The following is a 144,179-nucleotide window of genomic DNA, read 5'->3' on the forward strand; positions in this document are numbered from 1 at the left end:
AGTTCCACTCTCCATCCTTACCCGGGAGTGGAATATCACACCTCTGGGTTGAGGTGCAATACCCCTGTAGCAGCCGAATCCTCAGGGTGCTACATATGCGTAGACGTATTGCATTATTGGCTATGACTACGTCCTGGTGTAATAAGCCTCCACTGGTGGTAATTTTGGATTGAGGGACTAATTCGCTTATGCATAGCGCCCCGAAGAAGGCGATCACAAATGCAGTAGACAGTAGTGTTGCTTCAAATTGTGAGTGTCATGTTAATGGTGTTAGGGATATGATGTGAGAAATCAGTTTTAGTGACACGGGACGGGACGTCTACACTCCTGACTTGGCTGACCCCTTTTCCACCCTTTTATGGATTGTCTGATGATGAATCTTTGTCACATCTCCCCAATTCAGTAGTTGGAAGTGAAATGCTACTCCGGTCAGACACCGCTGCGCTGACGCCCCTGATATGCCCCTCATAATTAGCTGGTGGAGAAATTCTATGGTGACTTGTGATCTGGCTTGTTCACATTGGTCAACCCGTCTGCCTGCTACTAGTCGTGTCCACTCTTCCCATGCCTTACCGTATGCTTGCCACGTCGACGGGGCAACTGACGCTCTGATTAATGGCATCAACTATTCGCCACTAGATCCCATAGGGAAGGTGGGCAACTGTTGCCCGATGGGTGGGCGTTGTGGAAGAGCTCTGTGAAAATCTGCCAATTGAATTGTTATAAAGCGTTAGAAGCAGCTTTAGACCCCTCAGCATAGTGGCTAGCGCGGACCCATACATTGTGTTTTAGGCACAGGAATGCTAGCCTGGGTAGTAGGCCTAGCACTGGGGGAGACGATGATGCCATCTTATTAATGCAGTGCGCTAGGCTGGTGTTTTTTGTTATGAAGCGTATATTTTTGTAAGCCAGGCGCGCGCCCCATATTTCTATTGCTACCACTATTGGGAAGAAAAATTATTTTCAGGGCTAGATGCAGCTAAAAATTATTATTAATTTAAAAGCTGGTGGAGCTTGGTATAGATGGACTAATACAATGAGTCCCACACACTGCTAGAAGGCCAAATATTTTTTCAGAGCTAGATGCAGATAAAAATTATTTTTCATTTGCAACCTGATGGAGGTCAGTATAGATGGACTAATAGACCAAGTCCCACACACAGCTAGAAGTCCAAATATTTTTTCAGAGCTAGATGCAAATAAAAATTATTTTGAATTTGCAACCTGATGGAGGTCAGTATAGATGGAGTAATAGAGAAAGTCCCACACACAGCTAGAAGGCCAAATATTTTTTCATAGCTGGATGCAGATAAAAATTATTTTTAATTTGCAACCTGATGGAGGTCAGTATAGATGGACTAATAGAGAAAGTCCCACACACTGCTAGAAGGCCAAATATTTTTTCAGAGCTGGATGCAGATAAAAATTATATTCAGTTTGCAACCTGATGGAGGTCAGTATAGATGGACTAATAGAACAAGTCCCACACACAGCTAGAAGCCCAAATATTTTTTCAGAGGTAGATGCAGATAAAAATTATTTTTAATTTGCAACCTGATGGAGGTCAGTATAGATGGACTAATAGAGAAAGTCCCACACACTGCTAGAAGGCCAAATATTTTTTCAGAGCTAGATGCAGACAAAAAATTATTTTCAGTTTGCAACCTGATGGAGGTCAGTATAGATGGACTAATAGAACATGTCCCACACACAGCTAGAAGCCCAATATTTTTTCAGAGGTAGATGCAGAAAAAAAGTATATTTAGTTTGCAACCTGATGGAGGTCAGTATAGATGGACTAATAGAGAAAGTCCCACACACTGCTAGAAGGCCAAATATTTTTTCAGAGCTAGATGCAGACAAAACATTATTTTTAATTTGCAACCTGATGGAGGTCAGTATAGATGGACTAATAGAGAAAGTCCCACACACAGCTAGAAGCCCAAATATTTTTTCAGAGGTAGATGCAGAAAAAAATTATATTCAGTTTGCAACCTGATGGAGGTCTGTATAGATGGATTAATAGAACAAGTCCCACACACTGCTAGAAGGCCAAATATTTTTTCAAAGCTAGATGCAGAAAAAAATTATATTCAGTTTGCAACCTGATGGAGGTCAGTATAGATGGACTAATAGAACAAGTCCCACACACAGCTAGAAGCCCAAATATTTTTTCAGAGGTAGATGCAGAAAAAAATTATATTCAGTTTGCAACCTGATGGAGGTCTGTATAGATGGATTAATAGAACAAGTCCCACACACTGCTAGAAGGCCAAATATTTTTTCAGAGCTAGATGCAGAAAAAAATTATATTCAGTTTGCAACCTGATGGAGGTCAGTATAGATGGACTAATAGAACAAGTCCCACACACAGCTAGAAGCCCAAATATTTTTTCAGAGGTAGATGCAGATAAAAATTATTTTTAATTTGCAACCTGATGGAGGTCAGTATAGGTGGACTAATAGAACAAGTCCCACACACAGCTAGAAGCCCAAATATTTTTTCAGAGGTAGATGCAGAAAAAAATTATATTCAGTTTGCAACCTGATGGAGGTCTGTATAGATGGATTAATAGAACAAGTCCCACACACAGCTAGAAGCCCAATATGTTTTCAGAGGTAGATGCAGAAAAAAATATATTCAGTTTGCAACCTGATGGAGGTCAGTATAGATGGACTAATAGAGAAAGTCCCACACACTGCTAGAAGGCCAAATATTTTTTCAGAGCTAGATGCAGAAAAAAATTATATTCAGTTTTCAACCTGATGGAGGTCAGTATAGATGGACTAATAGAACAAGTCCCACACACTGCTAGAAGCCCAAATATTTTTTCAGAGCTAGATGTAGAAAAAAATTATATTCAATTTGCAACCTGATGGAGGTCAGTATAGATGGACTAATAGAATGATGCTATGCCCAAAAAATTTTACTTCACTAGGTGCAGTAAAAAAATTGGTATTCTATACACAGGTGGTATATCTTGCAACACAGATAGGCTACTCCACTGACTAACACACTCTGCAATAGGCCAAAAAGGATTAGCTTTGCTAGATTCAGCCAAATGCTGTGAAAAAAACTTGCACAGCACTGGCACAGACCTGCCTGGCAAAAACTGATAGGAACTGATGTAACCTAGTCCTGAAAAGGACTGCAATTACAATTAGTCTTTACTCCCACAATCTATCTATTTAAGAGCACAGACCTGCCTGATAAAAGTCGTAGGAAATGCTGTAACCTAGTCCTTAAAAGGACTGCAATCACAACTATTCCCTACTCCCAAGCTATCTGTAGATTTGTGCGAAAATTGGCTTGAAATTAACAAGGTATAGCGCACACAGCAACAGCGGTGCCGTCTAACACGCAGCTGCAGCAGTGAGAAAATGGTGGCGACGGGGAAAATGGCTTGGTCTTATAGGGCAAGGACATGTGACATACACTGCCAATGACACATGCCCTTGCTTGTGTGAAAAAAGCACTTCGCTCCGTGTGTGCGCTGCTGATAGGCTGACAGATTGCACCTCCCCACTGTAAATGCGGGAAAGAGAAAAAAAAATGGAGATCTTCATTATTCCTGCAGAGATCCATCCCCTGCCCCTCCCCCCACCCCGCTGTAAACTCAAACTGTGTATTAACATTAATTTTCATCATTACTGAGAAAAAATCCAGTTATGATTTTGGTGCACGAACAGTTATCGAACATAACCTCGAACAGCCGAATTTTTCTCAAATCGTTCGTGTTCGCCGACCGGCTCGAACACCGCCCAAAACAGCTCGAATTTGAGATTCGCGAGCAGTTCGAGTAGAACAACGCTCATCTCTAGTCACCGCGTGGCCTCTACTCGCATCAGGTCGGTTCTCTGAAGTTTGTTTCCGCTGCACTTTTTTGCACAGCTACTAAAGCATGGTGGTTCCATTTGGCCATAGGGGGCATGGCCAGTCTCTGCAGGAATTTAACCCTGTTGTGTCATGCAGAGATTTGGCTCCCCAGCCTATTGCATGCGAGCAGGCCCTATTTAAGGCAGCTCTGCCTTCCACCCCTTACTCAAATGTGGTTGCTGCTCAGCTAGCCCATATGAATGCATCTTCCTGTATTCAGGTTCCCGAAATGACCGGGCCTATTTACCCGTCCTGCCTCACCTCTCCACTCCTGATCTTGGTTACGTTTTCTAATCCTGTGCAGCCTGCCCCAACCTCAGACTGTCTGACTGCGCCTCGGTCTTGCCCCTCTGTACCACGTACCCATGCCTCTGACACCTTGGTCAGCTCCTGCAGTCCCAGGGACTGCCCTGGAGTGGCGCCTTGCTACTACCTGTGGTCAAGCCTAACCTCATCACCTGAGGCTCTAGTGAACACTAGGTAGTCGCTTAATCACGCCCCTCCAGGGTAAGCCTGACCCATGGGGCACTGGGTCCACACCCACCAGAATTACAAAGTCCCGTATTTCAGGAACCGTATTATTGATTTAAATAAATAAACAAACAGAATATTATACAGAATCATAATAAAATAAGAGTAAAAATTAGTCACTTTTGACCTGATGATAGGTCTTCTATAAGGTGAGATCATGGACTTGAGCTGGAGATGATCACATCAATAGATTATATGATCACTCAGCAGCACCGCACAGGTTGCAGAAGACAGCAAGCAGAGTAGCACCAGCTGCACTAACAGAGGGAGTACACAAATGATCACATAGACCACTAACGCTTGACAGGAGATTTACAGGAGGTTTGGTTAAAGGGGTTTTCCCACGAACAAAAGTTCATTTTAATCAATAGATCTTTGACTAATAATAGCTTTCACCATTGAATGTGTTTAAATAAAATGTTCCTGTGCTGAGATAATCTTATAAATGTGCCTCTGCTGTGTACTGTGTAATGGCAGTGTCTGACCGAGTACAGAACATGGACTGATCATATCACATCTCCTGTGCAGGGGAGGAAGCAAAAGAGTATACAGACATTACAGCATAGGATCACAGCTGATTCTTTCTTTGAAGTAAAACATTGTTTAACAACAGGAAGGGAAATGTTTTACCTCACAAAAAGAATCAGCTGTGATCCCATGCTGTAATGTCTGTATCCTCTCTTTTGCTTCCTCCCCTGCTCAGGAGATGTGGTATGATCAGACTATGTCCCTGTACGGTCAGACACAGCCATTACACAGTACACAGCAGGGGCACATATATAAGATTATCTCAGCACAGGAACATTTTATTTAAACACATCCAATTGTGGGAAGTCATTATTATTCCAAGATCTATTGATTAAAATCAACTTTCATTTGTGGGAAAACCCTTTACTGTATGTTGGATTTCGACATGCCTGATAATTTTGTTCTATCTTGGATTAAGTTTTCTTCTCTTTCAAAACATTGACAGATTGCCACATCAACCCTGTCAAGGAATGACTGTGACCGACTCTGACTCTGAGATGAATATTCTGTTATATCTTTTTACCGGTTTGATGTAAAATTGCAATGTCCAATATGTATTAAGAAGGATGGTACCTCGCAGATCCTGCTGTATGTCCCCATCATACTGAGCACTGGAGATGGCTTGTTTTTGTTGATAGCTGAGATGCTCATACTGGTCAGGAGTGACTGCTATGGCCTGATCACTGGTGAAGCAGGAGAGCTGAGCTGGACTGAACACAACCTGCCATCAATAATATACATTCATTGCAAAAGCACTGCCATTGCTTATACAGAAGCACATTAGCCTGCACAGGTGTCTGTGTGAAAAGGATCGTCAGTGTGCACTAATGTGTCTTGTGCAGGAAGTTGTCTTCAAAGCAAAAATATTTTTGGTTAAAAAAAGTATTAACGAGTTTACTGCTTGGTATAACTTGTTCCTTTTATACATTATTCACCGATACACCTGATATAATGATAACAGTTCTGCTTTATGCATATACTTACAGCAAACTTTGGTGCTGAAATAAGAGCTATTGCATCAGGGGTTAATCCTTGAATCTGATCTCTTATCAAAGATGACAGAACGATGTCTGGGAGGCCAGCTAAAAAGTGTTCATGCGAGAAAAATAAAAGATCTAAGTCAGTGGCATATACTGTATATATATATATATATATATATATATATAGTAGCAAAGATTAAAATGACCCTCCACACCCATTATGATGGCTGTTTTTTCCACCCCTGACAGAGGACCCTTGGGTCTGTTCCTGTTCCATGCCCTTTCCATAACTCTAACAATGCAGTTCCTAAGGAGAAAGGAGTCCTGCAAAAGTTTTTGACACCGATTGACAAAGGAGATGAGACAACTATACTGGGTGCCCTCGCTTACGTTTAGTACCACTAAATGTTCCTGTTTATGGTATACATGAAAATGTAGTCTTTTACTTGTTTTTTGTGTTCTTTGCTTTCCCATTGTCCCACGGCGAGATTACACTTTTTTGAGAGCTAGGTGGGCACATATGACTTTAGTTTTGCTGTGTGTTTCCACAATTTCCATTACCTTGTGCTGTCACCACTTCACTTTTAACCTCCCCTGCTTGTTAGTACTTTGTGACATTAGTTAAAGAAGTTTTCCTGGACTATTTTATTTTTTTTATTATAGGCCTAAGAACTAGCAGGAGGGTAGTTGCTAACCATCTTACTGTTCTACACAGCACCAGCTCACAAAGGTTACGGACCACTCTTTTTCCAGCGATTCTGCTGCTCACGTCAACAGAGCAACTCTTCCTCTTCCAAGCCACTGCCAGCATCCAAGTTACTGCCAGCATCACGCTAATTGACAGCTGGCTTCTCGCACTAAGGCAGCAGGGAGCGGGCTGTCAATCAGCATGACATCGGCAGTCACACCCTATTCTGACTCCATAACTAGGCTGCAAGTGTAGGTGTTTGAGACTCAGTTTCTATGGCTGTCTCTATGTACCAGTACTCACATGAAGGACCAGCACTCACTCGTATTCGTGATATATAGGATTTATTCCATATTTTTCTCAAACATCAAATGTGACGCGTTTTGGCTTAACTGAAGCCTTTTTCAAACAGAATACATATTTTGAAGTGTGAGACACTATCCCTGGACGCGAGCACCACCTCAAGTGCCAACTGGAATTATACAGTATCAGTATTCACATGAAGAGATATCATCAGATAGCTTGACTGAACTGCAGAGGCACATATGAAGATTCTAGACAAAAGTTTATATTCAAGCTGAATTCTTGAATCCCCAGCGAGAGCGATGTGTAACCGTTCTCAGCCGGCAGAGATTGGTGGTGGACAGAACAAGTAGGTAGTTAGCAACTACCTGCCTGTTAGTTCTTAGGCCCATAGTAAAAAATAAAATACTCCCAGATAACCCCATTAACATTGTTCAATAATAGCATGGTAAGTGCAAGAATGTTTTTTTTATACATCTTGACACCTTTGCTAACAAGAAGAGAATTCTGCTAGCCAGCAGATTATGCATTCGTGGCTATCTAGATAAGAATAAGTGGATGGACTGAGAAAAGAAAGCGAATAATAGCAGGGGGTGTCATAATTAGTAAGGTATATGAGTATTTTGCAAAAGAAATATTGTTTTAGCATACTATATATTCTGATTAAATTAATATATAATGAACAGAAAACCCATTTAAGTCCCTGAGCTCCTGGAGCCACTCAGTCTGGTCCTGCTGTGAGTGTAGCACTAGCTCTATCAGCCGGCAGCATTCATCATGCATAACCAATTATCTTTATTACTTTTTAAAATTAACGTATATATATATATATATATATATATATATATATATATACAGTACAGACCAAAAGTTTGGACACACCTTCTCATTTAAAGATTTTTCTGTATTTTCAGGACTTTGAAAATTGTACATTCTCACTGAAGAAATCAAAACTATGAATTAACACATGTGGAATTATATACTTCTCAAAAAAGTGTGAAACAACTGAAAATATGTCTTATATTCTTGGTTCTTCAAAGTAGCCACCTTTTGCTTTGATGACTGCTTTGCACACTCTTGGCATTCTCTTGATGAGCTTCAATACAGAAAAATCTTTAAATGAGAAGGTGTGTCCAAACTTTTGGTCTGTACTGTATATATATATATATATATATATATATATATATATATATATATATATATATATATATGTATATACTAGCTATTGAACCACCCGTTCTACGCCCGGGTGGCGAGCATTTTTATTGGCATATGGTCTCTCATGCTGGTATGTGCTGCCCTCCTCCTGGTATTTGTGCTGCCCCCATCCTGTCCCCACCATCCTATACTGATATACGTGGTACCCCTCACCCCAATCCTGGTATGTGTGGTACCCCTCACCCCAATCCTGGTATGTGTGGTACCCCTCACCCCAATCCTGGTATGTGTGGTACTCCTCACCCCAATCCTGGTATGTGTGGTACCCCTCACCCCAATCCTGGTATGCGTGGTACCCCTCACTCAAATCCTGGTATGCGTGGTACCCCTCACCCCAATCCTGGTATGCGTGGTACCCCTCACCCCAATCCTGGTATGCGTGGTACCCCATACCTCATGCCTATCCTGGTATGCATGGTATTCCTCATCCTGGTGTGTATGGCCCCCCTCATCCGAATCCCGGTGTGCGTGGCACCCCTCATCCCCCAATCCCGATATGCGTGGCACCCCTCATCCCCCAATCCCGGTATGCGTGGCACCCCTCATCCCCCCAATCCCGGTATGCGTGGCACCCCTCACCCCCCCAACCCCGGTATGCGTGGCAGCCCTCATCCCCCCCAATCCCGGTATGCGTGGCAGCACTCATCCCCCCAATACCGGTATGCGTGGCACCTTTCATCCCCCCAATCCTGGAATGCGTGGCACCCCTCATCCTCCCAATCCCGGTATGCGTGGCACCCCTCATCCCCAATCCTGGTATGCTTGGTACCCCTCACCCCAATCCTGGTATGCGTGGTACCCCATACCTCATCCCTATCCTGGTATGCATGGTATTCCTCATCCTGGTGTGCATGGCCCCCCTCATCCGAATCCCGGTGTGCGTGGCACCCCTCATCTCCCCCAATACCGGTATGCGTGGCACCCCTCATCCCCAATCCTGGTATGTGTGGTACCTCTCACTCCTAATCCTGGTATGTGTGGTACCCCTCACCCCCCATCCTGGTATGTGTGGTACCCCTCACCCCACAATACTGTTATGTGTGGCCCCCTCATCCCTATCCTGGTGTGTATGGTATCCCTCAGCCTGGTATGCATGGTACCCCATCCCTCATCCCAGTATGCATTGCACTCCATCCCTCATCCCCAATCCCGGTATGCGTGGCACCCCTCATCCCCAATCCTGGCATGTGTGGTACCCCTCATCCCCAATCCTTGCATGCGTGGCACCCCTCATCCCTAATCCCGGTATGCGTGGCACCCCTCATACCCAATCCCGGTATGCGTGGCACCCCTCATCCCCAATCCCGGTATGCGTGGCACCCCTCACCCCCAATCCTGGTATGCATGGCACACCCTCATCCCCAATCCCGGTATGCGTGGCACCCCTCATCCACATCCCGGTATGCGTGACACCCCTCATCCCCATCCCGGTATGCGTGGCACCCCTCATCTCCAATCCCGGTATGCGTGGTACCCCTCACCCCAATCCTGGTATGCGTGGTACCCCATACCTCATGCCTATCCTGGTATGCATGGTATTCCTCATCCTGGTGTGCATGGCCCCCCTCATCCAAATCCCGGTGTGCGTGGCACCCCTCATCCCCCCAATCCCGGTATGCGTGGCACCCCTCATCCCCCCAATCCCGGTATGCGTGGCACCCCTCACCCCCCCCAATCCCGGTATGCGTGGCAGCCCTCACCCCCCAATACCGATATGCGTGGCACCTTTCATCCCCCCAATCCCAGTATGCGTGGCACCCCTCATCCCCCCAATCCCGGTATGCGTGGCACCCCTCATCCCCAATCCTGGTATGCGTGGTACCCCTCACCCCAATCCTGGTATGCGTGGTACCCCATACCTCATCCCTATCCTGGTATGCATGGTATTCCTCATCCTGGTGTGCATGGCCCCCCTCATCCGAATCCCGGTGTGCGTGGCACCCCTCACCCCCCCAATACCGGTATGCGTGGCACCCCTCATCCCCCCAATCCCGGTATGCGTGGCACCCCTCATCCCCCCAATCCCGGTATGCGTGGCACCCCTCATCCCCCCCAATCCCGGTATGCGTGGCACCCCTCATCCCCCCCAATCCCGGTATGTGTGGCAGCACTCATCCCCCCAATACCGGTATGCGTGGCACCTCTCATCCCCCCAATCCCGGTATGCGTGGCACCCCTCATCCCCCCAATCCCGGTATGCGTGGCACCCCTCATCCCCAATCCTTGTAGGTGTGGCACCCCTCCCCCCATTCCCGGTAAGCGTGGCACCCCTCAGCCCCAATCCCGGTAAGCGTGGCACCCCTCACCCCCAATTCTGGTATGCGTGGCACCCCTCACCCCCAATCCCATTATGCGTGGCACCCCTCACCCCAAATCCCGGTGTGTGTGGCACCCCTCATCCCTATCCTGGTATGTATGGTACCCCTCACCCCCCAATCCTGGTATGCGTGGTACCCCTCACCCCCAATCCTGGTATGTGTGGTACCCCTCACTCCTAATCCTGGTATGTGTGGTACCCCTCACCCCCAATCCTGGTATGTGTGGTACCCCTCACCCCACAATCCTGTTATGTGTGGCCCCCTCATCCCTATCCTGGTGTGTATGGTATCCCTCAGCCTGGTATGCATGGTACCCCATCCCTCATCCCAGTATGCATTGCACTCCATCCCTCATCCCCAATCCCGGTATGCGTGGCATCCCTCATCCCCAATCCCGGCATGTGTGGTACCCCTCATCCCCAATCCTTGTATGCGTGACACCCCTCATCCCTAATCCCGGTATGCGTGGCACCCCTCATCCCCAATCCCGGTATGCATGGCACCCCTCATCCCCAATCCCGGTATGCGTGGCACCCCTCACCCCCAATCCTGGTATGCATGGCACACCCTCATCCCCAATCCCGGTATGCGTGGCACCCCTCATCCCCATCCCGGTATGCGTGGCACCCCTCATCCCCATCCCGGTATGCGTGGCACCCCTCATCTCCAATCCCGGTATGCGTGGTACCCCTCACCCCCAATCCCGGTATGCGTGGTACCCCTCACCCCCAATCCTGGTATGCGTGGTACCCCTCACCCCCAATCTCAGTATGTGTGGCTCACCTCATCCCCAATCTCGGTATGCGTGGTACCCCTCACCCCCAATCCCGGTATGCGTGGTACCCCTCACCCCCAATCCCAGTATGCGTGGTACCCCTCACCCCCAATCCTGGTATGCGTGGTACCCCTCACCCCACAATCCTGTTATGTGTGGTACCCCTCACCCCCAATCCCAGTATATGTGGTACCCCTCACCCCAATCCTGGTATGTGTGGCCCCCTCATCCCTTTCACACTGTACACACATACAAAAAAAATAAACAGTTATACTCACCTTTCTTCTCTGTGCTCCAGCGCTGCTGCCTCCTCTTCTGCCGGAGGCCGGGGGAGGAGTGCGGTGCTCCGGCGCTGTCCGGCGCCATTTTGCTGAAGACACACTGTAAATGTGTCTTCAGTAAAATGGCGCCGGATAGCGCAATGCGCACGTGTCAGTCCGACACCTTCTCTCCGCCCCCCGGTCTCCAGCGAAGAGAGGCGCCGCGGCAACGCTCCTACCGGTCAGGTAAGTATGTAAGTATGGCGCCGGAGATCCGCGGTAAGCGTTCAGTGTCTACGCATACCGCGCGATCTCCGGCGCCATACACCTCCTCTTACCTGTAACGGCTGGATGCCTGCTTCTGTTTGGAGCCAGACTGCGCGTCACGCATGCGCAGTCTATCGAGGCTTCGGACAGAGACACGCTTCTACGATTATATTATAGATATATATATGAATATACACACACACTGCCCAAAAAAATAAAGGGAACACTTAAACAACAGAATATAACTCCAGGTAAATCAACCTTCTGTGAAATCAAACTGTCCACTTAGGAAGCAACACTGATTGACAATCAATTTCATACGCTGTTGTGCAAATGGAATAGACAATAGATGGAAATTATTGGCAATTATCAAGACACCCTCAATAAAGGAGTGGCTCTGCAGGTGGGGACCACAGACCACATCTCAGTACCAATGCTTTCTGGCTGATGTTTTGGTCACTTTTGAATGTTGGTTGTGCTTTCACACTCGTGGTAGCATGAGACGGACTCTACAACCCACAGAAGTTGCTCAGGTAGTGCAGCTCATCCAGGATGGCACATCAATGTGAGCTGTGGCAAGAAAGTTTGCTGTGTCTGTCAGCGTAGTGTCCAGAGACTGGAGGCGCTACCAGTAGACAGACCAGTACACCAGGAGACGTGGAGGGGGCTGTAGGAGGGCAACAAACCAGCAGCAGGACCGCTACCTCGGCCTTTGTGCAAGGAGGAACAGGAGGAGCACTGCCAGAGCCCTGCAAAATGACCTCCAGCAGGCCACAAATGTGCATGTGTCTGCACAAACGGTTAGAAACCGACTCCATGAGGGTTGTATGAGGGCCCAACGTCCACAGATGGGGGTTGTGCTCACAGCCCAACACCTTGCAGGACGCTTGGCATTTGCCACAGAACACCAGGATTGGCAAAGTCACCACTGGCGCCCTGTGCTCTTCACAGATGAAAGCAGGTTCATACTGAGCACATATGACAGACGTGACAGAGTCTGGAGATGCCGTGGAGAGCGATCTGCTGCCTGCAACATCCTTCAGCATGACCGGTTTGGCAGTGGGTCAGTAATGGAGTGGGGTGGCATTTCTTTGGAGGGCCGCACAGCCCTCCATGTGCTCGCCAGAGGTAGCCTGACTGCGATTAGGTACCGAGATGAGATCCTCAGACCCCTTGTGAGACCATATGCTGGTGCGGTTGGCCCTGGGTTCCTCCTAATGCAGGACAATGCCAGACCTCATGTGGCTGGAGTGTGTCAGCAGTTCCTGCAAGATCAAGGCATTGAAGCTATGGACTGGCCCGCCCGTTCCCCAGACCTGAATCCGATTGAGCACATCTGGGACATCATGTCTCGCTCCATCCACTAATGTCACGTTGCACCCCAGACTGTCCAGGAGTTGGCGGATGCTTGAGTCCAGGTCTGGGAGGAGATCCCACAGGAGAACATCCGCAACCTCATCAGGAGCATGCCCAGGCATTGTAGGGAGGTCATACAGGCACGTGGAGGCCACACACAATACTGAGCCTTATTTTGACTTGTTTTAAGGACATTACATCAAAGTTGGATCAGCCTGTAGTGTGTTTTTCCAGTTTAATTTTGGGGGTGACTCCAAATGCAGGCCTCCATTGGTTAATAAATGTGATTTCCATTGATGATTTTTGTGTGATTTTGTTGTCAGCACATTCAACTTTGTACAGAGCAAAGTATTCAATGAGAATATTTCATTCATTCAGATCTAGGATGTGTTATTTGAGTGTTCCCTCTATTTTTTTGAGCAGTATATATATATATATATATATATATATATATATATATATATATATATATATACAGTACAGACCAAAAGTTTGGACACACCTTCTCATTTAAAGATTTTTCTGTATTTTCATGACTATGAAAATTGTACATTCACACTGAAGGCATCAAAACTATGAATTAACACATGTGGAATTATATACTTAACAAAAAAGTGTGAAACAACTGAAAATATGTCTTATATTCTAGGTTCTTCAAAGTAGCCACCTTTTGCTTTGATGACTGCTTTGCACACTCTTGGCATTCTCTTGATGAGCTTCAAGAGGTAGTCACCGGAAATGGTTTCTACTTCACAGGTGTGCCCTGTCAGGTTTAATAAGTGGGATTTCTTGCCTTATAAATGGGGTTGGGACCATCAGTTGTGTTGTGCAGAAGACTGGTGGATACACAGCTGATAGTCCTACTGAATAGACTGTTAGAATTTGTATTATGGCAAGAAAAAGCAGCTAAGTAAACAAAAACGAATGGCCATCATTACTTTAAGAAATGAAGGTCAGTCAGTCCGAAAAATTGGGAAAACTTTGAAAGTGTCCCCAAGTGCAGTTGCAAAAACCATCAAGCGCTACAAAGAAACTGGCTCACATGAGGACCGCCCCAGGAAAGGAAGACCAATAGTCACCTCTGCTTCTGAGGATAAGTTTATCCGAGTCACCAGCCTCAGAAATCGCAGGTTAACAGCAGCTCAGATTAGAGACCAGGTCAATGTCACACAGAGTTCTAGCAGCAGACACATCTCTTCAACAACTGTTAAGAGGAGACTTTGTGCAGCAGGCCTTCATGGTAAAATAGCTGCTAGGAAACCACTGCTAAGCACAGGCAACAAGCAGAAGAGACTTGTTTGGGCTAAAGAACACAAGGAATGGACATTAGACCAGTGGAAATCTGTGCTTTGGTCTGATGAGTCCAAATTTGAGATCTTTGGTTCCAACCACTGTGTCTTTGTGCGATGCAGAAAAGGTGAACGGATGGACTCTACATGCCTGGTTCCCACCGTGAAGCATGGAGGAGGAGGTGTGATGGTGTGGGGGTGCTTTGCTGGTGACACTGTTGGGGATTTATTCAAAATTGAAGGCATACTGAACCAGCATGGCTACCACAGCATCTTGCAGCGGCATGCTATTCCACCCGGTTTGCGTTTAGTTGGACCATCATTTATTTTTCAACAGGACAATGACCCCAAACACACCTCCAAGCTGTGTAAGGGCTATTTGACCATGAAGGAGAGTGATGAGGTGCTACGCCAGATGACCTGGCCTCCACAGTCACCAGACCTGAACCCAATCGAGATGGTTTGGGGTGAGCTGGACCGCAGAGTGAAGGCAAAAGGGCCAACAAGTGCTAAGCATCTCTGGGAACTCCTTCAAGATTGCTGGAAGACCATTTCCAGTGACTACCTCTTGAAGCTCATCAAGACAATGCCAAGAGTGTGCAAAGCAGTCATCAAAGCAAAAGGTGGCTACTTTGAAGAACCTAGAATATAAGACATATTTTCAGTTGTTTCACACTTTTTTGTTAAGTATATAATTCCACATGTGTTAATTCATAGTTTTGATGCCTTCAGTGTGAATGTACAATTTTCATAGTCATGAAAATACAGAAAAAACTTTAAATGAGAAGGTGTGTCCAAACTTTTGGTCTGTACTGTATACACATACACACACAGAGAGAGAGAGAGTGTTCTTAGAAATACATACGTTTCTGATGTTTTTACTATTTTAGTAAGGACATTCATATAAATTAGCTACTAAATACAAGGGCCCTGCTATTACTCACCTGCAAGTGTTCCAATCTCAGTGAAGATCTCAGGGCCCCATCTGCTAACTAAACCAAATGCTGAATTATATGTTAATAGTTCTGCCAAAGTCTCCATCTGAGCCTCAGTGCACTTCAATTTTAAGGTGCCCACAAACACAGCGGCCTGGCTGCAAAATAAAAAATAAGTAAAATTCTTCAATTAACCATCCATGCTCCCAAAATTACAGGACTGGGATGTTACAAGTGTGAACAGGTGAAAGCTCCTCTGACTGGATTACACCTGGAAGATGTATGCAAACAATGAATATGTGAAATGTAAATTGTATTACTGTTATATAAAATATACTTTTAAAATGAAGGTGCTTAGTGGAAGGATTGGCCAATTCGTGTGTGCCCATCAGCTACAACAAGGCTGTTCTCATTTGCCCGGGAGAGGCATATCTGATAGAAATCATTAGGGCCTCATCAGAGAGAGGTTGCATTTCTGTGGACGGTGGGCACACATGAATTGGCCAATTTGTGCACTAAGTACAGTAATTTTATACGTATATTCATTCTACATTGCAGTAATTCAGTATAAATTTGACATATTCAATGTTTGCATACATCTTAGTGCTTACTGTGGGCTCCAGGACAGGAATGCCAGTCAAAGAAAAAATGTTTTTGAAAATTAGTTGACAGGAGACAACAGATCATTTTGGAATCAATTGTATTAAACAGTTAAATGCTAAGAACCTATGAAAAATACTTAATGCAATGAGTTGACAGGTTCAATTCTTTCAGATCTAATGTGGACTGAAAATATGCAATTATCTGTTTTTTATACCCGCTTTTTTTCTAAAACATGATTGATTTCAAATGTTCTAGAGTCGGCTACACACATTATAGGAAAATGTGGCTGAATTTGCCAATTCCATTATAAATGGGGGCAGTCTGACGATCCCCCCAATATGTGCTATTAGATTTTAACAGATAAGCACTGTCAGAAGAGAGAGTTAAAAGCTCTGCACACTTCAGGTAGGTTTTCAGATAACGTTTTAATTCATTCATGACAGGACAATCCAATAAGCATAAAGTGAAAGTTTTCAGTCCCATTACATTCATCAGATCAGATTGTCATGCCATAGAAAAGTAGTAGTAAAGAGAAGATGTAGTGAAGTGCTGGGCTGTCGTTACCGGGACTGGCTCTGAGAGCGCATTCAGTCCCAGCCGGTCCCAGCCAAGCACAGCTCAGCGCTTCACTACATCTCCTCTCTTATTCTTTTTTATTACATGACTCTTTGATCTGATGAATGTCACATGACTGAAAAAGTTCAGATTGTCCATCTTATGTTATTTACAGCAGATTGTTCTATCATCTATAAATTAAAAAAATATGTATGGACTGGGAACTGTGTCTAGCAGCTCTGACACAGGAGACAAAGGCCTTAATTTATTAAGGTGTTTTCATCTGGCACAAAATACCTTAATAAGTGGCAAAATTTTGGGACATTGGGCATTTTCATACCAGAATCGGTCACCTTCACCATAATGGGTGGTGCATGAGTGGTATGAGATGTGGCAAAGCACACCTGTTTAATTCATAAAAAGCTACTTCAGAAGTGTTCTCCAAACCATGACTCGAGTAGATCTCTTGAGGAGGCGCATGCCGGTTAAGAGATGCCACTAATTAGGATAAGTGAGAACACCGGCACTATCCAACACAAAACATACCTTTGCAGGCCTCAATGACTAAGTAGCGCATTAGGTTCACAGACCCAAGTGCGGCATCTCAGACGGGCAACATCATGAAGAATCCAATTGAAGAACTGAAGAGGTGGCACTCTGTAGTCTGGTAAAAACACTTCTTTATTACAGGAAGATTAATACATGGATGCAGGGGAGCGGGTTGTCTGGTGGACGATGGCCGTTTTGCGTGCGTATGACGCTTCTTGGGACCAGTTGAAGCGTCATACGCGAAACGGCCGTCGTCCACCAGACAACCCGCTCCCCTGCATGTTTTAACCTTCCCGTAATAAAGAAGTGTTTTTACCAGACCACAGAATATCACCTCTTCAGTTCTTCAATTAGATGCCACTAATTAATTAAGTGGCGTGCGCCTCTTAATGAATTAGGTGCACCAAACTACAGCGACCTTGGTCATTAAGGATGTCTTGCACAATGTCGGTCTTAATAAATTGACCTATAAGTGTCATGACTGCTCAGCCAGGAAGTGTTCTGATCCAAGTATTTATGCTTATGAAGATGTTAGGATAGACAGCTGTCAGCACACTATGCCAACTACAATCTCGTGTATGGCCACCTTATGTAAATGTTACTAGAAATAGTATGCTTTTATTATGCTAAGGTCGGTACATTTACCTTTATTCAAACTTAGGGCATTTTTATACTATAACTCAAGCACGGGAAGGACAATATCTCCATTTCAAAAAGTCATTAATATGTTCAAAGAGTTTTCCAGTCTCGTGTTTCTATGTTTCAATAAACTTCCAGTCTCACTGCAAAACCATGGTCATTGTATACTCAATCATTGTAAAAAACAAATGCTAGAAGGCAACCTGAACTCTTGGGGATTTATTTTCTTTAACTCCTCTACTCCAAGACCACAGAGTAGATGTCCAAGAGCAGTCAGCTCCATAAGATCCAGGTCCGATGAGCCTTTCTTGTTCTGACGAAGGACACTGAATGTCAATGTTTTCATCTGCAGAAAAAAAGCAGAAAATAATCAAGAATATGAAATGTATTTATTTCCTGCTGCTTATATATCATCAACATATGGTGTAATGCTGTACAGAGATTGTCACCATGATTCAGGAAATTTACAGACAATTTTACTGTAAAAAGACAAAAAGAAAGACTAAAACTATAATTCTCAATCCAATGTGAATCAGCTAGCGTTATGTAGTTACGTAGGTTGGAAAAAGACATAAGTCCATCAAATATTACCTTTTTCTATCAGTTCTACGTTCTCTATCACTACATTATTTTCAAACCAGAATGCCATGTGTTATAAGAAAAGCATCAAGCCCTCTTTTAAATGTTGTTATAGTATCTGTCATTACTACCTCTTGTGCTCGGGCATTCCACATCCTGACTGCTCTAACTGAAAAGAACCCTTTCCTATTTAACTGCCGGAATTGCCTTTCTTCCACCCATAATGAGTACCCCCTGGTCGTTAGTATGGTCTTTGGAAGGAATAAGTCATGTGTCAGTATTTGTATTGACCATACATATGAATGAGATCTCCTTTGAGGTGCCTTTTTCTAAGCTAATGAAGCCCAACTTTTCTACCCTCTCATCATATGAGGGGCCTTTCATCCCATGTAATAATCTGGTTGTCCGCCAGTAAACTGACTCTCACTTTCCAATATCCTTTTTAGAATATGGAGCCCAAAACTGAATCACATATTCAAGAATATCAGACCTGTTTCCAAGTCCAGTTTTCCATTCTTCCCAATGAAGAAACAACGCCCCAGTCTGAAATATTGATCTCATTGAGGTCCTTCTCAGTCATGAAAGTAATAAGGTGACTGAGCTGAAGAATTTGTGCTGAACTCATAGATTTAACTCCTCCAAACACCTGTAACACAAATAGCGATGAGTGACATAAAAGCTGAACACAAAAGTATTTAGATGACCAAGTAATTTGACATTGCTGTTTGTCTGCGCCCTATGGGACCTCTTAATGAGCATAATCACTAATTTTTGTACATGAGAGGTTTTTACATGAAGGGGTTGTCTGGTCTAAGAAGAAAAGTCTGTAGTCGATCTATGATGATAGTCTATGATGATTTCCACTTTTAAATACTAGGGGGAGCAGGTGCTGAAATTTGCCATGAAAACCTAGTGTACAACTAGCTCACATTACGACTGCAGTAAATGTGGGCGGGGTCTGCTCACATGTGTGTGATGTCGTTCCTCTCCTCCCCTTCTGGGTGTTTGTAACAGGATAAGAAAGGATGAAGTTTAGGATCACAATGCGGAGCCATTTTGTTGGTGACTGCAAAGTAGACAGTGTCACCGAGGTCGGCCGGCAGCGCAGATTCTCTAAGTTGGTGCTACTCGCTGTATCATAAGCTGGGTTAGATATGTGGAGTGTATCACGTGTGGAGATTGGATGTGCTTAGAGTAACACACGCATCTAATCTCACAAGCAGTGGTGTAATGTGTGACCCTGCTCTGTGTATGTCTATGGGAGCAGTAGTGTAATGTGTAAAGTAGTCTATTTCAGGATACCATTAGTATCATACTAAAAAATCACATAACAGGCTCCCTTTAATGAAAAGGAAACTTACAGTGTTAAAATTGCAAGATATTAATTTAGTTTTTTCATATCATGATATAAAAAAAACATTGGCAAGAAAAAACAAAAACATGTAACACAAATATGAATTAACAATGGGTCATTTTCTGACAACAAATTCCCTTTTTAACTGATATTCCAGTCTTTATAAATGGATATAGTGTTTGTAAAAACTAGCACATTTGCAATTTACTGATTTACTGCTTATTAAAAATTGCAGTCACCATTGAGATACTAACACTTTTTTTTTTTTTTTTTTTACAGCTCATTGCCTTGGAGACTGACCACCACTGCTGTCTACCTTGTAAGCATTGTGCTGAAGCTGGCTGGGATTAGAAGGTAACAGCTCACTCCAGAGATCCTGGCCAGCATCCAAACAGTGCTTACGAGCTAACTAGAAAGGAGCCTACAACCACTGCTCGGATTTTGCTATATATGAACAATACCCTCACAGTGGGTATATATGTGGTGCCCCTGAGGGTTCAGTCGCCACAGGGGTACTGCACCTCAGATTGAGGTGTGGTATCTCCTCTTCCAGGTAAGCATGGAGCACCACTCAGGACCCCACTTCACCACTCAACACTACACCACTCCTGTCCTGTAGGGGACCTAAATGCACCAGGGTGCTGCCCCGGCCCGGGATAGAGGAGATGGGGGGAACCAAAGATAGGGGGAACCATGTAGTGGGTGAGGGTGGAGGACACACTTTTAGGAAGCACTTATTGATTCATATTTAATCTTCGGCCATCTTAAGTTCAAGGTCTTTGATTGAGGGTCTTCTGTCAGGGTCCAGCAAGAGTCTGTAGCTGGCTGAAGATTCGCTGTCCTCGTACTCTGGCCTTGAGACAAGGAGCGGGTCAGAGTTAACCACTGTCTCTACCCGGTCAGAGTCCTGTCCTAAGAAGGCCTTGGAGGGGAGCAGAGGAGATAGGCTCCACAGGCAAAAGGATCCCAGGGGGATACAGACGGAGCGGAGTCGCCACCTGTATTCTTTACTCTGGCCTAGCCAGAGGGATTCCTGCTGCAAGAGGGGTAACCAGCCCCCGATATCTGACTTTGTCACTTGACGTCTCAGTCAGAAAAGCCCAGAGGCTTAGTGGATCCCAGAGGGATACGGACGGAGCGGAGTCGCCACCTGTATCGCTCACACTGCGTTTATCCAGTGGGACCCGGCCTTACACCACGTTCATACCACACACAGTCAGAAGACTCAGTGGGAGAACTTACCAAGGAGAGGAACACACACTAGCGGGGTCTCGACAGGTGCTCCTGATCTACCTGGGAAGTGCTGAACCCCCTTCCCGGTGGCCGCAGTACGCCGTGTGTAGCAGAGAGAAGCTTTGCGGCTGAAAGTTCATCTAAAGTGAGTAAAGACCCGGATGACTTCATTCACCGCCTCCGCTTGTTTATTCCTGCGCGGCACTGCACCCACCGTCCCTTCGCACACTGCCCTGAGGCCTGCTCCACCTGTGGGGAGCCGTCCCATCCTAGCTGCCCCCAACACCAGCCTCAGTGGACTGTTGCAGCGCTGGTGTCCTTCACCAGAAACCACAGGTGGCGTAGTAAAACAACCACTCATCCAATAAGCCCATTCATCCATCATTAATATTTTTATGTGACAGCCCTGGGCACGGAACGGGTCCAGGCCACGACTGACATGCCCCGCAACACCTACACTGACCCGGCTCCGAGTAACCCTGCCGCTCAGGGCGAGGCGTCACATATACAAATCTCATAGTCCTAACAAGGAAAGAGGGGTTTAACTCCCTGTATATATATAGCCTATAAATGTTTGGCGCTCTGAACCCCAATGAAGTATTGTACTAACAAATACTTTGTGGTATATAAAAAATATAGTCTTTATTATTATAAATTCATTAAAATCTACTTTTTTTTTAATCAGATAATTTTTTATTAAACATAAAACTTGGAACCGATATTACATGACAATACTTGTTTTACAATATTACAGTAAGTTCCCCCCTTCCCTTACCCCCCCATGGAGACCTTTCTTTCTCTTTTTTAATTTTATTCCCCCTTTCTTTCCTTTCCTTTTCTCCCCTACTTTACTCCTTCCCCTACTTCCTTTCCTTCTCTTCTCCTTTTTCTTCTTTCCTTCTTCCCTCTCCACTCCGCCATGCAGTTTACCAAGAGTTTTACTCTACAGTAGTATATATAGGTGTACTCTAATTAATTCTATCCAACCATGGCTGCCATAATTTATGGAAGTATTCCTGCTTATTCCGCTTGGTGTAAATACTTTTTTCAAGTTGAATTATATAGTTCGTTTGGGCAATGAATTCGAGTCTGGACGGGGGCTCCTCTCTAATCCAATATTTTGCAATCAATTTTCTGGCAATAAAAAATCTCGCAATTGCTATTTTGGTCATGTTGTCTGTTTTTATTACCTCAAAGTACCCAAATATACATGTCAGTGGGTCCCTAGGGACAATACACCTATACACCATTCCAATACTGTTCAACCATACCATTAAAATCTACTTAATGAATAAATACAGATGGGTATATGGTGAGGATACAGAAGCCTACGAATGGAAACAGCAATCAAAAGTTTATGCAATCACAATGATGAGAGAAAACCGAGCAGTCACATCATAGTCTACATCCAGCCCCACGCTCCCAGAGGAAGCCCAACACGCGAAACATGCGTCTGGGCGACGCCACAAATGGTCACCTGTTACTTTGCAAACATGGGTAAGCACTACTTTGCACTTTAGGATGAGAGATAAAGATAGAGCACTATAACCTTGGTGAGTCTATAGCCTCTTGATTACATTGCAGAGTCGTAATTTTTTGATCAGTTGAATACTTTCTTGTACCTTATATTGGACTCTGAGGTTTGTATTACAACACAGCCTTGTGGCTGGATGTGAACTATGATGTGACTGTTTCCTCTCATCATTGTTATAGCATAAACTTTTGTATGCAATGATTGCTGTTTCTGTTCATAGGCTTCTGTATCCTCACCATATACCCATCTGTATTTATTCACTACATAGATTTTAATGAATTTATACAAAAATATAGTCTTTATTATTATATACCACAAAGTATTTGTTAGTACGATTCTTCCTTGGGGTTCAGAGCTCCAAACAGTTCTAGGATACAGATTTTGCTATATAGCAGCAGTGGTCGGTCTCCAGAGCAAAGAGCTCTAAACAAAAGAAAAATGTTAATACCTCAAGATCGGCTGAAAATTTTAATGATCGATAAATTACAAAATTGCTTGTATCTATGAGCACTATCCGACAATACCTATTTATGAAGAAGAATATAACCCTTTAAGGCTAAAATAAACACCCATTCTTATAGCCAAGGACATTTTACCTGTTTTGCTTTTCCTAGAGCAGCTTTTGCTTGATCCACTGAAAAACTCAAATCTTGTGTGATAACTGCCAAACAGCCTTCAAATTCTGATAAAGGCATGCCATTAATCTGAGAGGGGCTCCAGGCTGATGGAAATGTTACTCTCATGTCCACACATTTGGGAATAGGGTCTATGATGACAGATACAAGCATAAAAGGACAGTTATCCATCTACTGCTCATTAACACTAAATTAATATCTTCATGTGTTCATCCTTTTCTTGTACTCACATTTACAATGCCTTGAAAAAGTATTCCTATCCCATGAACTTTTCTACATTTTTCATGTTACACCTACAAACTTAAACATATTTTATTGGGATTTTCTGTGCTATAACAAGACAAAGCAGCAAGTATTTGTAAAGTGTAAAGGAAATGATACATGTTTTTCAAATTATTTTAAAAATTGTAAGGGATCAGTTCTCAGGTAGATGCTGGCGCACACACAGTGTCCAATTCGTTGATTCAAAGCAAACATGTGGTTTATTAAATGTCAATAAACCGTCCAGCTTAACAAACACAGCCTCTTCTGGATACAAAAGCTATAACTGCACCACAATGGAAAATAAACAGTCCGTATATGTATGTATATATATATATACACACATACACATATATATACTGTGTATATATATATATATATATATATATATATATATATATAGTGCCTTGTGAAAGTATTTGGCCCCCATTCGGCCATTTTACTTTCAGTGCAGCAAACTCACTCCAGAAGTTCAGTGAGAATCTCTGAATGATCCAATGTTGTCCTAAATGACTGGTAATGATAAATAGAATCCAAGTCTCCGTATAAATGCACCTGCTCTGTGATAGTCTCAGGGTTCTGTTTCAAGTGCAGAGAGCATTATGAAGACCAAGGAACACACCAGGCAGGTCCGAGATACTGTTGTGGCGAAGTTTAAAGCCGGTTTTGGATACAAAAAGATTTCCCAAGTTTTAAACACTTCAAGGAGCACTGTGCAAGCGATCATATTGAAATGGAAGGAGTATCAGATCACTGCAAATCTACCAAGACCCGGCCATCCCTCTAAACATTCATCTCGAACAAGGAGAAGACTGATCAGAGATGCAGCCAAAAGGTCCATGATCACTCTGGATGAACTGCAGAGATCTACAACAGAGGTGGGAGAGTCTTTCCATAGGACAACAATCAGTTGTACACTGCACAAATCTGGCCTTTATGGAAGAGTGGCAAGAAGAAAGCCATTTCTCAAAGATATCCATAAAAAGTCTCGTTTGAAGTTTGCCACAAGCCACCTGGGAGACACACCAAACATGTGGAATAAGGTGCTCTGGTCAGATGAAACCAAAATCAAACTTTTTGGCCACAATGCAAAACGATATGTTTGGCGTAAAAGCAACACAGCTCATCACCCTCAAAACACCATCCCCACTGCCAAACATGGTGGTGGCAGCATCATGGTTTGGACCTGCTTTTCTTCAGCAGGGACAGGGAAGATGGTTAAAATTGATGGGAAGATGGACAGAGCCAAATACAGGACCATTCTGGAAGAAAACCTGTTGGAGTCTGCAAAAGACCTGAGTCTGGGACGGAGATTTATCTTCCAACAAGACAATGATCCCAAACAGGGGTGGATTAAGAGTAGCAAGGGCCCCGGGCAGTTTAGAAGGCGCGGACCCCCCACCTCACACACACACACCTGATGTATCACGTGACATGTCACATGATCCCCTGTGATAGATCATGTGATAGTTCATGTGAAATTAATTTGGCACAATATTAATTATAAGAATTTTTTTAGGCTGTGTGCCCACTACGCGTTTTTTAAGCGTTTCTGCAGCTGCAATTCCGCTGCAGAAACGCTTAAAAAACGCTTGGTAGAAGGTCTGCCATGTTCCCCAATGATAATCCGCATGTGCTGTGCACATGCTGCGGAAATTTCCGCTGCGGATTATCATTGCGGAAAAATCCGCAGCACTAACAATTATTTTGCGGAAGTGCGGCGCTTTCGCCGCCATTGACTTGCATTGGAACGCATGTAATCCGCATCACTGCATCTGTACATGCAGAATCCATGCGTTTCAATGTGCGGATGGTACCCGGGTTTGGAGAAGAGGAGACTCTCCTCCGGACCCGGGTACCATAGAACCTGTAAAAAAAAGAATAAAATAAAAAATAAATATTATACTTACCTTCTGATGGCCCCCGGTGTCTTTATCCGATGCGTCCTGGCTTGCCAGCAGCTTGCGATGGTCTGAAAAGGACCTGCCGTGACGTCATTTAGTCATGTGACAGGTCACGCGACCGCTGACGTCGGCAGGCCATCAGAAGGTAAGCATATATTTATTTTTTACCATTCTTTTACGGTCACACTATATAAATCCATGCCGGTTGCATGGATTTATATAGTGTGACCAAGTTGTCAAGCACTTTCCAAGTGATGCTAAAATCGCTTGGAAAGCGCTTGTCAACCCGCATGCGGAAATGCATGTGAAGAACGCTTCACATCCGCATGTCCCTGGCAGGAAAAACGCATGTACAATCCGCATGTACAATCCGCATGCGTTTTTTCTGCCAGGGAGATGCAGAAACGCTCAAAAAAAATCCGGAGCATTTCTGCATCGTGGGCACATAGCCTTACATTAATTGTATGACTCAATATTGAGCACACGTAGCCATCTATACACAGCAGGAGGCCACACTGAGCCATCTATACATGGCAGGAGGCCACACGGAGCCATCTATACACGGCAGGAGGCCGCACGGAGCCATCTATACAAAGCGGGAGGCCGCATGGAGCCATCTATACACAGCGGGAGGCCGCACGGAGCCATCTATACACAGCGGGAGGCCGCACGGAGCCATCAATACACAGCGGGAGGCCGCACGTAGCCATCTATACACAGCGGGAGGCCGCACGTAGCCATCTGTACACAGCGGGAGGCCACACGTAGCCATCTATACACAGCGGGAGGCCGAACGGCGCCATCTATACACAGCGGGAGGCCGCACGGAGCCATCTATACCAGCAGGGAGCCGCACGGTGCCATCTATACACAGTGGGAGGCCGCACGTAGCCATCTATACACAGCGGGAGGCCGCACGTAGCCACCTATACACAGCGGGAGGCCGCACGTAGCCATCTGTACACAGCGGGAGGCCGCATGTAGCCACCTATACACAGCGGGAGGCCGCACGTAGCCATCTGTACACAGCGGGAGGCCACACGTAGCCATCTATACACAGCGGGAGGCCGCACGGAGCCATCTATACACAGCGAAAGGCCGCACGGAGCCATCTGTACACAGCGGGAGGCCACACAGAGCCATCTATACACAGCGGGAGGCCACACAGAGCCATCTATACACAGCGGGAGGCCGCACGGAGCCATCTATACACAGCGGGAGGCCGCACGGGGCCATCTATACACAGCGGGAGGCCGCACGTAGCCATCTGTACACAGCGGGAGGCCGCATGGAGCCACCTATACACAGCGGGAGGCCGCATGGAGCCATCTATACACAGCGGGAGGCCGCACGGAGCCATCTATACACAGCGGGAGGCCGCACGGAGCCATCTATACACAGCAGGGAGCCCGCACGGAGCCATCTATACACAGCGGGAGGCCGCACTGTGCCATCTATACACAGCAGGGAGCCGCACGGAGCCATCTAGACACAGCGGGAGGACGCACTGTGCCATCTATACACAGCAGGCAGCCGCACGGTGCCATCTATACACAGTGGGAGGCCGCACGGAGCCATCTATACACAGCGGGAGGCCGCACGGCCCCCCCTCCAGAGACAGCAGGAGGCCGCACGGTGCCATCTATACTCAGCAGGAGGCCGCACGCAGTCACGCACACAAACATATACAGACATATACATACTCGCATAAACACATTTGAAACACAAAAATACATATAAACAGACATCACACAATGATATCTGCCTGCACACACATACATACACACACACACTCACTCTCACACATACACACTCTCTCTCACACACACACTCACCATCCCCCGGCTCGGCTCCAGTCCTTCTGGCTCCTGTTCCTCTCCGGTGGTAAGTAGCAGTGCAGGCCAGGCGCGCACTGCGTGACGTCACAGCTAGGAGACACGGCCGCGCACAGGGCCGTGTCTCCTAGCAGTGACGCAGCCGGGCCAGGACACAAGGAAGTTAACTGCTGCAGTGCTGGCCCGGCCGAAGAAGAAGCAGCGGCCGTGCACCGCTGCTGGGGGAGTGGTCCCATGGAGACTGGAGGCCCCGGGCGGTAGCCCGGATTGCCCTCATTATAATCCGCCTATGATCCCAAACATCAAGCAAAATCTACAATGGAATGGTTCAAAAATAAACATATCCAGGTGTTAGAATGGCCAAGTCAAAGTCCAGACCTGAATCCAATCGAGAATCTGTGGAAAGAGCTGAAAACTGCTGTTCACAAACGCCCTCCATCCAACCTCACTGAGCTCGAGCTGTTTTGCAAGGAAGAATGGGCAAGAATTTCAGCCTCTCAATGTGCAAAACTGATAGAGACATACCCCAAGCAACTTGCAGCTGTAATCGCAGCAAAAGGTGGCGCTACAAAGTATTAACTCAAGGGGGCCGAATAATATTGCACGCCCCACTTTTCAGTTTTTAATTTTTTTTAAAAGTTTAAAATATCCAATAAATTTCGTTCCACTTCATGATTGTGTCCCACTTGTTGTTGATTCATCCCAAAAAAATTTGAATTTTATATCTTCATGTTTGAAGCCAGAAATGTGGCAAAAGGTAGAAAAGTTCAAGGGGGCCAAATACTTTCACAAGGCACTGTATGTACTGTATGTGTGTGTATATTATATATACTGTATATATATATATATATATATATATATACATATATATCTACTATATAATCGGCTTATCCCGTCTGTCTGTCCGTCCAGGAAATCCCGTGTCGCTGATTGGTCCGGCCGCGGCCAATCAGCGACGCGGGATTTCAGAACAAGTCAGGAGATAGCAGGGCTGACTCCGCCCATATGGTCATGTGACTCACCAAATGCCCATGACGTACTGAACATGTTTTGTCAGTCTCAGTGTGTGATGTACTTCTGTTACGTTTAATGAATACGTTCTGTCAGTCACAGCGCGACATAGTTCAGTCACGTTTACTAAACACGGTCAGTCAAAGTGTGACGTACTTCTGTCACGTTTCATTAACAGTGGTACGTTGAACAGGAGACCCCTGGCTTCAGCCGCAAATAGTCGTGATGTAAGCAGAAGCAGGAGCCGGCTGCAGCCGGGGGAACTACGTGCTGGCTGTGCGCGGTCAGCGATGTTTTCACAAGCAGTTTTGACAACATGACGTAATTACAAAATTCATTAGGGGCCCCGGGGGGATACATTGGGGGGTTAATTTAAAGTAGTGCACAACCCATTTAAACACTGCTTCGCTGATTAGTCGCGCCCGGTCGGCCGCATACATATTCTAGAATACCCGATGCGTTAGAATCGGGCCACCATCTAGTATATACAGTGCTGGCCAAAAGTATTGGCACCCCTGCAATTCTGTCAGATAATACTCGGTTTCTTCCTGAAAATGATTGCAATCACAAATTCTTTGGTATTATTCTCTTCATTTAATTTGTCTTCAATGGAAAAAACACAAAAAAAATTGTCCTAAAGCAAAATTGGATATAATTCCACACCAAGCCTAAAAAAGGGGTGGACAAAAGTATTGGCACCCTTTGAAAAATCATGTGATGCTTCTCTAATTCGTGTAATTAACAGCACCTGTAACTTACCTGTGGTTCCTAACAGGTGTTGGCAATAACTAAATCACACTTGCAGCCAGTTAACATGGATTAAAGTTGACTCAACCTCTGTCCTGTGTCCTTGTGTGTACCACATTGAGCATGGAGAAAAGAAAGAAGACCAAAGAACTGTCTGAGGACTTGAGAAACCAAATTGTGAGGAAGCATGAGCAATCTCAAGGCTACAAGTCCATCTCCAAAGACCTGAATGTTCCTGTGTCTTCCGTGCGCAGTGTCATCAAGAAGTTTAAAGCCCATGGCACTGTGGCTAACCTCCCTAGATGTGGACGGAAAAGAAAAATTGACGAGAGATTTCAACGCAAGATTGTGCGGATGGTGGATAAAGAACCTCGACTAACATCCAAACAAGTTCAAGCTGCTCTGCGGTCTGTGGGTACAACAGTGTCAACCCGTACTATCCGTCGACGTCTGAATGAAAAGGGACTGTATGGTAGGATACCCAGGAAGACCCCACTTCTTACCCCGAGACATAAAAAAGCCAGGCTGGAGTTTGCCAAAACTTACCTGAGAAAGCCTAAAATGTTTTGGAAGAATGATCTCTGGTCAGATGAGACAAAAGTAGAGCTTTTTGGGAAAAAGCATCAACATAGAGTGTACAGGAAAAACAAAGAGGCATTCAAAGAAAAGTACATGGTCCCTACAGTCAAACATGGCGGAGGTTCCCTGATGTTTTGGGGTTGCTTTGCTGCCTCTGGCACTGGACTGCTTGACCGTGTGCATGGCATTATGAAGTCTGAAGACTACCAACTAATTTTGCAGCATAATGTAGGGCCCAGTGTGAGAAAGCTGGGTCTCCCTCAGAGGTCATGGGTCTTCCAGCAGGACAATGACCCAAAACACACTTCCAAAAGCACTATAAAATGGTTTGAGAGAAAGCACTGGAGACTTCTAAGGTGGCCAGCAATGAGTCCAGACCTGAATCCCATAGAACACCTGTGGAGAGATCTCAAAATGGCAGTTTGGAGAAGGCATCCTTCAAATATTAGGGACCTGGAGCAGTTTGCCAAAGAAGAATGGTCTACAATTCCAGCAGAGCATTGTAAGAAACTCATTGATGGTTACCGGAAGCGGTTGTTCGCAGTTATTTTGGCTAAAGGTTGTGCAACCAAGTATTAGGCTGAGGGTGGCAATACTTTTGTCCGGCCCTTTTTTGGAGTTTTGTGTGAAATGATCAATGATTTGATTTTTGCTTCATTCTCTTTTGTGTTTTTTTCTTGCAAGCAAATTAAATGAAGACAATAATACCAAAGAATTTGTGATTGCAATCATTTTCAGGAAGAAACTGAGTATTATCTGACAGAATTGCAGGGGTACCAATACTTTTGGCCAGCACTGTATATATATATATATATATATATATGTATATATATATATATATACATATGTATATATATATATATATATATACATATATATATATATATATATACATATATATACTGTATATATACACACACATACATACACACACACATACACTATGGGTGGTGGTGGGGGGAGCGGCAGAGGGGGATGAGTGGGGCACAGGAGGCAGCAGCCACCTGCTGCAGCCTACACTGAGCCCGCTACTATAGAAAATGAATATTAATTTTCCTTAATAGTGCGCACACTGTACCCGCAGGGCGGCTCCTGCTGCGCTAGCAGTTATGTGTGCCCGCTATTAAAGACCATGAATATTCACTACAACCCACTCCCATGGGTTGTAGTGAATCTTCATGTGCTTTAATATCTGGCACACATGACCGACGGCCGCAGCAGGAGCCGCGCTGCGGGTACAGTGTGCGCACTATTAAGGATAGTGAATGGTCACTGCTCCCTACGCACACAGTCCTAGCGTAGGGAGCAGTGACTATTCCAGCAGAGCATCTCACAGTGTGAGGGTGCATGGCAGTGATACCATGCGCGGCTTACACAGTGAGAGCAGTGTCAGCAGCAGAGTGGGATGCAGCGCTGCAGCAGAGAGGAGGTAAGTATAATTGTTTTTTTGTCTTTTTATGTGCAGCGTGATGGGGATCAGGGGGTGCCATACATACCAGGATGAGGGGTGCCAAGCATACCAGGATGAGGGATGAGGAATGAGGGGGGCCATGCATACCAGGAAGAGGGGTGAAGGGTGCCATACATACCAGGAGGAGGGATGAGGGGGGCCATGCGTACGAGGCAGAGGGGTGCCATGCATACCAGGAAGAGCTATGGGGGGTGCCATATATTCCAGGAAGAGGGATGAAGAATGCCATACATTCCAGTATGAGGGATGAAGGGTGCCATACATTCCAGTATGAGGGATGAAGGGTGCCATACATACCAGGAAGAGGGATGAGGGGTGCCATGCATACCAGAATGAGGGATTGGGGTGCCATGCATACCAGGATGAGGGAACCATATATACCAGGATGGGGGATATTAACAGAATTGGGGGACATTACCCCTATAACAGTGTCAGCAGCAGGCCCCCTCCCCCTTAACAGTGCATCATGACCACATTTTTTGCTTACATTTTTATTCTATTTTCCTCCTCTAAAACCTAGGTGCGTCTTATGGTCCGGTGCATCTTATAGTCTGAAAAATATGGTAGGTTATAAAAAAATAGAATAGCTCTGAACATCTTACGGAGCACTATTCAATATATCATCCAAAAATGGAGGGAGTATGACAAAACTGCAAACCTATCAAGACATGATCGTCCACCTAAACTGATATCCCAAGCAAGGAGAGCATTAATTAAAGAAGCAGCCAAAAGGCCCATGGTCACTGTGGAGGAGCTGCAGAAATCCACAAATAAGGTGGGAGAATCTGTTCACAAGACAACTCTGAGAGTGTGAACTGTGATAGCAGCATGAGAGCATTAGGACCCTGTGGGTTTTGCCTGGCTGAGCTCAGAGCATGGGCAGATCGGGAGACCGTGTGTTCTGAGGGTGTCTGCTGTGTGAGACACTGGAAGGAGAGTCTGAGGAGAACTGTGAGCACTGAGAGCACTGAACTTCAACAAGACTCTCTCTATACATGATTTCCTGTGGGTGTTGTTAACCCCTGACCCTGGTGAAGCTGTGTCCCTGCTTAAGAACGAGTGCTGAGCTGGGGAAAGCTGTGTGGCTCTTTGGAGTTTTGTGGAAGTCCATGCTGAGTGGACTAGAGACTTTGTGGTTAACGAGCCAAGTGTCGAGTGAGAGGGAAAGAGACTGAGGATATCATCTCTGTGATGGAGCACGTGGTCGGTGGTCTGGAAAACAGTGAGTGACTGCGAGTGGAGAGACGAGGTCCGGTGCCATTCACATTGAGAGGATACTGAAAAGCCTGGTGAAGAGTTCTTCCCAGACCTTAACCTGAGGCTACAGGACTAAAGTCCCCGGCGTGTGGGCTCAGCATCGGCCTACAAGACAAGGAACCTTTGCTGTTTTTGTAAACGTTGCTTTTTATTTGGCACCAAAGTTTTCCGGGACTAGCTGCAGCCACCGCGATTCACAGGCCTGTGATAGACCACATTTGAGGTTAACGGTACCGTAACTTTAAGATACCCAGGTATCCCTATACTAGGGGTATAAGAGCAATTGGTATAGTTTCATGCATTGTCATTGTTAGTACTGGTTGGATTACACTCAGTGTGCCATCTCAGTGGTCCTATAGAACACCCACACTAGACTGACACAGTGTTTAGGTAAAATTGTTCCAGATCTTTAGTATAATTCACATAAACTGGAAACCTTGAGATTGGCACATTGATTTCAGCTTTTGCTGATTGTGTGTAGTTAGTAGAGACAGTGTCCCAGGTAGAACCTGAGACTGATTCATGCAATACTGAATTTTAGTCTAATTCCTGTTTTACTAAGAAAGTGTTGTTTATTTCTGTCTCTGTCTCAGTTTGTGACTCACTGGATCTCTCTCGGACCTCCGGTCATTACACAACTATAATTCACTAATTGCAAAATGCTATACGTTGCAGAAAACTAACACTGCACATCACTCTGAAAACACCACCCCACAGTCAAACATGGTGGTAGCAGCATCATGTTGTATGGATGCTTTTCTTCAGCAGGGACAGGGAAGCTGGTCAGAGTTGATGGAAAGATGGATCAAAATACAGGGTAATCCTGGAGGAAAAACCTGTTAGAGGCTGCAAAAGACTTCAGACTGGGGTGTAGATTCACCTTCCAGCAGGACAACAACCTTAAGCATGCAGAGTGACAATGGAATGGTTTAGATCAAAGCATAATTATGTGTGTGAATGGCCAAGTCAAAGTCCAGACCTAAATCCTTTTGAGAAACTATGGCAAGATTTGAAAACTGCTGTTCACAGACAATTTCTATCCAATCTCACTGAGCTAGAGCAAGTGTGCAAAGACGAATGGGCAAAGATTTCAGCCTCTAGATGTGCAAATCTGGTAGATATATGTCAAAAGACTTGCAGTAATTGCAGTGAAAAGTGGTCTTACAAAGTATTGACTGGAGGGGACTGAATACAAATGCACGTCACAATTTTCAGATTTATATATTTAAAATAACTAGAACACCATTAGAGATCAACAAACCCAAACCCAGTTAGTGTCCGGTACTAAATTCCGAACACGGACTTCTCCCGGAAGTCCGTTGCAATGTTTGGAGTTTTGGGCGAAGTCAGTTGCAGAGAGAGAATGAGAGAGAGGGAGATTTTTTTTTCCAGATCCAAAGTTTGGGTCTCCATTATTTTCAATGAGGTTCTGGTTCAAGTTCGGGTACAGTTCTGGTACCCGAACCGAACTTTGGACTAAAGTTCGAGTCAGGTGCAAGAACCTGAACTTTCAAGTGTCCAGTCATTCCTAAACGCCATGTATAATTTCCTTTCACAAATACTTGTTACTTTGTGTTGGTATATAACACAAAATACTAATAAAACCATTTAAGTGTGTGGGTGTAAAGTGAAAATATGTGGAAAGTTCATGGGGTATGAATACTTTTTCAAGCCACTGTATAAGGATTATAAACTATAATAAGTAAAATATATGTGATTCCTCATTTCATGAGTCATACTATACACTGCAGCACTTGTTTGTGTATTGCAGCATCAATATACTGTAACATCATATAATTTTTATCATTGATAAAACAATTGTCAGCTAGCAAGTCTAGCTATTTTATTTATTAATTTGGCAATAAGAATATTATTATTGCTACATAACAATAATTTAGACACCTGTTGCAAATTCTAGTCTACATTAGTAGAAAACAGCATTACCTAAATTCATGAGACTAGTATCTGTATTTTTACAATTAGTGATGATGGTTCTTCTAGCAGTTTTTGAATAAGATAATTATCCAAAAGTATCTCACCTCGAATGCCTCGAAAACCACTTTTAGTTAAAAAAGAGGCCAAGAACATCTTGTTCTTCCTTGTCAGCTCCTGAGCAACAGAGCTTTGAGTGGTACAAATCTTCCCAATGTCACTGTCTTCCCATTCTCTTTGACTCTCCAGTAGCCATTCCAAAGTATCTCGTCCCAACACATCCTATAAAACATCAACAGAACCTATTAAAAATTTTCCAGTAGCCAAAATAAGTAGTGATAACTCACTGTGCCATTTTTTATATTTAATAAAGTCTGACTTATTGATACTTATTTTGGCTACTGGATAATTTTTAATAGGTTCTCTTTAATATCCCCAGTAAATAGCTCATATATTGCTTGTTACCCAGTGCCTATTACTAGTATATTGGCACTTTATTTGTCTGGCTGACAATAGGTTGTGTATAAAACATCAACAGATATTGTTACAAAAAGACACACATCTCCATGCACATTCATTTAAAAAAGCCCTCTCACTAAACTCTATTGTTTAGGCCTTTGAAAAAGTATAGTGCAGTCATATACTCACCAATTACCATCTTCCCCAGTTTCCAGTGCTGCTCCAGTCCTCTTCTCATTCATGTGATGGCTATTCCAACTTGCCGGCTCACACTGGGGTCTATGTGTGAGCTGGAAGCCAATTTTAGGCCACAACCCCACTATCAGTATTTGGTCAGTATTCGGTTAGTATTTTTTCTCAGGAGTGGGAGCCAAAACCAGGAGTGGGTGATAAATGCAGAATTGGTGACTTGTTTCTATTATACCTTTTCTCTGATTGTTCCTCACCTGGTTTTGGCTCCCACTCCTGAGAAAAAATACTGACCGAATACTGACCAAATATTGATAATGGGGCCGTGGCCTTATATTGTAAGTCTAAGGAGCCCCATTCTGGCTTTCCATAGGCTTAAAAGCGTAAGACGTAAAGCGTAAGTCATAAAAGCAGCTTCCGACTCAAGACATAAACCACAGTGTGAGCAGGCAAGTCAGAATAGCCGTCACGTGATCCAGAATAGGAACGGAGCCGCACTGGAAGCTAGAAAAGACAGTGATCGGTGATTATGTGGCGCCCTGCTTCACCTAGGTGCCACAGAACCCAGTAGGGTGCATGGATGGACTTCTCCACAAGAGGCCCTCACACATTCACATACCTCCACCCTACCACCTCAGACCACCAGAGGGAGCCCGATAGGGATATATATATATGGAGGGTGGAGCCAGGCAGCTCAGGTAGTTAGTTGGTGAGTTCAGACAGAGAGAGTCTGAGAGTGTGCTGGCACTTAGACCAGTGAAGAGGCAGCACGCTGGCTGCTGTGCATAGGCGAGCCAAGGCCTACGGCAAAGAGGAAAGGAGAGAGGAGTTAAGGGGGTAGAGGAGCGTACCAGGCTCACCCCGAAATATACACCGGACACCGGGTCCGCGCCTACTGGGTCCCTTCATACCCAGTAGGGATCACCGGACACCTGGAGGACTACAAGTCCCAGGTCGACCAACGCGGACTACAGTAGCAGGGCTAGGAGTCACGGAGGCCCCAGCGTCCAGGGAGAGTGATCTCCAAGGGAAGGCCCTACCACCAGGTCAGCAGGTGCAAGAGAGAGAGAGACAGCTCCAGGCAGGTCAGAAGCTTAGCAAGTGGAAGCAACGGATCAGGAGGCCCTATACCCACTCACTGGGGAGAGTCCAGAAGTGCACCCTGCCTACCGAGTACCCTGGACCATACCTGCACCTATAGCAGTAAAGGTACCGAAGCGCACCCGTGTGAGTGTCTGTCATTTCTTCCTGAACCGTCCTGGCCGTCTCTCCCCTGCAGCACCATCCATTAGCCTCACGCTGCCCTGAGGCCCGCTCCACCTGTGGGGAGCCGTTCCATCATAAGCTGCCCTAACATCTGCCTCAGAGGACTGCTCCGCAGCGGCGGCTCCCTTTAGCCGCATTCCACAGGTGGCGTCACGAACACTTCACAAATCCCCTGTAAATAACCCCCCTTTTTGGTGACCGCCCTGGGCCACGGACCGTGCCAGCCACCGTGATATCCCCACCGGCATCCATAGGCCCGGCTGCCGAGTACCCCACGGCCCTGGGGGTGCATTAATTATATTACCGGACTTAAAAGGCGCTACATATACATTGACACAGGTTTAGCCAAACAGTTTGGTGGGAATGCTTCTTTAAGCAGCTGTTTCTAGAACAGAGTAACATGTGGAGAGGAAGAATATTCAAATCTAAAAAATATACCACTATTACAATGCACAGTTGTACCACGCCTGGCTATACAATGAACCATAAAACTTGTGAGTAAATGCATATTTAGAAGGTTCTCTGGATTGATGTACATAATTAAACATTGTTTTTTGTACATAACATGAAAAGAAAATTAAGCAACTTTACAAATAGTGTTTATTAAGAACAACCTACTATGTTGCCTACAGCTCCTATGCAGACCTATACATCTCCATAGTAACAAACTACACCTATGTAGTCATATCCTGCTGTCATGCTAAATGCTACCCGCCCCCTATTTTTTTGCTAACCTATGAAATGTACGTTATGTTAGCAAGAAGCTGGGGCATCATCACACAGAATCAAGAACAAATTTTATTTCAGTTTTAGCTTCAATAAAACCTAGAAAACGGCCCTAAGGTAAAAAAAAACAATAGGCGAAAGACAACGAAAAAAAATGCATTTTTAAATGCATACATATTAGAAGCCGTAATATAGCCACACAAATGTGACTGACAACTGCAGAATATTACCTTGCGTAAAAAATGAATGTTTTCTGGTGTTATATAGAAGATCAGTCTTCCCAGAAGTTGTATATGAGTATGTGTCCAATGAGTTGGATTCCTGAAGGGCAGTAATAGGCTTATTATTAAAATGGTACATATACACACACACGTGGTCAAAATTGTTGGTACCCCTCGTTTAATGAAAGAAAACCCACAATGGTCACAGAAATAACTTGAATCTGACAAAAGTAATAATAAATTAAAAATCTATGAAAATGAACAAATGAAAGTCAGTCATTGCTTTTCAACCCTGCTTCCACAGAATTTAAAAAAAATTAAACTCATGAAATAGGCCTGGACAGAAATGATGGTACCTCTGAAAATAATGTGACAAAAGGGACATATTAAATCAAGTTGTGTCCACTAATTAGCATCACAGGTGTCTACAATCCTGTAATCAGTCAGTGGGCCTGTATATAGGGCTACAGATACTCACTGTGCTGTTTGGTGACATGGTGTGTACCACAGTCAACATGGACAAGAGGAAGCAAAGGAAAGAGTTGCCTCAGGAGGTTAGAAAGAAAATTATAGACAAGAATGTTAAAGGTAAAGGGTATAAGACCACCTCCAAACAGCTTGATGTTCCTGTGAATACAGTTGCACATATTATTCAGAAATTTAAGATCCATGGGACTGTAGCCAACCTCCGTGGACGAGGCCGCAGGAGGACAATTGATGACAAATCAAAGAGACGGATAATACGAATGGTAACAAAAGAGCCCAGAATAACTTCTAAAGAGATTAAAGGTGAACTTCAAGCTCAAGGAACATCAGTGTCAGATCGCACCATCCGTCGTTGTTTGATCCAAAGTGGACTTCATGGGAGACGACCAAGGAGAACACCATTGTTGAAAAAAAAATCATAAAAAAGCCAGACTGGAATTTGCCAAACTACATGTTGACAAGCGACAAAGCTTCTAGGAGAATGTCCTATGGACAGATGAGACAAAAATGGAAGTTTTTGGCAAGGCACATCAGCTCTATGTTCACAGACGGAAAATTGAAGCATATCAAGAAAAGAACACTGTCCCTACTGTGAAACATGGTGGAGGCTTTGTTATGTTCTGGGGCTGCTTTGCTGCATCTGGCACAAGGTGTCTTGAATCTGTGCAGGGTACGATGAAATCTCAAGACTATCAAGGGATTCTAGAGAGAATTGTGCTGCCCAGTGTCAGAAAGCTTGGTCTCAGTTGCAGGTCATGGGTCTTGCAACAGGATAATGACCCAAAACACACAGCTAAAAACACCCAAGAATGGCTAAGAGGAAAACATTGGACTATTCTGAAGTGGCTTTCTATGAGCCCTGACCTAAATCCTATTGAGCATCTTTGGAAAGAGCTGAAACATGTCGTCTGGAAAAGGCAACCTTCAAACACGAGACCACTGGAGCAGTTTGCTCATGAAGAGTGGGCCAAAATACCTGTCGAGAGGTGCAGAAGTCTCATTGACAGTTACAGGAATCGTTTGATTGCAGTGATTGCCTCAAAAGGTTGTTCAACAAAATATTAAGTTAAGAAGAACCATCATTTCTGTCCAGGCCTATTTCATGAGTTTAATTTTTTTTAAATTCTGTGGAAGCAGGGTTGAAAAGCAATGACTGACTTTCATTTGTTCATTTTCAAAGATTTTTAATTTATAATTACTTTAGTCAGATTCAAGTTATTTCTGTGACCATTGTGGGTTTTTCTTTCATTAAACGAGGGGTACCAACAATTTTGACCACATGTGTACATCAAATCACAAATTATTATATACAGTAATTACGCAGCATTGTGCAATATCATAACATACGTTGATATTGAAAGAAGAACTAATTACCTTAAAGGGGTTTTCTGGAAAATCCTTGTCACTTGACTGCAGTTTGATTAAAAAACAAACAAACAAAAAACCTGTCCTTTACTCACCCTTCTCAGGTCCAGTGCTGCATCTCCGCCATTGCTCCCATTGATTGTTACTATCTGCAGTGCTGATGGCAAGTCGACAGCACAAGCCGTTCAGCCCAATTATTGACTGAAGTGCATCAGAGTTGCAAACAATACAAATCACTGGTAGCAATGGCAGAGTCAGCACTGGACCTGGGGAGCGTAATTAAAGAACAGTTTTTTTTTTTTTAAATAAACTGCACTCGAGCATAGGGGTTTTTCAAGACCGGAAAACCTGTTTAAAACTGTGATGGTAGCATAATTCTAGATATATGACCAATGAGAAAATTAAGGCTGAGTTTACAATTTTTCTTTAATTGCAACCAAAGACTGAGTCGCAGAAGTAAATGACATAGTGACATATACAAATTGTAAGTACCCCAACAGATCATCTTCTGTTAAAATCCATCCAAGCTTTCCACTGAATTCCTCAGACAGGCAGTATGACTTCAGCTCTTCCAGGTGGAATAGTAAATGTTTCCTATTAATGCGGGAAATGTCTTCTTCTCCAATAAACCCAACTAGCGGTCCCAAGAGATCCAGGTCCTGTGCAGTTATCTCTCCAGATAATGGGATATGCTAGCACAAAGTCATTTAATCATTCATTTACTTAAACTACACAAGTTTTTCATTATTGTGTGATTTTAGTTTTTGCACTACCTTTGAGGCTGCTTTATAATATTAAGAAACATTTTGAGATCCCTATTCTATATATTATTATATTAGTAAAATATACTACATTAGAAGTCACCAACGACCTACTAACCGCCAAATCTAAGCGACACTACTCTGTCCTCCTCCTCCTAGACCTGTCATCTGCCTTTGACACAGTGGACCATTCCCTCTTACTCCAGACTCTCATCTCTCGGCATCACAGACTTGGCCCTATCCTGCCCTATCCTGGATCTCTTTCTAATACCTAACAGACCGGACATTCAGTGTCTCCCACTCACAGACCACCTCCTCATCTCGCCCCCTATCTGTCGGTGTCCCCCAAGGTTCAGTTCTAGGACCCCTGCTCTTCTCCATCTACACCTTAGGCCTGGGACAGCTCATAGAGTCTCATGGCTTTTATTATCACCTCTATGCTGATGACACACAGATCTACCTCTCTGGACCCGATATCACCTCCTTACTAACCAAAATCCCACAATGTCTGTCTGCTATTTCATCCTTCTTCTCTGCCAGATTTCTAAAACTTAACATGGACAAAACAGAACTCATCATCTTTCCGCCATCTCATTCAACCCTCCCAACTGACCTATCTATCAACGTCAATGGCTGCCCACTCTCCCCAGTCCCTCAAGCTCGCTGCCTTGGGGTAACCCTGGACTCTGAACTCTCCTTCAAACCACATATCCAAGCCCTTTCCACTTCCTGCCGACTCCAACTCAAAAATATCTCCCGGATCCGCACATTCCTCAACCTTGAATCTGCAAAAACACTAGTGCACGCCCTCATCATCTCCCGCCTTGACTATTGCAACCTCCTGCTCTGTGGCCTCCCCTCTAACGCTCTTGCACCCCTCCAATATATCCTAAACTCTGCTGCTCGACTAATCAACCTGTCCCCCCGCTATTCCCCGGCCTCTCCTCTCTGTCAGTCTCTTCACTGCCTCCCCATTGCTCAGAGACTCCAGTTCAAAACCCTAACCATGACATACAAAGCCATTCACAACCTGTCTCCTCCATATATCTCCGACCTAGTCTCCCATTACATACCTGCACACAACCTCCGATCCTCACAAGATCTCCTGCTCTACTCCCCTCTTATCTCCTCCTCCCATAACCGTATACAAGATTTCTCCCGTGCTTCCCCCCTACTCTGGAACTCTCTACCCCAAAGTATCAGACTCTCGCCTACTGTAGAAACCTTCAAAAGGAACCTGAAGACCCACCTCTTCCGACAAGCCTACAACCTGCAGTAACCACCGCACCACCATACCGCTGCACGACCAGCTCTACCCTCACCTACTGTATCCTCACCCATCCCTCGTAGATTGTGAGCCCTCGCGGGCAGGGTCCTTGCTCCTCCTGTACCAGTCGCTGTCACATTGTGTTCAAGATTATTGTAATTGTTCTTGTATTATACCCCTTTCTCACATGTAAAGCGCCATGGAATAAATGGCGCTATAATACTAAATAATAATAATAATAATAAAGTTACTAATAAACATTAACATATGCAGTATATATTAAGAAAATGAAAATCACAGGTTTTTTTTATATTTTAACGTTGCCAAATTCTCCCGGAGATAAACCATCAGCAGAGATGTCTGTTGGCAGCTTTCTCAGAAAGGGCACAGAAGTGCTCAGCCGAACGAGCTCCCCTTTGTATGGGAGAGATGGAAGAAATGGATGTCAGCCGAACGATTGTCCAAAGCATCCTTTGGCTGACAACCATTTAATCTGTATAGGGACCTTCAGTCTAATGTGTATGGCTACCTCTAGTCTATAACCTTATCTCAGTTTCTATCCTTTAAATATAAAACTGTCTCTGATACATTTCATGTCCTTTTGTTGCTAATTTCAGGTCATGAATACAATAATAAAACAATGAAGTATATCCAATTTTGCACATAAATATACACCTCAAAGACATGCAATACCCCCTTACCAGAATATGAAGAGCTCGCTGTGCCAGTGTGGACTTTTTATGAAAAGGAAGCTCCATGAAACTCTTTGGATACTTATGAGCATGTTCCAGGAATTGTTTAACTGATTCATTAGAAAGCCTGTGAATGAGTTTAATTCTAGAAAAATAAGAGAATTAGGATTTCATAAGACTTTCTTTTTGACATGTTTAAAGTTTCACAATCCCTAAACTCATGCAATCGTATATACTGGATAATAATTAGTTCTGCTCAGTATTGAATTAAAGTTCCTCAGCCCTCATGTATTAAAGGGAATCTGTCAGTAGGATCCACCCTCCTGAGCCATCTGCATAGCTATTTAGTTCATAGAAAGTTGAAAAAAAAAGATGTGCAATTTGATGTCTTATTCCTGAGAAAACCACGTTTTTCTTGATATGTAAATGAGCTGTTAAGATCTATGGGCCAGATACTGATCTGCATAAGAATCTGTCTCCAGAGATTATTTATGGAAAGGAGTTAAAAGTAAAAAGATTATGGAAAGGAGAGAGATAGTCGTTGTGTGAATGACGGGTATTTAACCGCTTCCCGACCGCCAACTGTACATAAACGCCGGCGCTGCCTGGACTCTGTGCAGCGCCGACGTTTATGAACGGTCGGTGGTCCCGCAGCCCTCAGGACCCCCAGGGTCCTGCAAGTGCTGCGGTTGCGGTTCAGAGCGACATCTCTGACAGGGGACATCATCGGGACCTGATTGGATCAGGTCCTAATGATGCTAACCCTTTGCTATCTTCTATATGTCGCGATCTATAGTGATTTAGAAGATAGTGAGAGGAGAGGGGGTCGTCCACTTAACTCTCCGACGGCCCCCTGATGTCTTCCAGGACCTGCCGTTGTTATGGCAGTCGGAGGTCACATGACCGCCTCCAGATCTGCCATATATGGTGTCCTGCTAGGCTCAGCCTGCAGCTGAGTCCAGCAGGAGACAGACAGTGTGAAACTGTCAGCAAAGTTCTCATGCAATGCAATACATGTCTATTGCATTGCATGAGAACAGTGATTAGAAAAATAAAAATTAATGTCCCATACAGGGACTAAGTAAAAATGTAAAAAAAAGTAAAAAAAATGTTTTCAAACTGTTAAAAAAAAATCACAAAATAAATAAAAATAAATAAATAAAATATTAAACCAATAAATCCGTATATTTATGCAAAAACAAAAAGAGTACACATATTTAGTATCGCCGCGTCCGAAACCACCCGATCTATAAAACTGTCACACTAATTAACTCCTTCTGTGCACACCGTAATAAAAATAAATAAAAAACGGAGCAAAAAACTATGCTTTTTCATCATATCGCCAAACAAAAAGTGGAAAAAAATGCGATCAAAAAGCAAAATGGAAATAAAAATGGTACCGCTGAAAACGTCATCTTGTTCCGCAAAAAAAAAGCCGCCATACAGCTCCATCAGCCGAAAAATAAAAAAGTTATAGCTCTCAGAATAAAGCGATGCGAAAAAAAAAATTTTTTCTATAAAATTGTTTTATTGTGCAAAAGCGCCAAAACATAAAAAAATATACAGTAAGTGTAGTATCGCTGTAAACGTACTGACCCAAAGAATAACGCTGCCTTATCACTTTTACCACACGCAGAACGGCATAAAAAAAAAACCTCAAAAAACAATTCCTGAATTGTTGGTTTTTGTTAATTTTACCTCCCAAAAAACGGAATAGAAAGCGATCAAAAAATGCCATGTACCCAAAAATGGTACCAATGAAAATGTCAACTCATCCCGCAAAAAACAAGCCATCACATGACTCTGTCGGCTGAAATATGGAAAAATTATAGCTCTCAAAATATGGCGATGCAAAAACTAGATTTTGCAAAAAAAAGCGTCTCGTAGTGTGTGACAGCTGTCAGTCATAAAAACCCGATATAAATCTGGTATCTCTGTAATCGCACCGACCCGAAGAATAACGTAATCTCATCACTTATACCGCACGAGGAATGGCGTAAAAAATAAATAAAACCAATTCTTCACCTGCTACTGATTTGTTTATTATGTCTCCCAAAGATCACAGTAAGGCTCTGCTCCCATTTATCCTGCGCTCTGCGCTGAGCACTTACACCAGAGTTTCCATGTAAATCTCTGAAAAACGTGATTCAGATGGAACACATGACAGAAGATTCCCTGTAATGAGGCAGATATAGGCCACTGTGGATGCCATCTGGCCTGTGATCCCATGGTGTCAGTTTTTTTAGGCGTGCATAAAAGTGCGGTTGGCCACAGTTTTGTGCACTTCTGAAAAAAAGGACACCACTAAACAGAGGCCAGACGGAGTCCAGAGTAACTCCGCTGCCTCATTACAGTGAATTCCTTGAGAGGTGTAGTTTACAAAATGGGGTCACTTGTGGGGGTTTCTGCAGTTTCGGCATGTTAGCGACTCTTCAAATGTGACATGGTGTCTGCAAACTATCCCAGCCAACATAGCGCTCCTTTCTCTTCCGAACCCTGCCGGACACCAAAGCAGTGGTTTTCCCTCACATATGGGGTATCGGCATACTCAGGAGAAATTGCACAACAAATTTCATGGTGCAATTTATCCTGTTATCCTTATGATAATGCAAAATTAGGGGATGAAAAACATTTTTTGTGGGAAAAATGTGAAAATTTTATTTTTACGGCTCAATATTATAAACTGCTGTGAAGCACCTGGGAGTGCAAGGTGCTCACCACACATCTAGATAAGTTTCCTAAGGGGTCTAGTTTCCAAAATGGTGTCACTTGAGGGGGTTTCCACTGTTTAGGCACATTAGGGGCTCCCCAAATGCGACATGGCGTCCGCTAATTATTCAAACAAATTTTACATTCAAAATGTCAAATGGTGCCCCTTCCCTTCCGAACCCTGCAGTGTACCCAAATAGTGGTTTTCCCCCACATATGGGGTATCGGCATACTCAGGAGAAATTGCACAGCAAATTTCATGGTGCAATTTCTCCTGTTACCCTTATGATAATGCAAAATTAGGGGATGAAAAACATTTTTTGTGGGAAAAATGTGAAAATTTTATTTTTACGGCTCAATATTATAAACTTCTGTGACGCACCTGGGGGTGCAAGGTGCTCACCACACATCTAGATAAGTTCCCTAAGGGGTCTAGTTTCCAAAATGGTGTCACTTGTGCGGGGTTTCCACTGTTTAGGCACATCAGGAGCTCTCCAAATGCAACATGGCGTCTGCTAATTATTCAAACAAATTTTACATTCATAAAGTCTAATGGCTCTCCTTCCCTTCCGAACCCTGCAGTGCGCCCAAATAGTGGTTTTCCCTCACTTATGGGGTATCAACGCGCTCATGAGAAATTGCACTACAAATCCATTTTTTCTTGTTACCCTTGTGAAAATAAAAAAATTGGGTCTAAAGTAACATTTTTGTGAAAAAAAGTTAAATGTTCATTGTTTTCTTCCACATTCCAAAAATTCCCGTGAAACACCTGAAGGGTTAATAAACTTCTTGAATGTGGTTTTGAGCACCTTGAGGGGTGCAGTTTTTAGAATGGTGTCACTTTGGGGTATTTTCTGTCATAAAGGCCTGTCAAAGTCACTTCAAATAAGATGTGGTCCCTAAAAAAAATGTTTTTGTAAATTTTGTTGGAAAAATGAGAAATCGCTGGTCAACTTTTAACCCTTATAGCTTCCTAACAAAAAAAAATTTTGGTTCCAAAATTGTGCTGATGTAAAGTAGACATGTGGGAAATGTTATTTATTAACTATTTTGTGTGATATATCTCTCTGATTAAAGGGCATGAAAATTCAAAGTTTGAAAATTGCTATATTTTCAAAATTTTCGCCAAATTTCCGATTTTTTCACAAATAAACGCAAGTGATATCGAAGAAATTTTACCATTATCATGAAGTACAATATGTCACGAAAAAACAATCTCAGAATCAGGGGAATACGTTGAAGCGTTCCAGAGTAATTACCTCATAAAGTGACAGTGGTCAGAATTGAAAAAATTGGCCTGGTCACGAAGGCAAAAACAGGCTCTGGCGCGAAGTGGTTAATGTCCATGGCCATCTTTACAACTAAACCTGAGCTCTCAGATCTATGGTTGTGTGGAAGTGGCATTTATTTAGATGTAGCAATATTTAGTGTGTAAATTGAGCTCCACAGATGGACAGTATCTCCATATGATCATATTGCCTGAGACCTCTGCTCAGAAACAAAATGTTTGACAAAGGCTTAAAAAAAAAATAGGGCTTAGATAAGTACGGTAACCATAATTTATAAAAGCTATACATGATTTACATTGGCAAAGCATCTGCTTTTGATATCTAAGTACCAAATTGTCCATTTAAAATGGCTGATAATCTGGAACAAGTAATCCTAAAAGCTCTCATTTCCCGATTATTGGCATGCCAAAACTGGCCGGCAATCAACCAATGAATACGCAAAATGCTTTTTTTACTTGGTGAAATAACTTTTAAGGTTGCTTAAAAGCCATGGTTCTTCATAGCACATCACCATGTGTAAACAGGACATGTGCTGCCAAGAACATTATGTTCTAACTGCACAGGACGATTGTGTTAATGATCGTTCTGTGTGCTGAGATTGCAGTTTGCTATTATACCACTGCCGATCAGCGATCACTCAATAGTCTTGATCTTGTAAACGCTGCCATAATATTGGTGATTTTGCACTTACGGGAGATCAGTGATGAATTCAGGCCCCATCCAGCCAGTCTCTTCCCAGGAAAGTTCAGGTCGCTTTTGTATTTCTTCCAAGATGCACTTCCTCTATGAAACATAAATAGGGAAATCTTAATGGAAGAAATCTGAAAATGTAGCTGTATTTTTAATCAAACTTCATTTCTTACAAGACTTTTTCGCAGACCACTAGGAATCCCCTGGAGATACTTAACCACATCTCTGATTTCCGATAGGGTGTTTAGTTGCTGCAGATTGTCACATTCAATCCCATTAGCCAAGGTTCCTAGGCTGCTGTTAACAGGGAAAAGATATTACATTTTTGATTGCAACCCTAGCCTGAAGATAAGCTACAGAACGCAGAAAGGAGCAGTGTAGTGCTTATTCTCATTGCAATATTTAGTGCTCCTCCTGGAGGTTATCTTATCTCATTACACATAGACTTACAGGATTGTATTCTTTGTCAGGTTTGCACCAGCCTGAATCTTCCTCCAAAGGAATTGAGTCTGTTCCAAAAAATAACAGTGCACAGATTCATTACATATAGTCACTTTAAAGAGGTTTTACCACTAAATTAATTTATCACCTATCAACAAAATAGGGGATGGCAGCGGCCTGACTGCTGAGAGCCCCACTGATCCCGAGAAGAGTGGCTCCAAAGTCCCCTGTGTGAATGAAGACGTAGCGTACACACGAGACCACTACATCATTCACTTCTTTTAGTCTGATGGAACGTCATAACATTCCAGGGCCCAATAAGTGGCCCGGGTGCCATTTAGTATTGGATGTCGGACCAGAGTAGTTTGGATCTTTTTGCTCATTTCTATTTATGACGTTTTCTGCGGATACATGATAAATGTATTTAATATACTAAAAAAATTCTATTCACTGGCAGAGTAAGGGGTGTTGCCATTCTACTACTCATCATGTGTACGGGCCCACATATAAAACACATGTACCGTGATTACAGCATATACTACTACATAGTCATTTACAATGCTACATAGAAGAAATGAAATATACATTTAATATTCACATTATTTAAGAGATCTTCAGTAAGAAATAAGCTTGACCAAATTTTATGAACTGCTTTTCTCTGACACTTTTTATTTAATATTATTTTCGATTAGTATTCTTTTGAGGCTATCTATAAATCAAACCAAAAAGCGACAGAAACACAAACAATTGTGTTTTATAAAGTCATCACATTACTGAATAAGGTTGTTACTTGTTGGCTATGGATGTGACATAGAGAAACTCTTACTACAACAATCCACATTAAACAGATAAAACTTCTAAATAATCTTATTCATTATCTTTCCAACCTTAGGCTATGTTCACACGTTGTGTTTTTGCTGCATTTTTTTATACAAATTAAAATCTGCGATTTACATTACCAGCAAAAGCTATGAGATTTCAGAAATCTCATGCACATGCTTGTTTTTTTTTCCTGACTAAATTGGAAAACTGCTGCGTTTTTGAAAACTGCAGTATGTCACTTCTTTCAGAATTTTTGCAGCGTTTTTTCACCCATAGAAAGCAATGAGTAAGTGCAAAAACGCAGGTAAAGGTTTTGCTGCTTTTTAGGTGCAGAAAACACAGGAATAACCAGCAGTAAACTATATCAGCATGCACAAGAGACAAATGTACCTGAAAAACACAGCAAAAAAAAAAAAGCAGCAAAAAATGCAACAAAACCTGCGTTTTGTAAGCAGCTTCTTTACTGCCAAGTCAGCGGGTTTTGCTTGCAGAAAAAAAAAACGCAGCAAAATCGCAACATGTGAACATAGCCTTAGACTTCATACACTGCTTGTTTCGGAAAAATGTCACTGCAGGCTTGATGCCGTCTTCTGAGATAAACCAGAAGTGGATCCAGTAAGGAGAACTATAAGGCTATGTGCTCACGATGCAGAAATGCTGCATATTTTTTCCGCTTCTCCCTGGCAGGAAAAACGCATGCGGATTTTACATGCGTTTTTCCCGCCAGGTAGAAGCGTTTGTCAAGCGTTTTTGCATGCATTTCCGCATGCGGGTTATCAAGCGCTTTTCCAAGCGATTTTAGCATCACTTGGAAAAGTGCTTGACAACTTGTTCACACTATATAAATCCATAAAACCGTCATGGATTTATATAGTGTGACCAAGTAATAGTTAAAAGTAAAGAATAAGAATGGTAAAAAATAAAATATAAAGATTATACTTACTTTCCGATGGCCCCCGGTGTTTTCTCCGCCGCGTCCGGTCTGCTGTATTGATTGCGGTGGTGTGAATGACCTGTGGTGACGTCATTAAGTCATGTGACAGGTCACGCAACCGCCGACGTCAGCGGCCACGTGACCTGTCACATGACTCAATGACGTCATGGCAGGTCCTCACCCCACCGCAAGCTGTACAACAGACCGGATGCATCGCTGAGGAGGCCGGGGGACATCGGAAGGTAAGTATAATCTTTATTTTTTATTTTAAATTCTTTTTTTAACAGGTTCTACGGTACCCGAGTCTGGATGAGAGTCTCCTCTTCTCCAAACCCGGGTACCATCCGCACATAGAATCGCTTAATATCCGTGTGTGCAAATGTGCTGGCACAGATATTAAGCGTTTCAATGCAAGTCAATGGCGGCAATTACGCTGCCTGTCCACAAAATTAATGGACATGCTGCGTATTTTTCCGCAATGATAATCCGCAGCGGAAATTTCCGCAGCATGTGCACAGCATATGCGGATTATCATTGGGGACCATGGGGCACGTATTACCAAGCGTTTTTTAAGCATTTTCGCTCCGGAAATTCCGCGGCAAAAACGCTTGAAAAATGCATAGTGGGCACGCAGCCTAAGTCTTTCATATTTCCCATTCCATTTGAATGTACTTGACTGAGGGAAAATAAATCCTTTTTTTTTCGAGACAAGCACCATGTGAATTTGAAACCACCTTAAAAGTTCCACATTTTGCTATCATTTTTTATGTTTCAGCTCATCACCATTTTCAAGATATACAGTGAGTAACAGCACTCTAGTCAGTAGATACCTGCTGTGGCATCCAAGCAACTTCTCCATACAGGCTCATGTTCCGCAGTAATATTTGTGTGTCCAAATGTAACAGTTTTAGTGGTGCAAAGGGAAGAAGACAGGAAAACTGCTCCGGCCACAGCTCAACATCTTGGATATGCCTCTATATAAATAAGAATAAAACAGCAGTTCTATATAGTATGTTGGAAACTTGTGACATCCTAGCCATATCCTGCAATCAACTGAATATTTTGTTATAGTTATTTGCATTATTTTGCAAAAAAAATATAGTAAAAAACAAAAATAAAAAGAGTGTTGGACACACTGGCTTCTAGTTCCAGGCAGCATTATATCGCTTGTGGGTCACTGTGGCTGGTTGGTACAGCTTTGCGGGCATTTTGACTTCTTAGCATTTCTATACAATAGTGTTATGGTATGTGCACACCATCCGGAGCTACCTACGGCCCCGACTCTGCGGAGAAGCCGCCGCCGGCTTCCGCTTAATATGCTAATGAGCGGCACCATTTTTTTTTCCACATGCGGACTTTCCTCATAGAGGTTAGGTCTATGGGGAAAGGCCGCATGCGGACCCACAGGAGAAATTGACATGCTGCAGGTCAGTTTCCATGGGTGTACGGAGACGCATAGTGGACATGGAATTTCTACAAATCCCATCCACTATGCTGTAACAGCAGGCCACTGCGGATTGGACGCAGCAATTACTGATTGTGTGCACATACCCTAATAGGAAGAATTTTTAAAAAGTGATATTTCCAAAATATCCAGAGGAAGGATGGTTCACAAGTGATCCTATTAAAAATACCCGAGCGCAGCATTCAGCTGCTCTTTGGCAATTAAGAATAAATGAAATGCATGTGCACTTGATTGAAAAATTGCTCCATTAGCACAAGGTTCTTCAAAGCCCTGATTCTCAAGATCAGTAGGGATCCCAGAAGTAGGACCGTCAGCGATCGTGAAGTTCTTCACTATCCTATGGATAGAGGATAACTTCAAAAACTTGAGACAATCTCTTTAAGACTAGAGCAAAAATGATGCCAATTTTACAAATAGGTGGGAATTTATCATTTGTTTTGCACCTGTTACTGGCATATTTTTATGTTTTGGACGCATTTATAAAATGGTTTTTATTTTGAGCTCATCAAAAGTGGCGGCACCCCAGCATTTTGCCTCATTTAGTCATATTTATGACTTGTTACTTTTTTAAAATGTCGCAGAAAAATGTTCAACTAACTAAGATGAGGATGGCATAGAAAGTTCAGCAACATTTCTAGAAAGAAGAGTAATATCTTAAAATGTGCCAAATTTATCAATCACTGCTTGCCACCTTGATAAATTTGGCAAAAATACCAGCAACACAGCCACAACCAAAACTGATGACAAAAATTGCACTTCTGATAAATTCCACCGAAAATGTTAATTAGTTTGTCACTCTGTAATATTCAGTTTTGTCTGTGCATATTTTCTTTAATTTGTAAAGTGATGCAAAATATTTGACACTAAATGAATAAAACCATTATTATGCATGCAACTTATGCAACAGTTTTTATGAATGCTTGAAATTGGCAATACATAGTTTGTAGAACAGAAGACATTAGTGATCTGATAAACTTGTGCGTATGTTATCGATAAGCATTTATGATATGTAATAAGCATCATACCCTCAATGACTGCATTAAAGCTGCTTTCTGAGCAGCCGTCAGTAGAGGTAGAGAAGGACGTAGACACTGGCAAGTTTTGGCCATTAGAGAGGTGGAGAGAGAGCGCAAGTGTTCTGGGCTGAGAACGGGAAGCAGGGAGTGCAGCACACAAATCACCTGCTCTGCAGCCTACAAAATAACACAAAGGAATTATTTCTTGACTAATAGAGTGCACAATCGATATATGATATTTTATTTATCATTTTTAGTAAGGTGCCAACATTGCATAAAAAATCATTTAGAGAATGAAAATCCAGGTAAATAGATAAGAAGCAGGGGTTTCGGTATTACTAATATATTATAAAGGATATAAGGTCAGAGATACAAATATTATTTCATGGATATGTGAAGAATAAACTCTAAGGCCTCATAAACATGATTGTATTAAAGGGTTATTCTCAAATTGTGTATTCAGCAACACACAGCTCTCCATTCTCTTCACTTCCTTGTTGCTGGGGGTGAGTAATCCTTTTTGAGTGACAGCTCTGGTTAAGTAGCTTCGTCCTACTGCTGAGCTTATGTTACTATGACACATTACCAGTCTGTCAGTGCTTGTTCTGAAGTCTACATTGGTATCACGATATTGCATATAGAGATAGCAGGTCATTTGATCAAGCACAGGGCTCAAGTTAGCAATGATTACGAAAACTGCTATGGAAACTGCCAATGCTGGGTGCTGTGATTTTGCATGACTGTTTACAAGTCGGGAGCTGAAAGGAAGAGGGAGGGAGGTGAGCAGCTAACTGATGTGCTAAAATCAAAGTTCTAGAGAGACGTGACTGGGATCTCAGGAGTAAACTCAATGTGGAATTTAACTACTACACACACTTGGCTAGGCTCTGGTGGTTGGTCTTCTTGCCAACAAGCTGTACACTATGTAAGATAAAAGCTCTCTTAGCAAGACAATACAAAGTATTTTCAGGCTGCCTGACTGAATATACCAATTTCATAGTATAAGAGTACCCCTTTAAGACTCTTTAAGATGTGAAGAGATTATGCAAAGGCTTGTAGGAGACCCTACATATGTACTTCCATATTCCTCATAGAGAAGCATGCATTATTTTTTTTTAATGTCGGATTCCTTTGCTTCTCGGGGGAAAATAGCTTGATAATATGATCAAAAGTATTACAAATGGCCCCAAGGACAGACGTGGATGCACAATTTGTACAAAGAGCAGCTAATACTAGTATCATATCTTACAAAATATCTCTTATTATATAAAAAAAAGTCCAAAAAACAACCCCCAGTTTTAAATCATGAACACTCTGGCAGGTTTCGTAAGTGTACTCTGTGTTCCCACTGGCAACAACAGTAAATGACTTCATTTTGTAGTTGAATAGTGTGTCGCTAGTGACATCTTGAGTCCGCAGACGTTTATTACCATTCAGCTATATTGTGCATAAAGTACATATATCACCTATGCACAGAAGATGCGATAAATGTATAATCACTGGGGGGTTTAACCTCTGTGATCCATACTAATCCAAATAATCTGCATAAATTACTCTGGAATCGCTGGAATTTACAATCTGATTCCATATTTGCTGCTGCCTCCTGGATTGATAATGTCTTGTTGCTTTGTCAGGCAAGTACAGATTGAACATTTACCACACAAATTTGATCCAATGACCTTAGATCAACTTAAGCCAATTGTCCTTCTTCTGTGGGGATTCAAGGTGACTGAAATATTGTCTAACTTTCCCCTTCTTGTATTGCAGACAAATGTTTTGGGGTGTTTGCTCCTCATCAGTGGAAAGCAGGAGATCTGATATGGCTAGGAGAGAGTCCTCTGAATGGAGGTCAAAGGGGGAACGTTTCTGCTGTTGGAGAGTGTCAAGCTGGCATAAGGAGACTTATAGACCACACAGGGCTCTTCTGGGAGATTAATTATGCAAATAGCCCCTTCAGTGAGAAAGATAACTTGAATTATAGTGCCACTTATTGGAGGTAGCAATCATAAAAGTCAATATCAAGCTTTTAATGAGCATTGCCACATGACTTAGGATAAAAAGACTCAGAGCAGGTCTAAGGCCACGGCCCCACTATCAGTATTTGGTCAGTATTTGGTCAGCATTTTTTCTCAGGAGTGGGAGACAAAACCAGGAATGGGTGATAAATGTGTAGCGCCCCGAGGGCTCGGTTGCTACAGGGGTATTGCACCTCAACCAGAGGTGTGATATTCCACTTCCCGGTAAGGATGGAGTGTGGACCAGGGCTCAGTTAGCTGCACACACATACACTCCCCATTTCCGGGGGACAGCTCGACGGTGCTCCCAGCTGCGGGCACAACTGACCATGTCTCTGGCTGGAGTGGGAAGGGGGGAGAGAACCCAGTGGTGTAGGAGCAGAAAGGGGACGGTTTCTGGAGCACAGGAAGGAGCTCATTGGGTGCAGGTCACCTGAGCTCAGACACAGAGAAGCAGATAAATGGTGGGAGCCATCTTAAGTCAAGGAGTGGAGTGGAGAGGAGTAGTTCAGTCAGAGCGGAAGGAAGAGAGAGCTGACAGGGAGCCGCGGCTCAGCCTGAGCTCAGCTCCACGAGGCAGGCCTAGAGAGAAGGCCGGGGCCAGAGAAGAGAAGAGAAGAAGGAGAAGGAAGGAAGGAGAAGAGACAGAGGAGTGGAAGGGCTCCAGAAACAAGAAGGCAGAAGGGACCCTAAGAGTGCAGAACGGTCAGTAACCGTTGCATACCCCATGATACCGGGTGGAAGGGTCAGGCTGTGGAAAAGTACCGGATCCCTTACTTGGTGGAGGCGAATCTACCCTCAGCCAAGAACCGGAGGTTGTGACCATTTATTGGTGCGACCCCCTGCTAAACCTGCTAGGAAGGCACCATATAGGATAGCGGGAAGTGAAGGCCAACGCTTACCCGACACGGTCCGCGGTAGCTGGACAGAAGTCAGGACACCGGTGGGGCACGAGAGGCCAGAGAAAGGACAGAAGGGGGTCCTGTGCCATACTCCTGAATCGCCTGGGGGTTGACCGAGCTCCTCACCTGGTGGACGCAGCACAGCTCGGGCAGTCCTTGCTGACAGAAGTGACTTGGATAACAACTGTGAGTTAAAGACCCTGGACTGCATCATTGGACTCTGTGTGATTTCTGCTGCGCCTGCACCATCACCCCCAGCATCCAATTACACTGCCCTGAGGCTACACTCTTCCCGTGGGGAGTTATCCTACCCCTGTGCTGCACACCAACACCAGCCTCAGCGGTCTGCCTCACAGCGGCAGTTATCCCTGACCGCAATCCACGGGTGGCGTAGTCAGATATTCACAAATCTATAAATAGACTGCCACAACATTGGTCTGACCACCCTGAGCCACGGGACTGGGTTGCCACTACTACCCCCATCAGCACCGTACACCAGAAGGCCCGGTTCCAGGTACCCCACGGCCCAGGGGGCGAGTCAAATGCAGAATTGGTGACTTGTTTCTATCATACTTTTTCTCCTATTATTCCTCACCTGGTTTTGGCTCCCACTCCTGAGAAAAAATATTGACCGAATATTGACCAAATACTGATAGTGGGGCCGTCGCCTAATTCTGGACTCGACCATACAGGTCAGTGGTGATTCATAAATCACCAATGCAAATTGGAAGGCTTCTGATTTGCTTCCATTTTGCTTCCATGTCTCAGGAATGCATTGCTTAGTGATCAATTTGAATATAATTTGAATAAAAAAACTTCAATAGGTCTTTTTATTGGCTTGGGAACAAATACATCTCTTCAGTGAATAAAACAGATTAGCTAAAAGTGATACAACTAGAATCAGAGTCAATAATAGTCAATTCCAAGGTGGGCAACTAGACTATTACAAGGGATGGAATGGCTCTCATATGATGAGAGGTTGGAAAAGTTGACCTTGTTTAGCTTAGAAAAAGATGTCTCAGAGAAGATCTCAAAGGTGATTCCGGCAGTTAAATAGGAAAGGGTTCTTTACAGTCAGAGCAGTCAGACTGTGGAATGCCCTATCACAAGAGGTAGTTATGGAAGACATTAAAAAAGGGCGGGATGCTTTTCTCACAACAAATGGCATTGTGGGTTATAAATAATCTAGCGAGAGAGAATGTAGAACTGGTTTGAGAAAAGTTGAACTTGATGGACCCAAGTCTTTTTTCAACCTATAGAACTATGTAACTGTATATGTAACTATGTAGAATGACACCTGAGGAAATAAAAAACAATACATTTCTCACACCTGGTAAAATTCACATGGAGGTGTAAATGTAGATTATACAGGGTGGTCCAAAAGTAGGTGGACAGAAAGTGTAATAAGGTTATGAAGGGGGAGTTTTATCAAACATGGTGTAAAGTGAAACTGGCTCAGTTGCCCTTAGCAACCAATCAGATTCCACTTTTCATTCCTCACAAAGTTTATAGTCAAAAACGAAAAAGTGTCAGCGATTTGAAAAATTACATAAGAGATGCATTTAGAGAAATTAATACCCAAAGAGACTTGTGCAAAAAAGTTTGTCGAAGCGTAAGAGGCAAACTTCAAAGCTGTGCAAATTGTAATAGAAAATAGTTTGAGCACCTGCGTTGATAAAATTTAAGGGCTTTTGTATTATTGTTCAGAATAAAATTTAATTGTCAATGTTATGCTTGTGTTAGTAAATATAATTTTATATATAAATCAAAATAAATGTTATTTTCTGGCCACCTACTTTTGGACCACCCTGTATAGTGATTTATTTTTTAACTGAAGACATCATCTTGAGCAAATAAAGTACTTTGCAGTTATGTTAGTTTTTGCATTCCCCATCAAATGAGCCTCAGTTTATTGAATCAAAAGTGGTCATTTCAATAAGAACAACAGGGTAATTAAACAATTCTTCTGCTAGCCACTCCTCTTCTTATACTTTGCCACTTCATTAGGAGACACCACAAACACTTCTGCAGACAGATGGGTCTCAGCCTCAAAGATCCAGTATAGCCCATCAGTTGACTTTAGTTCAGAAAGATAAAGATCACATTTGACTGGGCATTCCCTAACATCAAAAATGAACTAAAATATTTTTTTTGTCAGGCAGTCTTTATTACCAGAATAAAATTACAGTGGAAATGTCTTACATAATTGTAGTTTCCCATTAAATCTACAAAATTACACAATTACAAAGAATAGATGGTGGTCCACATGTGCACATATATGATGGTCAAAGGAGCCTGCAGATGAGATGGGGGAGATAGAAATCCTTAGCACTGGATATAAATATATATAAAAAAGTATCTTTTGCCTCCAATAACTACTTACATTTGATTTTGAAGTGATGTTGTTGAGTATTGAAAGCGCCTGGAAAGCATGAGAAAGACAAGAGTTATCACAACAGCTGTATGTGGGAAAGTTATGCCGCATTTACATGTGTGCAGAACAAAGTAAGTGAATTTATTGTGTCTTGTAAAATTCATCACACATCCCTGACAATTCCTGACATTTTCACATCCATAACAAGCATTATCTGTCGTGAAGGTCTTTTTGATTTTTGCAGGTCTTTGTAATAGAGTAGGTGATATCTGCAGCCACAGCTAAACCAAAATTCATGGCAACACACACATTTAACTATAGATTTACTAGATATTTAAAGGCCATAGCTGCATCGGAAATTTTTCACTATCCGTACAGTAACTTTATCAAACCCAATACATTTTTATTTGTTTAAAGGGAATATGTCATAAAAAATAACAATTGAAAAAATGTAAAGTATTAATATTTTAATTAAAAAAATAATTTTTAATGGTATAAAATACGATTTTTCAAAAGTTTTTAGATTTTCAGCTTTTTATTGCATTTTTTTAGGGAGCTGGGTGAACAACAGAACTGCAATTCAGGCATTTTGATTATTTTTCTGTTTATGGCATGTATGCATCATAAGGGTTAATTAATTTTCAATTGATAGCACGGACTTTTACAGATGTGGCGATACCAACTATTTTCATTTTTTTAAGTTATTTTTAAAGAATTGGAACAGAGAAAAAAAACTGTGTCACTCACACGCTGTGGCTAAAAACTATTTCTTTATTACATACCAGGCGGAGGATGAAGAGGTAGTTATCCAGCAACTCGTGAAAGTGACTTAAAAAATAGCCTTTATTTTGAAAAAATTAAAACCATGAGACCATGGTGCAAATAAAAGCACCTCCAAAGAGGTCATGCACAGTGGGGAACATTATTTCTCCTAGTGAATTTATAAATAACGAACATAGAAAGAGGGGGAACTCTTGGCTGTCCACAAAAGGCTCATTTAGGTGTGGACAAAGGCTATGTGGCTTGTGTCCGTATATGATCAATAACAACAAATCGGTAATTAATAATGAGGGACAAACATACCATCTAGTGACATTTATGAACTGCAGCAGTAATCATTGTGTTTATGTGATTTTCTGTACAAAGTGTAATAAACAGTATGTTGGGTCCACAAGCCGCACTTTGAGAAAACGTTTGTCAGAACACATATACGATGTCCTAAATCCCACTACCCGTAGTTTGTCAGGAGCCTCCAGGCATTTTTTGCATGAACATTGAGGTAATATCGGCTGCTTACGTGTAAGTGCATTGGAAACTGTCCCTATATCTCATCGTGGTGGGGACAGGGTTAAATTATTACGGAAAAAAGAAGCCCAGTGGATTTTGAAATTAAATACTAGATATCCAACAGGTTTAAATATGAGAAATGAATTAATGTATTTGTATTAATATTCTGGTTATTTCCACCTGCACTATTTTACACTAGCTGATTTCCTGCTATATTCATTATAACTATCTGTTTCTAGGTTGATATTATGTGACTTATATTTAGCGAGTTATATTTATGGAGTTTGCAATTGTTTGGCGACTTTCCAATTTTTTTTTTTCCCTTTAAAATAGAAACAGTCAGTTAATTTAGGGTTAAAACTGAGTTTCTGAGACTCTGGACTCATGTGTAATTGAGCTTCTGAACAGGTGATGTAGGTGGGCGGCTACTTTCTCCATATGTCTTAAAAGTTTTTCCATTTCAACATTGTATTATGCTATGAATAAGGATCTACGTATCCGAAATGCGTAAGCCTCTGTACGCTTTTATTTGCACCATGGTCTCATGGTTTTAATTTTTTCAAAATAAAGGCTATTTTTTAAGTCACTTTCACGAGTTGCTGGATAACTACCTCTTCATCACTGCCTAATGTCTCCCAGACGGGGATCTTTACAATCCGAGCACCATACCTCATGAGAAAGTGGACTGAGCAGGCTGACCCAGGTGAGCTGAAATATTTTTTTTACATTACAGGCGGAGGATACAGCCAGACAGTAAAAAGGGCAACGCTGCCAAGGGCTTCATCCAGGTCTGACTTAAACAATGAGATTGATATTCATATATTACTCCATTAACTTAATTGCTAACATTAGTAGCGCCAACTAGTGATGAGCGAACGTGCTCGCCACTACTCGGTACTCGCCCGAGCATCACCCTGCTCGATAAGCTCGGAGCTCGGCGAGTATTTCCGGGTTGCTCGGGCAGGAGCTCGGGTCCCCGCCCTGCATGTTTGGCGCTCTTTAGAGAGCCAATGAGCATGCAGGGATTGCTTGCCATGCACTGTAATGCTGTAGCCATGTTAGTTGTGGGCATTACAGTAATTGGCTGGCCGCACACCGTCATCAGGTCTATACAAGACCTGTTGCCGCCATGCTCATCACAGTCACTCCGGAAACAGGTAGAGCAGGGAGAGCTGCTGCTGAGTCAGGGAGAGATTTGCTTGTTTATAGTTAGTATAGGTATTCCACAACATATATATATATATATATATATATATATATATATATATATATATATATATATATATATATATATATAATCCATCTGAACTAACAGCTAATCCAGCTGCATATATTCAGTGGTGAGAGCAGGAGTTAAGCAGGCAGGCAGTGTATGATACAGCACAAGAGGGTCCATTGCATGTTCTGACTGCTGCTATTACAGATATTTGTAGACATAGCCCCAGGTATCAGGGGCCAGGGCTAATTTTTTTTTTATCTTAATCCTGGTTATTTGCTTAAGAAGCAAGGCAGGCAGGGTATGTGACAAACTGCAGTGCATGATACAGCACAAGAGGGTCCATTGCACATTCTGACTGGTCCTGCTATTACAGAGATCCATAGATATAGCCACAGGTATCAGGGACCAGAGCTATTTTTTTTTTTATCTTAATCCTGATTATTTGCTTAAAAGCAATCCAGAGTACACAATTTCTCCGTCAGACTTATCACATATAACAGCGTTCCAAAATCAGCCATTTCTGCCTTCCATTTCGTTGCAGTGTGTCGGTCAAGTTATTCACACTAGGTCTCTGAAGAATAGTATTAGTAAACTACAGGTCTGCTATTTAAAAACATGGTTCTCTGTCAGACGTATCACATATAACTGCGATTCAAATGCAGCCATTTGTAGTGAACATGGAAAATATTATCCTGCATTTATAGATTGTAGCCGTGTGTCAGTATACACCATTTTATGGCTCCATTTACTTGTTCACAGAATTTAGCCAGTTTTTTTAGCTTTATTCATATTACTGTATAGTGGAAGCAGAGGAACTTTTTTCAATGATCAGACGCACGTGATTCATATGACTGCAGTAATAATACAGAAATTTTGTGGAGCTTGCCAAATATTCCACTCCAATTAAAGTCAGCCACCTGTGTTTTGTTGGACCAATTGACACTTGGTCGCTGACAAATACCATACTATTAGGCGACTGCCTGAAACAGTGGCCATCAGACGTTATCCCATATGACTGCCCTAATAATCCAGCAATTTTTGTGAGAGTGTCAAATATTACACTCCATTTAAAGTATTGCAGCTGTGGGTTCAAACCTATTCACAGTTGGCAGCTGACAAATAGCATATCTGTGAACAATGTTGTCAGAGTATTACGCCACTTTTACGGACTGACAAAAAAAAACAAGCTAAAATGGAAAAAATGTTAAGAAACATTCTTTCCAGGGTAATGACTTGTATATAAGGTCAAAGAAATAAAAAAAAAATAAAGTTATGGACTGTGGGAGACATTTATGCGACCTGAATGAACACTCATCTGTAGCTGGTGATGATACAACCTAGCAGCACCTGTGCCTATTGTAAATGCATCTAACAGAGTTATCGATAGGGAATAGAATAGATTTTAAATTTTTTTGGGCAGCACCAGCAGCACGCAGTATAAGGCAATAATACCTGGCTGGATCGATGTAATACGCTATCCATACTGCGATACCTCACCCGTAAAAGAATTTCAGATAAGACAGTTAATATTCTAGAATATAGAAACTATTTGAATTGTCCTTCCCCATTATTAAGGAGTGTGTCGCAATTTCAAGGGCTGCCAAAAATTAGGACAAACTCCAACACACATTTGAAAAGGCGTAAAAAAATAAATAAATAAATAAACACACAGTAGGATCTTTCTTTAGTATAAAAACCAGACTTGCCAATGTAACCTCAATGTAATCACATTGTTCAGCTCCTGGAACTCCTCCTCCTCTTCTTGTTTGGCCTCCATCACCAAAATGACCACATCAGTCACAAGCTGGAAGCAATGCAGCACTGCCTTGGCCAAGCAGCAACAGGCTGTGCTGAAGATAATATGCTTAGGTGACAAACCGCCCACCGCTGCAGAGTTGTTGAAAGCTGTATCACAGCAGCCTGATCTGTGGCTCTCAACACTGAACATACAGCCAGGCATGGTCGTGTGTGACAATGGGCGGAACCTGGTGGCGGAGAAATGACAACCAGTGTAGATACAGTTTCCCTCTATGCCAGTCCTTTCATCAAGCTAAAGAATATGGCTGTGGTGAAATACAACTCTCACCGAGAAGCAGTGTCAGACTGAAAAACATTGGGCCCACAAGAGGATTGATTCTGAGGGCCCACCTTTCTCCCCCGCCCTGCGCAAAGTTTACTCTATCATGAACTCTCCTGATGGAGAAGCCAGGGCCCACCCGAGGATTCACTGGTGGGCCCGTCCAACCCTGGCGAGAAGCAGCCCTGGCTAAGAAAAGTCTGTGTGAAGGTTCCTGGACACTCTATGGCTGCTTTTTTACTGAGGGGGAAACCCACGCAAACACCGGGAGAACATACAAAATCCTTGCAGATGTTGTCCTTGGTGGGATTTGAACCCAGGACCCCAGTGCTGCAAGGCTTCAGTGCAAGCCACTGTGCTGCCCTCTCTGTTCTCCCTCTGATATCTAACATGCTGTAGAAACTTGCACCTACTGCCACTCAGTATCTACAGCTCCTATGTGAGAAACTAATGTATTTGGTGAGCCACTTAGTCTACCAAATAAAATTCCTGAGAAGTAAGCTGTGGATGGCTTCGCTTCTGGCACTGGGTGCCAATACAAAAACCACTGGAAATATTTCAGGCTGGTTGGAGGCAATCTGTTTCCCACAGAAAAGTACCAGCAGCAAGCTAAGGAGATGGTGGCCTCTATCATCATCATGACTTGCAAAGTTTGCACTATGAACTCTGCTGAAGGAGAAGCGAGGGCCCCCCGGAGGAGTCTCTGGTTCTCTGGTGAGCCCGTCCAACATTGCAGAGAAGCAGCCCTGGCTAAGAAAAGTCTGTGGGAAGGTTCCCAGACACTCTATGGCTGCTTTTTTTTTCACTGTGGACTGGCTCCGGCAATCTATAAGATTACAATCTATAAAATCCCTTCACTGGCTCTCCATTGGCCAGAGACTTCAGTTCAAAACCGTAACCATGACATGCAAAGCCATCCACAACCTGTCTCCTCCATATATCTGTGACCTAGTACATACCTGCAAGCAACCTCCGATCCTCACAAGATCTCCTTCTCTACTCCCGTCTTATCGCCTCTTCCCACAATTGCATAGAAGATTTTTCCCGTGCATCCCTTCTACTCTTGAACTCTGTACTCCAACATATCAGACTATCGCCTACTGTTGAAACCTTTAAAAGGAAGCTGAAGACCCACCTCTTCCGACAAGCCTACAACCTGCAGTAACCCTCACTCCACCATACTGCTGCACGACCAGCTGTACCCTCACCTACTATATCCTCACCCATCCCTTATAGACTGTTTGGCCAAGTGCCCACGATGCAGAAATGCTGCAGATTTTTTCCGCATCTCCCTGGAAGGAAAAACGCATGCGGATTTTACATGCGTTTTTCCTGCCAGGTAGAAGCGTTTGTCAAGCGTTTTTGCATGCATTTCTGTATTTGGGTTATCAAGCACTTTTCCAAGCAATTTTAGTATCACTTGGAAAAGTGCTTGACAACTTGATCACACTATATAAATCCATGCAAACAGCATGGATTTTATATAGTGTGACCAAGTTAGTTAAAAAAAAGATTAAAAATGGTAAAAACTAAAAAAAGAACCATTATACTCACCTTTTGATGGCCCGCAGTCTTTTCTTTGCTGCGTCCGGTCTCTAGTACGGCTCGCAGTGGTGTGAAAGGACCTTTCATGATGTCATTTAGTCATGTGACAGGTCACGCAACCGCCGACCGCTGGGCGCTGAGAGGGTCTGAGAAACTGTCCCAGACCTTTGAAAACGTTCTCCTGCCTCTACCGCATCTGGTTTGTATCGCCCTCGCTTGTACTCCTTGGTTGTCCAATGAACTGTCTGACTGTGACCTCAGCCGCCAGCGTTGTCAGATGGGAATTTTTTTTTTCTTATAATTCTTCAACAAGAGCCTGAACTTAATATCTCCAAAAATGAACTCCTTCGGTTTCCTGCCTCTACTAACCTAACTATACCTGACTTTGCAATTTGCTTTAGGTGGTGCCACCATAACTCCGACTCAGCACGCCTGTTGTCTTGGAGTCATATTTGACACACAACTTTCCTTTATTCAACGTGGAAAATCACTCACTTGCTCATGTCACCTGCACCTTAAAAACATCTCCAGAATTCGACCTTTTCTCACCTTTGATACTGCAAAAACTCTTACTGTCGCTCTTATTCACTACTGCAACTCACTTCTAATCGGTCTCTTGACTCGCCCCCTGAGCCGTGGGGCACTCGGAACCGGGCAATAGGGAGACGATGGGGGTAGTAGTGGCGACCCGGTCCCGTGGCTCAGGGTGGTCAGACCAGTGGCAGTCTTTTAGATGTTTTAGATAATGTCCGACTACGCCACCCGTGGATTGCGGTTATTAGGAACCGCCGCTGCAGGACAGACCGCTCGGGCCGATGATGTATGCAGCTGGGATGGTGTGACTCCCCACGGGAAGAGTGCGTCCCCAGGGCAGTGTAGTGGATGGTGGGAGTGATGGTGGTGGGAGTCCCAGTACCGTTAGTGCTGGAAGAGCGAAAGAGCACACAGACAACGTACTGCAGTCCAATGTCTTTTATTCACAGTTCAGGTACTCCGGGTCACTTCTGTACAGGTAGTGACCGCCCGAGCCGTGCTGCGTCCACCAGGTGAGGGGGTCAGTCAACTCCCAGGCAGCTCAGGAATATGGCACAGGACCCCCTTCTTTCCTTTCTCTGGCCTGCCTCACCAGTGACCCACTTTTGTCCAGCTGCCGCGGACTTGTGCGGGTAAACGTGGGCCCCGTTCTCCGCTGTCCTTTATGGTGCCTTCCTAGCAGGTTTGATGAGGTGTCGCACCAATAAATGATCACGACGTCCGGTCTTTGGCTGAGGGTAGTTTCTCCTCCACTAACTTGGGATCCGGCACCCTTAATCTGCCTGACCCTTCACCCTGTATTCTCGTGGGTTCTTAGGGTCCCTTCCACCTTCTTGTTCCTGAGCCCTTCTGTTTCTCTGTCTCTTCTTCTCCTTTTCTGTTCCTTCCTGTTCCTTTCTCGTGGAGCTGGGATGAGACTTAATCACAGCTCCCTTTCACCTCCTCTCTCTCTCCCACTCTCTCTTCCTCGGCCTCTCTCTAGGCCTGCTCCTGAGTGGAGCTCCTACAGAGCCTCCACTCCCGGTCTTCTCCTCTCACTGACTGAACAGACTGAACTTCCCCAGAGCTAAGATGGTGCCCACCTTTTATATCTCCCTCTGACCATGAGCCCAGGTGACCAGCAACCAATGAGCTCCTGCCTACGCTCAGGAACCAACCCCTATCTGCCCCTACAGCACTGGGTATTCCACCCCCCTCCCCACTCCAGCCAGGGACATAGTCGGTCGTGCCTGCACTTCTGTCTAGTGGGAGCACCGTTGAGCTGTCCCTCGGAAATGAGGTGTGTGTGCTGTATGCAGCTAACTGAGCCCTGGTCCATACTCCATCCTCACCCGGGAGTGGAATATCACACCTCTGGCAGAGGTGCAATACCCCTGTAGCGGCCGAGCCCTCGGGGCGCTACACTCTCACTAAACAAACTTTCTCCTCTCTAATCCCTTCTGAATGCAGCAGCCAGGGTCGTATTTCTATCAAGCCGCTTCACCGAAGCCCCTACCCTGTGCCAGTCATTGCACTGGTTAGGTTAAACAATCACTACAGAATACAATACAAACTTATCTCTCTCACTCACCAAGCTGTCCACAGTTATGCACCGGCCTATATCTCATCCCTCATTTCTGTGTATCATCACCCCTCCCGTGCCCTCCATTCTGTAACTGATCTAAGACTGACATCCTCCTTAATCAGGACCTCACACCTCCGTCTACAAGAATTCTCTTGTGCCGTGCCAGTTTTCTGTAATGCCCAAAATGCGTACAATGCGATGGTCACGGTAAAGGCAGCGGAACAAAAAGTTGGCCTTGTGTGTCAGACTGCCAACAGCCAAGACTTCCCTGTTCTCACCAAGAGTACGACTGTCTATGATCTCTTCCTCCTCCGCCTCCTCATTATCACCCAATCCGCATTGAGATGAGATGAGGCTGGGCTGAGTAGCATCACCCTATATAGTTCCTTGCTCCGCCTGCAATGCCTCCTCTTTAATTGTGAGCAGCGACCGTTTCAGTAGACAGAGAAGCGGGATGGTGATGCTAATTATGGCATCATCGCTGCTCACCATCTTGGTAGAGTCCTCAAAGTTTTGGAGGATGGCACAACAGATGTCAGACATCCATGCCCACTCATCAGCTCTTATGTGCGGAGGCTGACCTGAATGCTGATGGACGTGTTGAAGCTGGTACTCAACAACTGCTCTCTGCTGCTCAAAATCATTCCAAACATCTGCAATGTTGATTTCCAATGCGTAGTCACATCACAAAACGGTCGGTGAGCTGGAAACTACAAACGCTGCTGAAGCCCTGCCAGGGTGGCGGAAGCTGTAGCTGACTTTCTGAAATAGGCACACACGCAGCGTACTTTCACAAGCCGCTCTGGCCGATCCGGGTAGATTTTGAGAAACTGCAGAAGCACTAAGTTGAGCACATGGGCCAGGCATGGTACGTGTGCGAGCTTGACTAGTTTCAGAGCCGCCACCAGGTTCTCTGATACAGCTTTCAACAACTCTGCAACGGTGTGCGGTTTGTCGCCTAAGTATACAGTCCTGCTTATTGTTATTGGCACACACGAAGTTTAAGTAAATAATCTGGAATATGTCCTGAAAAAATGAATCAATTGATGGAAATGGAGGATGAATAGGAGGAGGAGGTGGTGCAGGAGCTGTAGAATGTAGAGGCAACCCTGAATGACTCAGGGCCCACAATCCTCTGTGTCGGGAGGACGTGTTCCGTCCCAGGGTCCCACTGGGTCTCAGCTTCCACAATATTAACCCAGTGGAATGCGTCAGTGAGATGTACCGTCCCTGGCCACATTCACTTGTCCACTTGTTTGTGGTTAGGTGGTCCTTCCCACTTAAGTGAACTGGGGAGGGCACGGGTAAGGTTCTGGGACCCGCGCTTGTGGAAAGCGGAGACGATACCGGGAGAAATAGTAGCGGCTGGGGACCGAGTATGGACACCCGGCAGCCGCCATGAGGTTGTGGAAAGCTTCCGCCTCCATGAACCTAAAAGGCAACATTTCAAGTGCAAGCAGTCCAGAAATGTGACAGTTTAGTATTGCGTCCTGTGGGTGGGTGGCTTGCTGCATACTTGCGCTTGCATTCCAAGTAACAAAAAGCTAAGGAGATGGAGATGCATGGCCTCATCATGAATAATTTGCTCATTGTCTAGGAGACCGACCACTGCTGCTGTCTACCTTCTGAACATTGTGTTGAAGCTTGATTGACCCAGGGCCCGCAATACTCTGCGTCGGGAGGACGTGCTCCATCCCAGGGTCCCACTGGGTCTTGGCTTCCACAAAATTAACCCAGTGGAATGCGTCGGTGAGATGTACCGTCCCTGGCCACATTCACTTGTCCACTTGCTTGTGGTTAGGTGGCCCTTCCCACTTAAGTGCACTGGGGAGGGCACGGGTAATGTTCTAGGACCCGCACTTGTGGAAGGCGGAGACGATGCTGGGACAAATAGTGGCGGGTGGGGACAGAGTATGGACACCCGGCGACCGCCATGAGGTTATGGAAAGCTTCCGCCTCCATGAGCCTAAAAGGCAGCATTTCAAGTGCAAGCAAGCAGTCCAGAAATGTGGCAGTTTAGTATTGCGGCCTGTGGGTGGGTGGTTGGCTGCATACTTGCTTGCATTCCAAGGACTGTGGTAGGGACAACTGAACGCTGTGAAGGGACAAGGATGTGGACGGTGGTGGTTGCAAGTCTGCAATGACAGGTGCAGGGTGGGAGGCACCTTCGCATGCGCCATGGACAGGGAATCGACGTGCACACACAACAGCGGAAGAGGCAGTGGTGTCACCCGCAGACACCGTTTCTGGACCTTGGTGTTTGGCCCAGCTAGTCGGGTGCTTTGCTGTCATGTGCCTGAGCATGCTGGTGGTGGTCAGGCTGGTAGTTTTGGTGCTCTTGCTGATCCTGACCTGGCAGATGTTGCAAATGGCCTTTTTAGGTTTATCTGAACAGCCTTTAAAAAAGACTCAGGAAAACCTAACAGTTGTACTGGCAACTTCCGTCTTGTTGGTGTTCTGGGGAGCAGTTGCCAAGCCTTGTGTCTGTGGCCACCACACTGCTTTTTCCTGTCTGTTGTGGTGCCACACCTTCCTTCCCCTGTGTGCTGCTGTCCTCACTCTACATGTCCCCTGGCCAGGTTGGGTTAGTGACTTCAACGTCCACCGCTTCGTCTTCCACTTCCGCACCCTGGTTCTCCTGACATTGTGCCTCATCATTATCCACTTCTTGCGACAGTAATTTCACTTTCCCACCGTCACCTTCGGGTGAATGTAAAGCAGGTGTCAGAATGCAACGCGCAGAGTCACAAAATGAGGGCAGTCAAATAGCTATACATAATTTATGTATGTATATATATTAAACGAAGTTGACAGGGATTGTAACAGGGGTTAGTAATGAGTAGTGTTGAGCGAGCACTAAAATGCTCGGGTGCTCGAAGCTCGGGCCGAGCTCGCCGTGATACTCGGGTGCTCGACCCGAGCAACGAGCCCAATGTTAGTCTATTGGAGACTCGAGCATTTTTGCGGTGGCACCCCCGGCAGTCTGGAATCCATACTCGGTCCCCAGCCGCCCCGCGGCCGGGTGTCCACACACGGTCCCCAGCCGCCTGGGGGCAGCCGGGTGTCCATAAACAGTCCCCAGCCGCCCCTATTTCTCCTTGGAACATCCCCCCCACACACTTTTCTTTGCCCAGCCTGCTTTAGGCAGCATTGGACGAGCCCACCACAGAACCAGACTCCTCCGGTGGGCCCTGACTTCTCCATCAGTGGAGTTGAGAGTGCCAAGGTGAGGAGCATGATGATGATGACAGAAGTTAGCATCTGCTATGTTTTCTTTTAATGCAAGTGTAAGTGTGCAGCCTGCCACCCACCCACCCCCAGACTGCAATTCCATACTGCTAGCTTGCACTTGAAATGGGGCCTTTTAGTTTGGAGGAGGCCGAAGCTGGCCACTACCTCATGGCTGCTTCGGCAGCGAGGTATCCATACTCAGTCCCCAGCCGCCCCTATTTGTCCTGGTGTGCCTTATACATAAGATTAAGCGCGTATACCAAAACATTACCTGTGCCCTCCCCAGTGCATTTAGTGGGAAGGAGAGCCTATTCCGCTGTAGTGTGTGCATGCCAAACCCCTGTTCATGGTACATGCGAAGATGCCTCCCACCCTGCACCTGTCGTTGCAGACTTGCAACTATCCCCATTCAAGTCCTTGTCCCAGGGCAGTGTTCAATTGTACCTCTCCCATTCCTTGCAATGCAAGCGCAAGTATGCAGCCTGCCACCCACCCACCCCCAGGCTGCAATACCATACTGCTTGCTTGCTTGCACTTTATATTGGGCCTTTTAGGCATGTGGAGGCGGAATCTGGCCACCACGCCATGGCTGTGTCGGCGGCCTGGTATCCATACTCAGTCCCCAGCCGCCTGGTGGCCGGGTGTCCCCGCTTGCCTCCAGGGGGTGGCCGGGTGTCCATACTCGGTCCCCAGCCACCCCTATTTGTCACGGTAACTTTTCCCACACTTTTCTTAGCCTGGCCTGCTTTAGGGCAGCATTGGCCGAGCCCACCGGACTATCAGACTCCTCCGGTGGGCCCTGGCTTCTCCATCAGGGGAGTTGAGAGTGCCAAGGTGAGGAGCATGATGAGGATGATAGAAGTTAGCATCTGCTTTGTTTTGTTGTAATGCAAGCGCATGTATGTAGTAGCGGCTATGCCTGAGGTGGTCAGCGTTTTGGCGCATATCCTACCTCCTCCGAGGATTGCTGGATGTTTTCCTGCTACTATCCAAGTTCTATGACTCCCGTTAAAGCAAAGCTTCAGGTGATAAATGATGGATGAGGTAGTGGCAAAAGGAGAAAGAGCAGGAGGAACAAGGACCATTCACATCAATATCAGGCCAGTCAACCAGATATGTCTTGTAGATTATGTTTCTGTAACAAAAGGAGCGGTTCGGCTACACAGTTATAGGGCATACAGTGAGTGCAATGCCTACCAAAAATTTCGAGGCACTCCAATGCCCCTTGGAAATGACATGGAGGACAGAGGACGTTAACTAAACCTTTATTTCCATTTATAGCAACTGGGTCTCCTGTGCACTGTTGGCCTAAGCAGTGAATGGAAGGCTTTCCAAAAATTATGAGGAACTGCAATGCCCCTTACAAGAGCCATGTGTGGCACCCCAGGGGTCTGGTCACCACTGTAATAGAGATATTACGTCGGAGAGCAGGTGGGAGGTTTCCTGATCAGGATCCCTTAAACGTGCAACATCCTCCTGCCCAAGTCCTGGGAGGGGAAAATTCTGCCCTTATAAACTGGATCTGGGGCGGGGTTGAGTGAGTCAGAGATCAGAGAACAGTCAGAGTCAGAGTGAGAGCAAGGGAAAGTAACAGCAAGGAGCTCTGTAGGAGCTAGGAGCTAAAGACCAGGGGCTGGAAGCTGAGCAGAGCTCGCCCTGGCAGAAGACAATAGGAACCGGACACAGGAGTCCGAGGCTGTGAGGACTTATATATCCAGCAGCAGAAACCAGCCGGCAGGGGATTTCAGGTCCTCTGGCCATAGAAGCCCGGAGGCTCAGTCACAAGCAAGGGACCAGCACCGCCGTCGTGGAGCGGAGGCTAACAGAAGGCCCCAAGTCACCAGCCGTACGGGTGAGCACTACACGGTACACTCAGGGACGTGGGCTACTTCTACCCGCTTACAGCAAGGTAGCCAGGAAGAGTGCAGACAGACGGGGAGGCCTACAACTCCACCTGGCCAGGGGATCTGACCCTGAACTGCACTGTAAAGACTCTGAGTCATTCCTGCTGCGCTCGTGCACCATCACCCCCATCATCCACATTCACTGCCCTGAGGCTATACTCCTCCCATGGGGAGTTATCCCATTCTCTGCTGCGCACACAACACCAGCCTCAGCGGTCTGCCTCGCAGCGGTGGTACTCCCTGACCGCAATCCACGGGTGGCGCAGTCGGACAATTAACCTCAAAACCTAAGAAAGAATGCCACTGGTTTGACCAGCCTGAGACACGGGACCGGGTCACCGCCACGGAGACTACAGACCCCAGAGACCCGGCACCGGGTGTCCCACACACGTGTACACACGGCCCAGAGGGCGTGTCACATGCAGTACAGCATATTACAAACATAAGTCCCATTATTGGGGAGTGGGTCTCCCATAGTATTTACTTATGCTTTCCAAGCAAAAGCTGCCAAAAATTAGGACGGAGCAACTTGCAATGCCCCTTACAAGAGCCATGCAGTACAGCATATTACAAACATAAGTCCCATTATTGGGGAGTGGGTGTCCCATAGTATTTGCTTATGCCTTGCAAGCAAAAGCTGCCAAAAATAAGGACGGAGGAACTTGCAATGCTGGCACCCTGGTGGTATAGTGGTGGTGGAGGCTGAGGATAAGGAGAAGAAGATAAAACAGCCGAAATGAGGAAGCGTATACCCATGTGTGGGTGTGAAGCGGTGCATGTGAATACACCTCCCGAAATAACACAGTGGATTTGGCTTTATGTTACTCTGCTGTCATTTGGTGGTGATGAGAAGTCTGGCCAAATCCAGCCCTTGTTCATTTTGATAAGGGTCAGCTTGTCAGCATTGTCAGTTGACAGGCGAGTGCGCTTATCAGTTATAATTCCCCCAGCGGCACTAAAAACACGCTCCGATAACACGCTAGCGGCAGGGCAGGCCAGGACCTCCAAGGCGTACAGAGCGAGTTCATTCCAAGTGTCCAGCTTGGATACCCAATAATTAAAAGGCACAGAGGAATCACGGAGGACGCTGGTACGGTCGGCAAGGTACTCCCTCACCATCTTTTGAAACTTTCCACTCCTTGTGAGAGTACCCCGCGCCTCAGGGCCTGTAAGCTGGGCGGGTGTCAGAAAACTGTCCCAGAACGTTGACGGTGTTCCCCTGCCTCTGCTGGATTGGAGTTGCATCTCTCTCGCCTGTACGCCTTGGTTGGGCAACGAACTGTGACCTCTGCCGCTAGCGTGTTCAGATGGGAATTTTTTTAAGAGTTCTGCAGCAAGGGCCTTCTGGTACTGCCCCATTTTTGTAGACCTCTCCACCTCAGGAATAAGAGAGTGAAAGTTCTCCTTGTAGCGGGGGTCTACAAGTGTCACCAACCAGTAATGACTGTCACCCAACATTTTGACAACGCGAGGGTCACGGTTAAAGCAGCGTAACATAAAGTCAGCCATGCGTGCCAGACTGGTAACGGGCAAGATTTCCGTGTCCTCACCAAGATGACGACTGACCATGCTCTCCTCCTCCTCCTCCTCCCCCCCCCCCTGTCCTCAGGCCACCCACGCTGAACCGACGGTATGACACTTGTACAGGTACTACCGTCTACAACGCATGATAGCAGCTCCTGTTCTTCCTCCTCCTCCTCCTCTCCCTCATTGTCCCCCAATGCATGTTGGGATGAGATGAGGCTGGGCTGTGTGTAATCACCCGCTACGGTTTCTTGATCCATCTCATCATACTCTGGCTGCAATGCCTCCTCTTTAATTCTCTGCAGAGAGCGTTGCAAAAGACAGACAAGTGGGATGCTGACGCTAATGATGGCGTCATCGCCACTCACCATCTTGGTGGCCTCCTCAAAGTTTGTCAGGATGGTACATATGTCAGACATCCAGGTCCCCTCCTGAGGTCTTATGTGTGGAGTCTGACCTGAATATCGACGGCCTTGTTGCAGCTGGTGCTCCACAACTGCTCTCTTCTGCTCACAAATCCTTTGCAACATGTGGAGGGTAGAGTTCCAATGTGTGGGGACATCACACACCAGTCGGTGTGCCGGAAGCTGCAAACGCTGCTGCAACACAGCAAGGGCGGCGGAAGCTGTAGCCGACTTGCGAAAATGAGCTGACAGGCGGCGTACTTTCACAAGCAGATCTGGCAACTCTGGGTACGATTTAAGAAACCGCTGAACCACAAGGTTAAGCACATGAGCCAGGCATGGTTAGTGTGTGATCTCACCTCGCCTCAGAGCCGCCACCAGGTTACGGCCATTGTCACACACGACCATGCCGGGATGTAGGTTCAGCGGTCTCAGCCACAGATCTGCCTGCTCTTTCACAGCTGGCCACAACTCACAAGCAGTGTGAGGTTTATCACCTAAGCTTATGAGTTTCAGCACAGCCTGTTGCCGCTTGGCGGAGTCAGTACTGCAATGCTTCCAGCTTGTAACTGATGTGGTGATATCTGAGATGGAGGCTGAACATGAGGAGGAGGAGGAGGATGCACAGGAGCTGTACACTGGGGGGGCAACTCTGACTGACATAGGGCCCGCAATCCTCGGTGTGGGGAGGATGTGTTCCGTCCCAAGGTCCGACTGGGCCCCGGCTTCCACTATGTTTACCCAGTGTGCCGTCAGAGAGCTGTACCGTCCCTGGCCACAAGCACTAGTCCACGTGTCCGTTGTCAGGTGGACTCTCCCAGTAACTGCGTTGTTGAGGGCACGGCAGATGCTTTGGGACACGTGCTTGTGTAGTGCGGGGATGGCACAATGGGCAAAATAGTGTCGGCTGGGGACCGAGTACCGAGGGACGGCCACCGCCATAAGATTGCGGAAGGATTCCGTCTCCACCAGCCTAAAAGGCAGCATTTCCAACGCAAGCAGTCGTGAAATGTGCGAATTTAGGACTGTGGCGTGTGGGGCGTTAGTTGCGAATTTCCGCTTTCGTTCAAAGGTCTGGGATATGGACAATTGAACGCTGCGGTGGGACTTGGACGTGGACTGCCATAACAAGTGAAGACTGAGAGGAGGGGGCATCTTTACATGCAGTATGGACAGGGGATTGCCTTGCACACACAACAGGGGGTTCTATTGCACGCACAACAGTGGAAGAAGCAGTGGTGACACCCGCTGACACTGGTCGTGGACCCTGGGTTTCGCCCCACAAAGTCGGGTGCCTTGCTGCCATGTGCCTGATGATGCTGGTGGTGGTCAGGCTGGTAGTTTTGTCACCCCTGCTGATGCTGGCATGGCAGGTGGAACATATGGCTTTTTTGGGGTTATCAGCAGAGTCTTTAAAAAAATTCCAGACTCTGGAAGACCTACCGCTTGTACTGGCAACGTCCCTCGTGTTGGTGTTACGGCGAACGGTTGCCTGCCTTCTGTCTGCGGCCACCACACTGCTTCTTCCTGCCTGTTGGGGTACTCTGCCTCCCTCCCCCTGTGTGCTGCTGGCCTCACTCTGCATGTCCTCCTTCCACGTTGGGTCAATTACTAGATCATCCACCACCTCCTCTTCTTCCACTTGCGCACCACGATCCTCCTCCTCACTTCCTGGCAATTGTGTCTCGTCATCATCCACCTCTTGTGACAGATTGCCAAGGTCGACTTCCTGTGGCCGTGGCTGTTCAAATATTTGGGCATCGCAACATGGGATCTCCTCTTCCACCACTTCAAGCGTATCAGGCGAGGGGCCCAAATATGGAAATGGACCAGTGAACAGCTCTTCAGAGTGTCCAAGTGTGGGATCACTTGCTGTCTGACGACACTCGGCATGGTGGGAGGAAGGAGCATCAGGGTGAGCAGGAGTATACGGTCGAGACTCACGGCTACTAAGAGTTGACCGTGTGGAAGACAGACCGGAGGTGGTGGTGCCCAGGTAACTGGAAGTATTAACTGCTATCCAATTAATAACCTGCTCACACTGATCAGTTCTCAATACTGGTGTTGTTCTGTGCTTCCCTAGTAATTCGGTCAAGAAGTGGGAGCGAGAAGATGTGGCTGTTGGTTGTGGCACATTTTCACCTTGGCCACGGCCCCGACCTCTGCACGAACCATCACCAGAACGTCCACTTCCACGTCCCTTGCCATGCGCCTTGCCCATTGTAAATGAAGTAAAATAGCTTACACTTGCACTATCAATGGAAAAAGGGTAATAAAGAGTAGATTAGACCCGTGGAAGAGGAAAACCACAGTTATTGTTTACTGGGGTATACCACACTTTTTTAAATAGAGATATTTGCGGCTGAACAGTGAGCGACACACTCAAACTGCTTTTTTTTTTAGATACCAAAGGCCCAAAACTGGATAGTACAGCGATTTGACCCATGGAACTGCGAAACTACACTGGGATGTCGGGCCTACACAAGACTATTTTCAACAAATATATTTTTGTGTCACAACAGTCAGGAGACACTACTGTTTTTCTTTACGGAAAAAAAATACCAAAAGCTGAATAATAGAGATTTTTTACCATTGGATGGCAAAACCACAGTTATTGTTTACTGGGGTATACCACACTTTTTTAAATATATAGATTTGCAGCTGAACAGTGAGCGACACACTCAAACTGCTTTTTTTTTACATACCAAAGGCCCAAAACTGGATAGTACAGCGATTTGACCCATGGAACTGCGAAACCACACTGGGATGTCGGGCCTACACAAGACTATTTTCAACAGATATATTTTTGTGTCACAACAGTCAGGAGACACTACTGTTTTTCTTTACGGAAAATATACCAAAACCTGAATAATAGAGGTTTTTTACAGTGGGATGGCAAAACCACAGTTATTGTTTACTGGGGTATACGAGACTTTTTTAAATATATAGATTTGCAGCTGAACAGTGAGCGACACACTCAAACTGCTTTTTTTTTAGATACCAAAGGCCCAAAACTGGATAGTACAGCGATTTGACCCATGGAACTGCGAAACCACACTGGGATGTCGGGCCTACACAAGACTATTTTCAACAGATATATTTTTGTGTCACAACAGTCAGGAGACACTACTGTTTTTCTTTACGGAAAATATACCAAAACCTGAATAATAGAGGTTTTTTACAGTGGGATGGCAAAACCACAGTTATTGTTTACTGGGGTATACCAGACTTTTTTAAATATATAGATTTGCGACTGAACAGTGAGCGACACACTCAAACTGTTTTTTTTTTTTAGATACAAATGGCCCAAAATGGATAATACAGAGGTTTGAACCGTGGAAGTGCAAAACAACACTTCTGTTTCTCTAGCCTACACCAGACTATTTTCAACAGTTATATTTGTGTCTGAAAAATCAGAGACACGCTTTTTTTTGGGGGGGGGGGGACACACCAAAAGGTTAATAAGACGGGTATTTGTACAGTGTGAAGGAGGAAAAAAAATGGAGGATTTAGATGAAAAAAAAAGGATTTTTCCTGGCCCCCGACACCTGGTGCTAAGTCCAGCAATTTCAGCAACAGGAGCACACAGGACTGTAATGCAGCGTTTGCTGGTATAACCACTGTGTCTCCTATACAGCCTGCCTGCCTGCCTGGTATCTGGGATGGATATTAGTCCTGAAAAGGACTGTTTGTTCTGGCAGCCTTTACAGACCCTACACTAACTATTTCGCAGTTTATATCTCTCCCTAAATCAGCAGCGCTGTCCCTACACTGTCTAATCTGGAGCGACAGTGTCCAAGATGGCGGCGCCCGGTTTAAATACTCGAGGTGACGCTGTGCGGCTAGCCAATCACTGTAATGCCCACAACCAACATGGCTGCAGCATTACAGTGACTGGCTGGCAATCCCTGCATGTTCATTGGCTCTGTAAAGAGCACCAAACAAGCAGGGCGGAGACCCGAGCTCCCGCCCGAGTAACCCGGAAATGCTCGGTGCTCGCTGAACATCCCGAGTAGCGTGATGCTCGGGCGAGTACCAAGCAGTGTCGAGCATGTTCGCTCAACACTAGTAATGAGAATAATATCACAATAGCAATAGCAATAACACACAATACATCACAATAGCAATAGCAATAACACACAATACATCACAATAGCAATAACAATAGCAATAAAATCCTTCTCTAAAATACTGTATCTAGCCCAAATATGGGATTAATCACTGAAGTCCATCGGTTCTGCAAATGGCCCTAACCGGGGTCTCCGGTTATTCCCGCTAGGCCTTTAAGGCTTTTTCTGACAAAGTCAATTAGATCCCGTTAGGGTTGTTCCACCTCACCCATCCCCCTCCCAACCTGATACCCTAAACCCGATTGTTCCTAGTACCGCGAGGGAACGGTTGAAGTGACAGCACTGTTCAGTGATGACACTCATCGGCTTTTGCTGACGTGATCTCTCCGGCACAACTCGTTTCTATCCTCTCTTTGTCCTGTCAATCGGGGCGGTTTACCACGTCGTGGGTAGAAGGGTCTTGTACATTTCCTTAATATCGTATTCAAGTCCCGGTCATCTTCCGTAGCCGTGACACCCGATGGACTGTTGCGCTGAATACCGCACTCGTTCACCGGCAGCCACCCGTCTTGCCTTACGGGTATCTCACCCCGGTCTCTCTCGCTGGTTCCTTCAGTGCGTCCGGCCTGCGTCACGTCTCTCTCTGTGTCTGGCACCAAAATCACCTCAGGTACTGCGCGCTCGACAGTTAAATTTTTAAATCCTCTGCTGGAGGTCACCTGACCGGGTCCAGCGTCCAAACTTGAAATGCTCACCAGATGGCGCTCTTTCTCCTTATTACATACATCTCGCACTGATTCTCTGAAAGACTTTTCTCCTTCTATTACATTCCTCCCTCCTTTTTGATTGCCAGTCCTCGAGCGAGTGGATTCTTTGCGAGATCGATGCCTCCTTCGAGGCAGCGTAAGTTCAGACAAGAGTTGAGCACACTCTTCTGTTTTCTGTTGAATCTGAGACTAGATAAACTCCTCTTGAGCATATTGGTTAGGAGGGATCCCGGCATTAGCCCGTTCAGTTCTGCGGGGTTCCTCCAGCGAAGGTGATTCCGGGGTATCTGATAAATCAAGCAGTGAAGATTGTAAATCGCCTCCTGATCCATTTTGTATCTCACTCGGGACTGAAGGGCACAATTTCCTTGTAGCCCATCCTTCTTCGTCTTCCAGAGTCACTATGTGTGGCACTTCAGTTAGTTTTTCCGCAGGCTCAGTTCTCTTACAGACGGCTTGTATACTTTTTTGATCAAAAATAGTTCACTAAGTACCCTATATTTAATATGCAACTTTGCTTTACATTTATATATAATGATGGTAGGGTATGAGATATATTTTTTGTCTTTTGTAGGTTTTGCTTCTTTTTGCTAGTGTGAACATGCTCCTATTTCTTGCATGTGTACCATCTTAGACCTCAGTTCACATTGCTTGGTTTTTTGTCTTGTTTGCATTCTGTGCAAATTAAGGGTGTGGCATCCCCTTTGTTGAGCTGATTAGTATATATGTAGCTTACCACGGGCCTAGGTGGTCTGAAGTTGGGACCCGGTCCTATTTGTCTACCCTTTTATATGCATAACTTCAACTTTGATATACAGTAAGGTTTTTAATATAGACAGTGTAGGTACCGTCCCAATTTAGGGTCACCTTGTCGCTGGTAGGACGGCTTGTATACTTTTTTTGATCAAAAATAGTTCACTAAGTACCCTATATTTAATATGCAACTTTGCTTTACATTTATATATAATGATGGTAGGGTATGAGATATATTTTTTGTCTTTTGTAGGTTTTGCTTCTTTTTGCTAGTGTGAACATGCTCCTATTTCTTGCATGTGTACCATCTTAGACCTCAGTTCACATTGCTTGGTTTTCAGTTCTCTTACAGTCCTCTGCTTCGGACGAACAGGGTCGCAGCATATTACGGTGCAACACCCTAGATGTCGTGGCATCATCCCCTTCTGGCCTAACCTCGTAGACTGAATTCTTTGGATGGATCTGCTTCACCACTCGATATGGTACTGCCTCCAAACGATGGTCTAGCTTACTCCCAACCGGTTTGGCCCTTACTAACACACCATCTCCTGGTCGGAGTGGGCTCACCGAAATCGGGGGCCGCCCTGTATGCTCTACTTCCTGAAACTTCTGCGCAACCAGCTTTCTCACTGTATGAAGCTGCCATCTGTGTTCTCGAATCCAGGTACTCGGACTGTTGTACGGACCGGAATATTCTGAGTCTAGCTCCAGCTCAGTAATCTCTCGTCCATTCCTTCCAAACAGCAGCATATAGGGTGTGTAACCAGTAGTCGCATGAACGCGATTATTATACACCCACACCAACTCGGACACGAACTCGGGCCATTTCATTTTCTTGTCTTCTTCCAACGTCCGTAACATCTGCAACAAGGTTCGGTTGAAGCGCTCACATGCACCATTTCCCTGGGGGTGATAGGGTGTTGTTGGAGATTTGTTGATCCCGTAGATATGATATAACTCATCCATGACTCGCCCTTGGAAGCAGGCCCCTTGGTCAGAATGTATCCGCTTCGCACACCCATAGATCCGAATGAAATCTTGGCAAATAGCCTTGGCTGCGGTTTCTGCTGTCTGATCCTGAGTAGGTGTCACCACTGCAAACTTGGTAAAGTGATCGGTCATTACCAAACAATGCCCGTAGCCTTTGTATGAAGTTCCGATCGTCAGAAAATCAATCATCAGAACCTCTAATGGTGCAGAAGTTCGGATGGTCTGAATGGGAGCTCTTTGTTCAGGAGGCTTGCTCAACTCACATTGCCGACACTTTCGGCAAACTTCTTCGATTTCTTGCTGCAGTTGGGGCCAGTATACCAGTCGTTGTAACCACCGGAAGGTCTTCTCCACGCCAAAGTGGGCACCTCTTCCATGAGCCTCCTGGGCTAATTGTGTTACTAGTGTTCCTGGGACTAATACCTGCCAGGTCACGTCAAACTCTCGAGGTAGCTGGACTTTCCGGCATAGCAAGCCATCCTTCAAGAACAGTCTTTCCCACTGACCTAAGATTTGTAGGGTAGTTGGGAGTGAAGCGTCTCTAGCCTCCTGGTCGGGTCTCTGACCTAGAGTGAACCATTCCTCTGACCTAGAGCGACCCATTCCCTAAGCTTTGCCAACTCTGGGCCGAACTGTTGCAACTGTATCCACTCGTCTCTTGAGTGACCTAGAATTTAAGTGGGCCTTGCCTTTTCTTTGGAGTTCTGAGCATCGATTACAGCAGCAGCGAATTGGCGAAATCCTGAATCTCGTCACTTTACAGCTCTTCATCTATATCTCTCTTCGGCCCCATCTGAGTGACCCGGGACAGAGCATCTGCATGGGTATTCAGGGCCTTAGACCGATAAGCGATTTTGTACTGATATTTAGACATCCTTGCAACCCACCGTTGTTCCAATGTGCCCAACTTTGCGTTTTCCAAATGAGCCAAAGGATTATTGTCTGTACGCACTTGTACTCCGCAAATTTCTCAGTCATGGCCCATACCAGTGCCAGTAGCTCCAGTTTGAATGAACTGTAGTTATCTGCATTCTTCTCAGTGTCCCGAAGTGACCGACTGGCATACGCGATCACCCGCTCTTTTCCTTCTTGAACTTGAGCCAAACTGCTCCCACTCCATGTAGACTTCCATCAGTCAGGCTGTGAGAAATCAGCATAGGCCAGTATTGGGGCGTTCGTTAGCGCCATTTTCAATGTGAGAAATCAGCATAGGCCAATATTGGGGCGTTCGTTAGCGCCATTTTCAATGATCGAAACGCCTCTTCTTGTCGTGTTCCCCACTGAATAGGTTGCTGCTTTGTTCCTCCAGCCGTTCCCCTCAGTAATTCATTGAGCAGAACCGCAATCTTAGCAAAGTCTTTTATGAATCTGCGGTAATATCCAGCGAGTCCTAGAAATGCTCTCAACTCCCTTAAGTTGACTGGTGTGGGCCACTTCTGCACTGCAGCTACTTTCTCAGCATTGGGATACACTCCCGCACTGGACACAGTGTGCTCCAAATATTCAATTTCTCATTTGAAGAGATGTCACTTACGAGGCTTGATTTTCAATCCATGCCTCTGAAGTCGTTCTAGCACTTATTCCAGTCGACGGAGATGATCTTCAAACGTGGCTGAATAAATAATTATATCATCCAGATAAATTAAAGTAGCTTCAAAGTTGAGGTCCCCCAAGCATATCTCCATCGATCTTTGAAATGTTCCTGGTGCAGTTGTCATCCCGAACGGCATCCGGTTGAACTCAAACAAACCCATAGGAAGAACAAAGGCAGTTTTCGGACGATCTTTCTCAGCTACCGGGACCTGCCAATAGCCACTGGCCAGGTCAAGAGAAGAGAAGAATTTAGCACTTCCTAATGCGGATAGAGATTCTTCTATTCGGGGTAATGGGTAAGAGTCTCGCATGGTACATGCATTCAATTTCCGATAATCTATGCAAAATCTCAGAGTACCGTATTTTTTTCAAACTAGCACAATAGGAGCTGCCCAAGGCCTCTGACTTTCGCGAATTACACCATTCCGCAATATGTGGGCTAAAAGTTCTTTCACCTCCTGGTACATTTGAGGTGGATCTGCCGATACTTTTCCCGAATGGGAGCTGTATTTCCTGTGGGTATTTAGTGTTGAATATCTCGAGTGCACCCGAAACCATCTTCATGTTGCGCTGTAAAAGTTGCTCGATCTGCCTAACTTGTCTAGCCGAGAACTCAGTGAGATTAGCCTCCATTTGCTCTAAGAGGCGACGCCCAGCCAAATGTTCCCTTTTGACTTCTTGCCTGTGAAGGGACACCTCTAGGGTCCATGGTTTTCCGTCCACTGGCTCCAACTCTATAGCATCCGCTCTGGTTAGGTCCCCTGGCATTATGCAAACCCGCGCTATGTCTTGGCGGGGCACCAACTGTAGGCTTGTGCCACTTAGGTTAATACAGCGTACAGGTACTCGACCCTGACGCATGGTAGCCAGTGTGCGAGCAATCAGAAGTCCAGCAGGCACTTCTTCCCCTTCTATTGGTTCTATCTGAATGTCCATACCCTCTAATGATACATGTGCCAGCACCGGCAGAGTGAGTACAGTCTGTCCTACAGGCAGTGTCACTGTAGCTTCAGACGGCATAGACACTACCAAGATACTGAGAAGCAACAGGCAATTTTTGAATTTGACTGACTCGTACGAGGTGTTGAAAGACCCTCTTGCTGACTGGGTCACGAGTGGTGCGGGTCCAGTTATTTCTGTCAGAATCCTCAGCCAAGAATCCTTAAGCACATTCATGCCCAGGGTTACAAAAGGCCCGTCACCTCCAGATCGTGTGGTCAGTATTATCACCTTTCGGCCGAGGTTCTTTCCACATGCCCGGACCGACATCCATACTACCCCTGCCACCGGGATAGGTAATTGGTTAGCCGCTACCAATTTGACGGTAGGTTCCTTCCACGAGCAACTTTTGGAAAATGACTTTGAAAATACGCTTCAGGCATAGTGGTCACCTGAGACCCAGTGTCCATTAAACAACGAATCTGCTGTCCATTGAATTCAGCCCAAATAATAGGCCTCTGGTAGACAATGTCTTAAGAGGTTCTTCTTACACGCCCTGAAGTTTGAAACCCCACGGTATGCTCCACAACGGTGGGGCGTCTTAGTTTAACCCTCGTCTCCTCTTTTCTTTATTCGGACAGTCTCTGGAGATATGACCTCTACTGCCACAGGTCCAACACTTCGGTCCTCGCTCTACCGGTGGACTGAGTGCACGACTCGTTGGAACCTGATAGGAACGTCTTTCTCGCTCTTGTCTCCGTCCACATGAGGCAGAGCGGTCCATTAACAAGGGGGCTGCAGTTGTCTCTCTAGTACTGCTCAGTTCATTTCGAAGGTCTCGAATTTCTTGACGTATCTCTTGTGCCCAATCGGGCAACTGACTGAAAGCAGCGTGCTGAGAATTGGGTGGAAGAGGGGTTATTGCCTCATGACTTCTGACATTGGCCTTGAGAACAGGAACTTCTTCCTCCAAGACTCTAGCTTCCGCCCCAATCTCTAAGAAACCTAGGCTGGGCCTCAGGCATAGCTGCTCCTTTAAGATCTGTCTCAGGGAGGGGTCTTTTAAGCCAGCAATCAATTGGTCGCGCAATATTTCATCTAATGTTCCCAGCCCTTGATTCCCATCTCGAGCCTTCTTAATGATATGGGCTGTCACTTCCTGCAATGCATTAATATATTGATTAATAGTCTCATTTTCTGTGACGCGAGTCACTACAGAAATAACAGTCTCAGAAGGGGAGAGAAAAGACTAATATTGCTGAAAGAAATATTATGTAAGTGCTACTTACTGGATAAATAGAGGGAGGTCAAACAATCCAAAGTCAAGTCCAGGAAAATGGCGCAGTGCAAAGGGAGCAGACAAAAGAGTAGTCAGATAACAGGCAAATGGTCAAAATCCAGGTAAGGGAAAATAGTCAGGCTAGGTCAGGCACAGAGCACAGAGAGATCAGTCCTACACAGGCAACAGCACGTGTACAATTGACACTGGGTGAAGAAGCTAGCATGCTTAAGTAGAAGACTAATCAAGGGAAGTGAACACAGATGATTGCAGAAACGACCCAGCAAAACCAAAAACAGACTGACAGCCTCCACACATTAGTAACATAGCAGACAAGGAAAGTGTGGAGACCGTAACAGAACCCCCTCTTCAAGGGGGGCCACTGGACCCCCAGGTCTCCCAGGAAACCGCCGATGAAAGGCCCATACCAACCGATCAGCCCTCACAGAATGAGCCGGAACCCAGGACCGTTCTTCGGGTCCATACCCCTTCCAATATACAAGATATTGAAGGGAATTCCAGACCATACGGGAATAAATGATCTTTTGTACCTCATATTCTAAGCTTCCCTCAATAGACACCGGAGGAGGCGGGGGCGAGGGAGACAGAACAGGGGGAATAAATTCCTTCAACAAAGACTTGTGGAACACATTAGGAATATGGAAAGACTGAGGGAGTCGTAATCAGAAGGAAACCGGATTGACCACCTCCAGAATCTCATATGGACCAATGAATGTAGGACCCAACTTCAGCGAGAGTATCTTCAATCTAATATTCTTAGAGGATAGCCATACCTTATGTCCCACCTTGAAGGCGGCACCTGACAAACGTCTCCTATCGGCCTTTTGTTTCTGCTGATGCTGAGCCACCCCAATATTCATTTTAACCTCTCTCCAGACATCCCCGAACTCTTGAATGGTTACATCTACCCCAGGACACCCAGAACTTATCCTGGAGAACTCACCAAAATGAGAATGAAACACATAATTACAGAAAAACGGTGAGGTTCCCGTGGATTGATTAACCCGACTGTTAAAGGCAAACTCAGCCAGAGGAAGAAAGGATGACCACTTCTCCTACTGATCGGCGACAAAACATCTTAAATTTTTTTCCAAAGACTGATTTGTCCTTTCGGTCTGACCGTTAGTTTCAGGATGATAAGCAGAGGAAAAGGACAAATCAATCCCCAACCTTCTGCAGAAAGCCCTCCAAAATCTAGAGACGAATTGTACTCCCCTATCAGATACAATATTAAGAGGAATCCCATGCAGTCGTACCACATGAGTAATAAACAGTTTGGAGAGAGTCTCAGAATTGGGTAACCCAGATAATGGAACGAAGTGAGCCTGTTTGCTGAATCGATCGACTACCACCCAAATAGCCGTCATCCTCCCAGACAGAGGTAAATCGTTAATGAAATCCATGGACAAATGAGTCCATGGTCTTTCTGGAATGGGCAAAAGAGCCAATTCCCCAGCTGGCCGGCAATGTTGCACTTTTGCGCGTGCACAAGTTTCACAAGCAGACACAAAATCTTTAAGGTCCCTACGCATAGCAGACCACCAAAAGAGTCTAGCAACTGCCTTCTGGGTGGCAGTAACTCCAGGATGACCACTCAACACAGAATCATGGAATTCTTGCAAAAGGCGTAATCTGAGATACACAGGGACAAACAACTTGCATTCAGGAATATTGGAAGGAGCCAAGGACTGAGCAGTACGGATTTCCACTTCCAGCTCAGAGGAAACCATGGCCACAACTATACGCAGAGGAAAAATGGAGGAAGGAGGCTCCGGAGGAGACACAGAATCAAGGCTACGAGACAGGGCATCCGCCCTCACTTTCTTAGACCCAGGTCTGAACGTAATAGAAAAATTAAATCTTGAAAAAAATAAAGACCATCTGGCCTGTCTAGGTGTCAACCGCTTAGCAGATTCGATATACGCTAGATTCTTGTGATCTGTCACCACAGTGACCAGATGAACGGCTCCTTGCAAAAAATGCCTCCATTCTTCAAAAGTCAATTTGACAGCAAGTAACTCTCGATTACCCACATCATAGTTTCTTTCAGCAGGAGAAAATTTCTTAGAGAAAAAGGCACATGGTCGCAGATTAGTTAAAGTCTTAGGACCTTGAGACAATACAGCCCCCACCCCAACCTCAGAAGCATCCACCTCCACAATGAACGGCCTCTGGAGGTCTGGTTGAACAAGTACAGGAGCAGACATAAAACATTTCTTCAAGTTTTCAAAAGCCCTGACTGCTTCTGACGACCAAACCTTTAGCTCCGCCCCTTTGCGAGTGAGGTCCGTAAGAGGCTTGACGATCTGAGAAAAACCTTTAATAAATTTTCTGGCATAATTTGCGAACCCTAAAAAGCGCTGCAAAGACTTAAGGTCGCTGGGTTGAACCCAATCAATGATGGCCTGAACCTTCCCAGGATCCATCTTAAACCCGGCGGCTGACACAATGAAGCCCAAGAATGATATTTCTTGAACAGAAAAGATACATTTTTCAATCTTGGCAAACAAACAATTATCTCTTAACCTTTGCAGAACCAAAAGACATGTTTATAATGAATATCCAGATCAGGTGAAAAAATTAGAATATCATCTAAATAAACCACAATAAATCTCCCAATATAATCAGAGAGAATATCATTCATAAAATTCTGAAAGACCGTGGGTGCATTTGTTAGCCCAAAAGGCATGACGAGGTTTTCAAAAAGACCTTCAGAAGTTAAAAAAGCTGTCTTCCACTCATCACCCTCACGAATACGTATCAGATTATATGCCCCTCTGAGATCCAGTTTGGAAAACCATTTGGCCCCCGAAAGCTGATTATATAGATCGGGGATAAGTGGAAGCGGATAAGTATTTTTAACCGTTATCTTGTTTAATTCTCGGAAATCGAGGCAGGGACGGAGACCTCCATCTTTTTTTTTAACAAAAAAGAATCCGGCGGCAACCGGCGATGAGGAAGGACGAATATGACCTTTCCGTAAACTTTCGATAATATAAGCCTTCATGGATGCCCGCTCAGGGCCAGACAAGTTATACAAGCGAGCTTTGGGTAATTTGGCGTTAGGAATGAGATTAATAGCACAGTCATAGGGACGGTGAGGAGGTAAGATCTCAGACTCTACTTTGGAAAAAACGTCTCCGAAGTCCTTCAGGTATTCCGGAAGACCCTCCAGACTAACGGAGCAAGCATGCACAGATTTAAGACATTTTTCAATACAATGAGGGTCCCATTTGACAATTTCTTTCTGATACCAGTCAATGATCGGATTATGCATGCGCAGCCAAGGAAGACCCAACACAATCCCAGCAGGTAAATTGTCCAAGACATAACAGGAGATTAATTCTGCATGAAGTGATCCCACCTTGAGTGTGAACTCCACCGTAACTAACTGAACCAGATTTTTTAGCAACGGTGTTCTATCAATAGCCACAATTTGAATAGGGTCTTCTAGCTTAACTGTCCCTAATCCTAACTTATGAACAATTCCAGAATCAATGAAATTAGCCGCGGCTCCACAGTCAATAAAGGCAAATGTTGATAGACACTGTTTTTGAAACAGAAGTTCAGCATTCAACAACACTTTATCGGAGGAGTAAAAGGGTACCTGTAAGTCTGGATGACCTCCTCGACAATCACCCAGACCTAGGCGTTTCCCGATGGCTTATTCGTTGCAGGTCGTGCCAGGCAATCCTTTAAGAGATGTCCAGTTTGGCCACAATACAGACAAAGTCCAAGTTCCAGACGGCGTCTCCTCTCCTTAACCCTTGAGCTGGCAGCTCCAACCTCCATAGGTTCTACCTCTGGTAAACGACCCGGGCCCGGTGGACAAAATGGAACCTCCTGTTGAACCTTGCGTCTCTCCCGCATCCTCCGATCCATGCAGATAGCCTGAGTCATGGCCTCCACCAAACAACCAGGTGGAGCATGCAGAGCCAGAGCCGCCTTTAGAGACTCCAAAAGACCCCTGAGGAATTGGCACCTGAGAGCAGCGTCATTCCAGAGAACCTCAGTAGACCACTGACGAAACTCAGAACAGTAGTCTTCCGCTGTGTGGTTCCCCTCTGTCAGGTTCATGATCCTTGTCTCTGCCACCTTGACCTTGTCAGGTTCATCATAGATCTGTCCTAAAGCGTCAAAGAAAGCGTCCACAGAAAGATGTTCAGGAGCAAAAGGGGGTAGAGAAAATGCCCAAGTTTGGGGACCCCCACGCAGAAGTGACATTATAATTCCCACCCGCTGTGACTCACTCCCTGATGACCGAGGGCGCAAAGTAAACAATAATATACAACTCTTTTTGAAAGTTCTGAACTGATCTTTCTCCCCCGAAAATTTGTCAGGGAGTGCTATAGCCGGTTCAGGGAAGCTCAAAGATACGTCAGATGGTTCAGAAGTCATGACAGTGGTCGGAGAGGAAAGATTCTGAGGGACAGTAAACGTACCAGAAATCTGGTCTTGTAACTGAGCCTGTGAGGACGCCAGTTTGTGTTGTTCCAAGGCCAGATCCTGAACTAACTGAGTCAGATTCGCCACCTGATCACACAAAGTATGTAACCGATCCATAGGTGGGAAAAAGAAAAAATTAACGGTCAATTGTAATGTGACGCGAGTCACTACAGAAATAACAGTCTCAGAAGAGGAGAGAAGAGACTAATATTGCTGAAAGAAATATTAAGTAAGTGCTACTTACTGGATAAATAGAGGGAGGTCAAACAATCCAAAGTCAAGTCAAGGAAAATGGCGCAGTACAAAGGGAGCAGACAAAAGAGTAGTCAGATAACAGGCAAATGGTCAAAATCCAGGAAAGGGAAAATAGTCAGGCTGGGTCAGGCACAGAGCACAGAGAGATCAGTCCTACACAGGCAACAGCAAGTGTTCAATTAACACTGGGTGAAGGAGCTAGCATGCTTAAGTAGAAGACTAATCAAGGGAAGTGAACACAGATGATTGCATAAACGACCCAGCAAAACCAAAACAGACTGACAGCCTCCACACAATGGTAACATAGCAGACAAGGAAAGTGTGGAGACCGTAACATTTTCCTTTTGAACTCTCTGAAATAACCGCAACTGTAAATGCCCCAGATCCATAGTATCACTGTGCATGTCTTCCAGAATTTTGATCACTTTGTCTACAGTGTCACGGTCCCCAAGTGGGCGGAACGTAACAGTGTGTCGGGCTTCCCCATCAAGGGTTAAAAGGGCCAACTCAGTCTGGGCTAGGGGATTAAGGGAATACATAGCATACTTTTCAGTCTCTCTACCCAGTCCCACAGTGACGTACCATCCCCCGTAAATTTGGAAAGGTGACTGAGCATAGCCCCCAAGGGTATATGTCCACTGACAGACCCGGTCACAGATTGATCCCCCATCTCTGTGTCTGAATGTTGCATTCTGCCGACTACGCCAAATGTAATGCAGGTGTCAGAATGCAACGTACAGAGTCACAAAATGAGGGCAGTCAAATAGCTATAAATAATTTATATATAAATATATATTAAACAAAGTTGACAGGGATTGCAACAGGGGTTAGTAATGAGAACAATATCACAATAGCAATAGTAATAGCAATAACACACAATACATCACAATAGCAATAAAATCCTTCTCTAAAATACTGTATCTAGCCCAAATATGGGATTAATCACTGAAGTCCATCGGTTCTGCAAATGGCCCTAACGGGGGTCTCCGGTTATTCCCGCTAGGCCTTTAAGGCTTTTTCTGACAAAGTCAATTAGATCCCGTTTGGCTTGTTCCACCTCACCCATCCCCCTCCCAACCTGATACCCTAAACCCGATTGTTCCCGGTACCGTGAGGGTGTGGTTGAAGTGACAGCTCTGTTCAGTGATGACACTTGTCGGCTTTTGCTGACGTGATCACTCCGGCACGACTCGTTTCTATCCTCTCTTTGTCCTGTCAATCGGGGCGGTTTACCACGTCGTGGGTAGGAGGGTCTTGTACATTTCCTTAATGTTGTATCCAAGTCCCGGTCCTCTTCCATCACCGTTACACCTGAGGGACCGCTGCGCTGAATCCCACACTCGTTCACCGGCAGCCACCAGTCTTGCCTTACAGGTCTCTCACCCCGGTCTCTCTCGCTGGTTCCTTCAGACCGTCCGGCCTGCGTCACGTCTCTCTCTGTGTCTGGCGCCAAAATCACCTCAGGCACTGCGCGCTCGACCGTTAAATTTTGAAATCCTCTGCAGGAGGTCACCTGACCAGGTCCAGCGTCCAAACTTGAAATGCTCACCAGATGGCGCTCTTTCTCCTTATTACATACATCTCGCACTGATTCTCTGAAAGACTTTTCTCCTTCTATTACATGACCATGGCTGCTCAAATCGCTACATGCGATCTTCTGTTTCCCTGCTTGAAGCTGGCCGGTCGAGAGGCTCGAATCTATCGATGGAAAAGTGAACAGCTCTTGGAGTAACCCTGGACTCTAATCTCTCCTTCAAACCACATATCCAAGCTCTTTCCATTTACAAGCAGACCGAGCGAGAGGCCAAAATCTATAAATGGAAAGATGAACAAAACAGCTCATCGGAGTGTCCAAGTGTGGGATCAGTTGTCTCAGGGCACTTGGAATGGTGGGAGGAACGAGGATCAGGATGAGGAAGATGCCGACGCCAAGTAAAAAACATGTCCCAGATCCGCACATTCCTCAACCACGAATCTACAAAAACACTAGTGCACGCCCTCATCATCTCCCTTCTTGACGACTGCAACCTCCGGCTCTGTGGCCTCCTTTCTAACACTCTCGCACCCCTCCAATCTATCATAAACTCTGCTGCCCGACTAATCCACCTGTCCCTCGCTATTCCCTGGCCTCTCCTCTCTGTCAATCCCTTCACTGGCTCCCCATTGCCCAGAGACTCCAGTTCAAAACCCTAACCTTGGCATGCAAAGCCATTCACGACCTGTCTCCTCCATACATCTGTGACCTAGTCTCCCGGTACTTACCTGCACGCAACCTCCGATCCTCACAAGATCTCCTTCTCTACTCCCCTCTTATCTCCTCTTTCCACAATCGCATACAAGATTTCTCCCGTGCATCCCCCCTTCTCTGGAACTCTCTACCCCACCAATTCTGACTCTCGCCTACTGTTGAAACTTTCAAAAAGCACCTGAAGACCCATCTCTTCCGACATGCGTACAACCTGCAGTAACCCTCGCTCCACCATACCGCTGCACAACCAGCTCTATCCTCACCTACTGTATCCTCACCCATCCCTTGTAGACTGTGAGCCCTCGCAGGCAGGGTCCTCACCTGTACCAGTCGCTGTCACATTTTTGTTCAAGATTATTGTAATTGTTTTTGCAATGTATACCCCTTTTTCACATGTAAAACGCCATGGAATAAATGGCGATAAAGTAATAATAATGTGGACCAGACTCACATCTACTAAGACTGGGCCAATTGAATGGGAGGTGGATCTGCAGTACACCGCGGTGGCCACTATCACTTGACGGCGGAGCCCCGCAGGTGAGCACTGGCGGCCGCCGCCGGCACCGATAACAGCTGATCGGCAGGGGTGCCGCGTGCGGGACCCCAGCCGATCATACATTGATGCCCTATCCTATGGATAGGGCATCAATGTAAAAGTAGTGGACAACCCCTTTAAACTTGTGTAAAACTGTATATATTGTAGTGTAAGTGCATTGATATACTCGCCGATCACTGTCTTCACCTGGTTCTAAGCGCCTCTCTAGTCCTTTTCTCAATCACAAGACGGCGATTCCAACCAGCCAGATCACACTGCGTTCTACAGTATCTGTGAGCAGGTAGTTGCTATTACAATGTCAATGTGAGCCTACGAAGTCACATGACTAAGAGGTGGCAATCAATTAATATATCAATACACTTACACCACACTACATACAATTTTAGGCAGGGTTTAGGGAATAAAAATATTAACAGTAGTTCTTATTTATTGGGGGAAAAGAGAGGAGATATCATTTTTCACTTAATTTTTTAGTCCCCTAGGGACCTTACTCTGCTCAATTAGTGTAAAGCCTCATTCAGATGTCTGTGTAGGGACATCTGAATGAACTTTTACTGCTGAGTCTGAAAAGCGCTGCAGATAAAATGACTTTGTCACTGGTTACTGTGCTCTGTATATTGAAGTTGAATGTGCAGAATGCTGTAGCCATTGACAAAGTCATCTCATCTGATGGACATTGCAGACACAGCAGTAAAACTTTGTTTAGATGTCCGTGCATCATGGACATCTTACTGAGGCTTTACACTGATTGAGTAGAGCTGAGTCAGTGTTCAGAGCACCGCATGATTTCAGTCCTGTGTTCTGAACATTGCAGCAGTGACAGCAGCAGTAAGCAGAGATCAGGCAGCCTGACATTGCACTACTAATGCCAGGCTACCAAGCTGTTCTTACTGCTCAGAACATGGTTGCGGTAGTAAATTCTTCCAGTGTTGAGAAGTAAAATGTCAGGCTGCACAACGGGTGCACACCGATGCTTCCTTGGACCACAACTGCACGGACCTCCTACCACCGCTCACCACTGAACACTGCATGAGCAATGGCAAAGGCAAATTGTACCTCAGCGCATAGCACTGGACTACAATAAATAGCACCTGGCTCCCCCCACAGCTGTGAAATGGACAGCTCTGGGGGTGTACCCAATTCATAGCTGGGGCAGCTACAATATAGGAGTTGAGGTCGGACACCGACCGCAGTCTCTTATGGCAGGTGCTGCTGTATTTGGGATGTATAAATGTCATGCTCCACATCAGCAAATAAAAATGGCAGCCCCCAGTGACTGCAGAAAAAAAAATAGAAGAATAGATGTTAAAACAGTAGATTTTATTTTGTTTAAAATATAAAGGTTAATATGTTAATAATTATTAGTAAAAATTGTGACACATTATTTCCCCGACCTGCAATCTCTTTCAACACAGAGTTGCAAATGTTTCCTAATGTGTTGGATTTTCTGTCATTGGTCGCATATGACTCATTTGCCATAGACTTCAATGAGAATCACAGGTGACTACAACTTATTCGCCATTTTTAAAAGAAAAATGGCAGCTCTAACAAAAAAGGAGGTTTGTACCACCATTTGGTAGGATTTTTATGTTTTCTCATTTTGAAGTACATTGTATGAAGTAGAAAACAAAGTGGTTGGACTGGCATTGCATAATTAAATATCCAAAACTTTATTGAATCTGAATAAAATAGGATATCCAAGAGTACCAAAGATAAAAACATTTTCACTCTGACGCCTTTCTGGCGTTACAGTTCTTAGTCATAGACTACATTATGGTACATAATGGTGTCATTCAAAACTACAACTGGTTCCACAGAAAAAAAGCCTTCCTATGACTCTGTCAACGTGAAAAATCAAAGTATTATGGCTCCTCAAAGAAGGAGAGTAAAAGATGAAAAAGCAAAAATGAAAAATTGCTCTGTCCTTAAGGGGTTAAAGAAGTATGTGGCAAAACCTTGTCATATCAAACATTTATTTGCTAATAGTTACCAATTAAGTAAGAATAAACTGAAATTAAATTTTTTTGGGGACATTGCCATTAAATAATAGAATTTATTGACCTATAATTAATAAATTAAAATTTAAAATAATGCATATAATTCCTAACTGCATGATTACTAATCAGGAGCCCCCTCCAGAGACATGCATATAACATACCTGGGCAGTCGAAAGATCGGATGATTGTAGTTGAGGAAGTAGAGAGGTAACATCATTCCTTGGAAGAGACTGGAAGAATGTAACTCCCATTTCAGGAAGCAAACTCCTCCATCCGGTCAACTCCTTAAAGTCCGCTTTCTGTAAATTAGCTCTTTTCAGTAGACTTACTAAGGAGTAAGCCAGCTGAAATGCAAAGTAAGTCATCATAAAAATAAGTAGTGTCATAAGGCAAAGCATACACCCCAAGTATAAAACTAGCAGAATTATTTACAACATGTTCACAGCAAAATATGGTCATTATTAGTGTTACGAGAAGGCGCTCGGATAAGGTGTTATCCGAGCACACTCAAGTCCTAACCGAGTATCTTCGGCGTGCTTGTCAAATATGTTTGCGTCGCTGCGGCTGCATGCCTCGTGGCTGTTAGACAGCCACAACGCATGCAGGAATTGCTTGTTTGTTAGACAGCTGCAACACATTCAGGGATTGCCTAACAGCTGCGAGAGATGTAGCCGCGGCGACGCGGACATATTTGATAAGCACGCTGAAGATACTTGGCTAGGACTCGAGCGTGCTCTGATAACACCTTATCCGAGCGCCTTCGCGTAACGTAACACTAGTCATTATATAAAGCTGGAACATTTTCAATAAAGAAAATAGCACATGCTAGCTTAGAATTCGCTCTTAAAATTCACTGCACTATAACTTCCCTTTACCATCATAAAGCTGGGAACACTTAAAGGGGCTGTCCACTTTGGTGGCAATTTTTTTTTCCTTAAATGCATTTCTTTTTGGCGAAAAATAATTTTTTTAAATGGTTTCCCTGTAAAAGTTTTAGACCGATTTTTCTTTTACAGGCTTTTTTCTCTACACATTCAACTTTGATGTGGTCTGTGATCATAAATGAGCTGAGAGGTGCTCAGAAAAAGACAGATAAGAGAGTTAAAAAAAAAATTTGGTGCTCACATACAAATTCCCTTAAAATGTGATTTATTACATATACTGTACATTAAAACCTGAAACCCAACAATAACCAAAACAAAAAGACAAACATAATAAAAACCCTATAATGGATTTAAAGGGCAACTAAATAATACATCCCTATCTGATACCAGGCAAAAAAGGAACTAATAATACCCTATAGATAAACTCTGTACTTTGTATTACCTAGCTGCAGAGGTTTGCACCCTAAATAATAAACGACAACAGCGCACCAGCTCACCAACGGCTCACCCTAGATCGCCCCTAACTAACCCCTATCTGATAGTAACACAAACAATGTTCATAAAAAAACTCAGCAGATGACTGAAGGGATAAAGGGCAAATAAAGGCATTATGGGGCAGCATGGTGGCTCCGTGCTGCCCCATAATCCCACCAAGGATTTCTTCCTGGTACTCTGGTTGCCTCACGCACTACGAAGACATACTGATAGGGAATTTATAATGTGAGCCCCGATGGGGCAATGATAATATCTGTAAAGCGCTGTGGAATTAATGGTGCTATATAAATGAGAAAAAATAAATAAAAGTAAGTAACCAATTCCTCATAATGAGGGTGCAAAAGAATAAGTACTTATCTTTCACACCACATGGGTGTCCCCTCTGGATATGATCAATCATGAGGTCAGCAGAGTAGAGGAATAAAGGATGAACATCACAGGCCCAGCATAGTATGGGATGAGGTTTGTATGTGAGCAATGTTTTGATGATTCTCATACCACTGTATTTAATGTTAGACAAACTCCCCATCACAGAGGGCTGATTAATGGATTCTCAGCTAAGAATTTGGACAGCCAGTACAAACCAATAAATCAAGTGATAACCCATCCAGTAGGCACCAATCAAAGGCAGAGATCAGTGAAAAGTTTATTCATCATGTTGTAAAGTGGTGCGGGGCGGTAGCTGTGGGCGAGGTACTCGTGCTTCACGCCCCGGTACACTACATGAAAATGGGGGTCCTGGCTGGGTATGTGGGCTTTAGTTGTGATGACGATACGCCCTTGCAGACCTCATGGTGCCATTGTTTTCGGTTGGCCAGGACTAGGTGTAGCAAAGTTCAATAAGAGAGGCCATAATTTATAAATAAATTTATTTTTAGTCAACAATAACTTTTGAGGAACTATGTACAGTAGACAGTAGGCATTCATCATCATGAAAGTTTCGGTTATTACACGGAACATTATCACACACTTCTTCCTCCCTTTCCTACAGTACTCTCATTTTCCACTTCACTTAGGTCTGTCTCAACACAGCCCAGCACACTATCCCTGGAGCCTCCTTGTCCCCAATAACGGCATTACAGTCCAGCAAACAAGAGTCTTTCACCCACGGTTCCACATCCATCTCCCCTTAGGGGAGGTTTCTGTGCCAATATTGCTGCTACTTAGCTTTCCACTTTATTGACGCCTCTGGACCACCACACAGGGCATTTCCTCTTTGTCTCGCTTATGCTTCCTTCTCCATACCGGTACACGACTGACAGACAATTCCGTACCATCCCGCTAGGCTTCCTGCCCCAGGCCCTGATATTTCTTACTTTCTTCTCTTACACACTGGACCGGCTCCGGACTATGACTCGCTTCTCTGTAGGATCTTACTATCCGCTCGGGCGCCTCTCTTTTGCCACAGTCTCTCTATCGGCTTCTCAGTCAGACCTAAGGTCTTCTACTGCTGCAAGCGCGTCCTTATCTGTCATTCTTCCCGGAAACTCTCTGTTGTGCCCACGCCTAGCGCCTTCCCCCTGGGATGGTCCCAACTATTAACACTAACTATTCCTGTTAACTACCTAATGCTGGGCAGAACACAACTCCATCACCAACAATATTAATCGTTAAACATTTCAAACACCATCATTTTTTACATATCTTCAAGGGGAAAAGTGGGCAACACTTCACCTCCTTACAATATTCCATTTTTTTGCCTATTGGGTAAAATGACAGATCTATGTCCTATCAATAGAAGCCCTGAATGGGCCATGAATCGGGGTAAATTGTTCAGTGATTTGCCAATTTAAGGCTCTATTTATATCAGATTTATGATGTTAGATTAGTGTGAATGTTGGGAGAAACCTGTACTGTATAATCTAAGCATATCCAAAGGGCTCCAGTATTCCAACTGAGGCCTAAAAGTTTTATTTTGGCCTCTATTGTATATGTATATTTTGATATACAGTAGAGTTCAAAATAATTATTGGAAAAGTGAGGTACTCCTTGGTACATGTTTTTTTTACAGTTGAACCTAATGAGTGATGTGGGCTACTGCATGCCTCTAGATTTGGATATGGTACAGACTTCTCTTCAATCAGAGGCATATATCAGGAGCTGTTACTGGGGTATACATCAAGCAAAATCCATTAACATGTTGTGAACAAAGCATCCATAACTGGATGGGTTAACACAGCCACAAGAGACAGGGAGTGGTTTGCAAAGCTACAGGGGGATTCTGGAGAAGTTGTTATTGTCTGGAAGCTGCAGGAAGAAGCCGTGTGCTTGGAAGGTCTCAGGTAAACTAAGGCAAATGAAGCTATCCAAAACAGATTGTTGAGAGAAGCTGTGGCTGGAATCAGACATGCAGTATTTCCCCTCACCAACTTCCCCCACCTCACTGCAGGATCAAGGTACAGAGATATCCTATGTAAACACTGTGCATCAGTGAAGAGAACTGATCTATGAAGAGACTAGCACAATTGTTCCTAGAAGCATTGTAGTACAGGGAGTAATGAGTCAGTGTGATGGACTTAACCTTGAATAAAACCACTGTGATTAACTGTAGCCTGGGACCCTGTAAATGCTGTATGTGCCTGGAGGCTGATATGCCTCATGACTGTGGAAGCTCTGATTAATGGTCGCCCTGAGTGACATTCCCCCAGGATTTCAAATAATTCATGTTTATTTATACTGCCTATATATATCTATTGGCGTGCATGAAACACAGGCTGATAATTGGGGAATGAGCCTTTCTACTAATAATCATTCCCGACTATCAGGCCTGTCTGTACACGCTGTCAATCACCTGATCGCTGTTTTAAGACAGGCTCATAATTGAAGAACGAGCCTTTCTAGGAACACTCATTCCCAACTATCAGGCCATCTGAACACTTGTTTGTTTGGCGCGATTAATTTTTTTAAATGGCTTAAGAATCTCTATTGTCGGCAGCATATTGTCAGTGTAAACAATATGTACTACCGAGAACAATAATATTCTATTAACACACGACATTTATATTAATGATCGTTCTATGTGCATAGAAGTGCTGTCAGCAGGTTTAAACAGGCTATTAAACCACCACCGATTAGCCTGCATGTAGCAGATCAGCGGTGGTTTAATGATCGGCAGTGGTTTAAGCGGTCACTCAATGTTAATATCAGAGCGGTTAACGTTTGCGGCAACATTGAGCTAACATAAGAGATCTTGCTCTTTCAAAGTGAGGATTCGCTCTGCATGCCAGGATCAGACAACCCAGAAGATTGGACCCGCCTTTTGAAAGAAAGTTGGGTTCTTAAGGGGGGCATTAGTGACCCTTGTAACCAGTTTTGCTAATAGGTGATATTTTGAAAAATTCCTATTCTGAGGATGCTCACTGTTTTCTTAAATAAAAAAGTCATTCTCAGACTTATGATAGATATGCTTTAAGTCTCTGATGTTTTCCCATCATAGTCCTCCTGTATATAGGGTAATTAGAATCTATGCTGCTGCTGTTATAGGAGAATACATAGGACTAAAATGCAGCAATTCAGGTTTCTTGTCATACTATGACAACTTACTTGTCCACGGTGGGATAGTGTCCTCTGTGACACACATTCAAGCAGCTTCTTCTCCACTGTTCCTAGTGGGTAGTGGAAGGGCTGAAACCATTGCAGGTCCTCGTATGTCAAGTAACAAATGAGATGACCGAGCCTGAAACATTTAATGGAATCTACATGAAACCAGCTCATAAATGTACATGGAAATGATCAACCTTTGCTACTTATTGATGCAGACAGAACAACTATGAGAATGTCTATAACCTCTGATCTAGAGTAATTACAGGGGCAAATGGACGGTAAGGTTACTTATGCAAAGATGGTAGTTGTATACATTTTTTTACTACTATATATCAACTTTCACCAAATGCAAGCTCATGAGGCATTTAACACGGAAAATACAACTAAACTCACAGCCACCATCCTCTAACTCCCTTTTGGATCCACAGCTCGCATAGAAGTTAGGGTAACTATTTGCATTAGGTGTATGGTGGTGTTCTGATCCTCCCCATTTGCAGATGCCATGAGAAAGGAGAATCAGGCATGCTGGATTCTAGCATGCTTGATCCTTTGTTCTCATGGGAAATAAGCAGCTGCCAAAGAAGTCGGGCAGATGCCTTTTCCTCACTGTCCATAAAAAACACATGCTTGGCTTTGTATGGAGTAAACCGATTCTTCAACAATGATGATGAAAAAGGTTTTTTTATTCACAACGCGTTTCAAGGCCTTACCGGCATCTTTACCAACAGAAAAAAACACGTGTGCTCTTTGAATGAGAGTATTCAGAGGAACAGACATTGGCTGGATGACCTTATATCCTACACATCTTGTAATTGTATGGGGAACACAACTTTCATTATAATTCCTACTCGAAATGACCTCTATTTTCTCCTAATAAAACATTTTATCAAGTAAACAGATCCAACTGCCCCAAAAAACTAATTTCAAGCACAATTACTGTAGCCAATTCCACATTCAACTGATTTTTTAGTTTATCTCTCGGATTCTACAAACACGGCATAAAATCTGTTTATACTCGTACTACAGACTTTTCCTGATGCCAGGAGAACTACATGTACCACTCCCACTATCCACCATCAAACACCTTTCCCTAATATCATAATGGAACAGAGACAATCACGGATCCTTATTTAAGGGGTTGTCTGTTATTAAACAATTGATGACAATAGGATAGTTCATCAATATGAGATTACGAGGGGTCTAATAGCTGGCACCTCCACCAACCAGCTGACGTCTTCTGCAGAAAACTCAAAAGCGCCAAATACATCATATATCAAAAGAAATTAGGCAATGTGCCGTATAAAATAAACGGAAAATTGCCAAAGCAACCGCTGCTAATTAGTACATTTAGAAAAAGGAGAACATTGCAGTATAAAGTTTCAAAAAGTATGAACATTTTATTCAGTATAGATATAACAATTAAGTAACAGACAAAAAGGGGGTCATGCAAAGATGGAAATAGTGCACCAGAGTCGGGTAGGAAAATTATGACCCATCAACACATCAGAGATCCCAAAGATTTAACAACGATTGCACAGTACCCTATGGCCTAATAAATACAACAATATATTCAATAGCACATTAAATTTGAAATTGAATTAGGCCAATATTATAATTAATCAGGGTTCAGAGCAAAGATGAATAACAAGATGTGAAGACAGAAAAAAATGTTTTGTAAGTCAAATTCCTTATTTCTACTAAGTGGTATGGATACCACACAGCCGCAGTTGCCGCAGGACATATCAGCATAAATGCTCATTAACACCCATGTGGAAGAAGGGTGAAAGACAGAAAGATATGAAGGAGTATTAACCTACCCAAGGTGCAATGCACATGTCTGGGGGAGACGTGGAAGATGGTATCACTGCTATAGCCTGACGTACGGTTTGCGGCGTCGCCGGCCGCTTTATCAAAGGCAAGAAAGTAATCCATTTTTTACTTTCTTGCCCTAGATAAAGCGGCTGGCGACGCCGCGAAACGTGCGTCAAGCTATAGCAGTGATACCATCTTCCACATCTCCCCCAGACACGTGCATTGCACCTTGGGTAGGTTAATACTCCTTCATATCTGATGGAACCCACTCATTATTATGTTATTAACTTCAGGGGTTGGTAAGTGTAGACTAAGTCCTATTTTATTTGCTGAATGTAGCCTACACCGACCACAATAATTCATCTTTTACATAGGAACTTTGTGTGGTTCCAACAGGTGAGAAAACAAAGGACACGTGTCCCCAGATATGGAGTATATAGATAAACTTCATACCTCTTTACTTTGTCTATATCTTGGCTTGTGTTCATGAGGCTTTGTGCCACGTAACGGCCCTGTATCATCCCCAGGTTCACATCTTTCCAGCCATCTGCCAGCAATTTAATCTGAAGGCACAAAAGAAATGATTAGTACAACTGTCAGTACCTAGATAGCGTCTCTAATTCGCCATTTGTACACTTCCCCAACACAATAATCCTATGTATAATGCATTAGTCAATGTGCTGTCATGACTTCTATCACATTATAATCACAGTCAGATGACAATTAATAGGGCACGTTGCCCATCCCTATAAATATTGGATAGCCACGTGCATGTTTATACAGTGATCCGTCCTGAATCTGTTACAACTTGTAGTAAACACTGACCTATAAGTAAATTACTAAAGTATAATTGCATGTGATCTGCCCTTTTTGTTCTCTCCTTTTCAACCCCTCATAGTTTGTGAACTTATTCTGTAATGCCCCAGAATAGGGGGTAATAACTGTAACATTTACATGTCTATATTATGAAAAAGAAGCACAAACCTGATCAGCGCTCAGTTGTACAAAGTGGCAAAATGGCAGGTATGGGAGAAGTGGTTGTATAGACCTCAGAAAGTGTGGTGGCCATGATGGGACATCACCAAACATGTCAGCTTGCAGAAAATGTTTAGCAAAAGCACGCTTCTGAGTGACCTTCATTTCTTGACTGTGGATTTTTATTGCATCTAATCTAGAAAAAATGATCACTTTTCAATACAGTATAAATCTACATAGGTGATATTTTACTGGAGTATGATGGGCTGCACTAGACTGAATGAGAGATCTGTTCAATATGGGCCCCTTTACACAAGCAACACTTTTCAAAGCATAGATAAAGTGGCTGGTGGTTTGCCTTCATGAGACTCTTGTGCAATGCAGCAATGCTTTCATGGGAAATGTTTCAATCAGCAACATTTTTATGTATCAGTTGCATGATAGATAAACATCAATGGACAAAACATGATGACAATTGGCCAGTGTGAATGGTCCTTTACTAAAATGTACCATTCACCAAAAGAGATGCATCAACTTTTTGGCCATGCACATTATGCATTTGTCAGTATCCCAATTTCACTAGGTAGTCAAAAAAAAGATGGATTTCTACATAGCTTCAAAATAATCTATAGCAAGAGGTGTCTGGTAGAGATGATCGAATCCAGTGGCACAGCTAGAGTCCAACAGGCCCCAATGCAAAATTTGGACTTTTCTCCCCATCCCTCCGATTGTTGGTCAGATGTATGGGCCCTTGTTGCACTCTAAATCCAATAAAGACATACATAATGCCCCACCTCCCGCATTATGTAGTAATGTCCACTATCCTGGGGCTGTCCTGGTATTTATGTCCCCCATCCTGGTATTTACACTGGCGAGCAAAAGGGTAACAATGTTTTGAACTTTTGAATTTCAGGCTCCATATATCACCATTCACTTCTGCTTCGAACTCGAGACTACCATCATTTTATAGACAATCAATATGGCTATCTCATACATAAATCTGACTTACAACGAAATAATAAAAATGCAGTGACATGACAAGAATCTGCATAACTAATTCTTGTCATGTCACTGCATTTTTACTGTTTTGCTCCTAAAACTCTAAATTTTACATTTTATTAGTATTTTTTAAATTGACCTTTGGCTTTAAACACAGCCTGAATCCTTCTGGGCATGCTCTCGATCAGATTCAAGGTTGTCTCGACCGAAATCTGACCTCAGGTCTCATCTACACATTCTCAAAGTTGGTGCATAGTGGTCGACTCACTTGGGTATGTATACAGCTTTTTCTTCAACTCTACCCACAAGTGTTCCATTGGGTTGAGGTCTGGGGACTGTGGGGACCAATCCAGCACCTCTACTTCATTATCATTGAACCATTTCTTCTTGCTTTGGGTCATTGTCCTGCTGGAACACTATGTCGTCCTTTTCAAACCCATAGTACTTGAGTGTACAAAGTAACTCGTCTTGTAGGATACTCACATATAGCTCAGCATTGAGACCACCATCAATCCTGGTCAAGTATCCAACACCTTTGGCTGTGAAACAACCCCATATCATCAGGCTTCCTCCACCAAACTTGACAGTTCCTTCAATTTCCCGATCCATTAGCCCCTTTTTCCCTGGTTGCTTTTAGACCCATTTGCACCCATCAGAGCCTAGTCTATTGACTTTCATCTCATCGCTCCAAATCACCTGTTTCGAACAATCTTCCACTGTCCACTTTTGGTATTGTTTTGCAAACTCGAGCCAACGCTTCTCATGACGATATTGAAGTTGAGGCTTCTCCTTTTTTTGGGCCACCATTCCAGACTTGTGCAACAGATACTTGTATGGACGTCTGTGATCTCACTATTACGAGCCACCTCCAATGACGTGTTTGTTCGCCAGAACTGATAGACCTTGTAATGAGCCGACTTGTTGACTCTGACATTTTGCCTGGATGTTCACCTATTGGCTTTTGAATGGATGAACAAACTTCATTTCGTATTCTTCCAACTGTTATGGCACTCACATGATGCAGTTTGGCAATTTTCTCAGCAGAGAGACCGCTATCGATGAGCTGGATGATGATGTTTCTCTTTTCTTGGGAAATCTTCTTCATGGCTGCTCCTTGATTCGAACCAGTGACCTTTCACTTGGGAATCAACCTAATAACACACTGAGCAATTAAGGAATGTGATAACCGGTTGTAATTTGGAGTATACAGGAAGAAAAAGATTTTTCCCCACCAGGACAAGAATCTGCATAATTAATCATATGCAAAATAGTTGCAAGTCAAATTTATGTATGAGATAGCCAAAATGATTGTTAATAAAATGATGGTAGTCTCCCATTTGAAACAGTAGATGGTGAGATATGGAGCCTGAAAGTCTAAAGTCGTAAACATTGTTCCCTTTTGCTCGTCTGTGTACTCCAGGATAACATCTCTTAGAAAACCCTCAAGGATTTTGCCTACATAAGAGGATAAACTTACTGACCTATAATTTCTAGACTCTGATTTTGTCCTCTCTTTGAATATTGGAACCACATTTGGCTATGCACCAGTCATTTGGTACAGATCCTGTTATTATGGAATCTTTGAATATTAGAAATAATGGTCTGTCTATCACGATACTTAATTCCTGCAGTATGTCCCTCATCTTGGCCCCATCCTAGTATATATGTCCCCCATTCTAGTATATATAAGACCCCTATCCTGGGCCCCATACTGGTATATATGTCCCCCATCCTGGGCCCCATCATGTTATATATATGATCTATCCTGGTATATATGTCCCCATCATGGTATATACGTATGTTCCCCATCCTGGGCCCCTTTCTGGTAGTTATGTCTCACATCCTGGTATATATATTCCCCATCCTGGTGTATATGTCCCCCAACCTGGTATATGTTTCCAATCCTGGGCCCATCATGGTATATATTTTCCACATCTTGGTATACAGTACAGACCAAAAGTTTGGACACACCTTCTCATTTAAAGATTTTTCTGTATTTTCATGACTATGAAAATTGTACATTCACACTGAAGGCATCAAAACTATGAATTAGCACATGTGGAATTATATACTTAACAAAAAATTGTGAAACAACTGAAAATATCTCTTATATTCTAGGTTCTTCAAAGTAGCCACCTTTTGCTTTGATGACTGCTTTGCACATTCTTGGCATTCTCTTGATGAGCTTCAAGAGGTAGTCACCGGAAATGATTTTCACTTCACAGGTGTGCCCTGTCAGGTTTAATAAGTGGGATTTCTTTCCTTATAAATGGTGTTGGGACCATCAGTTCTGTTGTGCAGAAGTCAGGTGGATACACAGCTGATAGTCCTACTGAATAGACTGTTAGCTGCTTTTTTCTTTCCATAATACAAATTCTAAGTAAAGAAAAACGAGTGGCCATCATTACTTTAAGAAATGAATGTCAGTAACTGCGAAAAATTGGGCAAACTTTAAAAGTGTCCCCAAGTGCAGTTGCAAAAACCATCAAGCGCTACAAAGAAACTGGCTCATATGAGTTACCTCTGCTTCTGAGGATAAGTTTATCCGAGTCACCAGCCTCAGAAATCGCAGGTTAACAGCAGCTCAGATTAGAGACCAGGTCAATGCCACTCAGAGTTCTAGCAGCAGACACATCTCTACAACAAGTGTTAAGAGGAGACTTTGTGCAGCAGGTCTTCATGGTAAAATAGCTGATAGGAAACCACTGCTAAGGACAGGCAACAAGCAGAAGAGACTTGTTTGGGCTAAAGAACACAAGGAATGGACATTAGACCAGTGGAAATCTGTGATTTGGTCTGATGAGTCCAAATTTGAGATCTTTGGTTCCAACCACCGTGTCTTTGTGCGACGCAGAAAAGGTGAACGGATGGACTCTTCATGCCTGGTTCCCACCGTGAAGCATGGAGGAGGAGGTGTGATGGTGTGGAGGTGCTTTGCTGGTGACACTGTTGGGGATTTATTTAAAATTGAAGGCATACTGAACCAGCATGGCTACCATAGCATCTTGCAGCAGCATGCTATTCCATCCGGTTTGTGTTTAGTTGGACCATCATTTATTTTTCAACAGGACAATGACCCCAAACACACCTCCAGGCTGTGTAAGGGCTATTTGACCAAGAAGGAGAGTGATGGGGTGCTACGCCAGATGACCTGGCCTCCACAGTCACCAGACCTGAACCCAATCGAGATGGTTTGGGGTGAGCTGGACCGCAGAGTGAAGGCAAAAGAGCCAACAAGTGCTAAGCATCTCTGGGAACTCCTTCAAGATTGTTGGAAGACCATTTCCGGTGATTACCTCTTGAAGGCCATCAAGAGAATGCCAAGAGTGTGCAAATCAGTCATCAAAGCAAATGGTGGCTACTTTGAAGAACCTAGAATATAAGACATATTTTCAGTTGTTTCATACTTTTTTGTTAAGTATATAATTCCACATGTGTTAATTCATAGTTTTGATGCCTTCAGTGTGAATGTACAATTTTCATAGTCATGAAAATAAGATAAGATAAGATAAGATATACTTTATTTTATCCCGGAGGAAATTGCGGTATCATACTGTATCATGCGGTATCATACGGTAAAATACTGAAAAATCTTTAAATGAGAAGGTGTGTCCAAACTTTTGGTCTGTACTGTATATGTCTTCCATTCTGAGCCCATCCTGGTATATACGGTATGTCTCCACTCCTGGGCCCATCTTGTTATATAAATCCCCCATCCTGGTCTATACATCTCCCATTTTGGGCCCATCCTGGTATATACAGTGGCATGTAAACATTTGGGCACCCCTGGGTCAAAATTGCTGTTATTGTGTTATTGTGAACAGTTAAGCATGTTGAAGATGAAATGATCTCTAAAAGGCCTGAAGTTAAAGATGGCGCATTTCCTTTGTATTTTAGGCAAAATATATATATATATATATATATATATATATATATATATATTGTCACCTTTTACATTTTAAAAATTACAAACAGGAAAATGGGCATATTCTAAAGTTTAGGCACCCTGCGTGATTGGTACCTTGTAACACCCCCTTTTGCAAGTATCACAACTTGTAAATGCTTTTTGTAGCCAGCCAAGAGTCTTTCAATTCTTGTTTGAGGGATTTTCATCCATTCTTCCTTGGAAAATTCTTCCAGTTCTGTGAGATTTCTGTGTCATCGTGCATGCATTGCTATTTTGAGGTCTAGCCACAGATTTTCAATGATGTTCAGATCCTTTAAGGGCCATTGTAAAACCTTCAGTTTGCACCTTTTGAGGTAGTCTATTGCGGATTTTGACGTGTATTTAGGATCATTATCCATTTGTAGAAGCCATCCTCTTTTTAACTTCAGCTTTTTTACAGTTGGTGTTATGTTTGCATCAAGAATTTGTTGAAATTTAATTGAATCCATTCTTTTCTCTGCCCGTGAAATGTTCCCTGTGTCATTGGCTGCAACACAAAGCATAATTGATCCACCCCCCATGCTTATTGGTTGATGAGATGTTCTTTTCTTGAAATTCTGTACCCTTTTTTTCCACATATACGTTTGATCATTGTGGTCAAACAGCTCTATTTTCACCTCATGGGTCAACAGGACTTGTTTCCAAAATGCATCAGGCTTGTCCAGATGTTCTTTTGCATACTTCTGATGCTAAATTTTATGGTGAGGACACAACAGAGGTTTTTTTCTGATGACTTTTCCACGTAGGCCATATTTGTGCTGGTGTCTCTGAAAAGTAGAACAATGTACCACAACTCCAGAGTCTGCTAAATCTTTCTGAAGGTCTTTTGCAGTCAAGCAGGGGTTCTAATTTGCCTCTCTAGCAATCTTACAAGCAGCTCTGACTGAAATTTTCTTTGGTCATCCAGACTTTATCTTGACCTCCACTGTTCCTGGTAACTGCCATTTCTTAATTACATTTCAAACTGAGGAAAGGGCAACTTCAAAACACTTTGCTATCTTCTTATAGCCTTCTCCTGTGGGCCTCCACCATTTTCATTTTCAGAACGTTTAGCAGCTGCTTAGAAGAACCCATGGCTTCTGTTTTTGGCACAAGTTTAACCCTAACAGGTTAGTTAAGGTCTGAAACCTTGGTCAAAGTTATCTGAGCACACAAATCTCCAAGGGTGCCAAAACTTTTGCATCGGCCCATTTTCCTTTTTGTATTTTTTTAACTGAAAAAAATGACAATATATATATTTTTTTTGCCTAAAATACAAAGGAAATGTGTCATCTTTAGCTTTAGGCCTTTTAGAGATCATTTCATCTGCAACTTGCTTAAAGGGGTTGTCCACTACTAGAACAACCCAATCTTGATCTAAATATTTGGCCCCTATAAAATAAAAAAGCTTATACTCACCTCCCGTGCTGGCGCCGTTCCAGTGGTGTTGGCACTCGCGGTCCTGGGGCTGTCGTGCGATTGTTGTGGCACATGAGCCAGGCGCCCAATCAGTGTCAGCGCCACTGGCCTGCCTTCTGTCTAATTGAACATGAAGAGGAAGTCTGGGCTCCAGCTGATCTCTAACCTCCTCTTCATGTTCAATTTGCTCGAAGTCTGTGACAGTGACGCCAGCGCTGTTCGGGTAGCAGGGTCACGTGTCACAACCACTGCAGAGCAGCCCTGGGACCGCGAGTGATGACAACGCTGGAACAGCATGGGAGGTGAGTATAAGCTTTTTTATTTTATCAGGGCCAAGCGTGGGGTATGAGAAGAAGCTGTCTAAGTAGTGGACAAATGTTCAAATTTGTGTGAAACTGCGAATTTCAAAAAATTTGATTCGAGCTTGATCCTACTCGGATTCATCTGCTCATCTCTAGTGTGTGACCATCACTTACTGCCCTTTCCTCACTGAGAATATATATGTGTGCTCGAGAAAGCTTGTACTAAACTCTATTAATCACTCTATTAATATACAGTATGTCATGGAACAATATTATAAAGACCCTCGAAACATAAACAAAAAAAAACAATATATGGTAATACAAAATAAATAATCTTACTTACACACTCTGGTTGGCCAAAATAATTATTGGGAAGTTCACAATGTCAGATATGGACATGAAAGGTATGAACTGGGAAAGGTCCACAAATATCTGAGGTGTCAATAATGTAAACTTCTGAATCACCATTGAAGTTAAGGTCTCTAAATCCCTTTCATTAGGACGGGTCATCTAGAGAGAAGGGAATATGCATATGTCCCATAAATGATGATTATACTGTATATATGTATCTATACATACAGTGGGGAAAATAAGTATTTGATGCTCTGCAGATATAAAAGACACTTGTCCACAGACTCAATCAATCACACTCCAATCTCTCCACCATGGCTAAGACCAAAGAGCTGTTTAAGGACACCAGGGACAAAATTGTAGATCTGCACAAGGCTGGGATGGGCTACAGGGCAATAGGCAAGCAGCTTGGTGAGAAGGCAACAACTGTTAGCACAATTATTAGAAAATGGAAGAAACACAAGATGACTGTCAATCTTCCTCGGCCTGGGACACCACGCAGGTTCTTGTCTCGTGGGGTAAGGATGATTCTGAGAAAGGTCAGGAATCAGCCCAGAACTACATGGGAGGACTTGGTCAATGATCTGAAGAGAGCTGGGACCACAGTGTCAAAAATTACCGTTAGTAATGCACTATGCTGTCATGGATTAAAATCCTGCAGAACACGCATGGTCTCCCTGTCCATGCCAGCACATGTCTAGGCCCATTTGAATTTAGCCAATGACCATCTGGATGATCCATAGGACGCATGGGAGAAGGTCATGTGGTCAGATGAGACAAAAATAGAACTTTTTGGTATCAACTCCACTCGCCATGTTAGGAGGATGAAGAATGATGAGTACAACCCCAAGAACACAGTCCCAACAGTGAAGCATAGAAGTGAAAACATCATATTTTGGAGGTTCTTTTCTGTAAAGGGGACAGGACGACCGCACAGTATTGAAGGGAGGATGGATGGGATCATGTATCATGAGATTTTGGCCAACAATTTCCTTCCCTTAGAAAGAGCATTAAAGATGGGTCATGGCTGGGTCTTCCAGCATGACAATGACATGAAACACAGAGCCAGGGCAACTAAGGAGTGGCTCTGTAAGAAGCATTTCAAGGTCATGGAGTGGCTTAGCCAGTCTCCAGACCTGAATCCAAAAGAAAATCTTTGGAGGGAGCTGAAACTCAATATTGCCCAGCGACAGCCCCGAAACCTGAAAGATCTGGAGAAGATCTGTATGGAGGGGTGGGCCAAAATCCTTGCGGCAGTGTGCGCAAACTTGGTCAAGAACTACAGGAAATGTCTGACCTCTGTAATTGCAAACAAAGGTTTCAATAACAATTATTAAGTTCTGTTTTTCTATTGTATTAAATACTCATTTCATGCAATAAAATGCAAATTAATTATGTAAAAAATCATACAATTTGATTTTCTGGATTTTTTTTTAGATTCTGTCTCTCGCAGTTGAAGTGTACCTACGATAAAAATTACAGACCTCTCCATTCTTTGTAGGTGGGAAAACTTGCAAAATCGGCAGTGTATCAAATACTTATTCTCCCCACTGTGTATATATATTATACATATATGTATATGTATTTTTTCCTGAATACTTTCAGACCACCTAATATATTGGTCTAAAAGTATTATCAGAAACCATATAGGACCTCTTAAATCACAGTTTTTATAGAAGACCAGCTATGATTACAATTACATTTCCAAAAGTGCAGCATGCTTATGGCTCAGTAGGTGCCAGACTGGCAGTGTCCAGTCTATTGGGAGATTTTGCAGGAGCTGTAGTTAATTTATGACCTCTCCAAAGAAGCTACCAGCAGAACATCAGAAACCCTATATTATTTCCTTTAGAATAGTTTTCATGACTTCTTCTACTCATCCATAACCTTTGTTCTTCGGCCTATGAATCTAGTGTCAGAAAGTTCACAATAATCAGATAATCTCAAGTACATATGACACTTGAATTCATGACCACACCACTCGGTGCTAAATTACTATCAAGAAGGAACCTAACCAATAGACAGTTAGAAAAAGCATAGTCTTCTGTAGGTTTATAACATGAAGTCTTTGCTAAAATGTTAACACAACTGTTGGAGAAAATTGAAGTCACAGTTTATCATATCTCTCAAAATTAGTTTCAAAAACTCCTTATCGTTCTAGCTACAATGCATGGTATATAAAAATTAATTCATGATTTATTCCCAGTTCCCACCTGAATTCTTGGCCATGATCGATGCATCAATGAGATGAAAAGTTCTACTGCATCATTCTCTGCTGATAAAAGGACCTTCTGGAAACCTTCTCTAGGCATCTGCAGATATTCCTGCCATGAGAATTTGCCATGCCGATTATAACCAAGAGGATGATTCAAAAGAAGTATGCCAGGAAAACAATTGGTACAGTATATTGTTTAATTTTACCAATATTTAGAAACATTTAACCATATGCCTTCATGTCTATTCTCTAATCTGCATAGTATTTACAATATAAGGGTGCTTGCAAGAGAAACTTTTACAGAGCTTCTCCAATGGCTTGCTAGTAACTCCATCACCTTTCTTGTACCTGTGCATGCCAAGTCAAGTGTATGTCAAATAATGGCATGCTATACTGGATGCTGTAAGGACTGCCTCTAGTGGAGCACAGCTCTGTACCGGCGCACTGTATGGCTCTACAGGACAAATTGTCACCATAAAGCCTACATGTCCATACCAAATTAAGTGAATTAGTGACTACTTTCTAATCAAGAGGGCTGTCACCTATTTTTTTTTCCTTTAACTACTGGTTTATGAATATTAAATATAACATAAAACCCCTCTAAGTAAAACCCACAGAACTTGGTGTTGCTACACTATTAGGTTATGTTCACGTTTGAAAATTCCATCATATTTAAAGGGCTAAACATTTTGGATGAAGCCAATAGATAAGTTAGTGGGATTTATCTGATGCTGGTGGTTGCGTATCCAGCACTTATGTACAGGTTTCTATAAAAAAACAGAAACCAAAACACAGAGGCGAACAAAGACTTACTTGGATATTTGGAAGAAAATATATAAAATTTATAAAAAAATATGTATTTATACTACATTTGTAAAAGTACACTTAAAGAGAACCTATCAATTGTTCAAAATAAGATTGAGCAAATTGCAAAAATCCCTGCGCTCCCCTGAATCTACCATTCTTTTTCGATTTGCGCTGCGTCACTCCATTGCAAAGATATTCACATTTGTTTCTTCTGGAACGCACTATGTGAAATCTCTGCTTGTCGTTCTACTGGGCATTTCTTCACCGTGTTCTCTGGAACTATGTACTTTCACGCCTCTTTCCCAAACCCTGCCAATTACAGCTCAGAGGCATCAGAGACTGCTAAATCAGCTGCCGAGCTGTGATTGGCAGCATATTGAAGGGAGGAGTAAAGCACATGCCCTCAGAGAAAATGCTGAATAAATGCCCAGTTGGTCTGTTGTCATGGATACACTGTTCGTGAAAGCCTGGCATCGGTTAATGTGGGCGTCCTCGTAAAAGCTTAAGCCATTCAATTTGCTAGATTTCAGGGTTGCCCTGGCTTTCACCGTTTAACCTTTGTACAGGGATCTGGACTTACACATGGACCCCTGGCCTGGAGCCACAGAGTCAGTTGCTGCCTGGTGGAAGGGTGGAAGTTGGCGGCAAGAACGATCATCACGCAGGGTTGATAACAACTGGTAATTTTAGAGGCAAAATCAGGAAAAAAGTGGGTGGTCAAAATACAAGCTGAGGTTAGAGAACGGGATAAATCAGGAAACCACATCAAGAGTAAGGAAGGACTATACCAGATAAGCAGAACTTATTGACTGGCAGTAGGAATAAGAGGTTTACATAGTGAACAGCCCCACCCAATGCAGACAGCAGAAAGAAACATAAACAGAATTTAACCCAATAGCTTCTGAACTGGCCAGAGCCATAAGTCCATGAATAAAACAGGGCTACTGAATAGTCACTCTGTTTCAGCTGATGAGTGATGCAGGAGTAGTGGGGACAAGCATTGATGTCACAACTGCAAGCAGAGATTTCACATAGTATGCTCCAAAAGAAACAAATGTGAATATCTATGTATTGGAACAGTGCAGTGAAAAAAGGAAAAGAGCAGCAAAATCAGGTGAGATGAGGGAATTTTACAAGGTACATGTTGAGCAAGTGACAGGCCCTCTTTAAATAAAATGGCCCCTTAAATGAGCATAAGCATCTAGGTACAATACCTGGAGGAGGATTTCAAACACAGTAGCATTTTCCTCCTTCTGGATGAGGTCCCATAACACAGGCTGGGAGACAAAAATAAAAGTAAAAACGTAAAAATCATTGTACAAAATCTCATTATAGTAAAAATTAAAAAAATGTTTATGTCTAAGGACTAGGAGATGATTCTTATACAGTCCTCTTAATAAAACAAAACTCGTTAGGCTGAAAATGTAAGTATACTGGGCTTATTTACTAAGCATATGGAAGAGAAATAGTGGAGATTCTGCAAGTCATAAACAAACACCTCCAATGTTTTACCACCTTTATGCATCTGTTCCTCAAACTCTCATAATGATAATAATAATAAAATTATATTTTATAGATAAGCAATTATGTAACAAATCAACTGTCGGAGAAAACAACCTAAGTATCGTATTGTAATACATAAAAGCAATGTTTGGACACTGGTATCGAAATGAAAAGATAACTTACGCTAAAGCAGCTCAGGAGATCTTCCTTGTCAGATAAACTGTTCTCGTTTTCTAAATACAATTCGACGGTCTGCAGGATGCTCATTGAGGAGTTCATCTTGAAAGAAGTCCAGAAAGAGCTATTATCCAGCAGGCTAGAGAGGAGAATGGCCTCTCCAAGTCTATCCCTCGCTTCCTTACCTATCTGATCCGAGTCTGAGAGAGAGAAGAGAAAATCCAGCACCTTAAGGAGATACTGTACATTTGAAGCCCAGCCATAGGATTCACTGTCACACTGGGAAAGCTGAGAAACCAGACCTAAGATGTAGGAGATGGGATTTTTACATAGTTGTGAGGAATCAAAGCTTGAGGAAACTGGGAGAACATCTGCAAGTCTCTGAAGAAAACATTTTCCATCTAATGAAATGTTTTTCCAACACTGATCCACAATCCAGGGATGAAATGGTTTAAGGGCGAAATAAAGAGTGGCATTTCGGCACACAAGATCCACAAAATCTTGGATATTTATCCCTTTACATTGTTCCACCAAAGTAACATTGCTGAAAGTGTTGCTGTCCCATGCCTTGTAATTGCAAGTAGTTATATTTATCATATTTGATTTTACCATGTGTCTATTACAAAGTCCGGACACCCATGCTTTACTGTCTTCGGACATGCCAGACAGTGAGTCATTACTGCACAGTTTCTCCATCATGATTGTTTTATTTTCAAATAGACAAGTTTTCAAAGCCTTGGGGTTCATGGATATTCCCTGCCCCATATCTGAACACCAGATGTTGTTCCTCAGTTCCCTCGTCTCCTCTGAGCTATTGTACACATAAGTACATAGGTCAACCATTAGCGGTGATTCTTGGTTGTATAATGGAAATGACGTGTTTTTGCAAACAGTGATATTAAATTCAATTGGGAAATATTCCCTGCACACCCATACCCAAAAAGAATCTTCTTCCATGGATGTCAGGTACCAAGCTGCATCAGAACAGGCAGCCTGTAGATCATATAACGTTTCTACAGAGTATCCTGTGGCATTATATACATTACAGTACAGAAACACTGTGAAGTTGGAGACACCTGGCAGTCCTGGGATTGTGTCATTGCATACAGCCTCTAATACTTCAGTATAAGACTGCGGTTCTTCCCAAAAATCAGTCTGTGACCTCTTTGTAATATTATATGCTGCATCTAGATTTTTTTCAACAGGCTTACTGCATGTCAGGATTGGAGGAGTTGATGGGAAACTTGTTGATGTAAACCCAAGAGACTGGGTGTTCCAAGTAATATTGTGTTTTATGCCCCTGTGTTAAAAAAGGAAAAATAGGAAGAGTTGAGCAAAAATATTTGCAGGACCCTGGTCCAGTAGCCACATCGGTAGTCTGTGAATGCAAGATTAGAGCCCTGAGAATCTCCTCCTACCTACCCGAATTCCAGATGTCTCTACTGATTAGTAGGCCTGGTGGAATGTCATTACTGCTATATTATGCACAAATTATGTCAAGCCAGGCCAACTAATCGGAGAAAGCACCAGGGATTCTGACACGTAGGAGGAGGTTTGCTGGGCTCTGGTCCGTAGGCCCTGGACTACTGGCATGGCTGCTTAACCAAAGTTCAGTGAATCTTTTTTGCTTGACTCTAAAATAAGTAAATATTTAATTCCTTTATTAAAACGTTCCAATAATTATTAAAACTGAACAACTGAATAGCTTATAAAAGGAAACAAATACTCTGTCATTAGTATTACAGTTTTGAAATGCCATGTTTCTCATGATTCTCAATCATAACTTTTTATAGATCTGTTTCTTAAGGGGTTGCCAATTTTTGAAAACCCATATTCACAAATAATTTTAGGGAAATCTAAGTTCATGATGGTATGATGAGGGAGGGATAACAAACACCATCTTTTATTCTGGAACATCTGTCCTTCATTACAGAGACAACTTACTCATTTGAATAGGCCCATAGGGCGCATGCCCAAAACCTGCTGATATTTGACCATGCACGAGTACTGTCAGGCACCTCCTGACGCAACATCATCAACAACATTAGTTGAGTTGGAAAATCCTTTTAATGCTTTCTTCACACAAATTGTTTAGATCAGGTTTTCATGTTGAGAGTGTTTTTCTTGATCTAAATGTTTGGCACCGATAAAATAAAAAACTTATACACACCTCCCATGCCGGTGCCGTTTCATCGGTGTCAGCACTCGCATTCTCAGGGCTCTCGGGCAGTTGTTATGACACATGAGCATGGCGCCTAATCAGCGCTGACTTCACTGTCTACACCTTTGGACAAATCGAACATCAAGAGGAAATGAGAGAGCAGGAGCAGCCCTGACTTCCTCTTGATGTTCAATTTGTCCAAAGCCGAGGACAGTGACGCCAGCGCTGATTGAGCACCAGGCTCACGTGTCATAACAACCGCATGAGGGCTCTGGGACACAAGTGCCGACACCACTGGATCGGAGCCGGCACGGGAGGTGAGTATAAGCTTTTTTATTTCATTGGGGCCAAGCGTGGAGTATGAGAAGAGGTTATCCAAGTAGTAGATAACTTTTTTAAACCTCTAGACCTCAATTCTTACCAGAACTGCACCAAAAACTACAACTGCCTTCACGACCTATATTACAGTTTTAGTAGTAGTTTTTTGGAAGTTGTTTTTGTTGTGGTTTTCAATGTACTGAAAATGCCTTGTGTGAAGAAATCCATAGGATAAAAAACTAAACCACATCTGTCAGGGTGAAATCTTGGGCTATTTGCTTGTGCTAAATTCAACTTTTTTGGATGTGCAATAGAACCCTGCTCCTTAACAGATCCAGACAGGAAGGTCAACTAATAGCAACACAATGTTGTAAAACTGGTTGTAAACTTCAGCTGTGTAGATCTTGAAGAACACCCTGAAGAACATTGCCTAAAATATCTATTGCATTTCTGAAATATCGTCCTTTCAACTTACCACAAGAGTAACTGTTGCAGATTACCTGCGAAATTAAGAAAATGTTGTCAGTAAGCCTTTGATATTTACAAACAGCAGAACTGTAAATTATTACTCTCTAATTTAAATTCTTCTATAAATGACTCACCCACTGAGCATCTTCCATTCTGATCAGCATGAGGTATTCCAATTACTGAAGACACCCTATGCATTAATGTCCCTGCCATGCGTGAAACTTTCCTATTCAGGTTGTCATATACAGACCTTTCCATCCTTTTCATGAGACTGTACCGCAGGTCTTCTAATACTTCCCAAACAACATCCTCTGGAGCCATATCTGAGTCAGAAACTTTGGTTCCTTTTTCCTTTTCCCTGGAACGATATAATATTTCTAAGACATTTTGTACTTCCTCTTGTGCTGACCCAGCACTCGGTCTACTGGAGTTGGAATTTTTTTCTTTTAAGGATTCAACCAACATACTAAAGGGTCTAAAATTCCCATGTGGTGCAACAGAAGTCCCAGACTGTACATTCACTACTGGTCTCCAGTTATTGGCCTCGAATGGAAGCAGAAGCCTTGCAACCTGATCAGGAAGGAAACCACAGTTACGGTGACCCATAAGGGAACATAAAACTCCTTGAATTGTTGTACTAGTCTGACTTAGGGTACCACCTAGGAAAGCTTGAAATAGTGTATCCAGCAGCCCGCTGAGTATTTCCCAATTGTGTCCTAAAAGCTGGGCAGCATTCTGGCTGCTGCTAATTGATCTAAACATGCTCTGAATGAAGCTTAGCAGAACACTCCAATTTTGACTTCCTCTCAGAGAAACCAGAAAATCCTGAAGCTTAATAAGTGGCAGTGCTGAAGATCTCTCTGCTGGACCCTGGAGAAACTGATTAACTAAGTTGCCCCATCTTTCAGCCTCTTGCTCATGAGGTTCTTGATTTTGCAAATATGTTGAAATATTGCGTAAGAATTCAGACAGACGGTTTTGTTTTGCTTTGTGTTTTGGAGAAATGAAGAATGATGGAGCTTGGTCTTGTGTAGTCCACAAGGATTCAAACTTAAGAGCCATTTTATCCAGTAAAGCTTGTATATCCACAGCATTTAGTTTTGTCTTCAAATTAGACACAATGGAAGGAGGGTGCCTCAATTTCCACTTCCAGATAGAAAGGATCTCTTCAAAATTGCTTCGTTCTAATACTTGGCTCTCTGTATTAGTCAAGAAGACAAACATACTTACCGTCATCTGCATTATAAATATATATCAGTAATACATACACATATTGCACATGCAACAGTATACTTGTATATGTTGTGTATTCAATCTTAAGACCCCTATAAACATTACACTAATATGAGCCGAACCCTTCAATAGCGACGGTTCGGCCGATGGTCTAATGTGCATGGGGGTATTATCGACTGATGGTCAGGAGAGAGATTGATTGTGTATTACCAATTTCAGACTGCTGATTGCACTGCTCTCCAGGAGATATGAGAAAGCTGCCAGCTGACTCATCAGTTGGCGGCTTCCTCATAGAGAACACAGGAGAGTTCAGCCGAGCAAAAGCTCCTATGTAGGGAAAATTCAACTGAGATGGCTGTTGGCTGAACGATTGGCCGACGCATCGTTTGGCCGACAGCCATCTAATGTGTATGGCCACTTTACACCTACAGATGAAGCTATGGTTAAAAATGCAGATAACACAAGATTGGGATCTCAAGGCAGAGATCCCAATGTTGGAAAAAAATTGGAATCTGACACCTAACCTGAGATCTGTAAATGGCTTTTGCAGTGTTTTCTTACATTAATCCACCTAAGTGAGATAACTTTCTTTGAAAAGTTATCAAGATGGCACATTATTTGTATAGTTAGATTTGGCTGCATCTGTATATCATTGGATCTTTTCCCATATCTATGGCCACTTTGGCGAACATTATGTAAATCCCCGGTATGAACAGAATAGCGTAGCGTGTATAAGCCCACTTCTTTTTCTCCTCCTATGAAATCTTCATATTTAAAATAAATAATTTGACTTGCTATCATTAAAATTAGGCTACATTCACATTGCATTTGACTCCTGCTTTTACAGTAAACACCAGGATATCTCCCAGTGTATAAATGAAATATATTCATAGGTTACCATTCACTCAATGGAGGAAAAAAAATGTCTTGGTCCCTGTCGAAACAGTAAACAATGTCACTTGGAATCAGGAGGTGACATGATGTCTTCATAAGATCCATCATGCTCACAGACAAGTTATACCATATTAATCATTAATTCAAATGAGCACTCTATTGTTCATTAAACATCAAACAACATTGTCCCAACATCAAACAGTCCATATATGTATAAACATATATTAAAGGGCAATCTCTAAGTGTTTTTATCTTGCTTTTGTAACATCCCTGGCGGCGTGCTGGCATGGCTTTCCACCTCCCACCATGCAAGACCGCCATCTTACCTATCAGTCCAGGCTGCACACTTTGCTCCAGTACCTGCTGTGTGCATGTCTCTTGTCTGATTGCTTAGGGCGACGGTGCTGTTACTGCCTGATTCTTATAGTTACTGTGTGCGCACTCCTAATACGTCCCCAGCCTATTGTTGTGAGTCACTGGATACTTAAACCCCCTCCACCCAGTAGGAGGTCCCTGAGCAACATTTTCTTTCAGTGTGTTCTGTGCAACTGACTTGCCAGGTCCTGTCCTGTATCTTGTCTGTTTCTGCCAACCTGGGGGCTGTATACCCAGGCCCGTTGCCTGTATCTGTGACTTTTAGTCTGTTTTCGCCACCCTGGGGGCTGAGTTCCCAGGCTCATTCCTGTATCTTGTTCCTGGTTCAGTTCCTGTCTGAACAGTGTCCTAGCCTGTTACTTGTTTGTCTCTATGTTTGTATCTTCCCTTTTCCTGCAGTGTCTGAACCTGCACCTAACTCCAACTCGTTGTCTCTGTACTTCTGTTTGTGAGTTTAGTGTCCACTCGCTACTTCATTGTAAGTACCTTGTATGTATCTGCTTGTCTACCGCACCTGCGGTTTTGCTCTGCTCTGCTTATCTACCGCACCTGCGGGTTTTGCCCTGCTCTGCTTGTTTACCGCACCTGCGGGTTTTGCTCTGCTTTGCTTGTCTACCGCACCTGCGGGTTTTGCTCTGCTCTGCTTGTCTACAGCACTTGCGGGTTTTGCTCTGCTCTGCTTGTCTACCGCACTTGCGGGTTTTGTTCTGCTGTGCTTGTCTACCACACCTGCGGGTTTTGCTCTGCTCTGCTTGTCTACCGCACCTGCGGGTTTTGCTCTGCTCTGCTTGTCTACCGCACCTGCGGGTTTTTCTCTGCTCTGCTTGTCTTCTGCACCTGCTGGTTTTTCTCTGCTCTGCTTGTCTACCGCACCTGCGAGTTTTGCTCTGCTCTGCTTGTCTACCGCACCTGCGGGTTTTGCTCTGCTCTGCTTGTCTACTGCACCTGTGGGTTTTGCTCTGCTCTGCTTGTCTACCGCACCTGCGGGTTTTTCTCTGCTCTGCTTGTCTTCCGCACCTGCGGGTTTTGCTCTGCTCTGCTTGTCTACCGCACCTGCGGGTTTTGCTCTGCTATGCTTGTCTACCGCACCTGCGGGTTTTGCTCTGCTCTGCTTGTCTACAGCACTTGCGGGTTTTGCTCTGCTCTGCTTGTCTACCGCACTTGCGGGTTTTGTTCTGCTCTGCTTGTCTACCACACATGTGGGTTTTGCTCTGCTCTGCTTGTCTACCGCACCTGTGGGTTTTGCTCTGCTCTGCTTGTCTACCGCACCTGCGGGTTTTGCTCTGCTCTGCTTGTCTACCGCACCTGCGGGTTTTTCTCTGCTCTGCTTGTCTTCTGCACCTGCGGGTTTTTCTCTGCTCTGCTTGTCTACTGCACCTGCGGGTTTTGCTCTGCTCTGCTTGTCTACCGCACCTGGGGGTTTTGCTCTGCTCTGCTTGTCTACCGCACCTGCGGGTTTTGCTCTGCTCTGCTTGTCTACCGCACCTGCGGGTTTTTCTCTGCTCTGCTAGTCTTCCGCACCTGCGGGTTTTGCTCTGCTCTGCTTGTCTACCGCACCTGCGGGTTTTCCTCTGCTCTGCTTGTCTACCGCACCTGCGGGTTTTGCTCTGCTCTGCTTGTCTACCGCACCTGTGGGTTTTGCTCTGCTCTGCTTGTCTACCGCACCTGCGGTGTTGCTCTGCTCTGCTTGTCTACTGCACCTGCGGTGTTGCTCTGCTCTGCTTGTCTACTGCACCTGCGGGTTTTGCTCTGCTCTGCTGGTTTACCGCACCTGCGGGTTTTGCTCTGCTCTGCTTGTCTACGGCACCTGCGGGTTTTGCTCTGCTCTGCTTGTCTGCCACATCTGCGGTTCTGTTCCTGCATCCCAGACTGTACTGGTCCCTATCCTGCCTGTGTTCCTACCTGCCAGTACCCACCTGTCTGTATACCAGCCGTGCCTGCCAGTACCCACCTGTCTGCATACCAGCCCTGCCTGCCACTACCAACCTGTCTGCATACCAGCTGTGCCTGCCAGTACCCACCTGTCAGTATGCCAGCCTAACCTGCCTGTTCCTGCATTCCCCGGTGTGGGTCAACAACTGTGACCGGGGTCTGACAAGGAGTAGCACCTGGTCCCTCTGCTCGGTTTTTCCCTGGTTCACGGAGTCGACTAAGCCGCCGTGCGACCTTGGTCGGACCGAGTTGATACTTAGTCACGTCCCTCCAGGCACTCCTCGGTTCATGGTCCAGTGGGATTACTAACCACGCTCACGCCAGTCTGTCTGGGCATGTGCATAACAGCTTTATTCTCAGGGTCCATCAAAACTGAAGATCAAGTCAATGGAGTTGGGTGATATCTTCTAATTTTGATGTTTTAATTAATACATTTTTGATTTTATGTGTAAATGTATGTTTATATTTTTTAATTGATTCAAATAGAATTAAACTTAATATTTAAATTGTGGAACTTTGTGATCACACAGTAAAGATAACCAAATAAAAGAACATGTATCTAGAGTTTATATTTTTACCGTGACTTCTAAGTGGCAACAGCAACATGACAATCCACAGGAAGAGTACTTGTTTAGCCATATCCGACATAGGAGGAAAGAAAAGGCTTCCTTACATAACATAGAATCTCATATCGCTGAACTTTCACTTATAATAAACCAGGAGACATCTTCAGTGTAATATGCACATTTGGAAACAGGATCTGTAACATGACATGAAGGATCTGTCACCTGAGCATCAAAGACAAGTCTCTTTCCTAACCTATGTAGTTTCTGGAGTTACAACCATTATTTACACTCAGTCCTCAAGTTACACTTTCCACTAACAAGGCATGTGAAACAGAAGACAGGGAAAGTGTGCCCTTCTTACAATATATATAGTAAAGCAAAACCGGTACAAATAATTATTATAAATTTACATTAGTAACAAGTAACAAAAGGAGTTAACCAAGGTCACATAAAAAGCTAAAGTCACCAAGCATTAGAGGAGCCCTAACCTCCACGGTACCCTTTGTTTGAGCTTGGACCCAGAGTACAGATACTTTAAGCTGTGGTTGCCGGTTTGTGTCATTCATAGACAGGGTACATGAAGCTACAGGTGCTCTGATATTTTAAAATACTGTCAGTCATCTAAGTTGCAATACCAGACATGGCCAATGGATGAGTGGCACTATTTCTGGAAAAAATACAATTTTTTCTAATCTCAGGTGACAAAAAGTATATTACAACATGATAGCACCACTAGCTTCATATATGTTGGTCTAGAGGACTCCTTTATAAAGAAAGATTAGAGAATGTACAAACAAAAATATTACAATACTACTCAAATTATCAAAAAATCTGTTGGCAAAGCAGGCAATTTCTCTACAAAGTACAAGGTCTGTCCATTTTACAATTACATTTTGGAACTATTAGTATATTTATTTTTCCTGATGAAAAAGATCTAATAGAACATATTAGATTCTAACATTTACATAATGTAATCTTACATAAAGGTCAAGTATATTATTTGAGAAATTGAAAGATATAGAATAGACAAACACATCAGATATGTTCTGTTAGCCTTCATAATCTAATCATAATCTACAGTTAGCTACTGTACAGTACCCCAACAATTGCACAACGTAACAACTCAAATATTTTACACTGTATTTTAGATATATTTTTACAATAAATATTTACAATTATTTGTTGAAAATGTAAATTTTTTTTAGAAAGTAGCATTTTATTTTTCATGAAAATATGATCTACTCGCTTCTTTAGTAACTCACCTTCTATAGACCTGTTCATAAACGAACCCAGCTGTGTCCTTATTTCTACTAATAAAAATGAATTCTGAATATTTTCTTATAGTAGAAACTCAATGTCAGACTTCTCTCTCCGTCACGCACTCGGCTCCTTCTGATCAGGTTACCTATGTTCAGTATCACTTCATGGCATAAGCTCCAGACAAACTGACCATGTCATAGAAAGAGGAGCAGTCCAGGAATATGTCAGGACAGGGAGGGGCAGGCTTTAGACCTTGTCAGTCGTGCACTTGCCTGTCCTGAGAGTCACATGTCTTCTTTTATCCCCTCACGATGACTTTACTGCATTATTTATACAAGAATAAGGCATTCCAAACACAAATATTCACCCCAATTTCCTAGAGGAAATTCAGCTGCTTAAAATAACCACGTGTAAATTTTGGCGACCAACAATTAGGATCAGCAAGTTTGCTGGTGATATGCATTTTAAGTAAAGTGAGGCTAAAACTTTAGGTGTCTTGGAATCAGTGTATTACAGCTCTGTGTCGTACTGAGCCCTCTTAGGGTCTGCCCAAAAGTCCAAGGGGGCTTTACTGTATCTCAAAATGCTTCCGACTTCACACAAGAGCATCAATTTTTTTTTCCCATCAGATTCTATACAAATCCCACAAAATAAGACTGAGGCATGCTGTACTGGATACAATATGTACAAATACAGTGGCTTTTTACCTATTTTGTTACATTACAATCTGTGTTTAAATATTTTTGTAATCCGATTTGTATGTGATGCATCAGCACTAAATAGTCTACGTTGGTGAAGTGAAGTGAACAAAATATAGACATAAATTTAATTTATGGGATCAAATAACTAAAAATTGGCATGTGCATATGTATTCACAACTTTTGTGATGAAACCCCTAAAAATTTTTGCTGCAAGCAATTACCTTCATAAGTCACATGTTTAGTGAAAGGAAGTCCACCTGTGTGCAATCTAAATGTAATATGGTCTGTCAATATATAGACACCTTTTCTGAAAGGCCACAGAAGCTGCAACACCATTAAGCAAGAGGCACCCCTAACCAAACAACACCATAAAGACCAAGGAGATCTCCAAACAAGTCATGCACAAAGTTGTTGAAAAGTACAAGTCAGGGGTGAGTTATAAAAGAATATCCCAATCTCTGATGATCCCCGGAGCACCATCAAATCCATTATCATCAAATGAAAAGAACATGGTATCACAACAAACCTGCCAAGAGAGGGACACCCACCAAAACTCTGAGCCCGGGCAAGGAGGGCATTAATCAGAGAGGTAGCACAGAGACCAAATGTAACCCTAAAGGAGCTGCAGAGTTCCCAAGCAGAGACTGGAGAATCTGTCCAAAAGACCACAATAAGCCATACACTCCATAGAGGTGAACGTTATGCAAGAGTGGGCAGAAAAAAAGCCTTTACTTACACACAAAAATTGTAAGACTCGATTTGAGTCTGCCAAAAGACATGTGGGAGACTCCTCAAATGTATGGAGGAAGGTGCTGTGATCAGATGACACCAAAATTGAACTATTGGGCACCAAGGTAAACGCTATGTCTGGCGCCAAACCAACATAGCTCATCACCCCAAGTACACCATCGCAACAGTGAAACATGGTGATGGCAGCATGGTCGGGATGTTTTTCGGCAGCAAGGACAGGGAAAATGGTCCAAGTCATGGGTGAAGATGAATGGTGTGAAATACAGGGATACTCTTGAGCAAAACCTGTTTCAGTCTGTCAGTGTTTTGAGACTGGGACAGAGGTTCACCTTCCAACAAGACAATGACCCACAGCAGACTGCTAAAGCAACACTTAAGTGGTTTAAGGGGAAACGTGTAAATGTTTTGGAGTGGCCTAGTCAAAGCCCAGATTTAAATACAATTGAGAATCTGTGGTCAGATTTGAAGATTGCTGTTTACTAGAGGAAACCATCGAACTTGAAGGAGCTATAGCAGTTTTGTCTTGTGGAATGGATAAAAATTTCAGTTGCAAGATGTGGAAAGCTCATAGAGACTTATCCAAAGCGACTTCCAGCTGTAATTGTAGAAAAAGGAGGCTGTACAAAGTACTGACTTTAGGGGTTGAATAGTTATGCACACTGACGTTTTCAGTTACTTTGTCCTATTTGTTGTTTGCTTCACAATGAAAAGAAAACCAAATGTTCACAGTTGTAGGCATGTTCTTTACAAGAACTCTCAAAAAAAAAAGCCCGAAAAATGCCAAGTGTGGTGAATACTTTTGCAAGCCACTGTATGTCCTGCTATAATATGCTGGGAAATATAAATAGTATTGAATGTGTCTGGATGGACCTTGCTTTATGAACTGGGGCACAGTCATGCTAGAAGAGAAATGAGTCTTCCCCCAAACTGTTCCCACAAAGTTGGAAGCATACAATAGTCCAAAATATCTTGGTGTGCTGAGCATTAAAGGGGTAGTCCTATGAACAAAGTACCTTTTAATCAATAGCTCTTGGAATAAAAATAAGCTCCACAATTGGATGTGTTAAAAAATGTTCCTGTGCTGAGATCATCCAAATGTGCCCCTGCTATATACTGTGTAATTGCTGTGTCTGAACATACAGGAACATGGCCTGATCATACCACAGCTCGTGGGCAGAGACGAGGCAAAAGCGTATATGGACATTACAGCATGGGATCACAGCTGCTGCTCTCTGTGAGGTAAATCCTTTCCTTGCTTGTTTTTAAACAATGTTTTCCCTGAAAGAATGACTCAGCTGTGATCCTGTAATTGTAATGTCTATATACTCTTTTGCTTTCTCCCCTGTCCTGGAGGTGAGGTATGTTCAGACTATGAACTGGAGCAGCTCTGTATGGTCAGACACAGCCATTAGACAGTACACAACAGGGGCACATTTATAAGATTATCTCTGCACAGGAACACTTTTTTAACACATCCAATTGTGGAACTTATTTTTATTCCAAGATCTATTGATTAAAAGGAACTTTGTTCATGGGACAATACTTTTAAGATTTCCCTTTACTGGAATAAGGTGCCTAGTCCAATCCATGAAAACCAAAACCATAGCATTATCCCTCCTCCAGCAAACTTTACAGTTGGTGCAATGCAGTAAAGCAAGTAATGCTCTCCTGTCATTCACCCTACCCAAACTAGTCCACCAGACTGCCAGATAGAGAAGTAAGATTCGTCAATCAGAAGCGCACATTTCCACTGCTCCAAAGTAAAAATTCAGCATTAGTGATGAGCGAACGTGCTCGCCACTGCTTGGTACTCACCGTAGCATCACGGTGCTCGACAAGCTCGGCAAGTATTTCTGGGTTGCTTGGGCGGGAATTCGGGTCCCCACCCTGCATGTTTGGCGCTCTTTAGAGAGCCAATGAACATTCAGGGATTGCTTGCCACACACTGTAATGCCGTAGCCATGTTGGTTGTGGGCATTACAGTGATTGGCTGGCCGCACAGCGTCATTAGGTCTATATAAGACCTGGTGCCGCCATGCTCGTCACAGTCTACTCCGGAATCAGGCAGAGTAGGGAGAGCTGCTGCTGAGTCAGAGCTTGTTTATTAGTTAGTATCGGTATTACACAACATATATTTATATATCCATCTGAACTAACAGTCCTTCTGAGGACTAATCCAGGTGCATCATTTCATTGGTGAAGGTGATAGCAGGATTTAGGCAGGCAGGCAGTGTATGTGGCAGACTGCAGTGCATATAGTGCAAGAGGGTCCATAGCATGTTCCTGCTGCTGCTGTTCTTACAGATATTTGTAGACATAGCCCCATATATCAGGGGCCAGGGCTATTTTTTTTTTATCTTAATCCTGATTATTAGTTTAAAAAGCAATTCAGAGTACACATTTTTTTTGCTACATTTGCTTGTTAGCACTGCAGAATACAGCCAGATCTTTTCCATATTACAGCGATAAAAATCCGGAAATTTTAACTGAACGTGGAAAATATTGGCTTACATTTTCATTTTGTTGCAGTGTGTTGGTCAAGCTATTCACATTAAGTCTCTGAGAAGAATAGTATTACTAAACTACATGCGACATGCAGAAGTAGTGCTGTTGCTTCAAAAGCATCCAGCAACTATTAGAAATAACACAAGCACAGGAGACAGGAAGTGTTGTGATTCAGAAGCATCCAGCAACTAGAGGGGTTAACACAGTCACAGGAGACAGGGAGTGTTTTAGCAGAGCCCCAGGGGGATTGTGGGGAAGTTTTTTACTGTCTGGCTGGAGCCAAAGAGAAAGATGGCTTATGATCTGTATCTCACAGAAGGCAAGGGAACAGAATCCAGGTCAGGAAGGAAGCTAAACAAAGGTCAGTTAGACTCCCTGAGTTAACAGTGTGGAGTATTGTCGGCCAGGAAGATTAGGACTGAAAGGAATCCTGTCATAGGGATCATCTCCTTCATCAAACACCCCCCTTCCTCCATCTCCATGCAGGATAAAGAATGCTGTGTACAATTGAGTCCTTGTGAAGGAAAAGTCTGTGGTTGTGTATGCATTAAAACTATGCGGTACTGTGCTACCGGATAATAGACTGTGTAATGCTGTGCTGCAAAGGAGATTTTACTGTTATTACTGGAGCCTATTGCTCAAAGAGACATTTACATTGCACTGGCCATGCCTCATTAAATGTTACTGTTCTACTGTTTATGAGGACTGTTGTCAAATGTGTCTGCTCAGCAATTGAATCTGTCCTGTGCCTGAGAGAAGCTGCAGCCTATGGTCGCCCGGCATAACGGTTCACCCAGGATTCCAACAAATTCATGTAACCGGTCTCGCCCCTATCTGAACTTAGGCGGTGTGCGTGTAACTTTGGTGGCCTGTACGGGGAATCCTGAGCGGGAATTAACGTGTAGAGGGAGAAGAGGAAAGGTGTCTGGAAAAACACACAGCAGCACAGCACCTCAATTCAACTCTGCTAAATCAGTTAAAGGGGACCAGCCCTAAAGAAAACTCACTTGCAGCAATGGATGTGGAAATACAAATGGACAGAATTAGTGAGCTGCTTCTTCAGTAAACCTGTGAAGAATTGAGAACAGTAGCATAACATATAAAGATGTCAGAAGAGCAGATTTCTAAAGCACACAACTGCAGGCAACTGTTAGCTGCCAATAATGCTAAAATGGATGAGCTGGGGGAGAAAGAAGCTGAAGACGTCATGGGGATGGATGTTCCTAAAGGAGCTAACACAGTTTCTAACCAGGTTGAAGTTGGAGGATGGAGGGGCGGCACCAATTACCAAAAGCAGGAATCTCCGTCTTCAGACAGAGCTACAGGAATTGAAAGAACAATTCAAAACCCTAACAACAGCCCTGCAGGAATCGACAAAAACCTCTGAGTGGGTGACCAACTCAGACAGAACCTTTACCCTGCTCGGTTTAGATAAATCAGGAAGACAGTGCTCTCTAACACCAGAAATCACCATAAGGAAAGAATTCAAGATCCTGGGACAGATTGGAGAGTGTGAACAGAAAGAGAAACTGTCTTATATGAACTTGTTGCACCAGATTGATGCAGGCTTATGGAAAAGCTACCAGCCAGATGAGATCGTTGAGGGGGTGGTGAAAGCGATCAGCCCAGGACTGAACCTCTGTAGTATGCTAGAAATGAAGAGTCAATTGACCTTGCAACAGCTGAAGATGATTTTAAAAGGGCATTATAAAGAAGAGAGTACTTCAGAATTGTTCCACTGACTCATTAACACCTCAAAGAAAAATAATGAATCACCCTAAAGTTTCTTGGTCAGAGCAACTGAACTGAAGGATAGACTGTTGTTTGCATCCAGAGATGTAGAAGCGGAGGAGAAGTTTGATGCTGGAGTAGTCCAGAAGAAGTTCTTGAGATCATTGGGAATGGGGTTAATCAGCAAGGACATCAAGTTGCAGCTGAAACAGTACCTAGAAGATCTTGGCATTCTGGACGAAGTCCTAATTGAAAAAGTGAATGAGGCAGCTAGTTTGGAGTCAGAGAGCGAACAAAAGTTAAAGAAAGGCTCTGCTCCTAAAATCACCAAAATGAGTCAGCGGAAGCTGTAGACCCCCGGTGGCCAGTCCAAAGATCATCATGGAGACCCTCCAGTGCCACCTCCAAGAGTGAACCTTAAAGCACCAACAAAAGAGATGATCGCCAGCGCTGACTGGGAGGAAGTAGTAGGAGAACTGCGAGCTAAGTTGAGTGAGGTGAAAAAGTTGATTAGTTCCAGGCCAGAACCTGTATCTCTCAGACCCAGGAGTGGGTTCCAAAACAGAAGATACCCAGCTTGTGAAGCGTGCTGTTCATCAAATCAGAGTACAGTGAGTGTCCACTGTCTAAGATGTGGTGAGGAAGGACATTATGCCAAGGAATGCCAATGGTCATGGTCATTTGGGTTAAAAGACAGGAGGTTACCAGTGCGGGGTGACTGGTAAGCGCGACACGGAGGAGGGCCCAGAAGCAAATCCAAATCTCACTAAACCCCAGAACGGCGCATGAGGTAAAACAGCTGCGTCAGTACTATCCCCAAGTGTGTTCCCATCTATAACAGCTGCAAGAGAGACAGAGGCATCAGTTACTTAATGCCTAGTGCGGAGGTCAAACGATGTTCTCCTGGGAGGAGGATTCCTGGGTCAGTAAAGATCGCCTCATCAGCCTAATCGGTGAAAAGTGCTTTATACAGTGCCAGCTAGATGGACTCCTGGTAAAAGCACTGTGGGACACAGGAGCCCAAGCGAGCCTTTTAAACGAAGAATGGGGAAGGCGCTACCTGCCTTCGGTCACTAAAAGAATTCTTAGGACCAGTGGAACTCCACGGCAAAGCTGTCAACTAGACCGAAATCCCTTTCATTGGCTGGGTGGAAGTGACATCCAACTGAGAGCCACGAAGAACAGCAACACCATTGAGCTTTTGGTACCTTTTCTCGTGACTAGTGATCAGAACGTGGCAGAGGATCCTATCCTGGGTTATAATGTAATCATCAGTGAGGTCATCACGAAACACAAGTCAGGGACGCTGGTGGTGGATGTAATTGCCACATCACTTGCCATACCCAACGCCATGGCGTAAAATGTGATTCATAGAGTAAAGAAAGCACAGAATATAATGGACCTAAAAGAAGTAAAGGTAGGCTGGCACCCAACCTTCATCCCTGCAAACCAAATTGTGGGGGTGAGGTGTGGAGTCCGGATAGAACCGGAAAGAAAAGTCCAGAAAAGACTGTTCATGCCAAAAGATTCCTCAGAACTTCTTTAAGGCCTAGTTAAAGTTGAGATTGTGCTTACAATTCCTACTGGTGGGTTTGCTCGAGTGATGAATACTACAAGACACAAAATTAGACTGGATCCAAAGAGTGTGTTAGGTCATTTCAAAACCATTAAAACGGTATATCCAGCCAGTGTGAGACCAGCCCATGGGTCTACAGTGAATTCTGTCTCCCCACCAAGGAACAGGAGTTGCCCAGGGGAGGTGATTGCATGACCCACCTCAGGGTCCTGGGATCCCCCAGTATCCCTGGAACACTTGCGTGCTGAAGATATAGCGATAGCAAAACAGATGCTGAGAGAAGAGTGTCATGCATTCTCTAAAGATGACTCTGATATAGGCTGCATCCCGTCGTTGCAATTGAAAATCAATTTGAAAGACACGACCCCAGTAACCGAAAGTTACATGTCTGTGCCGAAACCATTACACCGTGAAGTGAAAGAGTATTTACAAGATCTAATCAACAGAGGTTGGGTCCAAATGTCGAAGTTGCCTTATTCCTCTCCTATTGTTTGTGTTAGGAAGAAGGACGATACGCTGAGACTCTGCTGTGATTACCGGGAACTAAACCAAAAGTCAGTACCTGATCGGCACCCGATACCAAAGATTCAAGATATGCTAAATAGCCTACCAGGAAGTACCTGGTTCTCAGTCCTCGATCAGGGTAAAGCATACCATCAAGGGTTTGTAGAAGAGTCCAGTATACCCTTGACAGCATTCATCACACCGTGGGAGTTATATGAGTGGATCCGCATACCGTTTGGGCTCAGTTCAGCTCGAGCAGAATTTCAGAGGAGCATGGAGACCTGTTTGGAAGGATTGAGGGACGATATCTGCCAGCCGTACTTGGATGACAACAGCAAAACCTTCCGGGATCACGTTGAACACGTGCGGACCGTATTACAGCAGTATCACACAACACGGAGTTAAGCTGACCCCAAAGAAGTGTGAACTGTTCAAAAGGCAAGTCTGATTTCTAGGGAAAATTGTGTCTGGAGAAGGATATACCATGGACCCAGCAGAAATCACTCCAGTACTGGCCTTAAAAGACAAGCGGCCCTCTACTGTCGCGGAGTTGAAGTAGATCTTAGGATTCCTCTCCTACTATCGTACTTACGTTCAGAACTTTTTCAGGATTGCCGCCCCGCTATATCTCCTCGTAGGTGGGACGACAGAGTCAACAACACCCATGGAGAAAATGAAGAACGTGGGTAGGACCGGGCTTAAAAGAAGCAATGCTGTTTCATCCCAACAGCCCATTCTCTGGACAGCAGTCCACCAAGAGGTATTGGAAGAACTAGTAGACTACCTGGTAAAACCACCCATCTTGGCATATCCTGATTTCAGCTTACCAATTGTTCTTCATTGTGATGCTTCTCAAGTTGGACTGGGAGCTGCCCTGTATCAGCATTAACATGGAAAATCGAGAGTCATCGGTTACGGTTCTAGAACGTTGACAGACGTCGAGAAGAATTACCATCTACATTCTGGAAAATTGAAGTTCCTGGCATTGAAATGGGCTATCTGTGCACAATTTAGAGATTATCTCCACTACAGCAGAGAGTTTGAGGTATACACTGACAACAACCCTTTGACCTATGTTCTCACTACAGCCAAGCTGAATGCAACAGGTCAGAGATGGGTCGCTGAACTAGCTGACTTCAATTTCAGCATCAAGTACAGGCAAGGAAAATGCAATGTGGATGCTGACGGATTGTCGAGAATGCCACTAGAACCTGAGGAGTTCATGCAAGAATGCTCGGAGGAAGTCAGTCTGGAAGCAATTGAGAGCACTACCCAAGCAGTGCAAGCTTATCAAGAGGAAGACATACCATTGTGGTGTCCGCTGACAGTGGAAACCACCATAAAAGCGAGAGAACAAGATCACCCCTGTCCATTCAACAACTACCAAAAGGAAAAATCCATAGAGCACTACGAGAAGATCAGATAATTGGTAGAATACTACTTTACTTGGAAACCGATTTTGGTCCACATAAACGGGAGAGAGATAATAAGTCACCAGCAGTATCTGTTTTAGTTAAAGAATAGACTAAGCTCTACCTCAGTGAAGACAGGATCCTGTATCGTAAAGGAGGACAAAACCAGCAGTTGGTACTACCCAGAGTATCCCATAGGTTGATCTTCAAAGAACTCCATAAAAACATGGGACACCTTGGAGTGGAAAGGACAACCAACTTGATTCATGAACGTTTCTTCTGGCCGTACATGCAGAGAGATATTGAGAGGTACGTGACCAGGGAGTGTGGGTGTCTGAAAGATAAACGTCTCAAAATATCAACCAGGGCACCTATGAGCAACATCCAAACGACATATCCATTTGAGATGGTCTCAACAGACTTTCTACATCTCAAGACGTGCAAGGGTGGTTACGAATACATATTGGTGGTGATGGACCATTTTACTCGATTTGCCCAAGCATATGCCACCACCAATAAAGCTGGTTGAACAGCAGCAGAGAAGATCTTCAATGATTTTAGGTTTGGGTTCCCTACGAGGTTACACCATGACCAAGGAAGAGAATTTGAGAACCAGCTCTTTGCCAATCTAGGAAAGTACTGTAGAATTAAGAGAACCCACACAACGCCCTATCACCCAGAGGGTAATGGACAAGTGGAACGTTTTAACCGGACATTATTGTCGATGTTGTGCACTTTAATAGCTGACGAGAAGAAAGACTGGAAGAGTTCTCTGTCAAAAGTGGTACATGCCTATAACTGTACAAAGAGTGATGCCACGGGTTAATCACCATTCTTCCTATTGTATGGACGATCGCCAAGACTGCCAATTGACATCATATTCGATACTCCGGTGTCAGAGACTTACAGAATGTATCCGGAGTACGTTCAGAAATGGAAGGAATGGATGGCAGAGGCATACAACATAGCGTCCAAAGTGGTTACGCAAAGACAGAGCAAGAGTAAGGAGTACTATGATCGAAAATATTATGGAGCAGAATTGGCCCGGGGAAGTCAGGTGCTAGTCAAGAACGTATGTGAGAAAGGTGGTCCAGGAAAACTTAGCTCGTACTGGGAAGACAATGTGTATGTGGTCGTAAAGAGGAAAGCCGATGACAGTCCAGTGTATGAAATCCGATTGGAAAGAGGGGACAAGAAAACCAGAATAGTCCATTGGAATTTATTACAACCCTGTGATTATCTCCTACCACAACAAGACTTCCCAGAAGCAGACCGACATCGACCGAGATCGACTAAGAGACCACCACATATTGAAGCTCCGGTGATTCTGGAGAAGTACAGGAACTTACAGAGGCAGATCCCAGAGCATCTGAGGAAGCACGCGAAATGAGTGCGGTGAAAGAAACTCCTGTAACCAAAGAACCCATTGTATCTAAGGAACAACCCACCAGGGGGATGTCGACTCGAGCAGTGAGGAGGCCCGTGATGCTGACGTAGGAGACACTTGGTGAACCGAGTCAAGTGCCAAGGACTGTCGACTGGAAACAGGTATCTCTGCCTGCGGACCAGGTAAGCCCACTTGAGTGGTATTCATCAACGAGAGGCAGTAAGGAAGATGTTGCCTGGTGGAAAGACTTGTTTTCATGTTTGATTTTCCTTAAAAGACTTTGTAGAAACAAAGAACTGTTAAAGCATAGAGAGAGAGAGCTGGTTGAAGACATACGAAAAGCTCCAGCTGAAAAGATGCTGATTGTTTTAATGGTGTTAATTGTTTATTTCTTACAGGCGTCCTACAAGAAAATGGTCGTAAGAATAGGTTGTTTATAAATGTTATGCCAATTTAACAATGCCAATTTGTATATAAAGATACTCAGCTTTCACCACTGTCTCAGAATTGGTCAGATTGACCAACTAAGACGAATGTCAAGGACGACATTCAAAAAGGAGGGAAGAGTGTGACACGCAGAGGTAGTGCTGTTGCTTTAAAAGCATCCAGCAACTAATAGAAATAATACAAGCACAGGAGACAGGATGTGTTGTGCTTCAGAAGCATCCAGCAACTAGAGGGGTTAACATAGTCACAGGAGGCAGGGAGTGTTTTAGCAGAGCCCCAGGAAGATTGTGGGGAAGTTGTTTACTGTCTGGCTGGAGCCAAAGAGAAAGGTGGCTTATGATCTGTATCTCACAGAAGGAAAGGGAACAGAATTTAGGTCAGGAGGGAAGCTAAACAAAGGTCAGTTAGACTCCCTGAGCTAACATTGTGGAGTATTGTCGGCCAGGAAGATAAGGACTGGAACGAATCCTGTCACAGGGATCATCTCCCTCATCAAACCCTCCTTCCCCCTCCATCTCCATGCAGTATAAAGAATGCTGTGTACAATTGAGTCCTTGTGAAGGAAAAGCCTGTGGTTGGGTATGCATTAAAACTGTCCTGTACTGTGCTACAGGATAATAGACTGTTTGTTCTGCTGTGCTGCAAAGGAGATTGAACTGTTATTACTGGAGCCAGTTGCTCAAAGAGACAATACATTGCGCTGGCTGTGCCTCATTAGATGTTACTGTTCTCTTTTCAAATGAATCTGGTCAGCAATTGAATCTATCTTGTGCGTGAGAAAAGCTGCAGCCTATGGTCACCTGGAATAACGGTTCCCCCAGGATTCTAATTCATGTAACCGGTCTCGCCCCTATCTTAACTTAGGCGGCGTGCGTGTAACATACAGGCCTGCTATTTAAAACCGTGGTTCTCTGTCAGACGTATCTCACATATAACTGTGTTCCAAAATCAGCCATTTCTGCCTTCCATTTCGTTTCAGTGTGTCGGTCAAGCTATTCACATTAAGTCTCTGGGAAGAATAGTATTAGTAAATTACAGGCCTGCTATTTAAAACCGTGGTTCTCTGTCAGACGTATCACATATAACAGCATTCCAAAATCAGCCATTTCTGCCTTTCATTTCATTTCAGTGTGTCGGTCAAGCTATTCACACTAGGTCTTTGTGAAGAATAGTGTTAGTAAATTACAGGCCTGCTATTTGAAACCATGGTTCTCTGCCAGACGTATCACATATAACTGCGTTCCAAAATCAGCCATTTATAGTGAACGTGGAAAATATTGTCCTCCATTTAAAATGGGCAATGTGTGTAGCAAGGGAAGGGGAAGTGGACGTGATGGTGATGGTGCATGCAGAGGCCGAGGCCATGGGCAAGCTGAAATTGTGCCACAACAAACACCCACATCTTGTCGCCCGACCTTCCTGTCCCAATTGCTAGGGGAGTGCAGCACACCATTATTGAACCCAGAGCAATGTCAAAAGGTTGTTGGCTGGATAGCAGATAATGCTTCCAGTCACTTTGCCACCACCACTTCCACTCTGTCTTCCACACAGTCAAGTCTCAGTAGCCGTGAGTCTGGACTGCATATTCCTCACCCTGATCCTCCTTCCTCCCACCATGCCGAGTGCCCGGAGACAACTGATCCCACACTTGGACACTCAGAAGAGCTGTTCACTTTTCCGTTTGTAAATTCGGGTCTCTCGCCCGGCCAGCTTCCAACTTCAAGCGAGTCAAGAGGAGAACGCGTGTAGCGATGCCCAAATATTTGAGCAGCCACAGTTACACGAAGGCAACGGAGGGAAAGTTCAATTACTGTCGCAAGAGGTGGATGATGATGATGATACACAATTGCCAGAAAGTCAGGAGGAGGACCAGGCTGCGAAAGTGGAAGAATAGGTGGTGGAGCGCTCCCCGTAACACCAACACAAATGAAGTTGCCAGTACAACTGTTAGGTCTTCCCGAGTCTGGTGTTTTTTTCAGAACTCTGCAGATAACCCCAAAAAGCCATTTGCACCACCTGCCAGGCCAGCATCAGCAGGGGGTCGCAAAACTAGCAGCCTGACCACCACCAGCATGATCAGCCACATGGCAGCATAGCACCCGACTAAGTGGGCCGAACCCCAGGGTCCAGAAACAGTGTCTGTGGGTGACACCACTGCTTCTTCCGCTGTTGTGCGTGCACGCCAATCCCCTGTCCTTGGCGCATGCAAAGATGCCTCCCGCCCTGCAAGTGTCATTGCACACTCTCAACTAACCCCATAAACAAGCATGTCCACATCCTTGTCCCAGCGCAGCATTCAGTTGTCCCTTCCCAAGTCCTTGAAAAGCAAGCGCAAATACACAGCTAACGCCCTACAGGCCATACTACTAAATTCACATATTTTGCGACTGCTTGCGCTTGAAATGTTGCCTTTTATACTCGTGAAGATGGAAGCTTTCTGCAAACTGATGGCGGTGGCCATCCCTCGGTACTCGGTCCCCAGCCGCCACTATTTCTTCCAGTGTGTCGTACCCGCATTACACAAGCACGTGTTCCACAACATTGCCTTGGCCAAGTGGCAACAGGCTGTGCTGAAGCTAATATGCTTAGCTGACAAACTGCACACCGCTGAAGAGTTGTGGACAGCTCTGAAAGAGCAGGCAGATCTGTGGCTGAACCTACAGCCAAGCATGGTCATGTGTGACAATGGCCGAAACCTGTTGGCGGCTCTGAAGCGAGGCGAGCTCACACACGTATCATGCCTGCCCCATGTGCTTAACCTCGTGGTTCAGCGGTTTTTCAAAACCTACCCAAATCTGTCACATCTGCTTGTCAAAGTACGCCGCGTGTGCCCATTTTAGAAAGTCAGCTATAGCTTCAGCCACCCTCGCCATGCTTCAGCTGCGTTTGCAGCTTCCAGCTCACCGACTGTTGTGTAATGTCCCCATGCATTGGAACTCTACATTGCAGATGTTCGGAAGGATTTGTGAGCAGAAGAGGGCAGTTGTTGACTACCAGCATCAACACGACCATTGGTATTCAGGTCAGACTCCACACGTAAGACCTCAGGAGTGGACATGGATGCCCGACATCTGTACCATAATTGAAAACTTTGAGGAGTCCACCAAGATGATGAGTGGCGATGACGCCATAATTAGCATCACCATCCCGCTTCTCTGTCTTCGGAAACACTCTCTGCTCACAATTTAAGAGGATGCATTGTAGGCAGAGCATGATTAGATGGAGCAAGGAACCATACAAGGTGATTCCACACAGCCAAGCCTCATCTCATCCCAACGTGGATTGTGTGACAATGAGGAGGAAGATGAACAGGAGCCAATTTCCTGCGCTATAGACGCTACTACCTGCACAACTGTCATACCATTTATTCAGCGTGGATTGCCTGAGGACAGGGAGGAGGAGGTAGAGGAGGATGAGGATGAAGAGGAGAGTATGGTCAGCTGTCCTCTTGGTGAGGACACAGAAGTCTTGCCTCTTTGCAGTCTGGCACATATGGCTGAGTTATGTTACGCTGCCTTTCCCGTGACCCTCGCATTGTCCAAATTTTGGGTGACAGTCATTACTGGTTGGTGACACTTCTAGACTCATGCTACAAGGAAAAAAGGAAAAATTTCTGTCTCTTATTCCCTTGCCGGACAGGCCTAATAAAATGGGGCAGTACCAGAATGCCCTTGTTGCTGAAAATGCTGGTGGCAGAGGTCACAGTTCGTTGGACAACCAAGGAGTACAGGCGAGAGAGACACAAATGCAATCCAGCAGAGGCAGGAGAACACTGTCAAATTTCTGGGAAAGTTTTATCAGACCCTTCCACCGCACAGGCCCTGAGGCGTGGGCTACTCTCACAAAGAGGGAAAAGTTTCGGCAGATGCTGAGGGAGTACCTTGCTGACCATATGAACTGGCTCTCTATGCCTTGGAGGTCCTGGCCTGCGCTGCCGCTAGCATTTTGTCAGAGCAGGTTTTTAGTGCCGCTGGTGGAATTATAACCGATAGGCGCAGCCGCCTGTCAACTGAAAATGCTGAAAGGCTGACTCTTATAAAAATGAACAAGGGCTGGATTGGGCCAGACTTCTCAACACCACCGAATGATAGCAGCTAAAACTCAAACTCAAATACAGTGTCTTTTTTTTTGGGAGGTCTAACTCTATTTGCATGCACCTCTGTCTTCACACCCAGACATGGGTATAGGCTTCCTGATTTTGTCTATTTGCTATTGTCCTCCTCCTTCTCCTCATCCTCATCCTCCACCACCATATCACCACAATATCTACCATATCACCATATCTACATCTCTTGCAAGGTGCATTGGAGTTCCTCCAAACTTTTGGCAGCGGTTGCATTCACTGCATAGGCAAACAGTATGTGAGACCCACTTCCTAATAATGGGAACATTGTTTTCAGGGGGGCCTCTGACCTCTACGTCTCTTGCAAGGGACATTGGAGTTTCTCCAAATTTTTGGTAGCTGTTGCATTCACGGCATAGGCAAACAGTATGGGAGACCCACTTCCTAATAATCCTAATAATGGGAACATTGTTTTCAGGGGGCCCTCTGACCTCTACGTCTCTTGCAAAGGACATTGGAGTTCCTCCAAATTTTTGACAGCTGTTGCATTCACTGCATAGGCAAACAGTATGGGAGACCCACTCCTTTATAATGGGAACATGTCGTTACTGTGGCCCAGCTCTATGTGTCTTTAAATTGCTATTGGGGGTATTTCCAACATTTTGGCAACCGTTGGACTCATTGCATACCCTATAACTGTATAGCAGACCCACTCCTTTCTAGTGGGAACATTTCGTTACTGTGGCTCAGCTCTATTTGTCTTTAAATGGGTATTGGGGTTTTTCCCAAATTTTGGCAGCCCTTGCAGTCACTGCATGGGCATTACCACTATAGGAGACCCACTCCTTTATAATGGGAACATTTTTTTACTGAGACCCTCCTCTATGTCTCTTCAAAGGGATACTGGGGTGCATCCAAATTTTTGGCAGCCCTTGCAGTCACTGCATACGCAATAACAGTATAGGAAATACTAATGGGAACAACAAAGCATAGCTGATTGCTGGCCCTTTAAGAATAGTAAGGGCCGCCTGATGGCCCTATAAAAATAGTGTTTGTGACTTTCAGAGTCCCTCCTTCATAAATGAAACAGGATATGTCTGATGATGTTTCACACACCACATGGCCAGATAAGGTAGTAAAATGTTAAAATGGCATTTCCTGGTGAACGCATTTTTCACTGTTGAAAGCAATGCAAATGTGCAAAAATGCATCAAAAACGCTATGTGTGAACATTGCCCAAGACGTGGAGGAGCATTTTTATTTTGGTTATTCATTTTGCCTTATATACAAGTCATTACTCTGGAAAGGATGTTCCTTAACATTTTTCCCAGGAAAATCCATTTTGGTTTCATTTTTGTATGTTTTATTTTGAGTCCGTAAAAGTGGCGTAATACCTCTGACAACATTGTTGACAGTAGTGACCTAGGAGTCAGATATGCTTCCAAGGGTCTTCCCCATGCTGTTCCCATGTCATTTGAGCACTGTTCCCATCGATTTGGGCAATTTTTAGGCCCTCTGCAGACTGCCGGAGGAGATCGTGGGCGCCGGAAAAATGCTCGAGTTTCCCATAGACTTACATTAGGCTCATTACTCGGATCGAGCACTTGAGCATTCCAGTTTGCTCGACCCAAGCATTTTAGTGCTTGCTCAACACTATTCAGCATGCTATACACCACTCGCTCCGTCATGAGGCATGAAGCGCCAAGCTTTGCAAATGTTTGTAAAGTAAGATTGCATGGCTAAGAGATGGATTTTATACACCAGTGGCAATGGGACAGGATGGAAAAACCTACATTCCATGATTAAGACGTGTGCCGCAATACTTTTGATCTATTATATTAAAATACAATCAGAAATCTTGCAGTAGTCACATTTGTCTTGTAAAGAGGACTTTTCAGAAATCTCATTATCATTACAGACATGATTACAATGAAAGGCAACACCACTACATGAAGTACATCACACAGGAATCACCAATCACAATAGGTGATGTCACAGCCCACCCACCCCCTCCTTCAAAATAACCTTTGCCCTAATGAGCACATGCCCTGATGAACGCTAATTTACCCCTTTCCAAATGGACAATTTTCTGTTTTTGAGCTTCTGTTTTTTCATCTTCTATTAAAGAGTCATAAAAATTTTTCTTTTTTCCACCAACATAGCCATATTAGAGCTATTTTTTTGCAGGACAAGTTGTAGTTTTGAATGTCACCAGTTATTTAACCCTTTAGTGTAATGCAAAACAGGGGAAAACAATCAAAATAAGAAAAAAATGATTCCTCCATTGTTTTTTGGGGTTTTGGTTTATGATGTTCATTGTGCAGTAAAAATAACCTGCCAACTTGAATTCAGTATGATTACGTTGGAATCAAACATGTATAATAATTCTTTAAGTGGTGAAAAAATATTCAGAATTTTGTAAAATAAAATTTGGTTTGTGTCACCACTTGCTGAAACATAACTTTTTTATTTTTTCATCAATGGAGCTTGATGATTAGGTTAGGGCTTGTTTTTTTTTGCGTGTCAAGCTGATGTTCCATTGATCCCATTTTTGGGTGGAGATTATATTTTTATCGTTTTATGTTCCATTTTTATCGGGTGGTGCGTCAATAACAACAACAAAAAATCACAATTCTGCCATTTTTGTTTTTTTATTATTACAACATTTATCTTAATTCATTTTTATATTTTAAAACAAAACCCAAAAAAAGACCCAGAGCATATGTACAATGTAATACACTGTGGCCATTTAACAGACAGAACCAAATATATAAACAAAATGAGAAAATACCCTGTAGTAAGTAAATGAATAGTAATACTACATGTAAATAAAAAAGGGTACTTGTCATGACTCTGTTGTTGGGTATTACGGTACCAGGGGCTCCTTCCCTGTCTCTAACACTAGGAGGTGCCCTAGCTATCCTTGTTCCCCAAATTACTTCTGAAGGTGAAGACGCCAGTGCCACATACCTTGCTGAGCTCCTGAATCCACCCTCAGTCTGTTCCCTCCTGTTGTTCAGGGAAGAGGGGAGTAGTGGAGTATGTTAATACACCAACCAGACTAATAAGGTAATATGAACAGAGATAAAGGAAAATACCGATTATACAAATATGCATACACAAACACCGGGGAGTGGAGGATGAGAGAAAAAGCAAAGTAGAAAAGGAGGATTTTTACACAACCAAAACCACGCAACAGTCTCCACCAACTCCTGAACCATGCAGCAATGAAGCTTACTCTGGCAATGACTGCTAGCCAGAGTCCAGTATATATATTGGGGAGTGGCCAACAGTGAACAGCTGAGATCCTTTATGCAGGTAAGCTTCCAGGAGCTCTCAACTAAGCAGATTATCCCCTGCACTGCTAGAAGAAACCTATACCATTTTAATGCGAAGGAGAAGTGCTTCTAGTCAGTGCAGGAGTAGGAGAAATCATACGGTGCGGTCTTCTGGTTCCTCTCTGTCATGGTAAACCTTTGGCAGTACTTAGTTAACACTATTTTGATCAAAATCCATTCCACCGCATCAATAATAAATCCCAGAATTGTGTTTGCCTTTTTTGCTGCTGCATCACACTGTTGACTCATGTCCGTGTCTGTGATATATTAGTGTACCCAAGTCTTTTCCACATGTGCTGTTGCTTAGCCCTATTCCTCCCATTCTGTATATGCTTTTTTCATTTTTCTTGCACAGGTGTAAGACTTTGCATTTCTCCTTGTTAAAAAACATTTCTCCTTGTGTTAGTTACTTGTCTCACTGGTAACTCCCCCTTCAGGTGAAATAATCACTGGAGGCAGAGTGATCTTCCAGGCAGCGACCTACCCATAGCCTGGAAGAGGTTATTTATATGAAGTGATAAAAGATGATTTCTCAACAACAAGCCATCAGATATGAGACATACAGGTAGGACTTTTTCAGCAGTCTATAGCCTGTATGCCCCATATTAATAGTTTAGAAAGGTAAAATGTGGCTCTATTAATCCCTTCATGACATCCGCCATATATGTATAGCACAGTGGTAAGGTATTCCAGCAAGCAGTGCAGATGCCAGCAGCAGATGTCAGCTGTATATTATAGCTGAAACTCTGCGGCAATGGCTGCTAACGGTGCCAACTTCGACTGCTGCTATTTAACCCCTTAGATGATGCTGTCAATAGCAACAAAGACTTTTGTCAATTTCAAGTTGTTTAATTACCATTGTTGTTTTTTCTTAGTTTAACAGAAGAGTACCAACATTTTTGTCCATGTCTGTATAAGCGATGGTGTAATTGACATAAATAGAAGTTTGAGGTTCATGGAACAACAAGCCTTGGAGGAACCAAGCAGTGATTCCCTATTTTGAAAAAAGTCCTTGAGATAAATGTGCATTGAGTTTATTTACAAATTGCCCGAGGCAAATAAACCCTAACTAAAGATTGTTGAATGGATATTAAAATATAACTTGTATTCATCAACTTAATATAATTATGTGCAAATTAACATGACAATATCAGTGATATTGTAAAAGTGAATCCAAAAGGCAAAAATTGAGAACTCTGGACTAAAAGAAGTACATATAGTGACCAATACAAACATTGTGATTAAATCAGCATTGAGGGCACTGCGCATTGATGGAGGTCTAGGTGGAATGTGATTTTCCGTAAGGGTTACACCAAAGATATTGTAGATATAGGATATGATGAAGTGTACTGCATATTTCTGATAAGTGAATTGGATGGAGTTGACACAGCTATAGACTTGGACAAGCCAATGTGTAAATAATAAAGAAGGGACCTCTACACCAAGGTGACGCGCCCCTGGGCCTGTGTCGCGCTGCGATGCGCACGCGGGAGCTTACCCGGAGCCGGATCTCTTGAGGGTTGTAGTCTCGTGGCGGCGACCCGGTCCGTGCCCAGGGAGTCAAACTGAGCGGCGATGTACTAGCAGTAGATGGTTGGTGACTACGCCACCCGTTGAATGCAGCTATGGAGCTGCCGCTGCAGGGCAGACCGCTGAGGCCGGTGGAAGGACAGTGCAGCGTGGATGGTATAACCCCCAACGGGAGGGGTATGGCCTCAGGGCAGCCGACGTGGATGATGGGGGTAGCAGGAACCACTCAGAGACGGTGCGGTGTAGTTCAGGGTCTTTACTGGTGACAAAGAAAGACCCTCCCGGAGTACTTGCTAGTGATAGGGGCCTGGTCAGTCCTTGAGCAGATGGGATTTCCCCTGGCCAGGCGGAGTTGTAGGCCTTCCCAACTAACTGTACTCTTCTGGCTACCTTGCTAGAGGCGGGAATAAGTAGCCCACGTCCCTGAGTGTACCGTGTGGTGCTCACCCGTATGGCCGGTGACTCGGGGCCTTCTAATGGCTTCCGCTCCACGATGGCGGCGCTGGTCCCACGCGTGTGACCGTGCCTTCGGGCTTCTGGGCCAGAGGACCTGAAATCCTCTGCCGGACGGTTTCTGCTGCTGGGTAGGAGTTAGTCCCCACAGCCTCGGACTCCGGGTCCGGTTAGAAATCTTCTCAGTCAGGGCGAGCTCTGCAGCTGCCAGCCCCTGACTCGTTGTAACACTGCTCCCCACAGAGCTCCTGATGTTTCTTGCTATGCTGCTTCTCTTCTCTACTCTTGTTCTGTCTTCTTTCTCCCTCACTCTGCCTCAGCCCCGGGTTTATATAGGGGAAGTCCTTCCCCTCCCAAGACTGGGCAGGAGGTGTGGCATGCACAGGATCCCTGACCAAAGGACCTCCCACCTGCTCTCAGACGTAATATCTCTATCACTGTGGCAACCAGACCCCTGGGGTGTCACATTCCCCCCTAGTGAAATTTAGTACTCCGGGACTAAACATATTTTTTTTTTTTTTTTTTTTTTTAGAAAAACATAACAAGGTATAACAATAACAATACAATAAGAAAAACACATAAGATGGTTACGGCGTGTCCGCAACCGGGTGCAGTTTTGAAAAGCAAGGTGTCCATTTCACCAAAACAGGGAGACGTAACCAGGTAGGGGCCTGTCCTGCCCCGAGTCCTTAACAGTCTTTAGTCCATCCTGGGTTACGCTCCAACTATGTACAAGGATTCCCGGTAAATCCACCAAGGACTCCTAAAAAGAACTAGAAACACAAAATTATACACAAGCAACTATAAACAAGTAAACATTATAAGATAGCTTAAACATTTAGATCCTCCAACGTGCGGGTAGCTGGCCTCTAGTGGCCCTAGTGGACCTACGGAGCTGACTGTCTGGCCCTGAACTACAGGGTGTAGGAGCTGTCAATGGTAAACTGGGCAGCTGTCTATGGGCCCTCTGGCTCACTAGGGGTATGGCAGGCTCACTATAAGCAGAGGGTTGATTTTCCGGGTCTGCTTGTGTAGAGTCTTCTGCCTCCTGGACTGGCTGTTCTTCCAGCTCTACCGGTTGCTCCGTAGGTTCTTGGGATGATGGTTGGAGGAAGGTGAGTACGGGTACCACAACTGCACCATTGACTTGAGTCCAAGACCGAGGGAAGTCCCCGAGCACGGTACTAACCATATCTTCCCTTTCCTCTACGGGTCGATGGTCTTCTTGTTCCTCTTCAGGGTTCCTCAGTTGTTCGGGACACTTCTTCAGGTGGTCCCGGGATACAATGGCTGTGGTTTCCCCTCCGTCTTTACTGATGGTACAGACCTTCGGGTTTTCGTGGCTTGAGGGCAGTACGGTGTACGGGTCCTTCTCCCACTGGTCGTCCAACTTGTGGAGCCGTCTCTTCCTCTTCAAGACCTGCTCTCCGGGTACCAGGGGAACAGCGGGAGCATACTGGTTGTAAGTTTTCTCTTGTCTTTCCCTAGCCTGACAGAGACTTCGCTCCACGCTCTCCTGTACTCTCCGGTACTGCTGCTGCCTCTCTGTGTCCCAGTCTGTTTCTGGTGAAGTGTCCTCGGGTGTCAGGACTCCCATTTCCAGGTCAACAGGTAACTTGCCAGGTCTTGCCCTCATTAGGTAAGCCGGGGTACAGTTGGTGGAACCTACCGGGATGTGGTTGTATAGGTCCACCAGATCGGGCAACTTTTCAGGCCACAGACTGCGTTCTTCCAGGGGCAACGTTTTTAGAAGATCCATTACCACCTGGTTCATTTTTTCACAAAGTCCATTAGTCTGCGGATGGTAGGGTGTCGTCCTTATCTTCCGGCAGCCATACAGATTGCAGAATTCCTGGAAGACCTCCGCTTCAAAGGCAGGTCCCTGGTCCGTCAGCACTTGGTCTGGGTACCCGTGTGGACGGCAAAAGTGCTGCTGGAATTCTCTAGCTGCTGTTTGAGCCGTTAAGTCCTTGACGGGGACGACAACCAGAAACCGGGAGTAATGATCCACGATGGTTAACGCGTAGACGTAGCCACTTCTGCTTGGGGTCAGTTTTACATGATCCAAGGCTACCAGTTCCAACGGTTGCCGGGTGACGATGGACTGCAGGGGAGTCTTCTGGCTGGCGCGGTCCTTCCTTCTCAGGTTGCACGGGCCACAGTCTCTGCACCACTTCTCAATGGTTCCCCTCATGCCTACCCAGTGGAATCGCTCGCGCAGCAGGAACTCCAGCTTCTTCCACCCGAAGTGTCCAGCTCCGTCGTGGTATGCCTCCATCACCATGGCTGCGTCTCTTCGTGGCACCACTACTTGCCAGAGTAATTCATGCGTCCGGGAGTTAACCATTCTGCGGCACAACTTCCCTTTGTAAAGGAACAGTCGACTCTTCTCTGCCCATAGTTGTTTGGCTTCCTCCGGAGCGTCTGGTTCAAGGCGAGCCTCCGGCCGAGTCAGCATCTCCTTCACCAGTCGGACGGCAGGGTCGCTGTCTTGCGTTTCCGCCCAGTTGTAGTGAGGTAAGGGGTTCAACGTAGCAGCCTGCTTACTCCTTACCCGGTGGGAATACTGGATAGTCCCATGACGGTGGAACGCAGGGAGTTCAATCTCTTCCAGTCCCTCCGGATCTTCTCCTTCGTCCGGCAGGTTGGGCATCCTGGACAGGGCGTCTGCGTTAGTATTGGAGCGCCCTGCCCGGTATTTGATTATGAACTCGTAGTTGGACAGACGGGCCATCCACCTCTGCTCCAGGGCACCGAGTCTTGCCGTGTCCAGGTGTGTCAACGGGTTGTTATCCGTGTACACGGTGAACCGGGAAGAAGCAAGGTAATGCTTAAAGCGCTCAGTGACTGCCCATACCACGGCCAGGAACTCTAGCTTAAATGAGCTATAATTCTCGGGGTTCCTTTCGGTGGGTCGCAGTTTTCGGCTGGCGTAGGCGATTACTCGTTCTTTCCCCTGCTGGATCTGGGACAGTACGGCTCCTAGCCCGATGTTACTGGCGTCGGTGTAGAGGATGAAGGGCTGGCTATAATCCGGGTACGCCAAGATTTCATCCCCCGTGAGGGCCATCTTCAGCTGGCGGAAGGACTCTTCTTCTAGCTCTTCCCATTTGAAGGGCGGCTTCTGGTTCTTGGCGTTCCGGGACTGGCCTATCAGGAGGTCCTGCATAGGCGCTGCCTTTTTGGTGAAACCGGGAATAAACCTTCGGTAGTAGCCTACCAACCCGAGGAACTGCCGCACTTCTTTTACGCTGGAGGGGCTTGGCCATCCCTTAATTGCGGTGATCTTATCGGGGTCGGGAGCCACTCCGTCAGCGCTCACCACGTGTCCCAGGTACTGCACCTTTGGTTTCAGGAGGTGACACTTGGAGGGTTTCACCTTTAGGCCGTAACTCGCCAGAGCTTCGAACACCTCCGCCAGGTGTTTCAGGTGGTCCTCATAAGTTTTGGAGTATACGATGACATCGTCCAGGTACAACAGGACCGTCTCGAAGTTTCTGTGGCCCAGACAGCACTCCATTAATCGTTGGAAGGTTCCTGGGGCGTTGCAGAGTCCGAACGGCATGCAGGTGAACTCGCTAAGTCCCATCGGGGTGGTGAATGCGGTCTTCTCCCGGTCCGCCTCTGCTACAGGAACCTGCCAGTACCCGCTAGTGAGATCCAAGGTAGAGAAGAAGTTAGCAGACCTTAAAGCAGCCAATGACTCCTCTATCCTTGGTAAGGGGTACGCATCCTTGTGTGTGATACGGTTGATTTTCCGGTAATCTACACACATCCTCATGGTGTTGTCTTTCTTTTTGACTAAAACTAGCGGGGCTGCCCAGGGGCTACAGCTATCCCGGATTACCCCAGCCTCCTTCATGTCTCTAAGCA

The 144,179-nt window shown here is 44.2% G+C and overlaps 1 protein-coding gene across 1 annotated transcript; it reads right to left on the reverse strand.

The window, feature by feature from the left end:
* Positions 1-5,399: 5,399 nt before the first annotated feature.
* STRC (stereocilin) lies at positions 5,400-114,873 on the reverse strand. The gene is made up of 27 exons (XM_073654728.1): positions 113,784-114,873; positions 113,657-113,681; positions 110,709-112,002; positions 110,237-110,299; positions 108,214-108,324; positions 105,993-106,159; positions 99,014-99,200; positions 98,483-98,592; positions 96,218-96,350; positions 91,457-91,639; positions 56,102-56,140; positions 55,710-55,795; positions 49,955-50,122; positions 46,721-46,850; positions 46,574-46,632; positions 46,297-46,420; positions 46,125-46,216; positions 41,445-41,580; positions 39,208-39,407; positions 36,874-36,964; positions 34,111-34,285; positions 22,968-23,137; positions 18,741-18,896; positions 17,875-18,017; positions 15,335-15,483; positions 5,921-6,018; positions 5,400-5,657 (listed from the first exon to the last, which is right to left on the reverse strand). Exons 1-27 carry the CDS (start codon positions 114,871-114,873, stop codon positions 5,400-5,402), a joined length of 5,637 nt encoding a protein of 1,878 aa, XP_073510829.1.
* Between the last annotated feature and the right edge of the window lie 29,306 nt (positions 114,874-144,179).

This window comes from Phyllobates terribilis, unplaced genomic scaffold (genome assembly GCF_046119375.1).
Source record: "Phyllobates terribilis strain yellow unplaced genomic scaffold, ASM4611937v1 Scaffold_11__3_contigs__length_659146591, whole genome shotgun sequence".
Taxonomy (NCBI): domain Eukaryota; kingdom Metazoa; phylum Chordata; class Amphibia; order Anura; family Dendrobatidae; genus Phyllobates; species Phyllobates terribilis.

Coding starts and splice junctions, on each gene's coding strand:
- STRC (XM_073654728.1), bottom strand. CDS start 114,873: ATGTTTGTCTTCTTGACTAATACAGAGAGCCAAGTATTAGAACGAAGC. Junction 108,325..110,236: donor TGTTTGAAATCCTCCTCCAG/GTATTGTACCTA, acceptor TTCTCATGGCAG/GAATATCTGCAGATGCCTAG. Junction 6,019..15,334: donor TGAGATTGGAACACTTGCAG/GTGAGTAATAGC, acceptor AACACTTTTTAG/CTGGCCTCCCAGACATCGTT.